The sequence below is a fragment of the Aquarana catesbeiana genome, linkage group LG02 (genome assembly GCF_042186555.1).
Source record: "Aquarana catesbeiana isolate 2022-GZ linkage group LG02, ASM4218655v1, whole genome shotgun sequence".
NCBI lineage: Eukaryota > Metazoa > Chordata > Amphibia > Anura > Ranidae > Aquarana > Aquarana catesbeiana.
The window spans coordinates 57,187,631-57,331,809 of NC_133325.1; the positions used below are offsets into that span (position 1 = coordinate 57,187,631).

The window sequence follows — 144,179 nt, forward strand, 5'->3', positions numbered from 1 at the left end:
GGGATTCAAACCAATGACGCCAGTGCTACCAGGCAGAGGTGCTAACCACTACACCACTATGTTCTATGTTGCCCATTGAATTAAGCATTTAGTAATGTGTGCTACATTTGTCTGCTTGATCTAGCCAAGGATGGGCAAATGCTGGCTGGTGCCCTCAGTGAAACATCTGCCTACTCATGGTTGGCCATAGACAGAGGGTGGTTGGACATGCCAGTATTCTGCCACTATTTGTTTTTAGGCTTAAGGAAGAAGATAGGGTTGTGCACTGTACCACACCATTAGAACCAGTTTATCAGAGATCAAACAATGCTGATAAGACATGTTTTTAACTTGTGCAACTAATATAAATCCTGAATGCGGGCCAGGAGACCTCCATATAAAGTCTATGGGTACCCTAACCAGTGTTCAGCCCAAATCAGCAAAGCTCAGACCCTTCCAAACAGCTCATGAGTTCGGGCATGTATCTAGATTTTGTAATAGTTAGTGGGATCAAACCAATATTCTTTTTCAACCTTAGTGATAAGAAAATTTGAAGGAGCAGACATTTTTTCTTCAACTAATGAGTTTCTAACTGTGAATGTGGTTTTCGTTTGGGAAAAATCAAACATATTGTACTGAAACCTGTTTAATACATCTGGGATTCCATTCAAATAGCAGGTCTGGATGAAATTTTAGGGGCCTTCAAATGAGGAGGAAAAAATAACAACCACTTCTAAGTGAGGCGGTTGGCAAGCGGTTAAACGGGTTTCATTATAATGTATACAATTTTTCCTGAACGAAAACTACATTCACAGCTAGAATTTGGTTTGAGGGGGGTCACAGTGGCAACTTTTGATGGGCACAGTGGCGGCATTTGATGGGCACATTGGCAGCATTTGAAGGGGCACAGTGGCAGCATTTGATGGGCACAGTGGCAGCATTTTATGGGCACAGTGGCTGCAATTGATGGCACAATAGTGGCATTTAATGGCACAGTGGCTGCATTTGATTGGCACAGTGGCAGGATTTGATGGGCACAGTGGCAGCATTTGATGGGCACATTGGTGGAATTTGATAGGCACAGTGACTGCATATGATGGGCACAGTGGCTGAAATTGATGGCACAGTGGCTGCATTTGATGGGCACAGTGGCTGCATTTGATGGGCACAGTTTCTGCAACTGATGGCGCTTTGTCTGCATTTGATGGGCACAGTGGCTGTTATTGATGGCACAGTGACTGTATTTGATGGGCACAGTGGCTGCAATTGATGGGCACAGTGGCTGCATTTGATGGGCACAGTGAGGCTGCAATTGATGGGGTTTTCTTCAGTATTTTTCAGAATGTTTCAGTTTGTTTGCGCCCCCCCCCCCCAAATATTTTAAGAACCAGCCTCCACTGACTAGAACCAAAAATGTATTGTTTGTTTGACCCCACCAATAATTAAAAAATCTAAATAACGTTCTGAAAACAAAAATGTTTGAACTAAATTTATGGTCAGCTTAAGGGACTGTATTGATGAGATCTCTCGGAGTTCCTACCTCTGCACACCTGCTGTGGCTATTATGAAAGGCTCTCAATCTCCATGTTGGAATGTTATTTTATATTATAAAAAATGTAACAAGAGCAGCTTGAATACACAAAGGTGAGTGGAAACACCAAAACCTCCCAGGTGGATAGGAACAGAGCTGGGAATTATGACCGAGAGAGATCACTGTTGGAGTATCCAAGATACATGAGAAGGCATGTGCTAACTCAACACCCCCAGGCATCAACCATAACCATAATATCACTGTTTGGCCCTTTCAACTTTATCAACCTTGCAAGAAGTTCTTTGTAAATCCATAAAACTACATTATCTTGTGTTGTCACTGACAGTAAAAGTTAACCGGTTACTTACAATGAAGATGTCATCATTGATTTACCTCTAGAGCCAAGCACCCGGCCAATGTTTTTCTTTCCAGACATAGACAAGAGAATTCATATTGCAAATTTACACAGTGCTGACAAGTTTTGCAGTGCAAGCTCTACAGAGTACAAAGATGATTCCCATCAGTTGCTTCCCACCTAACAAGCACACAGTGTAATCTTGGGGAAATTATAAACAATGCTAAAGAAGAGTCTTAGTAGGCAGTATGTAAAAGCAAGGGGTGTAGATGGTAAAACCATGGCAGTATGTGCATTAGAGAAGTGTAGGGGCCCTCTAAACTTCTCTAATGCACATACTGCCATTGTTTTACCATCTACACCCCTTGCCTTTACAACTGCCTACTAAGAGTCTTAGTATCCCTAGTAGGGGTTATGATGGAGAGCAATATGTGCAATGGAAGAATGTAGGGGGTATGATGGGGAGCCGTATGTACAATAGAGGAATGTAGGGGGTATAATGGGGAGCAGTATGTGCAATGGAGGAATGTGGGGGGTATAATGGGGAGCAGTATGTGCAATGGAGGAATGTAGGGGGCATGATGGGGAGCAGTATGTGCAATGGAGGAATGTAGGGGGTATGATGGGGAGCCGTATGTGCAGGAAGGAGGAAAACGTGTGAACATATCCTTAACCAATTGCTTACTGGGCACTTTTACCCCCTTCCTGTCCAGGCCAATTTTCAGCTTTCAGCACTGTCACACTTTGAATGACAATTGCATGGACATGCTACACTGTACCCATATGAAAGTTGTATAATTTTTTTTTCACACAAATAGAGCGTTATTTAGGTGGTATTTAATCACCACTGGGTTTTTCTATTTTTTGCTATGTAAATGAAAAAAGACCATAGTTTGTCATGAAATTTTGCAAACAGGTAATTTTTCTCCTTCACTGATGTGCCCTGATGAGGCTGCACTGATGGGCAGTAATAGGTTGCACTGATGGGCACTGATGAGGAAGCACTGAAGGGCACTGATAGGTGGCTCTGATGGGCTCTGACAGGCACTGATAGGCGGCACTGTTGGTCACTGGTAGGTGGAACTGATAGGCAGTACTGATAGGTGACACTTATGAGGAGGCACTGATGGGCACTGATTGGCAGCACTGATGGGCACTGATTGGAAGCATTGATTGGCAGCACTGGTGGGCACTGATTGGCAGCACTGGTGGCCACTGATAGACAGCACATGATCAGTGCCCTGGTTATCAGTGTAAATGTTCCTTTCACACAAGCCGGATACCGGCTCTCCTCTCCTCACACTGTCAGCATGAGGAAAGGAATGCCGATAACCAGCTTGTGTTTACATCGCGATTAGCTGTGATTGGAAACAGCTGATAATGTGGAAAAGGGCTGCTGTGATTGGCCCTTTACCCCGATCGGTGATCAGTGGTGTCCTAAGGACACAGCAATCACAGAGCGTGCCGCCCGCACGCCGCAGCACATGCGGAGGACATCACATGACACCCTCCAAAAACTGGCCAACTGCGCTGTAGCCAACATTAGGCTATAGCCCAGTCGGGAAGTGGTTAATTATGTTTTTTATTTTTTTTTTACAATTGTATGTATTTTTTTTACTTTTTTAACAGCCCTGTTGGGGGACAATGGTGAAATATCAGGGGTCTAAACATACCTCACTTTTTGAGAAAGAGAAAGGGACTGAGAACACAAATTGTTCAATCCTTTTCTATGCAGTGTCAGGTATGTTGCAGATGAATGAACAGGATGCGCTCTGTACAGAGGCTTCCTGTTGACTCATAAACTATGCTTCTGTTATGAATGAACACAGCAGCGATCAGTGCTGATCGCTCACTGTGTTGATTCAAGAAAGAAAGGGGCAGGTAAATATGACATATTTACTGTCTCCCTGCTCTCCATCCTGAAACTGATCCTCCTGTACCCTAGCATGGGGGTTATGAGAAGCCAGCAGAGCTGTTGGGTGGGAGTTGTATGGCACAAGGGGGTCAGAGCAGTGGGAAGAGGGGGCACAGATACTGGAACGGATCCCTCTGTAGCTTGCTCTCCAGCAGCTCAAATCTGGCAGGAGGGAGTGGAGGAGAAGCCTGCTGGGGGAGCCACAGGGGGATCATTTTCAGCAATGAGGCAGTGCAGCTGGCCCTCCTGCTGTTTTACCGCCAGCTCCCCACTGCACATGTGCTTCCAGACTGGTCTTGCAGTCTCCTGGGGCGTGTGACATGTTCTAGGAGGTTGTGGGAGGTTGTGCTCCCCCTACAGCAGCTGAAAGCTGGCAGGAGTTAGTGGAGGAGAAGCCTTTTGTGCTGCTGGGGGAGCCACATGGAGACTGGTGATAAGGCAGTACAGCTGGCCTTTCTATTTCCTGCTGTTTTGCCCCTGGATCACCACTACACATGTGCTTCAAGACTGGTCTCGTAGCCTCCTGGGTCGTGTGACACGTAACGGGAGGTTGCAGGAGGGTGTGCTCCCCCTGCAGCAGCTTAAAGCTGGCAGGAGGAAGAGGAGGAGAAGCCTGCTGTGCTCCTGGGGGAGCCACGTGGAGATTGGTTTCAGTGATGAGGCAGTACAGCTGGCCCTCCTACTTGCTGCTCTTTCACTGCTGACTCCCGACCATAGGCGTGCGCACAGGGTGTGCCAGGTGTGCCTGGGCACACCCTACTCGCCTTGTGTGGTGCATATTCCCCCCTGTTTAGACCTCTGATATTTCATCCACCAAAAAATTGTTACAAAATACAATAATTTATTTAAAAATAAAATAAAAATAATGACACTGTCCACTGCCCTACTGACACCATCAGTACATATACACATGCATATGTATTTGAGCTTTGGGGTGCACACCCTAATGCAAGAGGCTGCGCACACCTATGCTCCCGACTACACATATGCTTCCAGACTGGCAGACTGGGGTGTGGGACACATCACAGGAGGTTGTAGGAGTGCGAACGTATGCTATTTTTGCCTAGAAAAAAAAAACTTCCCAATGATGGCGAGGACAGGTGAAGGATTAATGGAACTGTGCATTTTAGGAGAAGTTCTGCTTTAAAACCCAGCTAGGTGAAGATGACATACCTGGACCCCGCGCAAGCACAGGAATTCCATAAGTTACTCCAGGATCCCTTGCAGTGCACACAGTCCCACAAGCTGCCTCCTGGGATTTATACATCACTCATCCCAGGGGGAAGCTTGTGGGATCTCGTGCATGTGAAGAAACAGGGTGGGGCCTCTACCCTTATCTGCACATACGGAGGGGGTCCAGCGCATGCACAGACATGCTGCGGGGATCTGAGAGGTCCTGGGAGCTTGATAGGGCTTTAAGTCAGTGAAGGTCTTTCTGATAAAAGTCATTAGGCAAGTCACTTTTAGAAGCTGTCAAAGTGGCCCCTCCCCTCACCAGCGGCACCCACAGTGGTTCAGAGGCTCTACTGTTCCACCTGGTAGCCTGGGACCATGGGATACAGCTTCCCATGAGTAAGCAGGAGGAACTCAGGGAACATCCGATCCTTCCTCTGACCAATGACCCTTCATTTCCGCTTTTTCACCTTCCTCTTTAACTTTTGGGCACTGTTCTTTTTTGTATGGGGTGGCAGGTACCTAATTGCTAGGTACCCACTCCCACTTCCTGGTTAGGTGATCCTAGAGGATGTTCTGCCCCTCCTTTTGGCCGCAGCCTTTTGGAGCACATCGCAGGTCTCAGAAGGCTGCGCAACTATTCACAAAGTGCAACATGACTCACGGATGTGCAGTGGGAAGCCGTCTGTAAAGCCACAGTGGCGGTGCGTCCATAAGGGCGCACGGGCGCTGCCCCCTCTCCCCAGCCACCCCCCCTATGACCAATGGATAGAATAATGCATAGCATGAATCTATCCATGGCCACCGCTGCCACCCCCTATTCAGGTGCCCGGCCCATTTACAGCGGCCGGGGGGGGGGTGTTTTTGAAGCACCTGTTTTAGAGCCATAGGCTCTAATAGACGTCAAAAAAGGTGACCTGCGAGCGCCATGCTTGGCGCTCGCAGTTCACCCAGGTGTGTTAGAACAGCTCGGGTCTGTTACCTGCCACCTGATTGGCTGAAAAGACAGGCGCTGTGATTGGACGCCTATCAGGCTTCCAATCGCCTATATGAGAGGACGGGAGGAGAGGACAGGAGAGGTCCTATGGAGGACACCGCTCGTTGCCGTCACCCGCTGCCCCACCGAGACAGGCGGCATTCGATGGGCACAGTGGCAGCATTTTATGGGCACAATGGGAGCATTCGATGGGCACAGTGGCAGCATTTGATGGGCACAGTGGGAGCATTCGATGGCACAGTGGCAGCGTTTGATGGACACAGTGGCTGCTTTTGATGGGCACAGTGGCCGCAATTGATGGGCACAGTGGCTGTGTTTGATGGGCACAGTGGCTGTGTTTGATGGGCATGGTGGCTGCATTTGATGGCACAGTGGCAGCGTTTGATGGGCACAGTGGCTGTGTTTGATGGGCACAGTGGCTGCAATTGATGGGCACAGTGGCTGCGTTTGATGGGCAAGGTGGCTGCATTTGATGGGCACAGTGGCTGCATTTGATGGGCACAGTGGTGGCAATTTTTTTTTTTTTTTTTTTTTTTAGCCTACGGCACCTGGTATTCCCAGGCGGTCTCCTATCCAGGTACTAACCAGGCCCGACCCTGCTTAGCCTCCGAGATCAGACGAGATCGGGCGCTTTCAGGGTGATGTGGCCGTAGGGCGGCATTTGATGGGCACAGTGGCGGCAATTGATGGGCACAGTGGCTGCAATTGATGGACACAGTGGCTGCAATTGATGGGCACAGTGGCTGCGTTTGATGGGCACAGTGAGGTTGCAATTGATGGTTTTTTTTCAGTTTGTTTGCAACCCCCCCCCCCCCCCCCCCCCAAAAAAAAATTTTTTTGAGCACCAGCCTCCACTGGAAGGCACATAGAGTCATATCTGGTTTCCCACACTAGACATGTTGGTACCTGAAGACTGATGAAAAACTGGCCCAGGTAAGTACAGCAGTGGATCCCTGGACAGGTAAGTGTGCCTTTATTAACCACTTCAGCCCCGGGAGATTTGGCTGCTCAATGACCAAGCCATTTTTTGCAATACGGCACTGCATCGATTTAACTGACAATTGCACGGTCGTGCGGCGCTGAACCCAAACAAAATTTACGTCCTTTTTTTCCCACAAATAGAGCTTTATTTTGGTGGTATTTGATCACCTCTGCGTTTTTTATTTTTTGCGCTATAAACAAACAAAGAGCGAAAAATTTGAAAAAAAAACCACAATATTTTGTACATTTTGCTATAATAAATATCCCCAATTTAAAAAAAAAATAAATAAATTTTTCCTTAGTTTAGGCCGATATATATTCTTCTACATATTTTGGGTAATAAAAATCACAATAAACGTATATTGATTGGTTTGCGCAAAAATTAAAAAAATCTACAAAATAGGGGAAAGATTTATGGCATTTTTATTATATTTTTATTTTCTTAGTAATGGAGGTGATCAGCGATTTTTATTGGGACTGCAATCTACACTCACCGGGCACTTTATTAGGTACACCCGTTCAATTGCTTGGTAATACAAATTGCTAATCAGCCAATCACATGGCAAAACCTAATGCATTTTGACATCTAGGCATGGTGAAGATGACTTGCTGAAGTTCAAACCGAGCAGCAGAATGAGGAAGAAAGGGGATTTAAGTGACTTTGAACGTGGCGTGGTTGTTGGTGCCAGACGGGCTGGTCTGAGTAATTCAAAAACTGCTGATCTAATGGGATTTTCACACACAATCATCTCTTGGGTTTACAGAGAATGGTCCGAAAAAGAGAAAATATCCAGTGAGCGGCAGTTGTGAGGACGAAAATGCCTTGTTGATGTCAGAGGTCAGAGGAGAATGGGCAGACTGGTTTGAGATGATAGAAAGAACAGAACAGAAACCCAAATAGCCACTTTTTACAACCAATATATGCAGAATACCATCAGTGAACGCACAACACAATGAACTTTGAAGCAGATGGGCTACAGCAGCAGAAGACCACACCGGGTGCCACTCCTGTCAGCTAAGAACAGGAAACAGAGGCTACAATTCACATAGGCTCACCAAAATTGGATAATAGAAGATTGGAAAAACGTTGCCTGGTCTGATGAGTCTTGATTTCAGCTGTGACATTCAGATGGTAGGGTTAGAATTTGGTGTAAACAATATGAAAGCATGGATCCATCCTGTCTTGTATCAATGGTTCAGGCTGGTAGTGTAATGGTTTGGGGAATATTTTCTTGGCACACTTTGGGCCCCTTAGTACCAACTGAGCATCGTTTAATCACCACGGCCTACCTGAGTATTGTTGCTGACCATGTCCATCCCTTTATGACTACAGTGTACCCATCTTCTGATGGCTCCTTCCAGCAGGATAATGCACCATGTCGCAAAGCTCAAATCATCTCACCACTGGTTTCCTGAAGATGACAATGAGGTCACTGGACTCCAATGGCCTCCACAGTCACCAGATCTCAATCCAATAGAGCAGCCTTTTTCAACCAGGGTGCCCAGGCCCCCAGGGGTGCCTTGAGGTTTCCTTAGGGGTGCCTTGGCAAAATGCCTAAAAATTGATCAAAACTTGTATACAAGTCAGCAGGTGAATCAAGCCTGCCTTTAAGTTACACAAAGTCACGTGTTTTCATTAGTGGCGGCTGGTGTTTTTTTTAGGGGGGGGGCGGCGGCAAACAACCAACCACCCCCCGAGCGACTGGCAGCCCCTTACCCCCCCCCCCGCTGCTTGCTGGTTGGTCCGGCACTTACCCCATCTAGGCGGGTAGCAGGTGGTGGGCAGGGTGCAGCGGCTCCATGTCCTCTCCTCCATCGGCGGCTTCCAGCGTGCAGCTCCTCCCCTCCTCCTAGGCATCCAGTAGGCTCACCTGTCCTTTCAGCCAATCAGGTGACGGGTGTCAAAACCCGTTTCCTGATTGGACGGGAAGAGGATCAGTGTTACAACAGTGAATATTCATTTGCTGTTGTAACCAGTTGTAACCACCCTTTAAGGGTGCCAGGGCACATAGATTCCAATGTGGGGGGTGGGCTGTTTTTTTGAAGCACCAATTAGTGCTAGAGACTCTAATAGGCTTCAATATAGGGTGGGCTCGGGTCGCAGAGAGTGAGCTCCGAGTCCACCCAGGTGTGTTACAACAGCAAATCAATATTCGCTGTTGTAACACTGATCCTCCTCCCGGCCAATCAGGAAGCGGGTGTTGACACCGGTCACTCGATTGGCTGAAAGGACAGGCTATCCTATTGGACGCCTAGGAAGAGGAGGGGAGGAGCTGGACAGACCGGAAAACAGCGCGATGGGGGTGGGTGTGGTTCGGGGGGGATGTTTGCCACCCCGCATTGGAATCCATGCATTCCACGCCCTGAAAGGGGCCGGACGTATGGATAGGGGGAGGTGGTGATGGATGGGGGGGCGGCGCCCGTGCGCCCTTAATAAATGTGCCGTCCCTGGTTTCCATTATGCAGCATTATGACTTTCTATACACTGGCATCCTAATAACCAGTGATCAGTTCATAAGGAGGGTGTCTGTTGCCTCGACGGCATCCTTGTTTGACCCTCCTGTGCCCCTCTCCCTCAGCACTGGGATGACATTAGCTGACTGATGGAGAGAAACTGAGGGAGAAGAGAAACATTGGAATACTAGTCAGTACCAATGTGCAAAAGTGTATTTGCTTTGGAAGAATAAATTACCTCTAACGTTTGGTGTCCTACGTGTGGTTATTGCTGCATTATGTAATGCCATTAGTATCATTTTTTACATTTTAGAATGGGGTGTCTCAAGACCGTCCATAATTTTAAAGGGTGCCTTGACTGAAAAAAGGTTGAGAAATACTGCAATCATAGGTGTGCACAGCGGGTGTGCCTAGTGTGCCTGGCCACACCCCCTGATCTCCCTGTGCGGCACAAATTCCCCCTATTGATATCTCACCAAAGCCCCCAACAGGGCTCCCAAAAAAAAAAAAACTGTAAAAAAATAATATAAAATACAATAGAAAAGTAAATAATGTATATAAATAATACATGTAAATAATAAATATACATAAATAATAATAATAATGATTAAAAGTAAAGTAGTGGCGCGCTAATATGTGAAGGTATTGATATATAAACTAATAGTGATATAAAATTGTTATTTAAGGTTTTGCTGCAGCTGTCACTATTGTGCTCCCACAAGTGACAATATAAAATGAAAAAAGTGTGACAGCACTGCAATGATACAGTATATAATATGCCCAAAAAAACTTTCTAATGGTATTGCAGTATACACAATAAAAATAAAACAATGCAGTAAAAATGAAAAAAGTCCAATAATCAATATATGGAGAATCCTTCACAGTGATATTTCTTCTAAAAAAACTAAAATAACAATAATAAATATTAAATAATAATAATAATACAATAGAAAAGTATAATACAAAAATAAAACAATAAAAATCTACTGGCACAGTATTACATACTATTACACATACATACATACACACACGTGAGCGTGTTTGAGCTTTGGGGTGCATACTCTAATGCAATAAGCTGCGCACACCTATGACTGCAATAGAGCACCTTTGGGATGTGGTGGAACGTGAGATTCTCGACAAATCTGCAGCAACTGCGTGATGCTGTCATGTCAATATGGAACAAAATCTCTGAGGAATGTTTCCAACACCTTCTTGAATCTGTGCCATGAGGAATGAAGGCAGCTCTGAAGGCAAAAGGGGGTCCAACCCCCTACTAGCAAGGTGTACCTAATAAAGTGGTCGGTGAGTGTATTTACTAGACACACCCCAATGTATTATATTTTACTAAAAAATGAGGTATAGACATTTCTCTTAAAAAAATAAAAATAAAAAAAAAAACAGAACTGGGGGACCAAAACCAGAAAATATGGCAAAAATGGGAGGAGTTTAGAACCTCAGCAAATGTATTACATTACATGTAGAATGATTTTGCGGGGCCCTTCTCCTTCTATTCTTTTTTTTTTTTTTTAGTGAGAATGTTGTATGTGGTTGAATGGCGTGTATATTATTTATGTGGTCCAGTAAAATAACTGATAGACGTTTTTGAGATATAATTGGATAAATGTATGAGTTGTATGTATGAATGTATATTTAACTATTACATTAAGTGTACTTGTGTAAAAATTGAAAAATGTACAAAATAAAGATTATATAAAAAAAAGTTAAAAAAAGGTATAATGTGTTTGTTTGCACTAAAATTATTCCCTCGGAAAATATATTTGTTTCATAAATAACTGCACAAATACATAAAAAGTTGTAACTGCTGGCATTCAATTCTCCAGGGCCTCTTCTTTCAGAAAATACACACTTTTTGAGGGGCTTTACAGTAACTTCTAACAAACCAAAAAAAATGTAGATTTTAACATGTGTAGAAAACAATGAAAATAATTGGCCTGACAAGTTTCCATACATTTTATTTCTACCCAATTACTAGAGTCTCCTGTGCCACTTGCAGGTGCTGCCATCACCCAGCCCCCCCTTCTCCTGGCACTCCCAGTCCATGGAGTATTCTGGGAGAGGCTCCCATAGACTTCCTATTGTAGTCCCAGCTGGGAAGCGGAGAGTCGGATCCCTGGCAGAGCAGAGGTGTCGGGACTCCCTCCGCTGTTCTGGGTGGGAGGGGTCACGTGGTTCTCTGCTGCCTTTTCTCCGCACAACTTTCCCTGGAGTTGTCAGATCTGCTCGGAGAGGGTCAGGGGGGACACCTGCACTGAGGACTGCTCTATGGGGACACCAACACTGTGATATCCCACCAGGGAGACATGATCCAGCCTGTCCTGCTGGGATCCAAGCTCTGAGCTCTGTCTGCACACATCTGGTAAGATCTCCACATCTCCTGATTCATGAGTTAGGGGCTCCTTACACACTTCTCTGATCCAAGATTCTGTGAATTAGAAAAAGAAAATGGCAGTTGCAGATCCTGTGCCATAGACAGCCTAAGCTGTTGTGCTGGGGAACTACAAGTCCCAGGATATCCTGAACAGCCAGCTGTATCTGATGTAAAGTTTTTTTTAATTGTTTAATCTTGCTGATCACTATTTATCCCTTCTGGATTGTAGAAGTTTTTTGAATGACATCCCATTGACTAATATATTAGGACAAAGTTCATTTAGAGGGACTGTTTTTCTTTTGGGACAAAATCCCATAATAATAATAATAATAATAATAATAAAATCCTATCTGTTCCTCACTTTTAATGTATATAGCGATCTATAAAAGTTTATTACAGACATTTTCTGCACCGAGGATTCAATAGATTCTAAAAAGTGAAGGTTACAGTTCTTGTTTTACTATAGGCAGCCTAGGCTGTTGAGGAACTACAAGTCCCAGGATATCCTGAACAACCAAGCTGTACCTGATGTGCTGTTTTTGTTATTCTTTAATCTTGATGATCACTTTCTGGATTATAGAAATTTTGGAATGACATCACGTTGACTAATATATTAGGACGAAGCTCATTTAGAGGGACTGTCCTTTTGGGGTCAAAATCCCATAATAATAACAATAATAATAAAATCCTATTTGTTCCTCACTTTTAATGTATATAGAGATCTATAAAAGTTTATTACAGACATCTTCTGCTCCCAGGATTCAATAAGTTATAAAAAGTGAAGGTTACAGTTCTTGTTTTACTATAGGCAGCCTAAACGGTTGAGGAACTACAAGTCCCAGGATACCCTGACAGCTTTTGTGATTATTATTTGTGAAGTTTTATTTGTTGTTTGTCCCTGGATTTAATTTTGGTGAGCCCTTTATAGCCCTTTAAAGTTCATCACAGACTTTTTCTGCTCCATTGAATGAATAAATAATGGCAAGGTTACAGCTCTTGTACTATAAGCAGCTTAAACTGTTGGGGGAACTACATGTCCCAGAATTTCCAGCTGTTCCTGATGTGAAGTTTTTTTTTAACGCTTACACCTGGATTTACTCTTGTTGGCATTTACTGGCATCCCATTGACTAATATATTGGGTAGTACAATATATTATACGTTTATTAAAGGCATTTTCTGCTCTGAGATTCCAATACATTAAAGGTTACAGCACTTGTTGTGCTATATAGGCAGCTTAAACTGTTGAGGAACTACAAGTCCCAGGATATCCTGACATCTCTTGCCTGCTGTACCTGGCGTGAAGTTTTTTCTATTGTTTGTCCCTCAATCCTGACGAGCCCTTTATAGCAGCTCCTGTGCTGCTGGGGAACTACAAGTCCCAGGATACCCTGACAGCTTTTGTAGTTATCAGTTGTAGTTGGTGTGAAGTTTTTCTTTTTATTGTTTCTCCCTGGTGAGCCCTTTATATCCCTTCTGGACTATAGACATTCTTGGCATCTCTTTGGCCTAATATAGTAATAAAGGAGGTACTGTCCCTATTTTGGGACCAAATCCTCTCTGCTCCTCAGTTCTGATGTATAGAGATCTCTGAATGACTAGTACAGACATTTTCTGCACAGAGCATACAATAAATTACAAAGAAAAAGTCAAGGTTACAGCTCTACTTGTGCTTTAGGCAGACTGAAGGGTTGAGGAACTACAAGTCCCAGGATACCCTTGCAGCATTTATAATTATCAGTTGTAGCTGGTGTGAATTTTATATTTTTATTGTTTGTCCCTGGTGAGCCCTTTATATCCCTTCTGGACTATAGACATTCTTAGCATCCCTTCGGCTTAATATATTAGGACAGAGTTTATTTAGAGGCACTGTCCCTATTTGGGACCAAATCCCCTCTGTCCCTCAGTTCTGATGTATAGACATCTGTAGAAGTTCATTACAGACTTTTTCTTGCTTTTTATTTTGTCCCTCAATCCTGATGAGCCCTTTATAGCAGCTCCTGTGCCTTAGACAACCTAGGCTGCTGGGGAACTACAAGTCCCAGGATACCCCGACAGCTTTGTAATTATCAGTTGGTGTGAAGTTTTTTTATTGTTTGTACCTGGATTTAATTTTGGTGAGTCCTTTATATCCCTTCTGGACTATAGAAATTCTTGGCATCTTGGCTTACTATATTAATAAAGGGCATAAAGGGCAGCGCTTATTTGGAGGGACTGGTCCTATTTTGGGACCAGGACCCCTCTGTCCCCTCAGTTCTGATGTATAGACAACTGTAGAAGATCATTACAGACTTTTTCTGCTCCAAGAATTCATTGAAATAAAAAGTAATAGTAAGGTTACAGCGCTTGTATTATCGGCAGCCTAAACTGTTGGTGGAACTACAAGTCCCAGGATATCCTGACACCTTTAGTTCTTGCCAACTGTACCTGGTGTGAAGTTTTCGTTTGTTGCTTGTCCCTGGATTCAGTCTTGATGAGCCCTTTATAGCAGCTCCTGTGCCTTAGACAGCCTAGGCTGCTGGGGAACTACAAGTCCCAGGATACCCTGACAGCTTTTGTAATTATTAGTTATAGCTGAGTTTTTTTTAAAGTTGTTTGTCCCTGACTCAGTGGATTTAATTTTGGTGAGCCCTTTATATCCCTTCTGAACTATACAAATAATTGGCATCGCTAACATATTAATAAAAGACAGAGCTTAATTGGAGGAACTGTCCCTATTTCGGGACCAAGTCCCCTCTGTCCCTCAGTCTTGATCTATAGACATCTGTAGAAGTTCATTAAAGACATTTTTTCAATAAATTAAAAAAGTAATGGCAAGGTTACAGCTCTTGTACTATAAGCAGGCTAAACTGTTGGGGGAACTACAAGTCCCAGGATGTCCTTACAGCTTTTGTTATTGCCAGCTGTTCCCGATGTGAAGTTTGCAATGTTTGCCCCTGGATTTAACTTTGATGATCCCTTAATATCCCTTCTGAATTATAGAAATTCTCGGCATCCCTTTGGTCTAATTTATTAGGAAGTGAGCTCATTTAGAGGAACTGTCCCTCTTTTAGGACATAATGGAGTCTATGCCGGAAGTGGGTGCAAATACCTGTCTTAGACAGGTATCTGCACCCCCCTCCCCCCTGAAAGGTGCCAAATGTGACACCGGAGGGGGGGAGGGTTCAGAAAAGCGGAAGTTCCATTTTTGTGTGGAACTCCGCTTTAATGACATCCGGTTGACTAACATATTAATAAAGGACGAAACTCATTTGTAGGGACTGTCCTTTCGGGACCAAATTCCCTCAGTTCTGATGTATAGCGATCCAGAAAAGTTCATCATGTGAACTTTATTAGTGATTGTCTCTAGCAAATGCATCCCTTTTGGAAGGTTCACATCTATGCGGTTGCGGTTGATGTGGTTTTCAGGCACGTTTTACGTTTTTAAACCCGTGTTTTTGATGCATTTTTTGCATGCGGTTTTCATGCATTCTGTGTTTTTTTTTTCTCTTTAAAGAACTGTGAATAGCTGGTTGTTGAGGAGCAGGCCACTGTGTTTTTTAAACGGAGCTCCACCTTAAAAAAAATGATTAAAAGCCAGCAGCTACAAATACTGCAGCTGCTGACTTTTAATAAATGGACACTTACCTGTCCCAGGGTCCAGCGATGTCGGCAGCCGAAGCCGATCGATCGCTCGTCTCTTGGCTGCCCCCGCCGCCATCCTCAGTCAGGGAATCAGGAAGTGAAGCGTTGCGGCATCGCTGCCCGGTTCCCTACTGCGCATGTACAAGTCGCGCTGCGCGCCTTCACTGGTCCCCATTGTGTTCTGGGAACTGTGTGTTTCCCAGAACACAACGGGGGGGGGGGGGATGGGGGGTTGGGCGGTTATCTGCGGCTATTCTGCGGCTGTCTGAGCCCGGAAGTGGGTGCAGATACCTGTACCCCACATGGCTTCTCGCAAACTGCAAACAGGACTTCTTATGACTTTCTTTCAGCAATGGCTTTCTTCTTGCTACTCTTCCATAAAGGCCAGATTTGTGGAGTGCACGACTAATGCCGCGTACACACGGTCGGACTTTTCGTCTACAAAAGTCCGACGGACACCGACGGACTAAAGCTGGCTGACAATCCGATCGTGTGTGGGCTTCCCCGGACTTTCAGCGGACTTTCAGTGGACTTTTCCAGCCGCAAATCTGACGGACTTTAGATTTGAAACATGCTTCAAATCTTTATGTCGTAACTACGCCGGACCCAGAAATCCGCTCGTCTGTGTGCTAGTCCGACGGGCAAAAACCGACGCTAGGGCAGCTATTGGCTACTGGCTATCAACTTCCTTATTTTAGTCCGGTGTACGTCATCACATACGAATCCGTCAGACTTTTCTGTGATCGTATGTAGGCAAGTCCGTTCATAAGAAAGACTGCCGCAAGTCCACCAAAAGTCCGACAAAAGTCCGTCGAAAGTCTGTCGGACAGGCTGTCGGACTTTTGTAGCCGAAAAGTCCGACTGTGTGTACGTGGCATAATAGTTGTCCTGTGGACAGATTCTCCCACCTGAGCTGTGGATCTCCTCCAGAGTTACCATGGGCCTCTTGGCTGCTTCTCTTAATAATACTCTCCTTGCCTGGCCTGTCAGTTTAGGTGGACGGCCACGTCTTGGTAGGTTTGCAGTTGTGCCATACTCTTTCCATTTTCAGATGATGGATTGAACAGTGCTCCGTGAGATGTTCAAAGCTTGGGATATTTGTTTATAACTTAACCCTGCTTTAAACTTCTCCACAACTTTATACCTGACCTGTCTGGTGTGTTCCTTGGCCTTCATGATTCTGTTTGTTCACTAAGGTTCTCTAACAAACCTCTGAGGGCTTCACAAAACAACTGTATTTATACTGAGATTAGATTACACACAGGTGGACTCTATTTACTAATTAGGTGACTTCTGCAGGCAATTGGTTCCACTAGATTTTAGTTGGGGGTATCAGAGTAAAGGGGGCTGAATAAAAATGCACGCCACACTTTTAAAATATTTATTTGTAAAAAAAAAAATTGAAAACCATTTATTATTTTCCTTCCACTTCACAATTATGTGCCACTTTGTGTTGGTCTACCACATAAAATCCCAAATAAAATACATTTATGTTTTTGGTTGTAAAATTACAAAGTGTAGAAAATGTCAAAGGGTATGAATACTTTTTCAAGGCACTGTAAATGCACATCAACTGCATGAAAACATGCATGGAAAAAATGCGCACAGTTTCTGGTGTGAATGGGGCCTTACACTCCTGATCCCTACTGCCCCCAGCAGACGACACTCTCCTATGCTTGGGCAGTGGACGACTGTTCCTCGGCATTTAGTGCAGGGCTAGGGGCTATCCATTAGACTTGGGAGAAGAGGCTGTGAAGAAGCAGCACAGAGGAGCCTGCAGGAGCAGAGGATCGAAAATGTAAAGTGCTTATTCCCTAAACCTAAATGAGCATTTAACCCTTGCGGTGGGGGGACATCACCTTTGAAAGGGAGCGCTTTTCATTTTCCCAGAGTTCAGCTCTAACTCAGCATTGTCTTAGGACCCTTTCACACCTAACACAGTGGGATGCATTTTAGACTGCACTCCAACTGCACAGATGGTCCGAAATCCAGACTATCCTTCATTGAGGGAAAAAAGTATTTGCTCCCCTGCTGATTTTGTACGTTTGCCCAGTGACAAAGAAATGATCAGTCTATCATTTTAATGGTCGGTTTATTTTACCAGTGAGAGATAGAATAACAACAAAAATATCCAGAAAAACGCATTTCGAAATAGTTATAAATTGATTTGCATTTTAATGATTGAAATAAGTATTTGACCCCTTCGCAAAACATGACTTAGTACTTGGTGGCAAAACCCTTGTTGGTAATCACAGAGGTCAGATGTTTCTTGTAGTTGGCCACCAGGTTTGCACACATCTCAGGAGGGATTTTGTCCCACTCCTCTTTGCAGATCCTCTCCAAGTCATTAAGGTTTCAAAGCTGATGTTTGGTAACTCGAACCTTCAACTCCCTCCACATATTTTCTATGGGATTAAGGTCTGGAAACTGGCTAGGCCACCCCAGGACCCTAATGTGCCTCTTCTTGAGCCACTCCTTTGTAGCCTTGGCCGTGTGTTTTGGGTCATTGTCATGCTGGAATACCCATCCAACGACCCATTTCCAATGCCCTGGCTGAGGGAAGGAGGTTCTCACCCAAGATTTGACGGTACATGACCCCGTCCATCATCCCTTTGATGCAGTGAAGGTGTCCTGTCCCCTTAGCAGAAAAACACCCCCTAAAGCATAATGTTTCCACCTCCATGTTTGATGGTAGGAACAGTGTTCTTGGGGTCATAGGTAGCATTCCTCCTCCTCCAAACATAGTGAGTTGAGTTGATGCCAAAGAGCTTGATTTTGGTCTCATCTGACCACAACACTTTCACCCAGTTCACCTCTGAATCATTCAGATGTTCATTAGCAAACTTCAGACGGGTCTGTACATGTGCTTTCTTGAGGAGGGGGACCTTGCGGGCTCTGCAGGATTTCAGTCCCTCACGGCGTAGTGCAGTGATGGCGAACCTTGGCACCCCAGATGTTTTGGAACTACATTTCCCGTGATGCTCAACTACACTGCAGAGTGCATGAGCATCATGGGAAATGTAGTTCCAAAACATCTGGGGTGCCAAGGTTTGCCATCACTGGCCTAGTGTGTTACCAATTGTTTTCTTGGTGACTATGGTCCCAGCTGGCTTGAGATCATTGACCAGATTCTCCCTTGTAGTTCTGGGCTGATTCCTCACCGTTCCCATGATCCTTGAAACTCCATCAACTCCTTCATTAAAATGCAAATCATTTTTTTTTAAATGCGTTTTTCTGGATATTTTTGTTATTCTGTTTCTCACTGGTAAAATAAATCTACCATTAAATTATAGACTGATCAAATGTACAAAATCAGCAGGGGATCAAATACTTTTTTTCCCCTCACTGTATGGACAGAATTCACACCACTGCAATGCAGAAAAGTACAGCCTGCTGCATTTTTCTGCCCCGCAAACATGCATAAAAGGCATGCAGATGCACCGCAACACATCACAGTGCACATAGATGCCCAAGAAGAGAAAGAAGAAGGAAGTGACCCCACAGGACAAATGCAGATAGAAAAACGCACATCAGCTGCATGCATGGGTACAAGGAAAAAACACGCAGTTACTTGCAGTTTCTGGAGTGAATGGGCCCTAAGGCTCAATTCACACCTATGCATGTTGCTTTTGAGCGTTTTTGGAGTTTTTTTTGTGATGCTTGCCACATTTTTTGAGCAGCGTTTTTGTAGCGTTTTTACAGCGTTTTTGCCGCGTTTTTGCCGCGTTTCGCGGTTTTTGTTTTTTTTTACAGTTTTTTTTAGACTGTATACAGTTTAAAAAAAAAATGAAATAAAAAAAACGCCAAAAACGCATCAAAAACGCTGTAAAAACGCTGTAAAAACTATGCACTTGCGTTTTTGATGCTGGTCCATTGAATTCTATTACATGCAAAACGCTGAATTTTGCATGAAAAAAAGTCCCTGACCCTTTCCAAAAATGCAGAGGCACAAAAAGGCATTGATGTGAACATGTTCCATAGGAACCCATGTTAAAAAAATTCCCATGCATTTCTGCAAAATGCAAAATGCATCAAAAAACACGCTAGTGTGAATGGAGCCTTAGGGGGGCAGTCCCTCTTGGAGTCAGGAAGAAAGTATGCATTACACCTTATCATTTCACCTTATATTTATGCCCTTGTGCATTTATGTGCAGTTTAGGTGCGGTGCGCCATCTTTAATGCGCTTTCATCAAAGCGCTCACTCTATAGAGTTCAATAGTAACACGCTTAAAGGGCCAGCTCACGCCACATGCAGTCCAGTGATTTTTTTTTTTTTCTGTATCAAAAACGCATGGAAAGTAGGTTACATGGTTTCCAATGGCATAGTTCACACCAGTGCAGCCAATTCCAGGGCGTTTCAGTTCCAGAAAAAAAAAGTGGAACATGCTGCATTTTTCCTGCCCTGGACTCTACTGGAACGCAGTACAATGCATCAAAAAAGCACCAGAATGCACTGGAACGCATCAAAAACACATAAAAAAAGCACTGGACCCCAGTACAGTGAAAAAAAAAACAGGAAATAATAAGAAAAAAAGCATCTGGAATGTATCCGGAAAAGCAATAAAAACGTACCGGAAGGTGCCAAAAACGCGTTAAAAACGCTCATGCAAAAAGGCATCGGGAACAGATCTGAAGTGCGTTTTTGTGGTGTGAACCAGCTCTAAGGACCAGTTCACAGCACATGCAGTCCAGTGTGGTTTTTTTCTGTATCAAAAACGCATGGAAAGTAGGTTACATGGTTTCCATGGCATAGTTCACACCAGTGTGGTCAGTTCTCGGGCGTTCCAGTTCCAGAAAAAAGTAGAACTTGCTGCATTTTTCCTGCACTGGACTGTACTGGAACGCGATAAAATACATAAAACAAATGGACCGTAATCCATTGGAACGCATCAAAAACACATCATAAACGCACCAGACCGCAGTACAGTGGAAAAAAAACAGGAAAAAAAAAAGAACCTGGAATGCATCCAGAAACTCATAAAAAACGCACAGAACATGTCAAAAACGCGTTAAAAACGTGCATGCAGAAACGTACCCGGAATGGATCTGTAATGAATTTTTGTGGTGTGAACCAGCCCTAAAATGCATCAAAAACGCACCAGAATACACTGGAACGCATCAAAAATGCACCAGAACCCAGTACAGTGGGGAAAAAACAGGAGAGAAGACTATGCCGGGAAAAACCTGAAGCTCCCTCCCTGGCCTACTGGAAGGGCATAGTGAATAAGGCATTGCCCTTCTATAAAGCCACGTACTTGAGTAGAGGTTGCCCCAAAAAGTTTGAGAAAGTATGGCAGTGCTGGATCTCATCAGATGACACTTTAGAATTGAAGGGTTAAATGATCCATAAACAGAATATACACTAGTTGGAGAGGCCTGGCAGGCTTAGCAGGGACCAGGTGATTGTGTTTACTACTCTATATCTCTTCTAGTCTATACTGTTTTAATTGATCTGAGGATGCTGGAAGGGTAATTCATACTGTTTAATTGCCTGTATTTCTTGGGACATTGCACAACAGGGAAGAGGGAGGGGGAGGGGGAATGGTTGTGGGGTTTGCACTCGTGTATTATTTATAAAAATGTGAATAAAAAGAATTTTCAAAAAAAAAAAATGCACTGGAATGCTTTAAAAACATGCATACAGAAACGCATCAGGAACGGATGTGGAGTGTGTTTTATGGTGTGAACCAGCCCTAAAATGCATAAAACATGCACCAGAATGCACTGGAACGCATCAAAAATGCACCAGAACACAGTACAGTGAAAAAAAAAAAAAAAAAACTGGAGAAAAGATGAAAAAAGCACTATGAATGTATCCAGAAACGCTTTGAAAATGCACTGGAACACCTTAAAAATGTGCATACAGAAACGCATCAGCAACGGATCTGGAGTGTGTTTTTGTGGTGTGAACCAGCCCTAAAATGCATCAAAACGCACCATAATGCACTAGAAACACATCAGAAATGCACCAGACCCCAGTACAGGGGGGGGGGGGAACAGGAGAAAAGAAGAACAAAAAACACCTGGAATGCTTCCGGAAACGCATCAAAAATGCACTGGAACGCGTTAAAAATGCGCATGCATAAACACACCTGGAACGGATTTGTAATGCGTTTTTGTGGTCTGAACCAGCCCTAAAATTAATATATTAATATATTAACGGTCCTAAACCCTTCCAGTGCAGGACAGGTAGATTTTGTCGCATTCCTGGACTTCAGTTTTAACCTTCTCTACTCTATCCAGCATTAAAAATAAGACTATCCATACATTTTATTTCTACCCAATTACTAGAGTCTGCTGTGCCACTTGCAGGTGCTGCCATCACCCAGCCCCCCCTTCTCCTGGCACTCCTAGTCCATGGAGTATTCTGGGAGAGGCTCCCATAGACTTCCTATTGTAGTCCCAGCTGGGAAGCGGAGAGTCGGATCCCAGGCAGAGCAGAGGTGTCGAGACTCCCTCCGCTGTTCTGGGTGGGAGGGGTCACGTGGTTCTCTGCTGCCTTGTCTTTCCCTGGAGTTGTCAGATCTGCTCGGAGAGGGTCAGGGGGGACACCTGCACTGAGGACTGCTCTATGGGGACACCAACACTGTGATATCCCACCAGGGAGACATGATCCAGCTTGTCCTGCTGCGATCCAAGCTCTGAGCTCTGTCTGCACACATCTGGTAAGATCTCCACATCTCCTGATTCATGAGTTAGGGGCTCCTTACACACTTCTCTGATCCAAGATTCTGTGGATTAGAAAAAAAAATGGCAGTTGCAGATCCTGTGCCATAGACAGTCTAAGCTGTTGTGCTGGGGAACTACAAGTCCCAGGATATCCTGAACAGCCAGCTGTATCTGATGTAAAGTTTTTTGTTTTTAATCTTGATGAACACTTTATATCCTTTCTGGAACTACAGAAGTTCTTGACATTTAATGACATCCCATTGACTAATTTATGGATGCATTCACACCCTGAGCGTAGCGATTTATTGGCGTTTTCCTATTGAGAGTTTTGGAGCGTTTTTAGACTATTACAAGCGTTTTATAAGTGTGTTACAAGCGTTTTACAGCTTCAGGCATTTTTGTTTCGCCAATAGAAAGCACTAGGGGGAGAAGAGGGAATGGAAATTAGGGCTGGAAAGCAGAAAACGCACAACAAAGCGCTTGTAAAACGCTTACATCAGGCGTTTCTATTGAGGTCTATGGGGCCGAAAATGCTTGTAATCTGCCAAAAAGAAGCTCATGTACTTTTTTGAGCGACAGGTGTTTTGCTTCAGGTGACAGAATGCTCAGATGTGAACAGAGGTCATGGAAATGAATAGGATTTGGCTTGTTGAGCGTTTTAGAACTGCAAGCTTCAAGCAGAACATCGCTCAGGTGTGAATGGACGCAGCTCATTTGGAGGGACTGCCCTTCTTTTGGTACCAAATCCCCTCTGTCCCTCAGTTCTGATGTATACATTTGTAAAAGTTCACGATATAATGTTTTTTAATGATTGTGCCTGGATTTAATCTTGATGAGAACTCAGTATCCCTTGTAGATTATGGAAGGTCTTGACATTTAATGACATCCCATTGACTAATATATTACTAAAGGACGCAACCCACTTGGAGGGGCTGCCCCTCTTTTGGGATCAAATTCCCTCTGTCCCTCAGTTCTATAGAGATCCAGAAAAGTTCATGATGTGACATTTTTAACCACTTGCCGACCGCCCCACATATACTGTACATATACTGCTCTCCTGCGCAAAATCACGTACAGGTTCGTGATTTTGCTCTTCGGGGTCTGCGGCACGCACGCGTGCCACCGGCGAATGGACACAGCAGGAGCCAATCAGTGGGTGTGGCGACCAGCTACTGCTGTGATTGGACACAGCAGGAGCCAATCAGTGGACCTGATGTCCGCCGGAACCCACCGATCATTCACAAGAGAGGCAGAATGGCTGTCCGCCTGTGTAAACAAAGCAGATCGCTGTATTGCTAGTAGGGAACACAGAGATCCTGTGTTTCTGCTAAGCAGGAACACGGATCTCTGTCTTCTCACAGCCAAAGCACCCCCCCCCCCACAGTTATAAAGCATTCCCTAGGAACACATTTAACCCTTTGATCGCCCCTGATGTTAACCCCTTCCCTGCCATTGTCATTAGTACAGTGACAGTGCATTTTTTATTAGCACAAATCACTGTATTGGTGTCACTGGTCCCCAAAAAGTGTCACCTAGTGTCCGATTCGTCCGCTTCAATCTCGCAGTCCTGCTAAAAATCACTGATCGCCGCCATTACTAGAAAAAATAAATTCCATAAATATATCCCATGGTTTGTAGACGCTATAACTTTTTCGTAAACCAATCAATATACGCTTATTGGGATTTTTTTTTTTTTTTTTCACCAAAAACATGTAGCAGAATACATATTGGCCTAAACTGATGAAGAATTTCGATTTTTTTCTTTTTTTTTTTTTACATTTTTTTTTTTATTGGATGTGTTTAATAGCAGAAAATATTTTTTTGGTTATAGCACAAAAAATAAAAACTGCAGAGGTGATTAAATACCACCAAAAGAAATTTATCTATTTGTGGGGGGAAAAAAAAGGACATCAATTTTATTTGGGTACAGCATCGCACGACCGCGCAATTGTCAGTTAAAGCAACGCAGTGTCCTTTCGCAAAAAAGGGCCTGGTGAGGAAGGGGGTAAACCTTTCTGGAGCTGAAATGGTTAATCTTGAGGACCACTAACTATCCCTTCTGGATTATAGAAATTCTTGGCATTTAATGACAATGACATATTAATAAAAAGGACGGCACTCATTTGGAGGGACTGTTCTTCTTTTGGGACCAAATCTCCTCTGTTCCTCAGTTCTGATAAAGAAAAGTTCATGATGTGAACTTTGTTAATAATTGTCCCTGGATTTAATCTTGATGAGTACTAAATATCCCTTTTGGATTATAGAAGATCTTGACATTTATGCCAATAACTAATATATTAATAAAGGAACTCATTTAGAAGGGCTTTCCTTCTTTTGGGACCAAATCCTCTCCGCTCCTCATTTCTCATGTGTAGACATCTACACAAATTAGCAATATTTACTTTCTAAAGTGTTACATTACACTAAACTTTTCATCCCGTCGCTACATTATTGCATTTGTTATTTTAAAAAACAAATATAAACAAAAGGTAATACCGGATGAAAGCATTTGAGGGTTTAATCCAGTGGTCTGAATTCTTCCAGGTCTGTATAACTAGGGGCATGGCTGTGGGTGTGTGCATCGTCTGTATACTTTGTGTTGAAAGGTGTCCCTCTTTACAATTTGAAAAAGTTGGAAGGCATGCAAGAAGAATTTCTATTTAGCATTTTACATTTGCTTTAATTAAAGTGTATGTATAGCCAAAACTTTTCTTTTATGTCATTTTGGATAGAGGAAAAAGGGGTTCAATTCAGGTTATTGTTTGTTGTGTCCTGCCGGGGGGGGATTTCCTAATACTTTCTGTCTTGGAGATGCAGTGAGAGGCAATCTCCCCAAAGTGAGGGGAATTCCCATCTTTAGGCTCTATTCACACTTGTGAGAATTGTCATGCAACTTTGAACATCAAAGTTGCATGGCAAGTCGTCCTCCGTGTTTTCCAATGATACCAATGATGCGTGACTTAAAATTGCAGCAACTTCAAAGTAGTTCATGCACTACTTTGGTCCGACCTTCATGCAACTTGAGGGCCATAGACTTCAACAGAAAGAAAGAGAAGGGCAAGCGGGACTTTTCAGGTACCAAGGATTGAGTTGAACAATCAATTAAAAAAAATATACATTTTATTTAAACAATTCTTAAAAATCACAATAAACATTTACAGGGATCTCCTAATGATTCTTAGGACATATACAACCACTTCATACTCAACATGTTTCGCTCAGATGAGCTTCCTCAGGAGTTTTTTGGAAGTGTCGCATGAAGTAAAAATATACTTTAAGAGAAGCAACAATTGTAAATGATTTATGCTTTGAAATTGCCAAAAATAAAATTGCAAAGCATGTTAATAAAGGCATGCTTGTAAACATTGTTATATTATAATAACTAAACATTATACAAAGTTACATTTTTCCAAGAATGATAAACTGAGAATGGGTGCCTACCAGATGCTTGTATTCATAAATTATTGATTGTAATTCACACTAACAGGCCAGGATTTATAAACCCCTTCCTAAGATTTTACCCCCTTCCTGACCAGAGCACTTTTTGCGATTCGGCACTGCGTCGCTTTAACTGACAATTGCACGGTCATGTGACGTTGTACCCAAACAAAATTGACGCCCTTTTTTTCACACAAAAAGAGCTTTCTTTTGGTGGTATTTGATCGCCTCTGCGTTTTTTATTTTTTGCGCTATAAACAAACAAAGAGCGATAATTTTGAAAAAAAAAGCAATATTTTTTACTTTTTGCTATAATAAATATCCCCCAAAAATATAGAAAAAAAAAAAATTTTTTCCTCAGTTTAGGCCGATATGTATTCTTCTACATATTTTTGGTTAAAAGAAATCGCAATAAGCGTATATTGATTGGTTTGCGCAAAAGTTATAGCATCTACAAAAGAGGGGATAGTTTTATGGCATTTTTATTATAAATTTTTTTTTATTAATAATGGCGGCAATCTGCGTTTTTTTTTATCGTGACTGAGACATTATGGCGGACACAACGGACACTTTTGACACTATTTTGGAACCATTGTCATTTGTACAGCGACCAGTGCTTTAAAAATGCACTGATTACTATGTAAATGACACTGGCAGGGAAGGGGTTAACCACTAGGGGCCGATGAAGGGGTTAAGTGTGTCCTAGGGAGTGATTCTAACTGTGGGGGGGGGCTACCTAGGACATGACAGCGATCACTGATGACAGGGAGCAGTGGATCTCTGTCATAACACAAGGCAGAACGGGGAAATGCCTTGTTTACATAGGCACTTCCTAGTTCTACCTCTCCACACCGCAATCACGGGCCGCCGGAGAACATCGAGTTCCCGGGACCGGCACGCGTGCCCAAAAGGAGGCAGATTTAAAGGGACGTAACTGTACGCCCATTTGCCAGCCTGTGCCATTGTGCCAACGTACATCTGTGTGCAGCGGTTAGCAAGCGGTTAAACGAAACTGCTCAAAAAAATTGAAGGAACACTTTTTAATCAGAGTATAGCATCAAGTCAATTGGGATATTGATCTGGTCAGTTAGGTAGCAGAGGGGGTTGTTAATCAGTTTCAGCTGCTTTGGTGTTCATGAAATTAACAACAGGTGCACTAGATGGGCAACAATGAGACGACCTCCAAAACAGGAATGGTTTTACAGGTGGAGTCCACTGACATTTTTCTTTTCCCTACTCATTTTTTCTGACTGTTTTTCACTAGTTTTGCATTTGGCTAGGGTCAGTGTCACTACTGGTAGCATGAGACGATACCTGGACCCTGTAGAGGTTGCACAGGCAGTCCAACTCTTCCAGGATGGCACATCAATACGTGCCATTGCCAGAAGGTTTGCTGTGTCTCAAGAGCATGGTGGAGATTCCAGGAGAGAGGCAGTCTCTAGGAGAGCTGGACAGGGCAGTGGAAGGTCCTTAAACCATCAGCAGGGCCAGTATCTTCTCCTTTGTGCAAGAAGAAACAGGATGAGCACTGTAAGAGCCCTACAAAATGACCTCCAGCAGGCCACTAGTGTGAATGTCTCTGACTAAACAATCAGGAACCGACTTCATGAGGGTGGCCTGAGGGCCCGACGTCCTCTAGTGGGCCCCGTGCTCACTGCTCGGCCCCGTGGAACTTAATTGGCATTTGCCAATGAACACCAGAATTGGCAGGTCTGCCATTGGCACCCTGTACTTTTCACAGATGAGAGCAGGTTCACCCTGAGCACATGTGACAGACGTAAAAGGGTCTGGAGAAGCCGTGGAGAACGTTATGCTTCCTGTAACATCGTTCAGCATGACCGGTTTGGTGGTGGGTCAGTGATGGTCTGGGGAGGCATATCCATGGAAGGTATCGGGATGAAATCCTTGGACCCATTATCAGACCCTACGCTGGTCCAGTAGGTCCTGGGTTCCTCCTGGTGCACGACAATGCCCGGTCTCATGTGGCGAGAGTATGCACCCAGTTCCTGGAGGATGAAGGAATTGATACCTATGAATGATCCCCGCGTTCGCCTGACCTAAATCCAAAAGAACACCTCTGGGACATTATGCTTCAGTCCATCCATTACAGCCAGGTTGCACCTCAGTTTTTTCAGGAGCTCAATGATGCCCTGGTCCAGTTCTGGGAGGAAATACCCCAGGACACCATCTGTGGTCTCATTAGGTGCTTGCCCCGACGTCGTCAGGCATGCATACAAGCACGTGGGGGACAAACAAACTACTGAGTACCATTTGGAGTTGCTGCAATGAAATTTCAGCAAAATGGACTAGCCTGCTGCATCATATTTTCACTTTGGTTTTCAGGGTGTCTTTGAATTCAGCCCCCTGTAGGTTGATAAACATTTCCATTAAACAATGTGGCATCCTCTCGTTCCTAACACATTACCCAGTCCATTGCATTATAAAGATCCAGCACGATATTTTTACCTATTGAGATCTGATGTGTTTTCAAAGTGTTCCTTTCATTTTTTTGAGCAGTGTATTTTACTGATCATTACGTGGGAACTTTTCTTCTAGAAAGCACATTTGTAATAACATCAGTAAAATTTGCTTCTGGTTAAAATCTTCAGTTCATTGCCTCCTTCGGAGACTCTGGATACTTCTTACGGTGCTGTATGAGTTAACAGCCACCGTTGCCAGTCTATAAAAGTTATGCCTCTCACCTGCCCCTTTTCTTTCCACGCTTCACAGAGCTTCTATTACTATTATCACACAATGCATTGTATTCTGTGAATGGAAGAGAAGTGGATGAATGACAGGATCTCCACTGCCCATTCACATAACACTATGCATTGCCCATTACATGCTAAACTTCGGTTTTAAGGGTTAGGTTCAGGTTAAGCAATTGTTTGAAGGATTAGGGGCCAAGTTGGATTGAGCCAGAGAGCTAGGTGTTAGTGATAGAGGTTATGTTGACTTTTGGGGTTAGGCATTAGAGTTAAGGCAAATCGCTTGTCTGCAAGTGATTTACCTTAACGCCTAACCCGAAATGTCAACAGAACCACTAACCTTAAAGCTGAATAGCAGTGTACAGTGGAACCTTGGTTAACGAGTAACGCGGTTAACTAGCGTTTTGAAAGACGAGCAACTTTTCTTTAATTCTGACTTGCAAGTGTTGTCTCGCAAAACGAGCAGAATTCAAGCTAATGGGGTGTGCAGTACCGCATTTGGCCAGAGGTGCGGGGGGCACCGGTGACACTCGGAATGGTTCGGAGCCGTTGGGAAATACTCTGAATCACTCGGAAATACTCCGTCATTGGGTGTTTCCGAACCTTTTCGAGGCTTTCCGAGTTCAGCCGAGCTGTCCCCGAGTATTTCCGAGGCTCTCCGGTGCCCCCCCACCTCTGGCCTCATGCGGTATTGCATGCAATAGAAGTCAATGCGGAACGAATTATCTTTGTTTCCATTGACTTCTATAGGGAAACTCGCTTTGATATGCAAGTGCTTTGGATTACAAGCATTCTCCTGGAACGGATTATGCTCGTAATCCAAGGTTCCACTGTACACCTATAGAACTGTCTTTTGTCCCCCCCCCCCCCAACCAATCAGTAATAAAGTAACATTTTTCATTTTGTCTCATTTGAGATTCAGTGATGTCATCACTAGGTCCAGGGTCTGTCTGGTGTTCTATAGTGGGAGGGGCTGGCAGACTCCAGTAAACTTCTCAGCACTTATATAAAAAGCATTATATGGAAGAACACATTCCTGACATCCCTTTAGATGTTCATGCTTCTCTTTGCTGGCCACTGGGTGTTGCAGACTTTAGTAATGCAATCTGCTAATGATCTAACGGTCTCAAACTGGCAGCCCTCCAGCTGTTGTGAAACTACAAGTCCCATCATCCTTCTGCCTGTGGGAGTCATGCTTGTAACTGTCAGCCTTGCAATGCCTCATGGGACTTGTAGTTTAGCAACAGCTGGAGGGCCGCCAGTTAGAGACCCCTGTATAATCAGTAACTAATCAGTTACTGTTTGAACATGCATGGCTAAAGGGATGCTGGGTATGTGTTCTGTTATAAAACACTTGAACAAAATGAATGATGGCAGAGAAAGCTAATAGCTGTGAGAGGGCACCAGCGACAATATTAATCAGGAAAAGAGGTAATTGAATGATGGAAATCGTTCAGACAGAAAATATAGGCGGGCTCAAAGTATCTGCAGATTCCCATGGCTTATGTTGCGGAGATGCACAAAAGCAGCGAATTGAGAGAAATAAGTTTCAACACAGGAGCAGACTTGCTATAAGTTTGGGGGAAAAAAAGGTAAAGCTGGAGTTCAGCTTCACAGCTTAACTTCACGCAGATATAAAATATGCACATTAAGGCAGCTTTTATTCATTATTATATTCTTAAACACATTTTTAATGCAAGCAGTGTAGGTACTTGACTTTGACTTGTTATTGGCCTCTTGCGTTCCTTGTACAGCAGGGCTCAGACTAATAGAGAGAGAAGCAACACAAGGAGCCAGTGTGATGTGCTGCAGTGCTCATGTGCTAATAAAAAAGGATGCTGATAGGAGGAGAGAGCAGACCTGTGAAATTTAGACTCCTGTGCTGCCAGACAAGGCCGTGCTGTGTGCTTGGGGCTGGATGGACAGTAATACAAATGCTTCAGCAGGTAAAGCAGCTCCCTTATATGTCATTTATCAGTTTGTTGTTTATTATTTGTTAGGAACTCAGCTTCTCACATACGTATCAGCAATGGAAAATTACTCATGAACAATATTGTGGTGCTAGGATTTTATAGACTGAAAATGTTTTACACTAATGAACTACTGAGGCTTTATTATACCTGCTCTATACATAGTAAAGTATACAAAAATGTAATAATGGTACACAGTGCAAACATTTTAAGTCTATAAAATTCTAGCACCACAAAAAAAAAAAAGCGTCAGAATGGGGAAGAAAGGAGATTTAGGGGACTTTGAACATGTCATGGTTGTTGGTGCCAGACTGGCTGGTCTGAATATTTCAAAAACTGCTGATCTACTGGGATTTTCACACACAACCAACTCTAGAGTTTACAGAGAATGGTCCGAAAAAAAGAGAAAATATCCAGTGAGTGGCAGTTGTGTGGAGGAAAATAAAAGCAGAAAAAAAAGGCGCCTCTAAGTGCAGAAGATTAAAATATTTAATATCCCCAGCGGGATTAAAAACACTTACAAGATCAGAAAGTGAAATAAGCATAACATCGTTGATGGTAAGAGCGATCCAGCATCAGGAGGGTGCGCAGCTTGTTGTAAGACTCCCAGGACTGTGGGTAAGTAGCGGCAGGGACTCCAATGAAGTTGCCAGCAGATGTTGGAAGATCCTGGAGATGCCGGTGGAGGTCACACGATCCGAGTCTAGGGAAAACGAAGATCCCGGAGGTGACGTCGGCGGTGTGGGACAGCAACCAGCGTGGAACGGATGTAGTCATCAAAAAGGGACGCGTTTCGGAACTGCTATTGGTTCCTTTTTCAACCTATGGTTACAGGTATACCCATGCATAATTTATACTCTCTGGGCCAGCTGTGGGCGGGGGCAAGGACAAGAAACTATTTATTTATTTATTTATTATTTCTTACAATATTTCCTCTCGAGCACGCGTATCACCTGTGTTTATTTGTTCATTTTTTTATTCCTTTTTTTTTTTTTTTCTTTTTAGTTTATCTATTAGTTGACTGATCGCTGCTGGTTAATTAACATCTACATTTGTGAGGATATATACATAGTATTCCAGTGTTTCTTACAATATATTTCTATACTATTTTTATATATATATTTTTATATATATTTTTTAATTATTTATTTATACATATTTTCTTATATTTCTTCTTCCACTTGTTTACTTACCCTTTTATCAATATTGTTTTCACCAATAGTGTATTTAGCATTATTCTGATGATTCATGTCCTTGTGAGAATGCCATACACCATTTCCTACTTCCTCCCGCCCTTGTCCCCGCCCACAGCTGGCCCAGAGAGTATAAATTATGCATGGGTATACCTGTAACCATAGGTTGAAAAAGGAACCAATAGCAGTTCCGAAACACGTCCCTTTTTGATGACTACATCCGTTCCACGCTGGTTGCTGTCCCTCACCGCCGGGATCTTCGTTTTCCCTAGACTCGGATCGTGTGACCTCCACTGGCATCTCCAGGATCTTCCAACATCTGCTGGCAACTTCATTGGAGTCCCTGCCGCTACTTACCCACAGTCCTGGGAGTCTTACAACAAGCTGCGCACCCTCCTGATGCTGGATCGCTCTTACCATCAACGATGTTAAGCTTATTTCACTTTCTGATCTTGTAAGTGTTTTTAATCCCGCTGGGGATATTAAATATTTGAATCTTCTGCACTTAGAGGCGCCTTTTTTTCTGTATGTGTTTTTTAGAGTTTGCTTCCACTTTCAAAGCTGCTGCCCTTAGTGTTGAAGAATCACCATTACCACCACCGGACCCCTGGTCTTATATAAACATTGCCTGCTTAGTCCTGTTGTCCAGAGCGCCCTCAATTTTACATTGTGTTGAGGAAAATGCCTTGTTGTTGTCAGAGGTCAGAGGAGAATGGGCAGAGATGATAGAAAGGCAACAGTAACTCAAAAAAACACTCGTTACAACCAAGGTATGCAGAATATCATCTCTGAACGCACAACACATCGAACCTTGAAGCAGATGGGCTACAACAGCAGAAGACCACACCAGGTGCCACTCCTGTCAGCTAAGAACAGGAAACTGAGGCTACAATTAGCACAGGCTCACCGAAATTGGACAATAGAAGATTGGAAAAACATTGCCTGGTCTGATGAGTCTTGATTTCAGCTGCGACATTCAGACGGTAGGGTCAGAATTTGGCATAAACAACATGAAAGCATGGATCCATCCTGCCTTGTATCAACGGTTCAGGCTGGTGGTGTAATGGTGTGGGGCAGTGCTGGGACAAGGTAATTTAGCGCCCAGGGCGAAGACACCAAACTGCTCCCCCCCTCCCCCCCTCCACACACACACACACACACACACAAGATGTATGAGCATCATGTGTTAGCAAATCCCCCCCCCCCCAAAAAAAAATAAAAAAATGAGCACTAATTGGCATACTAGCCCCAAACACAAATAATACCCTCTATCATCCTCACTAGCATAAATTCTCCCCACCAATCCCCATTTCTAACAGCCCCAATATTTTCTATCCCAGCACAAATCCCGCCCCCCATCACCTTTTCTAGCACAACCCCTCCCCCCCAAATCCCCCTCCTAGCACAAATCCCCCCCATCTCCATGGCACAAATCCTCTGTCCTGGCACAAATTCCCCCCCTCCCACAGAACAAATCCCCCCTCCTGGCAAAAGTCCTCATCCCCCCAGCACATATTCCCCCACCTAGCACAAATCCTCATCCTCCCAGCACAAATCTTACCCCTGTCACCCCCCAAAATCCCCCTCCTAGCACAAATCCTCCCCCCAAATTTCCCTTCTAGAACAAATAACCCCAATCATCCCTACTAGCATAAATCCCCCCCCCCATCCCCATTTCTAACAGCCCCAATATTTCCTTGCCTAGCACAAATCCCCCCCAAATACCCCTACTAGAAAAAAAATCTTATCCTGGCACCCCTCAAATTCCCCATCCCAGGAGAATCCCCCCCAGAATTCCCTTCCTAACACAACAGCACAAATACACTCCCCCCCCCCCATATCATTCCCACCTAGAAGTAATCATTTTCTCCCTACAAATACTCTCATTCCTCCCCTTGTGTCCTCAGTGCAGCTCCCCCTTCCCTCAGCTTGGCAGCAGCTTTCCTCACACACAGACCTCAGATACAGTGCAGCACAGCGCTCTGTGATGCCCTTCTTCCGACGTTCCTCCTCATGTTGTCCTGTCAGAGCTGAGGAGGAGCCGATTTCTAAACTTGCCTGTGCGGCAGCTAGCAAGAGGGATACCGCTGCTGAAGGGGACCGGGATCACGGCTCAGAGATGCCCGCCTCCCACCCACACCGCTTTCCACTTCCAGCTAGAGCCAGGCTCCTTGGCTCCTCTAGGTTGCAGCGCCGCCACAGCTCTCTGCGCTCCTCTGAGTCCTCCCACGCCGCTGGCTGGGACTACGAGGCTGCTCCATAGGGGGCGTGAACAGTGAAGCTGACAGGGAAGGGAGGTGAAGCCAGAGCTTGTTGTGACTCGCCACACCTATAGACAATGTTTCGGGTACAGCGGCACTGGCTAGTGTATATAACGACACAGGTGTGAAGCACATTGCTGGCACTTCACCTGCGCCCCCCCTCCTAAAGAAAATCGTACCACCCAGGGCATCCCCCCCTTCCGCCCCTGCCTTGTACCGGCCCTGGTGTGGGGGTTATTTTCTTGGCACACTTTGGGCCCCTTAGTACCAATTGAGCATCATTTAAACACCACGGCCTACCTGAGTATTGTTGCTGACCATGTCCATCCCTTTATGTCTACAGTGTACCCATCTTCTGATGGCTCCTTCCAGCAGGATAATGCTCCATGTCACAAAGCTAATATCATCTCACCACTGGTTTCTTGGAGATGACAATGAGGTCACTGTACTCCAATGGCCTCCACAGTCACCAGATCTCAATCCAATTTGGGATGTGGTGGAACAAGGTGTTGGAAACATTCCTCAGAGATTTTGGTCCATAGTGACACGATAGCATCACACAGTTGCTGCAGATTTGTCGGCTGCACATCCATGAATGTTCCACCACATCCCAAAGGTGCTCTATTGGATTGAGATCTGGTGATTGTGGAGGCCATTGGAGTTTGGTGACCTGTTCGATATTCCACAAAGAAATAAGGCAGTTCTGAAGGGAAAAGTAGGTCCAACCTGGTACTAGCAAGGTGTACCTAACGAAGTGGCTGGTGAGTATATATATGAATATATATATTATTTAAAAATACGAATTAGGAATGGTATTTATAGAGTCATTATAGTGGAATATTTCCAACTGGGCGATGACCTGCACAAAGGGACGTTTACAAAAGGATGTGGTAATACATAGGGGAGTATGTATATAACAGGTATAATAAAGCCTAGGTATTTATATGGTAGATTTTGAAGGCCTACACATGTACTTTATGGGATTTGTGATGCAAAAACCACTGATGCCTGGGGTCAACCTCTTCCATTGGCAGTTGACCTCATCCATTATATAATATGGTTTTCCTAATTTACCACTCAGTTATAAAGTTTCCCAGCAGTTGGTGAAGAGTGAGAATGGTAGAAATTATTGTTATTATTATTATTATACAGGATTTATATAGCGCCAACAGTTTACAATATAAAAAGGAGACAATACAGTAGTTATAATCCAATAAGATACAAGAGAATTAAGAAATTAGAAATGGAAATAAAGATTTTTCTATAGATTTTAATCTACAGTCCTTATGTGCAATGCTGCAAATGTGGGCTGCAGGAAGGGCACGGGACCAAGATTGGCACTTCCCTAGAAGGATTTGTGATAAATCATTGATAAAAATTGATTCATCAGCAAATGTTGACAATGGGTTGTCACAAGCAAAGCAAATGTTACCAGACATTGATTACCGTATTCCATTGAAGAATAGCAAAGCATTTATTGGTGATGAACTTGGCACTTTGGTGAAAGCCGGTGGGTCTTTAAATTTTACAACTTCCCCCTATGTTGAATTCACTGTATTTGCTTAATACATATTAGATAAAATTAAATCTATCCACTGAAAACTGAATATAAGCAGATACTGTGCAGAAAAGGATACGAGTGGATTTATACTGTGCAATAAAGCTTAAGAAACATTATTTGCAAAGTGCATCAACCCATAGCAACAAATCACATGCAATTTTTATTGGTGGATGCAGGTTTTTTTTTACTTTGCCTGATGAAAAATGGATATGTTGCCCTCAAGATAATACCTTAGCAGTATATAGAGCAGAGAGTTAGTACTAGACAATAGAACATTTGCAGTTCCTATACCATGTATGCTGACATGCGGGGGTGTTCATAGTATCTGTGATGGAATGGGTACTTGTTCTCTATGTGAAATTCTGGTCAGAGTTGAGGAATTTTATGAGCAGGATTCTGAATAGTCTGTATAATAGCTGAGCATTGTGACATTGTGAAAGAATGTTCTTGGCAATTCAATTCTTCAAGTGTTCTTTTCTGTTCATATAGTGAATGTCAGATGAGTGGCATTTTGTTCTGAGATGAGGCTGGGTGCTGTGTATAGGAAGAGATGAGGCTGGGTGCTGTGTATAGGAAGAGATGAGGCTGGGTGCTGTGTGTGGGCAGAGAGGAGGCTGGGTGCTGTGTTTGGGAAGAGGTGAGGCTGGGTGCTGTGTGTGGGTGAAGATGAATATGGGTGCTATGTGTGGGCAGAGGTAAGGCTGGGTGCTGTATTTAGGAAGGATGAGGCTGGGTGCTGTGTGAAGGCAAAGATGAAGCTGGGTGCTATGTGTGGGTGAAGATGAAGCTGGGTGCTATGTGTGGGCAGAGATGAAGTTGGGTGCTGTGTGTGTGGGCATAGATGAGGCTGGGTGCTATGTGTGGGTGAAGATGAAGCTGGATGCTATGTGTGAGCAGAGATGAAGTTGGGTGCTGTGTGTGGGCAGAGATGAATATGGGTGCTATGTGTGGGCAGAGGTAAAGCTGGGTGCTGTGTTTGGGAAGAGATGAGGCTGGGAGCTGTGTATGGGCAGAGATGAAGGTGGGTGCTGTGTTTGGTCAGAGATGAGGCTGTGTGCTGTGTTGGGCAGAGATGAGGCTGTGTTCTGTGTTTGGGAAGAGATGAGGCTGTATTCTGTGTTCGGGAAGAGATGAAGCTGGGTGCTGTGTGTGGGAAGAGATGAGGCTGTGTTCTGTGTCTGGGAAGAGATGAGTCTGTGTGCTGTGTTCGGGAAGAGATGAAGCTGGGTGCTGTGTTTGGGTAGAGATGAGGCTGTGTTCTGTGTCTGGGAAGAGATGAGTCTGTGTGCTGTGTTTGGGCAGAGATGAGTCTGTGTTTTGTGTTCGGGAAGAGATGAAGCTGGGTGCTGTGTTTGGGTAGAGATGAGGCTGTGTTCTGTGTCTGGGAAGAGATGAGTCTGTGTGCTGTGTTGGGCAGAGATGAGGCTGTGTTCTGTGTTTGGGAAGAGATGTGGCTGTGTTCTGTGTCTGGGAAGAGATGAGTCTGTGTGCTGTGTTTGGGCAGAGATGAGTCTGTGTTTTGTGTTCGGGAAGAGATGAAGCTGGGTGCTGTGTTTGGGTAGAGATGAGGCTGTGTTCTGTGTCTGGGAAGAGATGAGTCTGTGTGCTGTGTTTGGGCAGAGATGAGGCTGTGTTCTGTGATTGGGCAGAGATGAGGCTGGGTGCTGTGTTTGGGAAGAGATGAGGCTGTGTTCTGTGTTTGGGAAGAGATGAGGCTGTGTTCTGTGTTTGGGTGGAGATGAGGCTGTGTTCTGTGTTTGGGCAGAGATGAGGCTGTGTTCTGTGTTTGGGAAGAGATGAGGCTGTGTTCTGTGTCTGGGAAGAGATGAGGCTGTGTTCTGTGTTTGGGAAGAGATGAGGCGGTGTTCTGTGTTTGGGAAGAGATGAGGCTGTGTTCTGTGTCTGGGAAGAGATGAGTCTGTGTTCTGTATTTGGGAAGAGATGAGGCTGTGTTCTGTATTTGGGAAGAGATGAGGCGGTGTTCTGTGTTTGGGAACAGATGAGGCGGTGTTCTGTGTTTGAGTAGAGATGAGGCTGGGTGCTGTGTTCGGGTAGAGATGAGGCTGTGTTCTGTGTTTGGGAAGAGATGAGGCTGGGTGCAGTGTTTGGGAAGAGAAGAGTCTGTGTGCTGTGTTTGAGAAGAGATGAGGCTGGGTGCTGTGTTTGAGAAGAGATGAGGCTGTGCTCTGTGTTTGGGTAGAGATGAGTCTGGGTGCTGTGTTTGGGAAGAGATTAGGCTGTGTTCTACGTTTGGGAAGAGATGAGGCTGTGTTCTGTGTTTGGGAAGAGATGAGGCTGTGTTTGGGAAGAGATGAGGCTGTGTTCTGTGTTTGGGAAGAGATGAGGCTGTGTTCTGTGTTTGGGTGGAGATGAGGCGGTGTTCTGTGTTTGGGAAGAGATGAGGCTGTGTTCTGTGTTTGGGAAGAGATGAGGCGGTGTTCTGTGTTTGGGAAGAGATGAGGCGGTGTTCTGTGTTTGGGAAGAGATGAGGCTGTGTTCTGTGTTTGGGAAGAGATGAGGCTGTGTTCTGTGTTTGGGAAGAGATGAGGCGGTGTTCTGTGTTTGGGAAGAGATGAGGCTGTGTTCTGTGTTTGGGTGGAGATGAGGCTGTGTTCTGTGTTTGGGAAGAGATGAGGCGGTGTTCTGTGTTTGGGAAGAGATGAGGCTGTGTTCTGTGTTTGGGAAGAGATGAGGCGGTGTTCTGTGTTTGGGAAGAGATGAGGCTGTGTTCTGTGTTTGGGTGGAGATGAGGCTGTGTTCTGTGTTTGGGTAGAGATGAGGCTGGGTGCTACGTGTGGGTAGAGATGAGGCTGGGTGCTATGTGTGGGTAGAGATGAGGCTGTGTTCTGTGTTTGGGAAGAGATGAGGCTGTGTGCATAGGTAAGGGTGGGTCGTGGCTGTGGGTTGCATACAGTATGTGGCAATGAGCGGTATGTTGCATGTACAGATATGTTTTTGTTGATGAGGCTTGGATTGGTCTGTGTGCACAGAGACTGATCGTGGTTGAATGGCAGAGATGAGGCTGGGCACTGAGTATATGTGCATGAAGGAAAAGCTTGGCGATGAACATGTGTACATTAGGTTGAATCTGGGATTGAGCTGCATGCTACATGTGTGTGGGCCAGTGGTTGGGCTGGGTGTTGGCTTTGAGAAGGTATTAGAGGTCAAGGATCAGCATAGTAGCCAGACAATTAACATTTTCATACAAAAGGTGGCACCTCACCTACTTTACTGGTAACACAAGTTAATATTGTGTATATTTTGTCTTGACTTCCATCCTGGTTTGCCATCATCACATTGGCTGCTCGAAGTAAAACGAGACGTCTGCCTGCTCCGTAGTTGACAGTGTTTAATCTGCCCTCCAGGAAAACCTCTTTATGATGGCTGTTTGAAAACTTCTGACAACTATTATACTTCTTCCTGTAGTGTCATGGTGTCAGGTCGTCCTTCATGTACTGCAGGAAGAAGACATTAATGGCTTCATGGGCAATTAGAAGTGGCAGGTGCGCAAACCCTGACATGCTATCTTCCCAACAAAGGCAACTGAATTCAACGCCACAAGGCAGGGCGGCAGAAGACACAAACCACAGATTACTTTGCTCACATTTTTCGGAGATAATTAAAGGAAAATTACAGCGTTTGTATCAATCACTACTCATTTTGAAGAATGTTTTTTTTTTTTGGCCTGAGGCTTTTTTTTTGCTTTTGGTTTCACAGTGTTTCCCCAACCTAAAATATGCCTCTAACATGACCCCGTAATTCTTCACCTTGCAACTTTATAGTGTTTTTTTGTATATATTCTCTTCAATTGTTATAGTCAGGACTAAAAAAAAAATAATTGTATTTGGGTAAATACGAGAGCTGTACCAAATGTAATGCAAAAGTGGGCATAACTTAGCCGGGAATTGACAATTCAAATCTCGGCCAGTTCAGCAGGAACCGGCTAATAATCGGCCCGTGTATGGGCAGGCTGAATGTACCCAAGTTGATTGATTGATCAACTTGGGTACAACTAGCATGTCAGATTTTACATGCGATTATTGCTAGTGGCTGTTTTAGCTGCTAGCAGTAATCAATCCCTTCACCCATCTGTAACGGCTTCCCCTACTGGGAGAACACAATGGCTCCGCAGGAGGGATTCCCCCATCAACTCATGGTTGCAGGAAAATCGCCCCATCTATGGCAGGCAATGCATAGGTCGTTCAGATTTCATGTGTTGGTAGTGTAACTCTCCCTCTATAGCAGCCAAACCTTTAGAAGAGTGAGGGCCACTTCAGCAACTTGGTAACCATTAGCGGGCTACAGTGAGTGGAGGGGGAACGGATGACAATGACAGGTCCAAGTCCATGCCGCATGTGCAGAGCAGACACAGATACAGCCCACTCCCCTCCATGGGCCCTCCAATCCTATCCATCCCAGATGGAAGGGGAGAGATCCCCTTTTGGGTTTTTTTTCGGGTTGGGGGTAGGCGGGTGTAAACATACAAAAATCTGTTTACGTCTGCCGCTCCATAGAGGTGAATGAAGGGATAACTGCTGGGTACTGCTGGCTGCCCCCCCTGGGTGAGCGTGGCTGTTGGGTACTGCTGGCGTCTGCTGTCCCAGGTGGAGTGCATTTGGTATCACTCTGCTTGTGACAAGATAACAGGAGCCGGCGCTATACAGGAAGCATCGGCTCTGCTTCCTCTAGGGCAGGCTCCATTTTTCACATTGATGCTCGAGAGTGGCGCGTCGGGAATCTGCAATCTGAGCTTGCCGACCTGCCATCTCTGAGCAGGAGGTGGCTGGCCACATCAGAGGGGGTGCCGTGGGCCAGCAGTTGGACACCCCTGCTCTATAGGAATCCTTCCTCTTTTCCATTGCGGGTAAATAATGGATTTCCTCATTGAGCTCTTGACAAAGGAGGCGTGCAGGCTGTCCGACATCCACAGAAGGCTACTGAATGTTTACGATGATATACATCGCAAAGGAGGGAGCCTGACTCTAGCTGCAGGTCAGATGCAAAGCTGTAGCGGACTAGATCTTGTCATAAAAGAATATATATATACAGGGAGTGGCGCTGTGCATGAGGGGATAATTGCCGTATATAATTATCTAATGATAAATCATATTATGAGAACCAACACAAAGATGTGAAGAAGTAAACATAAATATCCCGCATAGGAATCGGTAGATGTTAAGAAGAGAGTATAGATGCAGATGGTTGTTCAATATAGCCTGGATCCCATAACCCAATGACCGCTAATTATCTCTAATGGTGCTATATAATGTGCAAATAAGTGCCAAAGTGTCAAGTGCAGTCCAATAAAACGTTCCAGCCCTTGCTGAAATAACCTACAAGTGATATGAAAAAGGGGGTATCCACAACCCTCTAAGGTGCAGTGCTAAAAAATTAAGTTGCAAACAATTTTGTAATGGGTAGATCTATATCTATAAGGGGTATCCACAACCCTCTAAAGTGCAGTGCTAAAAAATTAAATTAAATTAAATTACAAACAAATTTATAAACAATTTTTAGATCTATATATATATATATGTAGGAAGTGATATTAAAAATATATAGGATTAGTAGTGATTAACAAATAAATTGATAATAGCACAATTAAATAGCAGCATGAGATCACATGTGAAAATGCAGAAAAAGGTAAAAATCCAGCAAATCGTTAGAAAGTTCATGTAAAGTCTTCCACCCGACAACTTCCAGATTCTATAAAGATACAATCCCCCTGTTGTGATTCCACTCACCGGAACGCTATACCCCTGCAGGGGTATAAGCATAAGATGTTTCCACTCCAGCCGGTCAGATCCGGATGTCGATCGAATCTTTGTGGTCACTCGTCTCTGATTGCCTAGTCCAGATCAGCCTCTCCAACAGAGCAGGGGGACGGGGGGGATGGATAATCCCCTAATACGATCCTATCTCCAGCCGGACATCCGCTCCAATGGAATTATATGTAATAAAAAAGTTGTGTCCACATAGCGTAACTCTTTTTTTCAAAAAAAGTTTATTATGTAAAAAATACAATCCAATAAAGAGGAGTTACTCCAAGAAAAATAATAAGTTTAAAAAGGAAAAGGATGGAGGAGCCAGCGAGCTTGTATGCTCCTCCATCCTTTTCCTTTTTAAACTTAATAGGATCGTATTAGGGGATTATCCATCCCCCCCGTCCCCCTGCTCTGTTGGAGAGGCTGATCTGGACTAGGCAATCAGAGACGAGTGACCACAAAGATTCGATCGACATCCGGATCTGACCGGCTGGAGTGGAAACATCTTATGCTTATACCCCTGCAGGGGTATAGCGTTCCGGTGAGTGGAATCACAACAGGGGGATTGTATCTTTATAGAATCTGGAAGTTGTCGGGTGGAAGACTTTACATGAACTTTCTAACGATTTGCTGGATTTTTACTTTTTTCTGCATTTTCACATGTGATCTCATGCTGCTATTTAATTGTGCTATTATCAATTTATTTGTTAATCACTACTAATCCTATATATTTTTAATATCACTTCCTACATATATATATATATAGATCTAAAAATTGTTTATAAATTTGTTTGTAATTTAATTTAATTTAATTTTTTAGCACTGCACTTTAGAGGGTTGTGGATACCCCTTATAGATATAGATCTACCCATTACAAAATTGTTTGCAACTTAATTTTTTAGCACTGCACCTTAGAGGGTTGTGGATACCCCCTTTTTCATATCACTTGTAGGTTATTTCAGCAAGGGCTGGAACGTTTTATTGGACTGCACTTGACACTTTGGCACTTATTTGCACATTATATAGCACCATTAGAGATAATTAGCGGTCATTGGGTTATGGGATCCAGGCTATATTGAACAACCATCTGCATCTATACTCTCTTCTTAACATCTACCGATTCCTATGCGGGATATTTATGTTTACTTCTTCACATCTTTGTGTTGGTTCTCATAATATGATTTATCATTAGATAATTATATACGGCAATTATCCCCTCATGCACAGCGCCACTCCCTGTATATATATATTCTTTTAGACTTACTCTTTGAGGGTACACTTTGGTGCCCTCTACTTACATAGGGGGGCTGCAGTTGCAAATATAACCTGTAAGCGCGGATCTACTGTCTATAATAGATCTTGTCATAGTTTGGGGTCCCCTGCTCTAGAATGTAGGGAGTTCACGGGAAAAATATGACGCCATCATCTAACTTTGTAGAGGCTGCAAAAGTTGGGCTGTACCTGGAGTTTCAAAGAGTTATAAGAAGCCACCATGTGATTAACATTGCCAGCAACCATGTAAAAACAAGATATGAGCTTTGATGCAGTTGACTTTCAATTAAACTGATGACATCCTCATATAACTACAGATTTGCTTCGATAATGATCTCAGTCTTCCATTTGGTCTTTTGTTCCTTTAAAACCCTGGACATAATGAAGGGTGCAATATGCGTCACTTTTGTCCAGACAAAGTAAACCGATAAACCGCACCTCATGATTTCCATGGCGATGGGCTGTTATTTAACAAAAAAGCGAAATATTTTAGAAGACTTTGATAAGTGACCTCTTTGAAACATTTTTTTTTGAAACATAGGGCTTCTGATTCCCCTGTATGACACCTTCACAGTAGGATTTTGCTTTTTTTTGTTTCACGTTGAGAAATTTAATGATTCCAAGCATAGATCTGGTGTGATGGAAACTCATGTTTGTGCTTTGATTAAAAGTCCTGTGATGGTTTTCTTGGTAAAAATGAACACCGGCTGTACTGGTCAAAGCTGGGTGTGTGTGAACCCTAACAATGAACTTCTCCTGTTTGCTTCCTTTTGGTCTGTTAATATACATTTGAAATAGTTTTGTTATATCTGTTCAATAAGTGGAAAAAAAAACTTGTTGATCATGTCAGAAATTCAGAGCTTTCCTGTGCACACTTCTAGTGTTATCTCAAGAAGTCCAATTAGCCTGCCTAGGTCTCAGCCTGGAACTACAGATTAAAGAGGGTCTTTACTCTCGGGAGAGATTTCCCTCCTCTCCACTCCTCTCCACTACTTCTCCCCTCCTCTCCACTACTTCTCCCCTCCACTGCCAGAATAGGGCTCTCTATTTTTTGGTGGAGACTGCGAGCCAGGATTTCTCATCCAACATCAGTGCCGGACCTCACAAATGCGCTTCTGGAAGAATGGTCAAACATTCCCATAGACACACTCCTAAACCTTGTGGACAGCCTTCCCAGAAGAGTTGAAGCTGTTATAGCTGCAAAGGGTGGGCCAACTCAATATTGAACCCTACGGACGAAGACTGGGATACCATTAAAGTTCATGTGAGTGTAAAGGCATACGTCCCAATACTTTTGACAATATAGTGTATATCTGTACCGTAATTTAAAACAAGTTTAATTATATTAATTATTTTTTCTCTGCATTGCAAAGGCTGTTTTTTTTTTTTTTTGGTTTGTTTTTTTTAACATATGACCAGCAGCAGAGGATTAGAAGCTCTTCCAGCTTATGTTTGCTTGCAGACAGGCTGGGAAAGAACTGGGTCATGTGATAGCTGTATATCGACTAGGAAAAAGGTACTTTGATTTTTTTTTTAATGAAAATAATTACAGTGCCATCATCCAAATACAGAAAGGGACAATGTAAATGAAACAGTGTGTTTAGTATCATTTAACTATTAGCCACTGAGGCATTACCTGACAGTACATCAAAATGTAATACATTGCAGATTCCCAGTTCTTGATGTGGTGGCTGCATTACCTTTTTTTTTTATACTAAGTACATTTTCTTCAATTACAGAAAAAACATCTTGAGAGTGTAAGATGAAGAGCCAGCAATTGGACCTCCTGATAAAAGTACTTTATTGATAAAGGGTACAGTGTGCAAATTACAGCAGCTACGTGTTTCGGTAAGAAACCTTATCCATAGCCATGATGGCTATTATTATTATTATACAGGATTTATATAGCACCAACAGTTTGCGCAGTGCTTTACAACATGAGGGCAGACAGTACAGTTACAATACAATTCAATACAGGAGGAATCAGAGGGCCCTGCTTGTTAGAGCTTACAATCTAGGAGGAAGTGTCAAGTGATACAAAGGGTGATAACTGTGGGGAGCTGATGAAGAAAAGTACAGTTGTTAGATGGAGGCAGGATAGGCTTCTCAGAAGAGAAAAGTTTTCAGGGATCGCCTAAAAGTGGATAGAGTTGGAGATAATCTGACAGATTGGGGTAGGGACTTACAGAGAATAGGAGAGGCTCGGGAGAAGTCCTGGTGGCGAACATGGGAGGCAGTGATGAGGAAGTTAGGAGGAACAAAGAGGACGATTTGGTTGGTATTTTGAGACTAGGTTAGTGATGTAGCTGGGGGCAGAGTAGTAGATGGCTTTGTAAGTTATTGTTAGTATTTTTCATTTAATTCGTTGGGTGAGTGGCAGCCAATAGAGGGATTGGCAGAGAGGGGTAGCAGACACTGAGTGGTTTGTAAGGTGGATGAGTCTGGCAGCAGCATTCATGATGGACTGAAGGGTGGGGGATAGTCTATTTAAAGGTAAGCCAATGGAGGAGGGAGTTGCAGTATTCAAGGCGAGAGATGACCAGGGAGTGAATCAGGAGCTTTGTGGTTTCATTGGTTAGAAAGGGACGTAGTTTGGAGATGTTGCGGAGGTTGAGGTGTCAAGCTTTGGAAAGTGATTGGATGTGAGGCCGAAAGGAGAGTTCAGAGTCCAGGATAACACCTAGCACCCTGGCATGTGGGGAGGGCTGGATGGTTGTGCCGTTGCTCTTGACAGAGAAGTCAGGGGGAGAGGCACGTGGGAGAGGAAACATTTTGAGCTTAGTTTAGGACAAGTTGAGTTTGAGGAAGTGTTGTGACATCCAGACAGATATGCTATGACTAGGAATAAGGTATTTTTTACCGAAACACGTAAGCTGCTGTAACTTATACACTGTATCCTTTATCAATAAAGTACTTTTATCGGGAGGACAAGTTGCCAGCTTTTCATCTTACACTCTCATACTGTTTTAAGTACCAGGAAGGCACCGTAAACTTTTGAGCATTGTTGCTCTACCTCCATGGGGAATTAACCTAGGCGTATATCTTCATTTGTGGACAGAAAAACGTCTGTTGATCTCGGCTAATCTTTGGTGTGCTTGTAACTTGCACTGAACTCATATCTCAGACAGCTTTGAACAAAACTCTATTTTGCTCTATCTTACTGTTCACCAAACACTGATTCTTTTGAACAAACCGTTTATCTTACAAGTAACATCTCTATAACATTCATTCAAAGTGGTTTCCCTTCAAAAGCAGGGCTTTGTGTGACTTTCTTCTCTAATCCCGTGTAGAAAAAGGTGCTGTTTTCTCGAATCCTTCACCTAATCCCAGATCAAGGACTTTCCTTATAGGTGTGACCTTAGAGTTATCAGTTCCACCTTGTCAGAAAACAGAGCTTGGAGCTATGTGCCTCCCTCCTTTACAGACTGAAAGGGCGTCATGGCACTCGAAGTGCTTCATTATTCTGTTCCCTACAGCTGACTTTTCTATGTAGGAACTATTTAAAGGGAGCCTAATCCTCTCATTTACAGTATTTGCCTAGAACAAATATTGAAGGACCATTTTTACATTACTTAAAAAAAGTCAGTCAAAAAAGTCAGTCAAAACATTTTGTATTTTGTTGGGCTGGCTATCCCACTAGTTAAATTTCTAATCAATAATATGCTCACATTTTGATTGGATCTAAAAGTGCGCCCTGGTTTAACCCCTTAATGCCGACATAACCCAAATATGCGTTCTTCGGCTTCAAGGGGTTGTACCGGAGTGATGTCTGCAGCTGCACGCATCACCCTGGCACTGGTTTTTAGAGCAGACGTCGGCTTTCTTGCAATAATCGATGCGGCTAAACAGCCACTCGGCTGTTATTACAAGCAGCAGGAGGGAGCGTCCCCCTACTGCCGCCTTCCATGGCTCGCCACCCGGAGCGTCCAGCTGGCACGTCTGCCGGCTGGCCAGAGGCCCAAACAATGCTAGAATCGGCATTGGGGTAACTGTGTTTTTTCTTTTTAACCACTTCCGGACCTCCCACCGTCGTTATACGTCGGTACTTTGAAGGAGGATATCGTTGTTATGGCAGCAGCTTAGGCGTGAAGGGGTTAAAGTCCTCCCTTCCTCAACCCCCCTGCACTTTTGCTCACAGACATTGAGACATGGATGGCCAGACATGAGATGCAAAGCCTAGGCATTGATCTTGATCCAGACTGGGAAACAGACGGTCTTAATTCTTTGAGCAGAAATTCTTGGTTATGTGATTGGCTCCAGTGGGGTTCCGCAGCAAAATTTTCTCTACCCAAGAATTTCATGGTTCCTGCTACTGTTTATAGAAGTAAGGTGAGTGTGGAGGCAAGGAATCACCAGCAGTGTTCATTTTGACTTCAAACTTCGATTTCGTTTTAGTCATAGTCTTTTGACTAAAATGCCATTTTAGCTTTAGTTGTATTTTAGTCATCTGGACTGGTTTTGTTTTAGTTGGATTTTATTCGACTAAAATCTTGAGTACATTTTAGTGAACTAAAATCTCCAGTACATTTTAGTAGACTAAAATAATTTTAGTTGACTAAAATCTAATGGGTTTAAAGGAAACACATTTTCATCATCTAAATTAACACTGATCACCGGGACTGTAACATTTTGAATTCCCACCAGAACAGGAATAGAGAGGAAATATTTAAATGGGGAAACTTATTTGGGGGACAGCTGTCTGGGGGATTTCCCTTACTTTGAAGAGATTTCCTCTCATTCCCTGTTGTATCTGCAGGACAGGAAGCTATGACTATGTACTGCAGACTCATGGTGACCTCTATGCACTTGGGGGCTAAGAATATGCATGCATTATACATACTAGGGGGAGTACAACTGGGGGAATCCGTGGTGGAGAAGGATCTGGGGGTTTTGGTAGATCATAAGCTCAATAATAGCATGCAATGCCAAGCTGTGGTTTCCAAAGCGAGCAAAGACCTTTCTTGTATTAAGAGAGGTATGGACTCCAGAGAGAGAGATATCATTTTGCCCCTGTTCAAATTATTAGTTAGACCTCATCTGGAATATGCAGTTCAGTTTTGGGCACCAGTTCTCAAAAAGGATATCAGGGAACTGGAGAAAGTGCAGAGAAGGGCAACCAAACTGATAATGGAGGAGCTCAGCTATGAGGAAAGATTAGAGAAACTGAATTTATTCACTCTTGAGAAGAGGAGAATAAGGGGGGATATGATCAACATGTTCAAATATATAAGGGGTCCATATAGTGAACTTGGTGTTGCGTTATTCTCTTTACGGTCAACACTGAGGACAAGGGGGGACTCTTTACGTCTAGAGGAAAAGAGATTTCTTCACAGTAAGAGCTGTGAAAATGTGGAATAGACTCCCTCCAGAGGTGGTTCTGGCCAGCTCAGTAGATTGCTTTAAGAAAGGCCTGGATACTTTCCTAAATGTACATAATATAACTGGATGCTAACATTTATAGGTAAAGTTGATCCAGGGAAAATCCGATTGCCTCTCGGGGGATCAGGAAGGACTTTTTTCCCCTGCTGTAGCAAATTGGAGTATGCTTTGCTGGGGTTTTTTGCATTCCTCTGGATCTACTGAGGGTATAAAATTGGGTATTTTGGATTGTAGGATATTTTTTATTTTATTTATTTATTGTTTTTAAGGTTGAACTGGATGGACTTGTGTCTTTTTTTCACAGATCATGTCTCTTCTGTCATCTCCCCTAGACAGTCCCCTCCCCCTTTCAGTTAGAATACAGAGACGGAACACAGTTAACCCTTTGATCGCCCCCTAGTGTTAACCCCTTCCCTGCCAGTGACATTTTTACAGTAATCAGTGCATTTTTATAGCACTGATCGCTATATAAATGCCAATGGTCCCAAAAATGTGTCCGATGTGTCCGCCATAATGTCGCAGTCCCGATAAAAATCGCAGATTGCCGCTATTACTATTTAAAAAAATAATAATAATAAAAATGCTGTTTTCTATCCCTTATTTTGTAGACGCTATAACTTTTGCGCAAACCAATATACGCCTATTGCGATTTTTTTTTACCAAAAATATGTAGAAGAATACATATCGGCCTAAACTGAGAAAAAAAGTGCTTTTTAAAAAAAAAATGGGGATATTTATTATGTATTAATAATTAATATATGTATTATTGCTATATTTATTATATTATAGCAAAAAGTACAAAATATTGTGTTTTTTTAAAAATTGTCGCTCTTTTTTTGTTTATAGTGCAAAAAATAAAAATCACGGAGGTGATCAAATACCACCAAAAGAAAGCTCTATTTGTGGGAAAAAAAGTACGTCAATTTTGTTTGGGTGCAACATCGCACGACCGCGCAATTGTCAGTTAAATTGACGCAGTGCCGTATCGCCAAAAAATGACTGGGTCATTCAGCAGCCAAATCTTCCGGGGCTGAAGTGATTAAAAAAATAAAATATGTATGTTTAGCATGCCTTTACCATGCTCACCGAGATGTCCGACCCTCCCACCAGCTCACCTTTCAGCACCAGTAGTGGTGCCTACAAATACCTCCATCCAATGTGTGTGTTCAATGTCAGTCACAGACTAATGCACTGAAAGTTTATTTGGCCGGTGCTGGCAACTGGTGATTGTTTTGCCTATTGTGCATTCCATTCTGCTCCGCTCCAGCAGTCCTCATACCAAGAAAGGGAAAAGAAAGCTTTAGCTACTTACCCATTGTGTTTAAAGAACTCTTTTGTCCATTTGTCTAGTTTGTGCAGCGGGGCCGGCTGTCAGTCAATTTTCCCTCCACCCTTCTACTTCTCCTTTTGTCCATGTGTATATCATTATCACCTCTCTTTCGGCTACTGTTTAAAAATGTTAAAGGGAGCTTGACAAGAATATGTAGAAGAATAGCTTGAAAAAAAAAAAATGTGCATCTTTTTTTTTTTTTTTTCTCTTGAATTTCCTTTTGTAAGGGTCAATGTAAATGGCTCTCCGCCAAAAAAAAGTATTGTTTCTACTTTTTAAAGAGGGCTTCTAATGCAAACCATAAATAAATAAAATAATAAAGCAGCGCTGCAAGGTGAAACAAATCATGATACCATACAGTGAAAAAGTATAAATGCAATAGATGTGACATGAAAAACTGTTCCTATGCACACAATTAGCAAAACATAAAATACAACAGCAAATTCAGATGTGAATAACATGCTGTGATCAAAAAGCAAAAAACTGGCTAATAAATGTATAACATTCTATGAGTCAAAGTTAAAGTCCATTCAAAGTGGAAAAAAATGAAAAGTAAATAATGGATAATGAAGAAATAGTCCACCAAGAAGTTGAAATCCTTAACCGCTTCAGCCCCGGCAGATTTAGCTGCTGAATGACCAGGCCATTTTTTTCGATTCGGCACAGTGTCGTTTTTAACTGACAAGTGCGCAGTGCGGCGCTGCACCCAAACAAAATTGACATCCTTTTTTTCCCCCACAAATAGAGCTTTCTTTTGATGGCATTTGATCATCTCTGCGGTTTTTATTTTTTGCGCTATAAACAAAAAAAAGAGCGACAAATTTGAAAAAAAAAAAACACAATATTTTGTACTTTTTGCTATAATAAATATCCCCAATTTTTTTTTAAAAAAGCTAATTTTTTTCTCAGTTTAGGCCGATATGTATTCTTCTACATATTTTTGGTAATAAAAATCGTAATAAGCGTAAATTGATTGGTTTGCGCAAAAGTTATAGCGGCTACAAAATAGGGGATAGATTTATAGCATTTTTATTATTATTTTTTTTTACTAGTAATCGATCTGCGATTTTTATTGGGACTGCGACATTATGGCGGACACATCGGACACTTTTGACACATTTTTGGGACCATTGGCATTTATACAGCGATCAGTGCTATAAAAATGCACTGATTACTGTAAAAATGTCACCGGCAGTGAAGGGGTTAACACTAGGGGGCGATCAAGGGGTTAAATGTGTTCCCTCTCTGTGAAGGGGGGAGGGGACTGTCTAGGAGAGATGGAAGATCACTGTTCATACTTTGTATGAACAGACGATCAGTCTCTTCTCCCCTCAGAGAACCGGGATCTGTGTGTTTACACACACAGATCCCAGTTCTCGACGTGTCACGAGCAATCGCGGGAGCCTGGCGGTCGCGATGCTCCGGGGGCAAGCAGCGGGCGTAAGTGGCCACAGGACGAAGCGATGTAACATAACGTCGTTTCACCAAGCTGTGCCATTCTGCCACAGTAAAACTGCGGCGGCTGGTCGGCAAGTGGTTAAAGTGGTTGTAAACCCTAGGACAAAAAAAAACCTGCAAGGCAAAGGCATAATGAGCTAGTATGCATAGCATAGTGCAGCCATTGGTCCCCGCTGCTGTCAATCAAATACAATGATGTGGGCGCCGGGGGGCGGGGATGAGTCCTGCATTCTGTGTGGATGGCCATAGAAGCAGGACTCAGGAGTGCGCCCGCATGGGTGTCCACCAAGGAGAGCGCTTCTCTAACGTGGACACTCGATGCGGGGAGTAGCTACCAGCACCGCCGGGGGACCCCAGAAGAGGAGGACTACTCTGTGCAAAATGAACTGCACAGTGGAGGTAAGTATGACATGTTTATTATTTAAAGAAAAAAAAAAGAGGGTCTACAACCCCTTTAAATACTAAACACACACTATTGTTTCCCTTTATCTCAATAAAGTGGATAGGATGACTTTTTTTATCACAAACTCTTAACTGTTCTCTAGTACAGTGTTTCTCAACCTTTTTTCGGTGAAGGCACCCTTTAAAAACTATGGACAGTCTTGAGGCACCCCATTCTAAAATGTAAAAACTATTCTAATAGTGTTACATAATGCAGCAACATCCACACAAGTAGGACACCCAACGTTAGAGGTGAATTATTCTTCCAAAGCAAATACACTTTTGCACATTGGTACTGACTAGTATTCCAATATTTCTCTTCTTCCTCAGTTTTTCTCCATCACTCAGCTAATGTGACCCCAACGCTGATGGAGAGGGGCAGGGGAGGGTCAAACAAGGATGCTATGCAGGCGACTGACATCCTCCCTATCAGCTGATGATGCCATTGGTCATTAGGACACCGGCAGCTAGAAGACTGTAATGGTGCACAATGAAAACCTGTGACTTGTGCCGCGTACACACGACCGGTTTAGCCGTCGGAATAAACTCCGAAGGTTTCTCCCACGGAACTCCAACAGAATTCCATCCAAGCGGTCTTGCCTACACACGGTCAATCCAAAGTCCGACCATCCAGAACGTGGTGACGTACAACACGTACGACGGGACTAGAAACAGGACGTTCAATAGCCAGTAGCCAATAGCTTCCGTCTCGTACTTGCTTCAGAGCATGCGTCGTGTTTGGTCCGTTGGAACAGCATACAGACGAGCGGTTTTCCTGATAGGAATTGGTTTCGTTGGAAAAATTTAGAGCATGTTCTATTTCTAGGTCCGTATTTCTAGGTTCGAAAAAAAAATTTCTGATGAGGCCTACACACACGATCGGAATAGACGATGAAAAGCTTCCGTCTGACTTTTTCTGTCGAACATGCCGCTCGTGTGTACAGGGCATTAGTGTAACTAAAAGGCAACCTTCATCCACCTGCTGGCTTGTATACAATTTTCGGGCAATTTTTAGGCATTTTGCCAAGGCACCCCTGAAGAAACCTCAAGGCGCTCCGGCACATGCTGGTTCTCTATAGATAGCCATACACCACTTGAGTGTTGGCCAATTCCTGCTGAGTTTGCAAAGAATTTGAGTCATAGATGGCCCTGTCAGCACCACCCGGCTTGACTAACTTAAATTTAAAAATCTAAGATGCTGGGTAGAAATAGTAAGAAAAACATTGACTATCTAGTCAGATGCAGCGACTGTTGGGTATTCACTCTTATCAATATTCCTATCGCACACGTTCCTGGCAAACAAGGCTCATAAAATGGTGGGTGGAAGCTTCAAGCAAGTGTACATAATCGCCAGCACACCATGGATCAACAATCACCGTCCAAAAGGTTTCTTTATTGCAGAGAGATCGCACCACAGAGATAAGTGGAACATTTCGGAGCCGCGCAGGGCCCCTTCGTCAGGCATGTGATAAAGTGTAACAGTGTTAAAGCAGAATATAAATACATCAACCACCAGTCAGTACATGCAAAAACTGAAAAAAAATTGTACCAGAGGGTACTCAGAGGGTGGTGGTGGTACCATTTTTTTCAGTTTTTGCATGTTCTGATTGGTGGCTGATGTATTTATATTCTGTTTTAACACTGTAATGCCTCGTACACACGATCGGATTGTTGGCCAACAAAACCATGGAATTTTGTCCGAAGGGTGGTGGCTCAAACTTGTCTTGCATACACACGGCCACACAATTGTTGGCCAACAATTACGAACGTAGGAACGTACTAGACGTACTACGTGGTTTTTCAGCTCTTTAGCGCCACCCTTTGGGCTCCTTCTGTTAATTTCGTGTTAGTAGAAGTTTGGTGAGTGTTGATTCACGCTTTTCATTTTGCGCTTTTCATTTTGTTTTTTTAAGTTCGTTTCTGAGCGGCCGTTCGTCAACCAGACATGTTGCGGAATCGGAGGAGATAACGTGTTATTTATTATTGGCCTTGGAGTTATTGCTTTGACATTATTTTTTTGGTTGAATAATGATTTGATTTGGTATATTTTCTATATTTTTGGATGCATAGAATGCACTTTTTGGTTAAGTTCTATTGGCAGATAGCATGTCTAATTTTATTTGTTTTCTTTTTTTAATGCACAATAAAAAAAATTGTGTAGAATAATACTTGGCTATGTGTTTTACTTCAAATGACAGTTTGGGAGTTGGCAGTTACATTTAAAGAAATACAATGTATAATTAACACCAACATAGTTGCATCTTTGATCTTAAAAACTACGGGATAATGGTGTTGTGATAACTTGCACAAGTAAAAAAAAAAAAAACATAATAATATTATTCTTGCTATCACTAGAAAAAAAAAGCTTTTGAAAATCAGTTTGCAATAACTCCATCAGTATCACCAGCAAAGCAGCTTCATTATTATCCCATTAAAGAAGAAGAGAATTGTGCGCTGCATTTCGAGATTTCATAATTTGCCGCGTCAGGAATGTTAATTCTCCATTACGAACGCTAGCTTACAAGACCGATTGATTCCGGCTCATCCTTGCTTCCGAGCATGCGTGTTTGTACTTTGGACTTTTGTCCGACGGACTTGTGTACACACGCTCGGAAAATCCGACAACAGACATTTGTCTGCGGAAAATTTGAAAACCTGCGATCCAACATTTGTCCGTGGAAAATCCGACAACAATTGTCCGATGGAGCGTACACACGTTCGGATTTACTGCCAACAGTCTGTCATCACACATTTACTGATCGTGTGTACGCGGCTTTACACTTTATCACATGCCTGACGAAAGGGCCCTTCGCTACTCCGAAACGTTGCACTTATCTCTGTGATGTGCTCTCTCTGCAATAAAGAAATCTTTGGACAGTGATTGTTGATCCATGGTGTGCTGGTGAATATGTACACTTTTTTGGGTATTCAGATAGCCATGGGTACTGGCTAAATCTGAAAACAATAGCCAAAAGTGTAAATTCTTTCATACACACTGTTTAGTATGGGTGGAGCAATCTATTGGATTTTTCTGGTTCAACTTACAGGTTGAACCAAAGAAATCTACGCAAGTAGACTCTGAACTTCCAGCTAGCAAGGATTCCTGTTCATTAGGAAGTAAGAGAGAAGGTTGCTGCAAAACATGTCAATTTTTTAATGTTTTTTTTTGGTCTTTTAAAACTCTAATGCCGCATACACACGATCACACATTCCGAAAACAAAATCCATTGGATTTTTTTCGATGGATGTTGGCTCAAACTTGTCTTGCACACACACGGTCACACAAAGTTGGTCAGAAATTTCGAACGTCAAGAACGCGGTGATGTACAACACGCACGATGAGCCGAGAAAAATGAAGTTCTATAGCCAGTGCTGCTCTTCTGCTTGATTCTGAGCATGCGTGGCACTTTGTGCATCGGAATTGTCTACACACGATTGGAATTTACGAGAACGGATTTTGTTGTCGGAAAATTTTAGAGCCAGCTCTCAAACTTTGTGTGTCGGAAATTCCGATGGAAAATGTCCAATGGAGCCTACACACGGTCGGAATTTCCGACAACAAGCTCCGATCACACATTTTCCAGCGGAAAGTCCGGCCGTGTGTACAGGGCATAATGCCGCATACACACGGTCGGATTTTCCAATGGGAAATGTTAGATGGGAGCTTGTTGTCGGAAATTCCGACCGTGTGTAGGCTCCATCGGACATTTTCAGGCGGAATTTCCGGCAAACAAAATTTGAGATCTGGATCTCAAATTTTCCGACAACAAAATCCGTTGTCGGAAATTCCGATCGTGTGTACACAATTCCGACGCACAAAATTCCACGCATGCTCGGAATCAAGCAGAAGAGCCGCACTGGCTATTGAACTTCATTTTTCTTGTCTCGTCGTATGTGTTGTACGTCACTGCGTTCTTGACGTTCGGAATTTCCGACAAAATTTGTGTGACCGTGTGTATGCAAGACAAGTTTGAGCCAACATCCGTCAGAAAAAAAACATGGATTTTGTTGTCGGAATGTGCGATCGCGTGTACGTGGCATAATAGGAAGGAGAGATCAAAGAAGAGTAATGCCCTGTACACACGACTGGTTTTGCCGTCGGAATAAACTTAGAAGGTTTCTCCGTCGGAACTCCGACGGAATTCCATTCAAGCGGTCTTGCCTACACACGGTCAAACCAAAGTCTGACCGTCCAGAACGAGGTGACGTACAACACGTACGACAAGACTAGAAAAAGGAAGTTCAATAGCCAGTATCCAATAGCTTCCATCTCGTACTTGCGTTGTTTTTGGTCCGTCGGAACAGCATACAGACGAGCGGTTTTCCCGATAGGAATTGGTTCCATCGGAAATATTTAGAACATGTTCTATTTCTAGGTCCGTCAGAATTTTCTAAAAAAATTGTCCGATGAGGCGCACACACGATCTGAATATACGATGAAAAGCTTCCGTCTGACTTTTTCTGACATTCCGCTCGTGTGTACGCGGCATAGGAGTATTTTTCAATTTTTTTTATATATATATAACAGTGGAAGCAAAGAGTTCCTCTTTAAATGCACTGTTCTACTGCTGCGTTTGTTTATGTTCAAAGTGCAATAGAAAGGAATCACACCCTTGCACTCTCTGCATTCAGGTATTACACACATTTCCTGCAGGAAAGACGTATCTGTAACCTGTTCACACCCAGCGATACAATACAGTTCAGGGGGTCACATTAACACTTCTTTTGTTGGAAGAGATATGGTGATAGAAGCGGTGAAGAGTACACAGAGTAGCTATCCATTGGGGTTGATTTGCTCAAGGCAAATAGGCTGTGCAATTTGCAAGTGCAGTTGCACTCATTTTCTCCAAAGCTTAGTGAATGTCGTGAAGATCTGCTAACTTTTCCATCATCCAATCATGTGCAAGCAAAAATACATTTTTTTTTCTTTTCTCCCTTGCACCTGGATCTTCTTTCCAAAGTGAAGCTTCACTAAGATCTGGGGAAAAGTAGTGCAACTGTGCTTACAAAGCACACGGTATATTTGCCTTTAGTAAATCAACCCTGATGCATTTTATTTTATAGTTGTAAGGTTCAGACAAGCTAACAATTCATATCAGACTTCATCTCTCATTGAAATATACTCATGAAACATACTCATGGTGCTGTATGTGTGTGTCTTTGTTTAGGAAAGTGGATCTTTCCCCTCACTCCCTAATAGGTGCACACAGTTTTGCATGCTAAATCGTAAACTTGTTCTAGTCATATGATAAATAAACGCTGTGACGGAACCTTCCAGCACCCAGCATGGGTGCTTCCATCAAGATACAGCTTCCTCCGGTCTGGACCCAGGAACCAGGTAGTATAGCTGAGCACCCAAGAATCTAGCCGGCACTAGCTTAGGTGCATTGGAACTGGAATTCCGTTTATTGTAAAATCTCACAAAATATATAGCACACCAGATCAGGTGAGCCTAATCACATTATTGTATGCAAAGGAAACTGTATACAGGAACATAATTAACCACTTCAATACCAGGCACTTAGACACCAGGGCACATTGGGCACATGTGGATGGCCATGGGGTACATACCTGGCCATCCACATGTTGCCCCTTCTCTGGTGGTCCTAGTGGCGATCCCTGGTGGTCCAGTGTGGTGATCTGAGGGGGGGCTGCGCTGATAAACAATCAGCGCAGACCCCCCCCTGTCAGGAGAGCCGCCGATCGGCTCTCCTCTACTCACGTCTGTCAGACGCGAGTGAGGAAAAGCCGATCAACGGCTCTTTCTATTGACATCGTGATCAGCCATGATTGGACACGGCTGATCATGTGGTAAAGAGCCCCCGCCGGAGGCTCTTTACCAAGATCGATGTAGCAGTGTGTCAGGCTGACACACCGCTCCACCGATCGCCGCAATGCGCGCCCCCGTGGGGGCGCGGCGGCATGTTATCCTGCTGGACCTCATATGACGCCCAGTCAGGATAACGTAACCACTTCCCGGACGTCAATCCGCTATAGGCCGGGCGGGAAGTGGTTAAAATAGCTAAGGAACGACCAAAATAAAAAGTATGCTAATCCACCTCTAGCAACTAATAGCTGACAGTAATCTAATTAACAAATTAACAACTAGCCAACTTAACCAGCCTAGGTGACCAGACCGTCTGGCACCCAACCCACAACCCTGGATACAAAGTATATTACACCTTATTATAAGCATAAACACATAACATCCCACATTGGTTTCATAACAAGGTAAAGCGTTCACAATATTAATCTCATCTCCAAGAGATGATCAGACAGACAGACGGAAACAATAGGTCACACAATTAACAATGGGATTGCACACCTAGGCGGCACACAATGGGCCAAAGACACTTAACACATAACACCTTAAACAGATTATATCAAGAGACCCCCAGCATCAGATTGCTTTGAGCTTTGAGTATCAAAATCTAAAGCAGTCATTGCTGTTTATGGGCGTAGAGGCCCTAAATATGTATCTGGGTCCTCCAGTTCCCAGAGTCTATGTGTTTTGGGGAGACATGGACCTGAATCAGAAACAAAACCACTCCAAGGGTCCCCCAGGCACACACCTCCCAAAGAGTAGTCTTCCCTTAAAAGCCAGGGCCCAAAGTCAGTAGGCAAGAGACCACCCTGCAGTCCCCTCCAAAAGCCTCTGGCCTGGTTGGGTCTGTCACAAACACTTTACTATGCTTCCTGCTTTTGTAAGGCACAGGTGACATAGCCAGGGCCTTCCTGCCCCCTGGGAAGGCTACACCATCAGGAGCTCTTGTGATCACGCTGCAATATTTTTCCTATTGGTCCGGGTGAACCATTGTCTAAGATAGAGAATGTAATGTCAATTCCTAATTTTTGGAGTTGCCACAAGAACAGGAGGTGAGGGGAAATCTTCTGATGCGGAAACCTGTTCTGATGACAAATATCCTTAATTTATTTGAAACTATAAAAAAATGTAAAAAATGTTTTCGTTACATTTGTGGATCTTGCATTTAAAGTGAACTCCAGCTTTTTGACTGTGAGCCCAGCCTACCTGATGAAATGCCCCTAGGGAGGCATGTAAACAAATGACTGGGGTTGCAGGAAAGGGAAGAATGATGAAAGTTTTATTGAGGCTGAGAATCAATACTTCAATATAACAGAACAGAACACAGCTACTTATAATTATCCTCATAAACAACTTCTTTTATAGTGAAGTCCAGGGTAGCTCTGGTAACACAGGTGAACAGCTTGGGGGGGCATCCAAGGTGTAAAGACAAAGAACGACCCCAGTGGAATTGCACTCTGATAGCAATTGTTCTCCGCAGTAGCTGGGTCTTCAAGGGAATCTATGTGCTATTAGGCTCTCGACTGGCTGCTGGCATACTGGTTCTTACATTGGATAGTGTAGCACCTGGCTGAAGACCTATTACCCAGCTACCCCTGGCTCATTAGATTTGGCCTCTCTAAGCTGCTAATGGGAGAGGCAGAGAAACTTCTCTTTCCTGAGCGTGTTTAGAAATCCAGGGAGTTGTGAGAAAAACAATAGAGGGGCCTGCGCCTGTGTCTGAGGATGGTGAGTAAATAGGCACTCAGCCACAGAAACACCTTGGCGAAGGCCTTTTAAGGTCCAACATGACTATCCCTTTGTGTGCCAAATGTGCTCCAAGAGAATGGAGCCTTTGGGAAGGAGAGGGGCAATTCCTTATTATTTGAATAGGACAAATTCATAAATGTATTATGATCAGGTGTCTACAAATCTTTGGCCATAAGCGTATTGCCTTAAATGGAGTAGGGATTTTGGTCTATAACTAGAACAATTGTTGGGTCTTTAAGAGGTTTTGGTATAACAGTTTGACTATAAGTTTGGCCAGAGCTTCAGGTGTTAAATGGCTACATAGTTGATCAAGGAGTATGCGTTGTAGGCCGTTGTGAAATGGGGAGATAGTATTTGTTGAAAGATTTTGTAGTGCCAGGGTCTAAATCCATCAAGCCCATGGGCTTTATTTGCTTGAGCTCAGAACTCATCCTCTGATACTGGATCCTCCAACACTTCCAAGGCTTTTGATGATAGCTTGGGCATCCCTGATGATTGTAGATATTCCTGAAATTTAGAGATGTTAGATTGGGGTTGGGAAGTGAAATACAGTGGGGATATATTGTACAATTGTTCATAGTAGGATCTGAAACATTTTTTGTTTTAATGAGTATTCATTATATGTGCAATATAGTGGGATGAACGTTGCACCACGTGAGATCAGGCTACGAGATTACTGCATTCATTCCTAAATTTGTAGTATATCCTCCTGCACTTAGAAGTTGCATGCTTAATTTGTAGAGCAGTTAAGATTATAATTCCTCCCTTGTTGTGAATAAATTTTGTATTGCATTAGATTGAGACCTCTAGAGACAATCGTGACACAAGATTCTCACCTTGTCCAACACCTACCTTCTGGTACGTGTGTTGTGTGGTTTTAGCTCTAGTGTAGTGCCTTTCATGAACTTCAGTCCAGCCAGTGAAGTACGTTATAGGGCTTTTGTCTCGCTTGTATTTAAAAGTAAAGTTCAAAAACTTACATAAAAGGTTATCCTTGCAAGGGTTTTCACTGGTCACAATGACAAATGTAAATTTTTCAGCCCCCTGGCTATTTGGGCTGCGTAGTCGATTAGCCTGTCACCCCACAGATTCACCACATTCTCTCATACAACCTTGTGAGAAACAAACTGCCCAACCTGGGCTCCACAGTCTCCTGCCTAATTGCGTAGAGTTTCCCAATACCTCTCACTGGTAACGGCCTGGTCAGATTACCTCTCCTTGAGACCAGATCACTCACTCTCCTAGAGTCTGTTTACACACACTTCTCATGCAGCAGTGGGAAAGGATCTCTGAGCCATTGACAGCCTCGATCTTTAAAGGGATGTGCACACCTGCACAATCAGGATGCTGGTCTCCAGCAAAACATGGACCCTGCAGTCCCAATTCTCTACAAAGTCTCTGGGCTCCAGAACCCAAACCAGGATTTTCCAGTCCTGGAGAAAACTTCAAAACCAGTTTTCTCCACTCAGAATGGATTACCAAGAGCCTCTTAACCTTATAGGTGAATACCCTAGGTGACATCTAACCCTTCTGACACTGTGACAAGGTGCACTAGTACTGTCACATAGTCAATAGGTTGCCACTGCTCCACAGCCCCACCGTAACAGTGCCATCTGGAGAGCTTGAATGCAAGGCCACAAAAAACTAAGCTGTGTCTGTACCACTAGCATATAAATAAGTGGTTGATTACTTCATTTCTAAAAAGCTTTATTGAAAGCCACACATGATACAGAAAACAGGACAGTCACACCGAAGACCACCTACCTTCTGTGGCTATGGAAGATGGATTACAGGGCAGAGTTGTACAATTTATGAACAGTCTATGTTCTGCTGAAGAACATACTCCTCATGCTTTTGGGAATATGGTATGGGCACTGGGAACCATGCTGGAGATTTCTAGTTGTGGTTACACAGTTAATGATGTAGTTCTTGACATAACCTTTCAAGTACAGAAAAGCAGGGAAGGAATTTTTACAGCTATATATAGAGCGATATGTGATGGTAGCTATACAAAGAATTTCAGTGTTCTCTCAAGCATAATTAAAGTATATGTTCAATTTTTTTTTTTTTTTTTTGTCCTAGATAAAGTTGGAGAGAATTAGGACTTCAGTTGGGCTTTTACTGCTCTGGGGCCCTGTTATCAGGTTGACAACAGTTTCACCGGACAGGAAATAAGGATAAATCTACAACAGGGACACAGACAACCATAAAATTTGGGCAAGGGTTCTAACCTTCCACTCGACTAAACAAAAGCATTTTTATTTGACTGTCTCTGTTGGAGATTATTCTTCGTTCCTTGTCCAATGAAGTCATAGTCACCATGGCTGTAAAGCTAGTAGGATTTCATTGGAAAATTTTAGTGTTCATTTTGATTTTCTAACATTCGTGGAGTGAAATTGATTGATCATTTGTCAAGTTGGCATTAAGAAATGTACCAAAGAGATTTTTTTTTTCCTTCTAAAATCCACCAATGTATGTCCATTGGGCACTTTCACCCCCTTTCTTCCTAGGCCAGTTTTCAGCTTTCAGTGCTGTTGCACTTTGAATAACAGATGACAGTCACACTGTACCCATATGAAATTTATATATCTGGAGACAGATAGAGGTTTCTTTTGGTGGTATGTAATCATCGCTGTTTTTTTAAAAATGATATTTACCCTGATTGAGGATGCACTGTGTCCGAGGGACACGGCTCACCACTGTTTGGCACGCTGAGTGCACGAGCGGCGCGACCAGGAGGACGTCATATAACCCACCAGGAAGGAGCAAGGCCTGCCCTGCCATCAATCTGCTATAGGTCGGGCAGGAACTGGTTAAAGTGGTATTGAATTCGGATTCAGAAAAAACTCTGACAAGCAGGGTTTTTATAACAGAAAGACTACTGGTCTCTGCCATAAATGTCTCCCTTTGCTTGTCAGCGGTAATATGATCTAAGATCACATTAACGGCAGCTGCTAAGTGCCTTGGTGATGTGACTTCCATGCGCATGGGCGGGACCAACGTCATTGCTGCCCGACCATCCAAGTAGCTGAAGAGAAGGAACCTGGAAGGAAGACTGGGTGAAGATAAAAAAGGGCAAGGGACCAGGAGGAGTGGTTACAACACAGTGCTGGAGGGCTCTGTTTGACAGGTAAGTCTACCATAATGTGCTAGTATTTTGTGCATACTAGCACATTATGGTATAACACTGCAGGGAGCCCAAGTTTTTTTTTGGCGGAGTTTAATACCACTTTAAGAATAGATGAAACCTTTCCAAAGGAGCTCTGGGTAACAATAAAAAACAAGGGGTTCTAATCCTTTCCCACTCCATTAAAAACCTAAAGGAGTTGTAAAGTCAGAAGGTGTCTTATCTTAATGCATTCTATGCATTATTATTAAAAAACTTTCTGTATGCAGTAGCCTCCCTCCTAATACTTACCTGAGCCCCCCCCTCCTCTATCCAGCGATGTCCACAAGTGTCTCGGCCATCCGAGACTATCTCTCCTGATTGGCTGAGGCTCAATTGAAGGTCAGTCAGCCAATCAGGAGAGAGAGGGGGTGGGCTCAGGACGCAGCTCCGTGTATGAATGGACATAGGGAGCTGTGACTCGGCTCGGGTGCCCTCATAGTAACCTGCTTGCTGTGGGGGCACTCAACAGGAGGGAGGGGCCAGGAGCAGAGAAGAGGGACCTGAGAAGAGGAGGATCTGGGCTGCTCTATGCAAATCCAACTGCACAGAGCAGTTAAAGTGGTGTTCCGGCCGAAATTATACTTTTTAAATAAAAATACCCATATAATACACAAGCTTAATGTAAAGTTAGTCTGTAAACTAAGGTCTGTTTTGTTAGTTTATAGCAGTACTTTGTTATTTTATAAGCTTACAGCAGGCTGTGGCCATCTTAAGTGTGGGCATCTGAAGCCAGACTGTATTTCTTCCTGGATCTCATCCTTGCAGATCTCGCACATGCTTAGTGCAGCACAAGCAGTGTAATAGGTTTCAGGTCAAGTTTCCATAGCAACGGCAGTGTCAGAGGAAGTTGCTGCCCCTTCCCAGAAGGCATTGTAAACAGAAAAATGATGCGATGGGCCACGGCCAGGGAGGAGGAAGTGAAAAATGAATACAGCAGATGTACAGTAGGTGATGAGAAAAAAAAAAAATATATATATCCAATTCGTTTACAGTGCACAGTTTAGTGAGGGATGCTGAAGAGTTGTAAAAGTGGGTGGAACTCCACTTTAAGTATAACATGTTCGTTATTGTTATTGAAAAAAAAAAACAAGACTTTACAATCACTTTCATAAAACGGCAGACGTTCGTTGCTGTGCGACACCCTCTGTATACTTTCTGTATCTCGAAAAGTCTGTTAAAGTATAGCTAAAGAGATTAGAACACCTGTCCGTTTTTACTGCGTAAAGGAAAATCACACATTTTGGGTTGTCCCCAGGAAAGTAATAGAAGGGAAATCTTCCAATGGGGACACTAGTTCTAATGACCTGGGAGTCCCCAAGGAATTCCATCAATTTGCAGGGATTTCCTCTCACTTCCTGTTTGGCTATGGGACAGGAAGTAAAGGGAAATCTCTGCAATGGGACAGAGATGACAAAAAAAAAAATCTGACCAAGGTTATAACCCTCCCTTGCTCTATTCAAAATGAAAAAAATAAGTGTTGCCTGTAGTTCTACTTTAAGCCCTCCTAATTCTTACATTGGACTATAGAATGATAAATATTATTAATAAAAGAAAAAAGGCGCCTCTAAGTGCAGAATTAAAACTTTTAATATCCCCAAACAAGATTAAAAACACTTACAGAATCAAGGATAAGAAAAGGCATAACATGGATGTATGAAGCAGGTGATCCGGCATCAGGAGGTCCCAGTGTATCACAGCTTTCCAGGGATAACGATATGCAGCAGCAGAGGGTCCCAGGATAACCAACAGGTGAACACCCCAGGCTCTGGGAATACCGGTGAAGCAATTGCGTCGTCTCAGTCAGCGTGGAACATGAATCCCGGAATTGACGTCAGCGGGAGGAGACAACAACCAGCATGGACCGCAAATAGGAAATATGTCATCAAAATGGGCCGTGTTTCGGAACTACTGATTGTTTCCTTCTTCAAGCCAATGGCCAGTTTTAATTCTGCACCTAGAGGCGCCTTTTTTCTTTTATTTGTTTTTAGAGATTGCTTCCCTCTTTGAGTGCAGCTCTAAGTGTTTGAAGACCACTTCATCCATCCAATAAAGACGCTACCTGGTTCGCCATAGTGAACTTAGCTGGAAGCTCCTCCTTGCCCCGCCACTGAGCCATTCACAGCATGAGCAGTAGGGAACCGGCTGTGTAGCCACAAGTCTTCACTGGCGGTTTCCCTTAGCTGAGATAGTGGCAGCAGCACCCAAGAGCCGATTGAAAAATTGGCTCGGGTGAGGAAACCGCTGGATTCCAGGACAGGTAAGTGTCCTAATATTAAAAGTCAGCCGCTACATAATTTGTATCTGCTTATTTTTTTTTCTGAAGGAGACTGCAGCTCCGTTTTACCCGCTTCCGGACCGCCCACCGCATATATGCTGCAGCAGGGCGGCCCGGCCTCGCAGAATCACATACCTGTACGTGATTTTGTGCGCGTGGTGTAGGGGCGCGTGTGCACCCTCCGTCGGAATGCCGCTCCCGCTGTGATTGGACACAGCGGAAGCCAATCAGCCGGTCCGGCAGCCACGATGGTCGCTGCAACCCGACGATTGTTCAGAGGAGAGACGGAGCAGCGGTCTGCCTATGTAAACATGGCAGACCGTTGATCTGTCGGGGAGCAAAAGTGAGATCTTTTGTTTCAGCTAAGCTGAAACACGGACCTCTCTTATCCTCCAATGTATCTGTTTCCCCACACCACTAGTAAGCACCTCCCAGGGACACACTTAACCCTTTGATCGCCCCCTAGTGTTAACCCCTTCCCTGCCAGTGTCATTTATACAGTGTCAGTGCTTTTTTTGTAGCACTGATCACTGTATTGGTGTCACTGGTCCCCAAAAAGTGTCACTTAGTCCGCCGCAATGTCGCAGTCCCACTCAAAATCGCTGAGCGCCGACATTACTAGTAAAAAATAAATAAATAATGTTAAATGTAATGTGTTATGTAAACATGTAATGTTTATGGATGTATTTTTTATATGTTGAATCCTTTTGAATGTTATGTTTTTTTAAAAAAATTAAATAAAAAAGAGTTGGATAAAAATAAATAAATAAAAATGCCATAAATCTATCCCCTATTTTTGTAAATGCTATAACTTTTGCGCAAACCAATCAATACACGCTTATTGGGATTTTTTTACCAAAAATATTTGGCAGAATACATATTGGCCTAAACTGATGAAGAAATTAGATTTAAAAAAAAAAAAAATTTTATTGGGAATGTTTTATAGCAGAAAGTAAAAACTATTGTTTTTTATTCAAAATTGTCAATCTTTTTTTTGTTTATAGTGCAAAAAAATAAAAACCGCAGAGGTGATCAAATACCACCAAAAGAAAGCTCTATTTGTGGGGGAAAAAAGAACATTGATTTTATTTGGGTACAGCACTGCACGCCCGCGCAGTAGTCAGTTAAAGCAACGCAGTGCCGTATAGCAAAAAATGGCCTGGGCATTAAGGGGGTAAATCCTTCCAGAGCTGAAGTGGTTAAAGGGATAAAACCAGGGGAGAGGTGCATGTTTTTCATTTTACATAGTTTTGCTTTTGATGGTGCCCAGGGGTGACATAAATCTATACACTGCATTCCCCAGTGCTAGAGACATTATAGGTGAGTAAACCTGCCAAGTGTTAACGTACATTCCTCTGTCAGTTAATGATCAGAACAGAGTCAAAGTACATGACCACAGAAATCCGTCTAACCTTTAGATTGCAATAAACAATTTGACAAGGTTCTCTCCCTATGGCAAACTAAGCATGACTTTGAATTAGACCGCTATCCTAGCAAGTTACCATTCATTGACCAACGTTTAATGCCCTTTAAAAGCTTAATGGGCAACTGTTGTCTTTTAATCAAAGCCGCTGAGTGCAGTCCATCAAGTCCTTTGTTTTTGGATCCAATTATCTTTACTATATGGCCTCACCAGGCGCCTTGCAGCCTTGCTTCTGAAAACGCCTTGCCAGGTCTTCCTCATCCTGTGTATGTGTTTCACAGTCTCATTGAAGCCTATGGGGAGAGCTGCACTCTGCAGGACTGCCGGTGGCTGCCAAAAAGCTGCACTCTGGGCAGAAATTTTTTAAAATATGTTTAGCTATATTCCTATTTTTTTACACACAAATAGAGCTTTGTTTTGGTGGTATTTGATCGCCACTGGGTGTTTGGTTTTTTTGCAATAAAAACAAAAAAAGACGAAATTTAAAAAAAAAAAAAAAACTATCTTTTTACTTTCTGCTATAAAAACATATCCAATAAAAAAGGAAAAAAATTATTTCTTCATAAATTGGGGCCAAAATGTATTCTGCTACATGTCTTTGATAACAAAAAAATCCCAGTAAGTGTATATTAATCGGTTTGAAAGTTATAGTGCCTACAAACTATTGGATATATCCTGGCAGCGGCGGCCTGTCCGCGGTGAAATGTGGGCATGGCTTAAGATGCGCTACGTATTGGGTGTGGCTTAAAGGGCTTAAAAGTCAGAGATGACTTATATAGTGCAGAATGGCGGGCTGGAGGAAAACAGGGGGGGGGGGCGGAGGAAGAGGACAGTGGGCTGGAGGAGAACAGGGGGATGGGGGCATGGAGGAGGAGGACAGCGGGCTGGAGGAGAACAGAGGGGGGGTGGAGGAGGAGAACAGCGGGCTGGAGGAGAACAGAGGGATGGGGGCGGAGGAGGAGGACAGCAGGCTGGAGGAGAACAGGGGGGGGGGCGGCGGAGGAGAACAGCGGGCTGGAGGAGAACAGAGGGATGGGGGCGGAGGAGGAGGACAGCGGGCTGGAGGAGAACAGAGGGATGGGGGGGAGGAGGAGGAGGACAGCGGGCTGGAAGAGAACAGAGGGATGGGGGAGTGGAGGAGGAGGACAGCGGGCTGGAGGAGAACAGAGGGATGGGGGAGTGGAGGAGGAGGACAGCGGGCTGGAAGAGAACAGAAGGATGGGGGAGCGGAGGAGGAGGACAGCGGGCTGGAGGAGAACAGAGGGATGGGGGCGGAGGAGGAGGACAGCGGACTGGAGGAGAACAGAGGGATGGGGGAGTGGAGGAGGAGGACAGCGGGCTGGAAGAGAACAGAGGGATGGGGGAGTGGAGGAGGAGGACAGCGGGCTGGAGGAGAACAGAGGGGGGGTGGAGGAGGAGGACAGCAGGCTGGAGGAGAACAGAGGGATGGGGGGCAGAGGAGGAGGACAGAGGGCTGGAGGAGAACAGAGGGGGGGTGGAGGAGGAGGACAGCAGGCTGGAGGAGAACAGAGGGATGGGGGGGCAGAGGAGGAGGACAGCAGGCTGGAGGAGAACAGAGGGATGGGGGGGCAGAGGAGGAGGACAGCAGGCTGGAGGAGAACAGAGGGATGGGGGGGAGGAGGAGAACAGAGCGGGACACATAGAGGACACCGCTGCCTCCCAGGATTAGCTCTGCAGCCGGGAGATCGCAGGGCACTCGCGGATGTCCGGGAGCCCGCTATCAAATGCAGGAGACTCCGGCACCTCGCGGGAGACTTGGGATGTCTGTATGAATAGGCCCTTAAAGGGCAAGTTCAGTTTTAATTAAAAGCTTGTTAGTTTTCCCTCCCAAGCCCCCTAGCCTTTACCTTACCCAGAACCCCACCCAACTGCTTGGTTACCTCTCCGCGAAAGTTTCCTCTGGTGTTTACAACCTCTGGCCTGATCTCTTTATTGGTGTTGGCTGTACCTGCAAAGATTCACCATATGAACTTTTTCTCTGAGAGAAATTTTTCTTTGAAAGAACAAAGGTTATCTACATTTTTTCATTTTAACAGCTTAGAAACAAACAGAAAAAATAGAAATAAACAAAAATAAGGCCTCATTCACATGGGTGCTGAGGCCCTTGTAGACCTCGAATGGGTCATTTGTTAATGCAGCTTCAGCTGGCAGGTGCTGCTTGTAGGCAGCCTATGTAAGTGTGTGGGGGGCACAGGTGAATGGGCATGAACACACCCTGTCTGTATTCAGGGCCACTCACTTGCACCCACACATCTGTGCTGTAAGCTCCCCCAACTACTCCCGCTTAAGCTGCAAAGGCAGCAGATGTGGGTGAGCATATGGCACAGGCATGATTGCATTTATCCCCAGTGTCAACTGAATGGGCCATGCTGCAATCAAGAGCAATGCATGGCTATAGTTTTTTAGGGGTTAAAACAGGTAGTAATGAAGCAACATAATGCCTCTTCATTGCCTGTCAAACACCCTCTTAACCGCTTCGGGACCGCCCACTGTCCACTTTTCATTTCAGGGTCTCAGGAGCCAATCAACGCGTCTGGCGGCTGCGATGATCGTGGGACTTAGTGTCCAATTTGTCCGCCACAGTCCCGCTAAAAATCGCTGATTGCTGCCAATTCTAGTAAAAATAAAAATGCCTATACAGCTGGAGTCCATGAACTGAATCTATTCACCCTGATATGGTTTAGCCTAAGATATATACGGTTTTATTCCTTTGCAGTGACTTACGCTTCATTAGATCAGGTATAAATCCAACTATAAGTAAATGCTCTCCTGCTGTACCACTCTGTTGGTTGAGAGGAAGCAGGAATCTCCTTGTAATTCATTAATCCTTGAAATAAATTATTAGAACGGCCGAGCGCAGTGTATGGAATGTTTTGTTCTTTGTATTTGATAAGCTGTATTATGTAGCAGTTTGTGCTATCTGTATTTGTTAGCCGGGGAATGCCAAAAAGCTATGTTCTGTACTTATACAAATCATCTTCAATAAAAATACATTTCCAAAAAAAAAAAACCAAATGCCATAAATCTATCCCATAGTTTGTAGACGCGATAACTTTTGCGCAAACCAATCAATATACGCTTATTGGGATTTTTTTTTACCAAAAACATGTAGCTGAATACGTATTGGCCTAAATTGATGAATACATTTGATTTTTTACATTTTTTTGGGGGGTATGTTTTATAGCAAAAAGTAAAAAATATTGTTTTTTTTTTTCAAAATTGTCTTTTTTTGTTTATAGCACAAAAAAAAAAAACGCAGAAGTGATCAAATAGCACCAAAAGAAAGTTCTATTTGTAGGGAAAAAAAGGACATACATTTTGTTTGGGTACAATGTCGCATGAATGCGCAATTGTCAGTTAAAGAAACGGAGTGCCGTATTGCAAAAAATGGCCTTGTTATTAAGGGGGTAAAACCTTCCGGGGCTGAAGTCTCATTTTTTTTTATTATTTAAAAACAACACGTCATACTTACCTCCTTTGTGTAATGGTTTTGCACAGAGCAGCCCAGATCCTCCTCTTCTCGGGTCCCTGTTTCGGAGCTCCTGTTGAGCGCCCCCACAGCAGGCAGCTTGCTATGGAGGCTCCTGAGCCGAGCCGCAGCTCTGTGTGTCCATTCATACATGGAGCCACGGCTCGGCCCCACTCCCTCTCTCCTCATTGGCTCACTGAATTTGATTGACAGCAGCGGGCACCAGTCGTCGAACATCACTGGATTGTGATGGGGCTCAGGTAAGTATTAGGAGGGCTGCTGCACACAGAAGGTTTTTTATCTTAATGCATACTGTAGAATGCATTAAAGGGGTTGTAAAGGTTCATGTTTTTTCTCCTTAATGCATCCTGTGCATTAAGGTGAAAAAACACCTGTCAGTGACCGGCCCCCCAGCCTCCACCCCGTTTTACTCACCTGAACCCTCAAACGTGGCTTCTCTCTGCTAGGGGGTCCTTGGCTGTTGAATAGATAGATTGATAGCAGTGCAACCATTCGCTCCCGCTGCTGCCAATCAAATCCAATGACGCGCCCGAGGGGGGACGGGACCGAGTCCTGCAATCGTTGTCTATGGACGTTGAATGCTGGACTCGGGAGCGCGCCCTCAATGAAACCCCCTGGGAGAGCGCTTCTCCTAGGGGGTTATCTGATGCGGGGAGGAACCAAGAGAGCCGCCGAGGGACCCCAGAAGACCAGGTTCGGGGCCACTCTGTGCAAAACTAGCTGCACAGTGAAGGTAAGTATGATATGTTTGTTATTTAAAAAAAAAAAATTACCTTTAGTGTCACTTTAAGATAAAAAACCTTCTACTTTTAGAACCACTTTATGAGCGATCAATTGCGGATCTGTCTTCAGAAGGCTCTGCAAGTGAAAATGAGCCCCTACATGGACTGCCTGCCCACAGCACCTCAGCATTCATTTGAATGAGGCCTAAAGAATGCGGAAACGGGAAAACAGCAGGACATTTACAGTATGTCTATAGATTTAATCACAGTCTCTGAACTGGCAATAAAACATATTTCCGCTTAGCTCATACTCACCTCTGGAAAGCGGCCGACTCCACACGATATACACATGAATGCTAATGTTATTTCTTTTGATTGTGATCCATCATCTCCTGTCTTCCTAAAAGCAGCCTCTGAACTGTCATCTACACTTCTCTACTGAGGTCAGGAGGAATCTGCGGATCTGCCTTTGACATGTATTTCAAACACACGTCAAATGCAAGAAAACCCACGCAAGTGCCCGTCTGCATGAACCCAAGTTCAGTCAATATATGGAAGTTCTACTTCATTGGATATGTCATTGAAGTTTTATTTAGCTTTGTATTGTTTATAGTACATTTCTGTATATCCTCATATATATATATATATATATATATATATATATATATATATATATTTTTTTTTTTTTTTTTTTGCATTGTCTCCTTTTGGTTTTAAGATTGTCAGCTGGCCGCTTGCCAATGATTCACCGGGAGAGACAAGGAATGCATTACCTCAGAGCCTGTGTACTAAGCCACATACCTGCCCGGAGCATGTAATTCCACCTTCTAGTTAACAATTTAACCTGTCTTCCCAAGAACCTTTGTTACATATTAAAGCATTGTTCAGGTCTTTGGCTGCAAAAAAAAAACTTTCTGACTAGAATGCCAGCAAAATGTTATGTGCGTATTCTTGTGCAACTAAGCAAAAGGTTTTTGTAAGTTCAATGTATCTTAACATTGTTGTTTGCATAAGCTGTAATGTGCATTCATTTCCATTAACAGATTATAAAGAAATTAATTGCATTATGATCGTGTGCAATGTTCAGTCATATTGGAGGTGTAGTGTTCTATGTCTGTATAGAGTGTAATAGAATTGTGTGATGATAATATCCAGTGGTTGGTCATATTGGAGATGTAGTGTTCTGTGTATATAGTGTAATAGAATTGTATTATGATCATGTCCAGTGATCGATCAGGTTGGGGGTGTAGTGTTCTATGTATAGAGTGTGATAGAGATGTATTATGATCATGTCCAGTGATCAGTCAGGTTGGGGGTGTAGTGTTCTATGTATAGAGTATGATAGAATTGTATTATGATTATGTCCAGTGATCGGTCAGGTTGGAGGTGTAGTGTTCTATGTATAAAGTGTGATAGAATTGTATTATGATCATGTCCAGTGATCGGTCAGGTTTTGGGTGTAGTTTTCTATGTATAGAGTATAATAGAATTGTGTTATGATCATGTCCAGTGATCGGTCAGGTTGGGGGTGAAGTGTTCAATGTATAGAGTGTAATAGAATTGTATTATGATCATGTCCAGTGATCAGTCAGGTTGGGGGGTGTAGTGTTTTATACAAAGAACACTATACCTCCAACCTGACCGATCACTGGACATCCAGTGATCCAGTTTTTGGTCATGTTGGGGGGTGTAGTGTTCTATGTATAGAGCGTGATAGAATTGTATTATGATCATGTCCAGTAGTTGGTCATGTTGGGGGTGTAGTGTTCTATGTATAGAGTGTAATAGAATTCTATTATGATCATGTCCATGTTGGAGATGTAGCATACCTCCCAACTGTCCTTGATTCCGCAGGACCATTCCGAGATTTTAACTAAATGCTGGCAGCCTGCAAATTCAGGCTGGAGTTCTGAAGTCCAATGCCAAAACATGTTGGAGGTGTAGTGTTATATGCACTGTATAGAGTATAATAAAATTGCATTATGATCATGTCCAGTGGTTGGTCATGTTGGAGGTATAGAGCTCTGTGTATGCAATGTAATGTCCAGTGATCGATCAGGTTGGAGGTGTAGTTTTCAATGTATAGAGTGTAATAGAATTGTATTATGATCATGTCCAGTGATCGATCAGGTTGGGGGTGTAGTGTTTTATACAAAGAACACTATACCTCCAACCTGACCAATCACTGGACATCCAGTGATCCAGTTATTGGTCATGTTGGAGGTGTAGTGTTCTATGCATAGAGTGTGATAGAATTGTATTATGATCATGTCCAGTAGTTGGTCATGTTGGGGGTGTAGTATTCTATGTATAGAGTGTGATGGAATTCTTTTATGATCATGTCTATGTTGGAGATGTAGCATACCTCCCAACTGTCCTTTATTCCGCAGGACCATTCCGAGATTTTAACTAAATGCTGGCATCCTGCAAATTCAGGCTGGAGTTCTGAAGTCCAATGCCAAAACATGTTGGAGGTGTAGTGTTATATGCACTGTATAGAGTATAATAAAATTGCATTATGATCATGTCCAGTGGTTGGTCATGTTGGAGGTATAGAGCTCTGTGTATGCAATGTAATAGAATTGTATTACGATCGTGTCCAGTCGTCAGTCATGTTGGAGGTGTAGTGTTTGCTATGGAGTGTAAAAAAAATGAATTATAATCTTGTTGAGTGGTTATATTGGAAATGTAGTATTCTATGTGTGTTGCATTATATAATTTGATTATGGTCATGGCTAGTGGGCGACCATGTTGGGGGTGTAGCATTCTATGTCTGTATAGAGTGTAATGGAATTGCATTATTGTCACATCCAGCGATCAGTCATGTTGGAAGTGTAGTGTTCTATGTTTTTGGTATAAAGGAATTGTATTATTATCATGTCCAGTGGTTGGTCTTGCTGGAGGTGTACTGTTCTATGTATAGAATTTAATAGAATTGTATTACGATAATGTACAGTGGCCAGTCGTGTTGGAGGTATAGTGTTTGTTATCTGTATTGAGTGTTATGGGGCATACACACGGTCAGACTTTTCGTCTACAAAAGTCCAACGGACGCCGACGGACTAAAGCTGGCTGGTAATCCGATCGTGTGTGGGCTTCCCCGGACTTTCAGCTGACTTTTTCAGCCTCAAATCCGACGGACTTTAGATTTGAAACATGCTTCAAATCTTTACGTCGTAACTACGACGGACCCCGAAATCCGCTCGTCTGTGTGCTAGTCCGACGGACAAAAACCCACGCTAGGGCAGCTATTGGCTACTGGCTATGAACTTCCTTATTTTAGTCTGGTGTACGTCATCACGTAGGAATCCGTCGGACTTTTGTGTGGTCGTGTGTAGGCAAGTCCGTTCGTTAGAAAGTCTGCCACAAGTCCGCCGCAAGTCCGCCGAAAGTCCGCCGGAAGTCTGTCGGACAGGCTGTCGGACTTTTGTAGACGAAAAGTCCGACCGTGTGTATGCCCCATAATAGAATAGAAATATAATCATGTTGAATGGTTGGTTATATTGGGGATCTATGTTGATGGCATTATAGAATTGGATTATGGCCATGTTCGGTGGGTGATCATGCTGGAGGTGTAGTGTTCTATGTACATGGAGTATAAGAATTATATTATGATCATGTCCATGCTGGAGATGTTACATACCTCCCAACTATCATGAATTCCGCAGGACCATTCCAAGATTTTAACGAAATCCTGGCATCCTACGGATTCGGGCTGGAGTTCAGAAGTCCAATGGTAAAGCATGTTGGGGGTGTAGTTTTCTATGTACTGTATATAGTATATAAAAATTGTATTATGATCATGTCCAGTGGTTGGTTATATTGGAGGTGTAGAGCTCTGTGTATGCAATGTAATAGAATTTTATTACGATCATGTCCAGTGGCCAGTCATGTTGGAGGTGTAGTGTTTGCTCTCTGTATAGAGTGTAATACAATATAATTATAATCATGTTGAGTAGTCGGTTATATTGGAGATGTAGTATTCTATGTTTCATTTAATTGGATTATGGTCATGTTCAGTGGGTGACTATGTTGGGGGTGTAGCATTCTATGTCTGTATAGAGTGTAATAGAATTGTATCAAGGTCACATCCAGTGATCAGTCATGTTGGAAGTGTAATGTTCTATATATAGTGTATAACAGAATTGTATTATGGTCTATGTACAGAATGCAATATAATTTTATGATGATCATGTCCAGTGGCGGTTCATGTTGGAGGCAGCATTGTTTCTTGGCCTAGGCCGACAAGGCCTAGGGCGGCACTTTGCGGGGGGTGGCAAAAAAGCCGCCCCCCACACGAGAAAAAGCCCCCTACCTCCTCCCGAGTCGCAACGGCCGCACAAATACAGTCCCCCATAAAGCGGCATAAAGTGACTGGCAGGGGCGGTCTCTGCTCGACTGGGATTGGCTGTGCTTGAGCAGAGGGGCAGTCTCAGCTCGGCTCGGTTGTGCTCGGGCGGGGGGGGGTCACAACCGAGGGGGGGCAGTCTCCGCTCGGCTAGGCTCGAGCAAAGGGGCAGTCTCAGCTCACTTCAGCTTGGCTCTGCTGCTTGGGCGGGGGGTGGGCGGTCTTGACTCACCTCGGCTTGGCTGGGCTCGGTTGGAGGGGACGGTCCCAGTGATGTAAGTAATGATCACCGCCAAATGTATTAGAAGAAGAACGATGATCATGTTAGAGAGGATGATGATGCTGATCATGTTCCCAGGCTCTGACCATTTCCCCTGCCTCTGACCATGTCCGCAGCCTCTGATCTTGTCTGCAGCCTCTGATCATGTCCACAGCCTCTGACCATGTCCGCAGTCTCTGATCATGTCCACAGCCTCTGACCATTTCCGCAGCCTCTGATCATGTCCGCTGCCTCTGATCATGTCCCCTGCCTCTGATTATGTCTCCAGCCTCTGATCATGTCTGCAGAGTCTAACCATCTCCTGTATCATGTCTGCAGTCTCTGACCATCTCCTGTATCATGTCTGCAGTCTCTGACCATCTCTTGTATCATGTCCGCAGTCTCTAACCATCTCTTGTATCATATCCTCAGTCTCTAACCATCTCTTGTATTATGTTCGCAGTCTCTGACTAACTCCTGTCCGCAGTTTCTGATCATGTCTTCAGTCTCTGACCATCTCCTACATCATGTCCGCAGTCTCTGACCATCTCTTGTGTCATGTCTGCAGTCCCTGACCATTTCTTGTATCATGTTTGCAGTCTCTGACCAACTTCTGTATCATGTCTGCAGCCTCTAATCATGTCTGCAGTCTCTGACCAACTCCTGTATCATGTCCGCAGTCTCTCATCATGTCTGCAGTCTCTGACTGTCTCCTATATCATGTCCACAGTCTCTGACCATCTCTTGCATCATGTCTGCAGTCTCTGACCATCTCTTGTATCATATCCTCAGTCTCTAACCATCTCTTTTATCATGTTCGCAGTCTCTGAACAACTCCTGTATCATGTCCGCAGCCTCTGATCATGTCTGCAGTCTCTGACCAACTCCTGTATCATGTCTGCAGCCGCTGATCATGTCTGCAGTCTTTGACCATCTTCTGTATCATGTCCACAGTGTCTGACCAACTCCTGTAGTATGTCTTCAGTCTCTGACCAACTCCTGAGGTGGAGCTCTAGTAAGAGGTGGGGCCTAAAGAGGAAGGGGTGGCATTTACAGATGAAGAGGTAGATCTTAAACAGGAAGGGGTGTGGCAAATTCAGATGGGGGGGTGACCGATTTTGGTCTGGCCTAGGGACGCACAAAACCAAAATACACCACTGATTGGTGGTGTAGTGTTCTATGTATATAGCTCTATTTGTGTGAAAAAAAGGCCGTCAGTTTTGTTTGGGTACAGCGTTGCACGACCACGCAATTGTCAGTTAAAGCGAGGCAGTGCCGTATCGCAAAAAATTGCCTGGTCATTGAACAGCCAAATCTTCCGGGGCTGAAGTGGTTAATGATGAAGTCCAGGTATGTAAAGTTTTACATAATTACATTGATCCAGATTGGACCAAAGTACAGTATGTACAGTATCTCACAAAAGTGAGTATGCCCCTCAAATTTTTTAAAATATTTTATTCTATCTTTTCATGTGACAACATTGAAGAAATTACACTTTGCTACAATGTAAAATAGTGAGTGTACAGCTTGTATAACAGTGTAAATTTGCTGTCCCCTCAAAATAACTCATTAATGTCTAAACTGCTGGAAACAAAAGTGAGTACACCCCTAAGTGAAAATGTCCAAGTTGGGTCCAAATTGTCAATATTTTGTGTGGCCACCATTATTTTCTAGCACTGCCTTAACCCTCTTGGACATGGAGTTCACCAGAGCTTCACAGGTTGCCACTGGAGTCCTCTTCCACTCCTCCATGATGACATCACGGAGCTGGTGGATGTTAGAGACCTTGCGCTCCTCCACCTTCCATTTGAGGATGCCCCACAGATGCTCAATAGGGTTTAGGTCTGGAGACATGCTTAGCCAGTCCATCACCTTCACCCTCAGCTTCTTTAGCAAGGCAGTGGTCATCTTGGAGGTGTGTTTGGGGTCGTTAGCATGTTGGAAAACTGCCCCGTGACCCAGTCTCCAAAGGAAGGGGATCATGCTCTGCTTCAGAATGTCACAGTACATGTTGGCATTCATGGTTCCCTCAATGAACTGTAACTCCCCAGTTCCGGCAGCGCTCATGCAGCCCCAGACCATGACATTCCCACCAGCCTGCTTGACTGTAGGCAAGACACACTTGTCTTTGTACTCCTCACCTGGTTGACGCCACACACGCTTGATACCATCTGAACCAAATAAGTTTATCTTGGTCTCATCAGACCACAGGACATGGTTCCAGTAATCCATGTCCTTAGTCTGCTTGTCTTCAGCAAACTGTTTGCGGGCTTTCTTGTGCATCATCTTTATTATTAGTATTTTTATTATTATACAAGATTTATATAGCGCCAACAGTTTGCACAGCGCTTTACAACATGAGGGCAGACAGTACACTTACATTACAAATCCATACAGGAGGGATCAGAGATCTTTAGAAGAGGCTTCCTTCTGGGACGACAGCCATGCAGACCAATTTGATGCAGTGTGCGGCGTATGGTCTGAGCACTGACAGGCTGACTCCCCACCCCTTCAACCTCTGCAGCAATACTGGCAGCACTTACATGTCTATTTCACTATAGAAGACCTCAATGTTTTAGTTCTTAAAGGGAATTTCAGAACTATCCAGGAAAGGAAAACGTTTGAACTAAGAATGATACTTCTTTTTGACACGAAATATAATGGCCTGAATTTAGATATTGGTTTCCTTACACACTATGATAAAGTTTTAAGACCTCCTTGTGGCTAATTGGGCCTAATTTGGACATTTTCACTTAGCGGTGTACTCACTTTTGTTGCCAGCGGTTTAGACATTAATGGCTGTGTGTTGAGTTATTTTGAGGGGACAGCAAATTTACACTGTTATACAAGCTGTACACTCACTACTTTACATTGTAGCAAAGTGTCATTTCTTCAGTGTTGTCACATGAAAAGATATAATAAAATATTTACAAAAATGTGAGGCGTGTACTCACTTTTGTGAGATACTGTATGTGCCATACCCATGGAATCCCATGGAAGCTGGAAATCACTGTAGTAGGCACTGCTACTCTAGTGATATCCAGGAGCTTCAGGGTCATCCAGCTTCCAGGGGGATGCCAAGGTACGGGATATACATACTTACATTAATACAAGCTGGACCAATGTACCTGTGTAAAAATGTATTTACCTGGAATTCACCTTTGAGCCGCCCTCACTGTCTGATTGTACTTCATTATATAATGATGAATAGTTGCAGTGAGGTAACAGAGAGAAAAATCTGTGTAATCACTCCAGGTGGAAGGAGAAAAATACAAATCCAATCAAATTTTTCCAAGGTAATAAAATATTCTAATTTCCGTCAGTGCGTCTCATCGGCGCTCATAACAATGTGAATGCATTTCATTCTATGCTTGCAGCTGCTGATAACATACTCGATTATAGCAAATGACCTTGACACTCATATACTGTATATATTCATATTTTAACACAATAAAAAGCATAATCTTTTTCCTCACTGGCTAAGCAAATATATATTCAGGTAAAGGTGTAAACACATTTATACATTCTGCATCTATCAAAGGTCATTTTTTTCCAAGAGAAGAAAGTTTATAATCGGAATGTGTTTATTCAATTCCTGAATGAATCTTACTGTATAATAAAAACTCATTGTGTGCAGAATACAATGCAATACGAAGCTCTCTGGCATTGAGCCCACTCGCCAATACAGAGGACCTACAATAGCTATGAATTATTATCTGCAGTATACAGGTACAGAATGCCTTCTAGCTCTTGGTTATATTCAGATTTCTGCAAAAAAGCTGGATATCCAAGGTTATCTGTCTTTAAAAATTAAAAGTTATTTTGATTTTGACTCTAAAACCTAAAATTTGGCCACAGGGGAGTTCTGTACATTGGGTAAACAATGTCTCTTGTAGGTTTGCTTTCATGCCTGGAATGTGAATGGAGCTGTGTGGGAGCGAAATGAAGGCAATTATATGAGCCTGTGGAGATTCACATTAAAGTGATCCTGCATCTGTTCAATAAGTGCTATAGGGTAGGGCTTGTATGTAACCCCCTCAGTGGCTTGAACAGAAAAATTGTTGGTGGCCCCACACTACAGATGGACGTCAAAACTTTATTGTAGCATATCAAAAAATAAAACCATAACAGCATAATGAGCGAATGGAAGCGAACGTTAACGCGTTTCACACAAGTAACAGCGCTTACTCATAACACAAAGAAGAGTCCCCTCAGTGGTTTGTTGCAGTTCCATAGTTTAGAGCTGCCATGGTTTAGTGCTAGCCCTGCCATTGGAAGGGCGCCTTGGGAATGGGGTATATATAATGGGTATTTGGGTATATAAAAGAATCACATTTTGTTGTTTTGTAGCCTGAAATGAAGACATACGTGGTTTTTATTTTATCCAGCTGTATTTACTCAACTTATACCATCCATGGGAAAGATATAACCCCAACAAGTCAAAAAAAATCAAAACAATTAAAAAAAACAATCACTGAGTTGGAAAAAGGATCACCCCTCCTAAAAACGACTCAATCAGGTGTAGCTAATCACCTTCTCAATGGCACACAAAGCCATTTGACTTTCAACTGTGATCAGCTGTGGTCATTTTGATTAGATCAGCATGAAAAGAGCTTTCCTGGAGCACTTCAGTTCCTGTTAGTGCAACTGAAGCAAACAATCAACTATGGGTGCCAAGGCACTGTCAAAAGATCTCCAGGATAAAGTTGTGGACAGGCACAAGTCAGGAGATGGATACCAAAAACAAAAAATTCAAAAGGATTTATCAATGTCTAGAAGCACAGTGAAGTCTATTATTGAGAAGTGTACAGTATTTGGTACAACACAGACCCTCTCTGGATCAGGACGTCACTCCAAACTGGATGAAAGAGCCAGGAGGAAACTGGTCAGAGAGGCTACCAAGAGGTCTACAGCAAATCTGAAGCAGTTGCAGGAATTTATGGCAAAGAGTGGTCATTGTGTGCATGTGACAACAATATCACAAATTCTCCACAAATGTGGCTTGTATGGGAGGGGTGCAAGAAAAAAGACACTCCTCAAGAAAGACCACATGCCGTTACCACTGAGCTTTCCCAAAATGCACCTTGAAAACTCGGAGGCCGCATGGAAAAATGTGTTATGGTGAGATGAGACTAAAACAAATTATTTGGCCTCAAAACCAAACGATATGTCTGGCGGAAATCCATCCAAATAATACCATTCCTACAGTAAAGCATGGAGGGGGTAATATCCAGTTATAGGGTGTTTCTCTGCAGCAGGGACTGGAGCACTTGGATGGGGCAAAATAGCATCAAATTCTTGAGGAAAATCTGCTGCCCTCTGCCAGAAAGTTGTCAATGGGAGGAAGGTTTACTTTCCAACATGACAATGACCCAAAGTACACAGCAAAAATGACCACACAGTGGTTGAAGGAGAAAAAGGGGAATGTCCTTGCATGGCCTAGTCAGAGCCCAGACTTAAAGAAGAAGTAAACCCCGATGGCTTTTACTTCCTTTTTAGTTCCCTGCAAAGTAAAAGCATAATGGGCTAGTATGCATCGCATACTAGCCCATTATGTGGCGCTTACCTGCAAACAAAGCCCACGCTGTCCTCGCTGGTTGCCGCATCCATCTTCACCCCTCTTCCTTCTGGGGCCGCGGACTCTGGCTCTGTGACTGGCCGGAGCCACATGATGTTACTCGCATGCTCATGGGAGCCGTCGAACATGCTACTTGTGAGTGAAGAAACAGCACGAAGGTCCGTTTTTCACAGCGCATGCGCCAATGACATCACCTGCCCACTACAAGGTAAATATTTCCTAAACGACACACGTTTAGGAGATATTTCCACTACTTAAAAGTAAGCCTTATTCTAGGCTTACCTATAGGTAAAAGTGACAATCAGGGGTTTACAACCACGTTAAAGAGGAAGTAAACCCCAACGAGTTTTACTTCCTTTTTAGTTCCCTGCAAAGTAAAAGCATAATGTGCTAGTATGCATCACATACTAGCACATTATGTGCCACTTATCTGCAAATGAACCCGCAATGTCCCCGCTGGAGGCCGCATCCATGTTCGCCCCCTTCCTTTCGGGGCCACGGACTCTGGCTATGTGATTGACTGGAGCCGCGTGACGTCATGCGCAGGAGCCCCCAGTCACGGCACTTGCTATTGAAGAAACGACTCGGAGGGCCGTTCTTCACAGCGCATGCACTGATGATATCATCGGCGCACTACAAGGTAAATATCTCCTAAGCGGCGCACGTTTAGGAGATATTTACTGTACCTATAGGTAAGCCTTATTATAGGCTTACCTATAGGTACAACTTCCCCATGGAGGTTTACAACCTCTTTAAACCCCTTCAAAAATCTATGGAATGCCTTGAAGACTGCAGTCCACAAATGGTCACCATCAAATTTAACTGAACTTGAGCAGTTCTGCAAAGAGAAGCGAGCAAATATTGCAAAGTTTAGATGTGCAACGTTAGTAGAGACACATCCCAACAGACTAAAGGCTGTAATTAAAGCAAAATGTGGTTTAACAAAATACTGACACAAGGGGGGGGGGGTGAACCTTTTTCCAACTCAGTGATTCTGTTTTTACTTTTTTTTTTTTTTTACTTTTTTCTGACATGTTGGTGTTATATCCTTCACTTGAATGTTATAAGTTAAATACAGCTGGATAAAACAAACTGTTTGTATTTCAGGCTGCAAAGCAACAAAATGTGATTATTTTAAGGGGGGGGGGGGGGGTTCTTCTCTATACCCACTGTACAGAGGGTCAGACAGGAATGGGTGAAAGAGTGGATGTGCTCCCCTGTTACACAACAGTGTCAAGAAAATTGTGGATCCTGCTAGAAATCTTGAAATTTTATAGCTCTCTCTATGAATTATAGAGCACCCCCATGTTACATAGTGGCGGGGTATTCGGTAGTCCTGGGGTAACAGCGCTGCTCACCCATTGACGCAGTGCAGTGAGTAAAGTCACCATAGAACAAGACATGTGAAAGCAAAATGAATTCACCAGCTAAGCACCGATAAACTGCATTATATTTCAGTTTTGTTCTTGGCTTTAGAGATTCTGTAGAGCTGACTGTAGTATTGGTACAAACCTTCTGTTGAGTGGGTGACACATTGACAACTTGCTATAACATTGTACTCTTCTGGAAAAAACAAGGCAATCATGCATAGCAGAATGTGAAAAGGAATCGGAGAAAAGATTGGCCCTGGACACATTCTGCTGACATTCCTGCTAGGCGGCAGATTCCTGAAGGCAGGTTATTGGTTTCTTTCAAAAAACTCATTAAGCCACACTTAGTGCATTTAATAAGCGTGCACTTTTTATTTGTGAGCGTCCATAGCCGGGTCCACTATTTGGAATTTGTTAGGCAGCCAAACAATATAAAATGGTGCAGACTTTTAGGAGACCTGCTGATTGATATTGTTCAGACACAGAAAACCATGACTGCAGCTGATGATTAATATCAGGGGTCCTTTCCCCAGGGGCACATTTAAAGGCAAAGTTCACCAAAGGGTAAATTAGGTTTTAAGGAAAAAAAATGGTACCTGTGCTGCAAAATGACCTCGGCTCAGCTGTACTAATCTGAAAATCTGCTGCCTTCATGTGAACCCGTGTTGTCCTCATCAGGAAGCCGAGGACCTTTATCTTTTCATTTCCAAGAAATTCACAAAGGGGCTGGATAAATCTGCAGAAAATTAGCAGAAAAAAGCAGTATCTAAAGCCAAAAAGTTCCCCAGCAAAGGTTCTACTTCATGTGCTTGCAAATATATGTAAATCCGCACTGCTGCGTCAAGGCACATCTGCAAAGTGTGGTCACTTTTGTTGAATTTAAACACTAGTGCGGGGAATGGAAACTGGTTGATGTGATCTACCTGTCGATCGTGGCTATGTGACTTGTAGATCATGGCTCCAACGTGTTGCCAGCTCCAGATCCTGCTCACCACCTCTATGATCTTAGGTTAGAGTGGCAACGTGAACACAGCCATGGGAGGTCCTAGGCTCCATCTCAGCTCAGACATGTCACATGGGAGGACTTCCCCCACTCTGCTGGGCACCATTGCATCTGATGTCTGGTGAATTTTTGCAGAGGCGTGGGGAATTTGAGCTGTGATGTTAACCCTTGCACTCTGCATTATTTACTACTGACCCCTGCACCCTGTGTTACTTACTACTGACCTCTGAACTCTGTGTTACTCATAGTTAACATCTGACCTCTGCATTACTACTGACCCTTGCACTCTACATTACTTTTGACGGACCCCTGCATCCTATGTTACTTACTACCAACCTCTGAACTCTGTGTTACTTATAGTTAACATCTGACCTCTGCATTATCACTGACCCTTGCACTCTACCTTACTTACTACTGATCCTTGCACTCTCCATTACTTACTACTGACCCCTGCATCCTGTGTTATTTACTACTGACCTCTGAACTCTTGTGTTACTTATAGCTAACATCTGACCTCTGCGTTACTTCTCACCCTTGCACTCTACATTACTTACTACTGACCCCTGCACTCTGCATTGCCTATTACTGACCCCTGAACTCCGCATACGTTTCTATTTAGCCCTGCACACTGTGTATTTTCTACCGACTCCTGCATTCTGCATACTTACTACTGAACCCTGGACTCTGCATTAGTACTGACCCCTGCACTCTGTGGTAATTTCTACTGACCCCTATGCTCTACAATTCTTATTACTGACCCCTGGACCCTGCATTACTTTCTATTTACACCTGCACTCTGTGTACTTACTACCGACCCCGACACTCTGCATATTTACTACTGACCCCTGGACTCTGCATTAATACAGACCCCTGCACTCTGTGATAATTTCTACTGACCCCTGCACTCTGCTTTTCTTACTACTGACCTCTCTTTTCTGTGTTACTTACTACTGACCTCTGAACTCTGGGTTAGTGCTGACACCTGCACTCTGCATTATTTTCTACTGACTCCTGCACTCTGCGTTTCTTACTGCTGACGTCTGCACTCTGCATTATGTACCACTGACCTCTGAACATTGTGTTACTTATTTCTGACACCTGAACTCTTCAAACATTCCTTACTTTTTAATGAAGCCTTGTTAAGTTATTTACCTTAAAAAAAGCACGGTGCGCCCTGGTGATCTTTGATCTTTTCCATTTTGTTCAAATCTCCACTGTATTAGGGTTGCCCTCCATTGCACTAGAGTTCTTTGGTTACCACTGAACAGGTCTGGACTCCTTTAAGGAAGAATAGGTTACCTCCAAGGCATACCTGCTTCTAATTTATTCATTGCTATCAATGTCCCAAGTTGGGAGCTTTGTTAGACCAGAGTTAGGGACCAGACTTTGCACGAGGCAGTATGGATTCACAAATATTCGCAAGTGTATGCAGTAAATCACTAGTTCAGGTCAGGGGGCACATTTTGCTTCCATGGAGTATCTCTTTATGCTCTACATCAAGTCCTTTCCGTCATGCTTGCTCTAGGTCAGAGACCCATCCAAGTTGGACCAAGTATGGAAAAAAGATCATTCCTAGAATTCTGCTGTAAACTTTCATGAAATAAGCAGTTCTTTCCTCAACAATTATGACTTCCAACCAATAATTTCTAATGTCTGTTTTTTTGTAAAAACGCAATGTGGGAATTTCCATTCATTTCTCATGTGTGAGTCATACAGGAATGAAGGGAGTACAGGATAAGACTGTTCCAACTCTTTAGTTTTATGGTCAGGGAAACACATCCGTGAGAGACGGGATTGTCGTGTTTAATGTATTAGCAATCTTGGCAAAAGCACTCCTGCAAACTTGTGTTTGATTTTAATAGGTATAGTTGATATGTCCGGCAGATAATTGGTAGGTTAGGTTCTTGATGGATATTTTATCTCAAATAGTCTTTTTAGCTGGCCTCAGCTTTGAGATAAAGAACCGCAGGGGCTACTCAGCGCTGACCTTCTACAGGTCATAAATTAAGAAGGAGTTTCAAGCGACTAGAAAAATCAACCAGCGAACAGGTAATGCTATATATGACCTGTTAAAACTATGCCAAAGTCAAAAAGTCCATGGCATTAACTTGAACCTATTATTAAACTTCACATTAATTAGTAGGTCATATTTCAGTATTAGCAGATAGCATAGTTTTAGCAGTCTGTGCGGTAAAACTCATCGTTTATGGCTCCTGGTACTAAAGCTATTGAAGCAGACCAAGATATGGTGAATTTAAACAATGCATGCACCGATCTGGGCCTGCAATTATAGCATTTGGACTACAGGAAAACATTAGGTAGCAGTAAATCAGTATGGTTGCCTGCTGGTATATGTTAAAGAGCTAATATGGTCTGGTATGCTTTAATGCGTTAATACAGCCTCCCTCTTTTTACCCTAGAGCAGTAATGGCGAACCTTGGCACCCCAGATGTTTTGGAACTACATTTCCCATGATGCTCAAGAGTGCATGAGCAGAGTGCATGAGCATCATAGCAAAATGTAGTTCCAAAACATCTGGGGTGCCAAGGTTCGCCATCACTGCCCTAGAGGAACCCTTGAAATGATTTTCAGGTCTCAGGGAACCCCTGGTAAGATTAGTCAATCCGGATTCATTGGGAAAATGCCCCATACATTGGTGGTGGTAAGTGGAAAGAATGCCCCCCTTACTGGGGTGGCCAGAATGACACCCTTGTAATCGTGCTGCTGGCTCTACCAACTGGCACATGTCTAATGACACCCACTGCTCCCTAGAGGGGATTGGAGGGTCCAATCAGGTCCGCCTGAAAAACTTAAGGTGGGCCCTTATCAGTCCGCCTGTGTGAAAGGGTCTTAATGGAGGTGACGAGAGAAAGACACGTTTGAAGTCCAGCCTGGGTGACAATCTTTTCTCCTTATGTAATTACAGTGGAGGAGTAAGTATATCCACCCAGGGACAGGTAGTCTGTTTTTTTCAGGATAACCATGAAAAAATAAAGAGGAAAAAATAAAAATAATGCAGCCACTGCATCTAAGGTTGGTAGGCTGCAATATGTTCCAATTTCTGGGGGGGATTAGATCTACTATAACTCCAGTTTTAACCCACCGCTCCACCCAACAGTCCCATTAATGAACCCCCACACCTCCAGCAATTTTTTTTACATTTTCATTATAAAGTTTTCTTACTTGGATATTTGGACCAGTCACTGACATCATTGATCCTCTTCTGAATGCCACATTATGTGCTTCCACTCTCGGTTGCATTACTACCCTGTGATTCCAGGGTGGCAGACAATGTGCCCTCTAGAGGCATATACTTAAAGAGGAGCTCCAGGCTCCTGCAGAAAAAAATTTAATGTCAATAGCTGCAAATACTGTAGCTGTTGACTTTTAATATTAGGACACTTACCTGGCCAGGAATCCAGCAGTGTCTTCACCAGAGCCGATTTTCTGCCGCCGACATCTCAACTAAGATGAACTGACAGGGAAGCCTTGCGACTTCACAGCCAGTTCCCTACTGCGCAAGTGCAAAGCGCACTTCACTCTGTGAATGGGCCGTCTGTGGGGGAAGGAGGAGGGGGGGGCCGAACTTCTGGCTGGGGTGGGGTTCGCTGTGGTGAACTGAGCCGGAAGTGGGAGCGGGTACCTATCAAAACCAGGTACCCTGCCAAATGTGGCAGCAAAACCAGGTACCCGCCAAATGTGGCAGCAGAGGGGTTTAGGAGGCAGACAAGCGGAGCTTCCCCTTTTGGGTAGAGCTCTGCTTCAATTCCATGGGCTCACAGGAGGCTGTAAAAAAAAAAAAAAGGCTCAGGCTGCCTTACTCACTGCCTTCCCAGCTCCCTCCCCCACAGTAATTCTAGTCTACCACTGGGTGTACTCAGTCAAGAGACTAAAGACATACTGTGAGTGCAGGGCATTGCGGAACTGTGAGAGGTGGGGGGCTCAAGGGGGGGGGGGGGGCAATTCAGGGTAGGGGTCAGAGCAATAAGTGGGGCTTTAAAGTGGAATTCCACTCCTACACCTACCTAATCTTAATAATGCTCCCTACCCCCTCCTAACACCTATGCTGACTAACCTCTAACCCAGCCTTCACTTTAACATATTAAAGCCAGAGACAGCCAGGGAACTAGCATTTGAAGGTCAAGTATTTATTTCAGCGTGGAATGGTACGTTTTTAATATCTGTTTTGATAGACAGTTGTAGATGTAAGTATGAAAACAATGAACAGGCAAGGGACGGCCTTTGGCATAAAAATTGGTGCTAAAAAAGCATCCCTCTTCTTGGAGAGTTGAAAGGTGTACATTTATTGTATTTTTACAGATTGAAACAGCTTTCTTCGGACTCAGAGAACTCAAGGGATATATAGAATTTTCCATGACCACTTATAGAGCCAGGAATTCAAACAGACCAAGAAAAATAAAAAAAAGCAATCAAAGCAAAACTGTGATTGAGGTCTTACTAGTGTAATATGGTCAATATGAGGGACATAGAAGTAGAAGCGTTTGTATGATTTACACCATGAAATAAGGCCCTCTGCTGGCTGAATTCTGAATAACAGCGTTCTTATAACTAGTATAATCAATTGAAGTATTGCTTTCAAAATGTGAAAAGTACCTTTTACATAAAGTAAAATATTTTACATTTACGTAACTGTGGGGCTAACGGATAAAAAACGGTATTAGCCTACTTTTTATGGAATTACAAGACAGGATGTTCGCTGTGTTCTATGGCGTAGTCCGTATTTCTACCTGGGAACATGGCTGTACGGACTTATAGGAACCTGGCTTACATGCCAACTTTGTTTCGTTGTCAATGCTTCATATGCCAGTTCTCTATGGCTGAAGCTCAGCTTGATTACCGTATATTGAAACAGTTTGTCCCTTGCACACCATACAGGAGAACATATGAACAATTCATAAGGGGTCTTATAAATTCAAAAGGGTGCCATCCTCCCTTATGTTCATATCACAAAGCAAATGCAGTATATGACAATATAGCACTATATGTAAAAGCAATTCAACATATGTGGGGTTGATTTACTAAAATCGGAGAGTGCAAAATCCGGTGCAGCTCTGCATGGTAGCCAATCAGCTTCTAACTTCAGCTTGTTCAATTAAAGTGATTGTAAGGGTATTTTTTTTTTTAAATAACAAACATGTCATACTTGCCTCCACTGTGCAGCTCGTTTTGCACAGAGTTGCCCCAAACTTCGTCTTCTGGGGTCCCCCGGCGGCTCCTCCCCACATCAGATAACCCCCTAGGAGAAGCGTTCTCCCGGGGGATTACTTTGCAGGCACGCTCCCGAGTCCAGCATTCGGCGTCCATAGAGGCCGAATGCAGGACTCGGCCTTGCCCCGCCCCCCGGCACCCGTGTCATTGGATTTGATGGACAGCAGCGGGAACCAATGGCTGTGCTGTTATCAATCTATCCAATCAAGAGCCGGGAGCCCGTGGAGAGAGAGACAGCGCGTCCCCGCCAACTGAATGAAGGGGTTCAGATAAGTAAAATGGGGGGGGGGGGGCGGTGATTGCCAGGTGTTTTTTCACCTTAATGCATAGGAGGCATTAAAGTGAGAAAAACACGAACCTTTACAACCTCTTTAAGCTTTGACAAAAAACCTGGAAGCTGATTGGTTTCTATGCAGAGCTGCACCAGATTTTGCACTCTTTGATTTTGGCAAATCAACTCCATAGATATGCAAAAAAAGTTATAAAAAAGTACAGAAAACATTTTACCAATAGTGTATAAAAGGTGGGAAATGAGGTCCAGAGCCCAACATATTGGGGTGCTCAAACACACCTTTCTCAAGGAGGACCTTGATTATATCCACATCCTTTGAAAATACTGAGGCACATCACACTTTGGGTTCAAACAAGCTTCTCAAAATGTGATACTTCATGTAAAATAGTTATTGGATGGGCCAGTTTATATTCTGTGTCTGATATTTATTCTAGTATATCTTTCTGATATCAAATAATGTATGCAAACATGCATTGTATTTTCTGAATGGTATTAATTTTTTCATTTGCTTACAATATTTTTTAGAGCACTAACATATTCTAAAGTTCTTTATAGAGTACAGGAACTGTACACATCAGTTCTTCTAATGCCGTGTACACACGGTCGGACTTTTCAGCTACAAAAGTCCGACAGCCCGTCCTACAGACTTTCGACAGATTTTCGACGGACTTTCGACGGACTTTTGGCGGACTTTCAACGGACTTTCTAACGACCGGACTTGCCTACACACAATCACACCAAAGTCCGACAGATTCGTACGTGATGACGTACACCAGACTAAAATAAGGAAGTTGATAGCCAGTAGCCAATAGCTACCCTAGTGTCGGTTTTTGTCAGTCGGACTAGCATACAGACGAGCGGATTTCTGGGTCCAGCGGAGTTACGATGTAAAGATTTGAAGCAAGTTCCAAATCTAAAGTCCATCAGATTTGCGACTGGAAAAGTCAGCTGAAGGTCCGGTGAAGCCCACACACGATCGGATTGTTCGCCGGATTTGGTCCGTCGGCGTCTGTCAGACCAGTCCGGTCGAAAAGTCTGACCGTGTGTACGCTCCATCAGAAGCAGTTCATAGTCTAATGTAGCTGTTGACTTTTAATATTAGGACACTTACCTGGCCAGGAATCCAGCAGTGTCTTCTCGGTTGCAGCCACCGTCATCTCCACTAAGAAGAACCGACAGGGAAGCCTTGCGACTTCACAGCTCGTCCCTTACTGTGCACGTGCAAAGCATGCTTCACTCTGTGAATGGGCCTGTTGTGGGCGAAGGGGGACGAACTTCGGGCTAGGTTCGCTACGGTGAACTCAGCCAGAAGTGGGAGCTGGTACCTAACAAAATCAGGTACCCGCTCCCCCAAAAAGGTGCAAAATGTGGCAGCAGGGGGGGAGGAGGCAGACAAGCGGAGCTTCTCCTTTTGGGTGGGGCCCCGCTTTATTGCCATGGGCTCACAGGAAGCTGACTAAGTGACACTGGATTCTGTATCAGTAAGGAGGACACGTTGCTTGGGCTACTTTTCTTAAGCTACCCCGCGGTGGACTCAGCTGGAAGTGGGAAAAAGGTGCCAAATGTGGCAGCAGAGGGAGAGAGAAGGCAGACAAATGGAGCTTCCCCTTTTACTAAATTTACTAATGTTCAAGCCACACTTATCCACACATTGTAGGGTCTGTTAGGGAGGAAGCCAATCACCTCCCAGTTTTTTTTATATTTAGGGTGGAAACTGGAGCACACAAAAACAACACAAAAGTTGGTGAGGGCAATTCAATGCAAATAGTCTCGCTGGTGGATTTGAAACCAAATACTGTTCTGAAGGCAAGAGTGCTAACCGCTTAGCTGCAATTATAGTTTTTTTTTTTTTTTTTTATGTTTGTTATGTTTGCATAATTTGTAAAGCACCACAGGAGCTCTACGGCTCAGTAACTAAAGGGATTGGCTCCACTCCCCCTCAACTTTTCACTTAATATGATCGACAGCCTCACCGACCCATAATGAGGTATACGGGGGGGGGGGGGGGGGGGGGGGCTAGAGATAAGGAACAACTTTAGTTTTCAGAGTTGCTTTAATGCATTTAAGGGCATCCAAGGGTTATGTCTTCATTAAAGTGGAACTTTAGGAAAAACTTTTTTCTTCATTCTGGATAGAGAAAGGGAGGGTTATAACTAGGGATGAGCCTGATGTTCGAGTCAAACGTAAGTTCCACTCGAACATCAGGTGTTCGCCCATTCACCAAATTCAGAACATTATGGGGCCTTCGCGGAAAATTCAAGCACCCGCAGAACGCCCCATAATGAACGACAAGACCGTCAGAGCACTGACGGCTGCTGATTGGCCAAAGCATGCACCTGACCTGCATGCTTTGGCCAATCACAGCGTGCTCTGCTGTGAGAGCCATGATAGACCAAAAGGTGGGGTGCTTCTGACCAATCATGGCTCAGGGGGCACACCCCACACTATGTTAGGCTGCTTACATAGCGGGTGTACATCGTTTTATGAATGAGAGCAGCAAAATGACATTTGTAAAGGAAAAAATGTCATTTAAAACTGCTCACGGCTGTAATGTATTGCTGGATCCCGGCAATATAGGAAAAAATCATTGAAAAAAATGGCATTGGTCCCCCCCCCAAGTCCATTACCAGTCCCTTTGGGTTTGGTATGGATATTAAGGGGAACCCTGCGGCAAAATTAAAAAAAACCCTGGTGGTTGTGGTGGTCTGCGGGCGAGGGGGCTTATCAGAATCTGGAAGCCCCCTTTAACAAGGGAACCCCCAGATCCCGACCCCCCTTTGTGAATGGGTATCAGGTATATTGTACCCCTATACATTCACCCAAAAAAGTGTCAGAAAAGTAAAAATGACAGGAGACAGTTTGGGACAATTCCTTTTTTTTGTCCCGCGATGTCCATCCATCTTCGATCACAGCGCAGATGGACCGTGAAAAAAAACCCAACCCCCCCCCTGAAAACTCCGCCTCCATGGGAGGCGTCCCGCGACGGCAGGCTTTTTGCTTTGACAGCTGTTATATAGCCGAGGACGGGGCCACCGCAGGTAAACGGGTGACCCCGCCCCCCTCTGACGTAATGTGACATTACATGATGTCAGAAGGGGGTGGGGTCACCCGCTTACGTATAGCTTATATAACAGCTGTCAGTGCAAAAGATGGCAGTTGCGAGACGCCTCCCATCGAGGCAGAGTTTTTTTTATTTCTCGGGTCATCATCGCTGTGATCGAAGATGGATTTACATTTACATTGCAGGACTTTTTTTTTTTTTAATAAAAGGAATTGTCCAAAACTGTCTTCTGTCATTTTTACTTTTTTTGACACTTTTTTTGGTAAATGGTTAGGGGTACAATGTACCCGATACCCATTTACATATGGGGAGCAGAATCTGGGGGTCCCCTTGTTAAAGGGGGCTTCCAGATTCCAATAAGTCCCCCACCCGCAGACCCCCACAACCACCAGGCAAGGGTTTGGGGAAGAGGCCCTTGTCCCCATCAACATGGGGACAAGGTGTTTTGGGGTGACCCCAAAACACCCTCCCCATGTTGAGGGCATGTGGCCTGGTATGGTTCAGGAGGGGGGGCACTCTCTCGTCCCCACCTCCTTTTCCTGCGGCCTGCCAGGTTGCGTGCTCAGATAAGGGTCTGGTATGGATTTTGGGGGGACCCCATGGTATTTATTTTTAATTTTGGTGCGGAGTTCCCCTTAAAACCCATGCCAAACCTGAAGGGCCTGGTATTGATCTTAAGGGAACCCCCACGCAATTTTTTTTTGAAAAATTTGGTGCGGGGTTCCCCTTAATATTCATACCAGACCCAAAGGGCCTGTTAATGGACTGGGGGGGGGGGGGGGAACCCATGCCGTTTTTATCAATGATTTTTTATGTATATTGCCAGGATCCGGCAATACATTACAGCCATGAGCAGTTTTAAATTACATTTTTTCCTTTAGAAATGTCATTTTGCTATTGTATTGTTATAAACACAGGAAAGATGCACTGCTTTACAGGCATACTATAGACACCCCACAGGCACGATATTTAAAAGAATATTTCATTTTTATTGTTTCACTTTAAGCATTATTAAAATCACTGATCCTGAAAAAACGTCAGTTTTTAAAACTTTTTTTTGCATTGATACATGTCCCCCATACACTTTTTATGGCAATAACATGTATATAAGCCTTTAAAATGAGCACTTTTGTTTATTCATGTTCGTGTTCCATAGGCTTTAACGGTGTTCGCACAACTTTTTTGCCTGTTCGCAAGTTCTGGTGCGAACCAAACGGGAGGTGTTCGGCTCATCCCTAGTTATAACCCCTGTTGGTTTATTTTTTGCATTTGTGCCCCATCGCCTTTTCCATAGCCAAAACAGGAAGTGAGAGGAAAATCATTCCAAATTAAAGGAATCCTTTGGGGTCCCCCAGGCCTCCTGAACTAGTGTCCCAATTGGAAGATTACCTTCTGTTACTTTTCTAGGGACAACCTGAAATTTGGGATTTTCTTTTACTTTTCATGGTAAATGGGTCAATTGTAATGCTAATGGTAAACAGGATAAATATAGAGAGTGAATCTCCCTAATGGGGGCACAGACAGCAATAAAAATTGACAGGGGTTTTAATCCCTCTCCACTCTATCCAAAACTAAAGAAAATGTTTTGCTTTAGTTATACTTTATGTGCCCTACAAGCTGTGGTAACATACAGCGTTTTGAAAAAGTATTCACACCCCTTAAAATGTTCCACATTTTGTTATGTTACGACCAAAAACGTAAATGTATTTTATTGGGATTTTATGTGATAGGCCAACACAAAGGGGCACATAATTGTGAAGTGGAAGGAAAATGATGAATGGTTTTCAAATTGTTTTACAAATATATCTGAAAAGTGTGGCGTGCATTTGTATTCAGCCCCGTTTACTCTGATACCCCTAACTAAAATTTAGTGGAACCAATTGCCTTCAGAGGTCACCTAAGTAGTAAATAGAGTCAATATGTGTGTAATTTAATCTCAGTATAGATACAGCTGTTCTGTGAAGCCCTCAGAGGTTTGTTAGAGAACCTTAGTGAACAAACAGCATCATGAAGGCCAAGGAACACACCAGACAGGTCAGGGAAAACATTGTAGAGAAGTTTAAAGCAGGGTTAGGTTATAAAAAAAATATCCCAAGCTTTGAACATCTCACGGAGCACTGTTCAATCCATCATCCAAAAATAGAAAGATATGGCACAACTGCAAACCTACCAAGACATGGCCGTCCACCTAAACTGACAGGCAAGGAGAGCATTCTTTAGAGAAGCAGCTAAGAGGTTCATGGTAACTCTGGAGGAGCTGCAGAGATTCACAGCTCAGGTGGGAGAATCTGTCCACAGGACAACTATCATGCCGCGTACACACGATCGGACTTCTCGTTGGAAAAAGATATGCCGGCTTTTCCGACGGGATTCCGCTCAAGTTTGCCTTGCATAAACACGGTCACGCAAAAGTTCGCTGAACTTACGACCGTCAAGAACGCGGTGACATACAACACTACGACGAACTTAAAAATTAAGTTCAATGCTTCTGAGCATGGGTCGTTTCTGAGCATGCGCAGGAAATTTGCGCGTCGGAATTGCCACAACGCATTTTCGGATAGGAACTTTTTTCGACCGAAAAATTGAGAACATGCTCTCAACCTTTTGCTGGCTGGAATTCGGCCAGCAAAATTCCGATGGAGCACTAATTTTCCGACGAGAAACTCTCATCGGTCTTTTGCGGGCCGAAATTCCGATCGTGTGTACGCGGCATTAGTCGTGCACTCCACAAATCTGGCCTTTATGGAATAGTGGCAAGAAGAAAGCCATTGTTGAAAGAAAGCCATAAGAAGTCCCATTTTCAGTTTGCGAGAAGCCATGTGGGGGACACAGCAAACATGTGGAAGAAGGTGCTCTGGTCAGATGACACCAAAATGGAACTTTTTGGCCTAAAAGCAAAACACTATGTGTGGCGGAAATCTAACACTGCACATCCCCACCCTGAAACATTGTGGTGGCAGCATCATGTTGTGGGGATGATTTTCTTTAGCAGGGACAGGGAAGTTGGTCAGAATTAATGGGAAGATAGATGGAGTCAAATACAGGGCAATCTTAGAAGAAAACCTGTTAAAGTCTGCCAAAGACTTGAGACTGGGGTGGAGGTTCACCTTCCAGTAGGACAACGACCCTAAACATACAGCCAGAGCTACAATGGGATGGTTTAAATCAAAGCATATTCATGTGTTAGAATGGCCCAGTCACAGTCCAGACCTAAATCCAATTGCGAATCTGTGGCAAGACTTGAAAATTGCTGTTCACAGACGCTCTCCATCTAATCTGACAGAGCTTGAGCTACCTTGCAAAGAAGAATGGGCAAAAATTTCACTCGCTAGATGTGCAAAGCTGGTAGAGACATCCCCAAAAAGACTTGCAGCTGTAAATGCAGGGAAAGGTGGTTCTACAAGGTATTGACTCAGGTGGGCTGAATACAAATGCACCTCACACTTTCCAGATATCTATTTGTAAAAAATGTTGAAAATCATTCATCATTTTCTTTTCACTTCACAATTATGTGCCACTTTGTGTTGGTCTATCACATAAAATCCCAATAAAATACATCTAGGTTTTTGGCTGTAACATGACAAATAGTGGAAAATTTCAAGGGTTGTGAATACTTTTTCAAGGCACTGTACATGCGTGCTTTTTCACTGGCTTGCTTTCCATCTCTACCAGCATTTTTGTAATGTTCAGTTATAGGTAAAGCATAATGATAAAGTTATTTTATTTGCTCTCTTTAAGTCTGCTAAATATATAATTGATAGCATTTTGATGTATCTGTTTGATAAATGCAAAAAAAAATAAAAAAAAAAAACCCTTTGATCCTGCAAAAAAACCAGTGAGCTCATAACTTCCTATTGTGAGCTAAAACAAGAGTGCGTGTTGTCACCCTAGGACAGGTAGTAGTCTCTGCAAAATCACTAATTGAAAAAAGTGGAATAAAAAAGAAAACAATTGAAGCCATACATTTTAACATTTTTCCTCTTTGTTTTTCTCTCTTGCAGATTGAAAGAAATAAAGATGGCAAGTAAAGTGTCCACGGTTTGGGTCCTCCTGTTGTTAGTGCCATGTGTGCAACTTCAAGGTACTAATACGAAACCGACTTGGCCAACCTATAAAGTCCCCGTCATTGTTCCTGAGTCTACAACTGGCTTGGAGGAGCCTCACTTTGATGCGGCACCAAGGCTAGATGTGCCATGTTCCTGCGGTCCTGATTGCCACAAACATTTCCCAACACCAACGGTTGAGGACCTGAAAGAGAACATGGCATATGAAACCCTCTATGCCAATGGGAGCCGCACGCTGACTGAAGTAGGCATCTTCGTTCTTGGCACCAAAGCCGGGACTAGAAACGGAGCAGGCAAATCCCGTCAGAAGAGGCAGATCTATGGTCATGACACTAGATTTAGCATATATGGAAAGAACTTCTTACTTAATTATCCTTTCTCAACATCAGTAAAGTTATCCACAGGCTGTACAGGTACTTTGGTGGCTGAAAAACACGTCCTTACAGCAGCCCATTGTATCCATGATGGTAAAAGCTACGTTAAAGGAGCACAGAAGCTCAGAGTGGGCTTCTTAAAGCCAAGAGTAAAAGATGGACGCAAAGGTTTCAACCACACATATTCGGGAACAGGTGATAAAATGAAGTTCCAGTGGATTCGGGTGAAAAAGACACATGTCCCAAAAGGTTGGATTAAAGGTAATGCTAATGATATTGGCATGGATTATGACTATGCTTTGTTAGAGCTCAAAAAGCAACATAAAAGACAGTTCATGATGATCGGAGTAAGTCCTACAGGTCGCCAATTGCCTAGTCACCGAATCCACTTCTCTGGCTTTGACAATGACAGACCAGGAGACCTCGTGTACAGGTTCTGCGAAGTTAAGGACGAAACGTATGACCTTCTATACCAACAATGCGATGCCCAACCTGGTGCCAGCGGATCTGGAGTCTATGTCAGAATGTGGCGGAGAGATAAGCAAAAGTGGGAGCGAAAAATTATTGGAATATTCTCCGGGCACCAGTGGGTTGACAAAAATGGTGACAAACAGGATTTTAATGTCGCTGTGCGCATCACACCCCTTAAGTATGCCCAGATATGTTTCTGGATAAAGGGAAACTATATAGATTGTCAGGATGGCTGATTCCCAGTCCAAATACTTTGGAGTGACTGTCTTATAATTTCAAGAAAGGCCAAATATGAACAAAAAGAGACATTGCTAAAGCAATCCACCAAACGGTTAAATGAATCCATTGTTTGAGGTGTTGTCAAGGAAGACTGGAGTGAAACACTGAGGCACAATGCACACATAGATCTTTATACTTCACAGATACTAATAAGCTCAACGGTTGCACAAGACAGCTGTTGATAAGAGATGTTAATATATTTTACAGAATGATGGATTTTTGCTTTTGCCTCTTAAGTTTGTTTTTGTTTCTTACTGGGCATTGGCATAATTAACCAGCATTGTTACGCCAACCTGCAATATTGATTGGTGGACTTCTTCTTTTAGAATATAAGACATTGAAGATACAGAAAGTCATTTGATGGTGACAGCTTGCCGCACAATACATAAACTGCACTTTCCAACTCTAAAATAGAATTGAAAATACTCGTCTCTTTTAAATTACTATTTCCGTACTGAGGTTTGATTACTGCTGTGGATGAGCAACTGTATTTTTTTCCCCTAAAGTAGCTTTTAATCTCAGGATGTACAAAATATGCAGATGGAAACTAAAATGTATTATTAAGATGTCAAACAAGAAAGTTTTTTAGTAGAACTCATTTAGAGAGCAACATTTTTAATGTACAGGATGATAAAAGGGATAAAGTTGGCACTGCGTATCTTGTAGAAATGGCTGTGTAAATAAGATATTACAAAGTTGTCGCAAGTATTTCCTCTCAGCTACAGATTGTCTACTTTAAGCGAAGTTGTCTCTTGAGACAGTTCCAAACTGTCCTATCGCAACCAGAGAAGCACTCCACTGCTGTTTTTTTCAGTTGTCTAAACTGAGACAGCTAGTATAAATTGAAGACAATAGCTTAAATTAATTTATCTTGGAAATGGTTGTCAAGGGCAGTTATCCTTCAAGCTGTGCAGGGCTAAACAACAGGACCACTTTAATGTAGGCCTCTTCAGCAGCACATACCCACCTTTTGCTTCCCCGCTACCTGTTCAGGAAAGGAAAGTCCTGTGCAAGCTACAAAAGTTATAGCTTATGTAGGGCTATGAACTCCCCGTGTGACAGCTTGGAGATTGGTCCAGCACTGCCACATGGAGTAAGTCACATGCTCCATCATACCCAGAAGTACCAAGTATTTCCTTTGGTGTGAAGGGGCAGGGGAGTAAAAGAAAGGTTACTACGTGCTGGTGGAGAGAGGAGAATATAGCCCTAAATGTGCAATGTAATGTTTTTCTTTAGGGTTAGCCTAAAATAATATATTATGGCTAGTTGGGCTAAAAACTTCAAACTTCACCTATGTTTTGGGGACTCCGGTTGCAAGATCCCTCCATCCTATATTCACAACTGATATCTGCAGCCATTGTAGTGAGGTCTCCAACTTGCCAATAGAGCTTTTCGAATCTCATATTATACCAAGTAGTAATTGAAACTCGCTTTCTGTGTGCTACTGGGTATATTAGCCAAGGCATCTGGCAAGGATATAAGGTCGTGCTCCTTGAGTCTCCAAAATAAGTTGCCAGTGGGTGATTCAAACCCAAACCACTCAAAAAAAAAAAAATATTGGTGGACAACCAGCCTTACTTTTGGTTTCAGTTGGCCAACATAGGTGTGGTCAAATCTAACTTATCTGGTTAAATGTCTCATGTAGGGGAAAACAAAAGGGATCATGTGGAGGCACAGATGTGGTAATCATCAGCTGCATCAGCCATCCTAACTGTTGAATATAGACGTGTCTTCTCACAAGATATGGGATCCTTAGGTTTCCCAGAATTCCAAGAGAAGGCCCAGTAATGTTGCAACAGGAAGGCGAGTATTCCTTTTTGTTTTACAAATATTTTATTTCTTCATAGCTTTCACACATATTTATGCATGGGGTAGACTGCTGCAACATAAACAGATGGCTACTGATGTAATAGGTTGTACAGTCCTCTATGTAAAATACTAGAAAATATGTTGACCCTAAATAATTCTGCATTTAGTTAATATGACATAACAATTCTTATCTAAATAATTAACAAAGTGAACTTCTTTTGGTGAGAACCATACTGCACATGCAACTTTAATAGATGATATAAGGCCCATGATATTAACCACTCACAAAATGTAAAGTTGCCTGCAGACTTTAAAGAATGTTCCCCTCCAATCAGCCATTTTCCCAGAAGATCACTATCAGCTCTGATTTGCAAGGTCTCTCAATTACCTTTAACAAGCTGAAAGGTAATCAGGCAGAGTCTTAAATTGAATATATTCCAATTGTTGATGAACTCGTTCTTTAAAGTGGAACTTCACCTAAAATGTGAAGTACTGTTCATTCTATCCCTCATCCCAGGACCTCTAACTGAGTTGCAGCTTTTTTGGGGGCGGTAAATACCCTTTTTTGTCAGTACCCACTTCTACTTCCTCAGTTTAGGCAAGGATCACTTTTCCCCACAGTAGTGTGGCTGTGAGACATCAGGTAGTCACAGCTGGCCTCAAATTCCATGGATGGAGGCATTGTGCCATACTTTGCTGATATGCACAGCATGCTAGCACATTATGGCAGACTTACCTAGCAAGTGATCACCTCCAGCACTGCTGTGTCAGTGCTCCCATCTGACACGGATGCTTCCATCTTCTCCAGGTCTTCCTTCCGGGTTTGGACTGTTTGCTTGCTTGCTTGGCTGGGTCATGATGAAGTCACTCTCACACATGTGCACGGGAGTCACATTGTCACGGGCCAGAGCCATGCCGTAAATGTATGATTGTTTAGGTTTAATTCCACTTTAAGTGTACAACATGTTCTCTAGTCTTTTGTAGCAATTTTTCATCCCTTTGGGATTATGGTGCTTTTTTATTAGCTTCCAGTAGTTTACACCATTGTCGGTGTGATTTATTTACTTTAGTTCTGTCCTACATAATAGCAAGCTAATGTTGAATTTCAGTCTACTGTTCCCCCATATATTCCTTATTGTCTAGGACAGTGGCCTCCAAACTGAGGCCCTTTGGTTGCTTCTGTTCAGCCCTTGGGCCACTGATCTTCCCACTGACACCAATAGTGGGGCATAGTTTCTTCCAGCAATATAAACAATGGAACACTATTCCTTCTACTGACACCAACAATGGGGTATAATTCTTCTCAATGACACAGATGGTGCGTCACAGTTCCTCCTCCTACTGACCACGGGTGCTATGTAATTTGTTTACCCCACTGACCATCAAGCCTGAGACATTACTTACTCCCACTGAAGCTGGGTAAATTTTTACTGCCACTGGCCACAGTCTGGCCCCTCTAAAGTCTGAAGAACAGTAAACTGGCAATTTATTTAGAAATTTTGGAGACCTCTGGTCTAGAACAATGGTGCTGAACCTTCTAAGAAATTTGGACCCCAAGTTCTGTGTAGATTCAGTAGAGAATCATGCCAATTTGGCAGCGATGGGCTATGAAAATCTTATTTTAGATACAGGCAGTCCGCTAGATACAAACATCCGACTTACAAACGACTCCTACTTACAGAGGGAGACAACGGGAAGTGGGAGGAAATCTACCCCTAGGAAGGGAAATTCACTCCTGTAATCGTTATAATGGGAAAAGGTGTTTCCACTGATGCTTTATCACCAATCCTTGTTTCCAATGTTTTCCAAATCCAATTGTCATTAGGACAGAAAGTGAGGTGAAATCTTCTGAACAGGGGCACAGACAGCAAAACAAACATTACAGGGGCGTTAAACCTTTCCTATGCTATTCAAAAAGCCTAAAATAGTTTTTTTGGCTGGATTTACACTTAAAAAATGTACCTGTTCCGACTTACAAACAGATTCAACTTAAGAACGAACGTACAGACCCTACCTTGTTTGTAACCAGGGGACCGCCTGTATTAGGTTGAAATCACAATTCACAAGTTGGGCTCCTTTTCTTTTGGCTGGTGAATATGTTGGCAACACTTTAGGTGCTAATGGGTGTCTCTGGATTTGGGCACAGCCATCATTCGTTTTAAAACACTATAGAATAGGTAAATAAGTGAATTGCAAAATGTATTTATATTTAATTTCATTTTAAGTAGTTCTTAAGGAGAAATGAGATACTGCTTGGGCGGAGAAGTGGTAGGCCCCAAAAGCTTGTGTTCAAAATGTAACTGTTACTGCAAATAATAAAAAATATAATGGACAGTACTCATTTGTGTTGCCTAAAAGGAAGTCCACAATATTTAAAGTGATGGAAAAAAGTATTTGATCCCCTGCTGATTTTGTACGTTTGCCCACTGACAAAGAAATGATCAGTCTAGAATTTTAATGGTAGGTTTATTGTAACAGTGAGAGACAGAATAACAACAAAAATATCAAGAAAAACGCATTTTAAAAAAGTTATAAATTGATTTGCATTTTAATGATTGAAATAAGTATTTTTTCCCCTATCAATCAGCAAGATTTCTGGCTCTCAGGTGTCTTCTATACAGGTAAGGAGCTGAGATTAGAAACACTCTCTTAAAAGGAGTGCTCCTAATCTCAGCTTGTTACCTGTATAAAAGACACCTGTCCACCGAGGCAATCAGTCAGATTCCAATCTCTCCACCATGGCCAAGACCAAAGAGCTGTCCAAGGATGTCAGGGACAAGATTGTTGACCTACACAAGACTGGAATGGGCTACAAGACCATCGCCAAGCAGTTTGGTAAGAGGGTGACAACAGTTGGTGCGAATATTCACAAATGGAAGAAACACAAAATAACTGTCAATCTCCCTCGGTCTGGGCCTCCATGCAAGATCTCAACTTGTGGAGTCTCAATGATCGTGAGAACGGTGAGGAATCAGTCCAGAACTACATGGGAGAATCTTGTCAATGATCTTAAGGTAGCTGGAACCATAGTCACCAAGAAACAATTGGTAACACACTATGCCGTGAAGGACTGAAATACTTCAGCGCCCGCTATGTCCCCCTGCTCAAGAAAGCACATGTACAGGCCTGTCTGAAGTTTGCTAATGAACATCTGAATGCTTCAGAGGAGAACTGGGTGAACGTGTTGTGGTCAAATTAGACCTAAATCTAGCTCTTTGGCATCAACTAAATTCACTGTGTTTGGAGGAGGACGAATGCTGCCTATGACCCTAAGAACACCATCCCCACCATCAAACATGGAGGTGGAAACATTATGCTTTGGGGGTGTTTTTCTGCTAAGGGGACAGGACACCTTCACTGCATCAAAGAGATGGTGGACAGGGCCATGTACTGTCAAATCTTGGGTTAGAACCTCCTTCCTCCAGCCAGGGCATTGAAAATGGGTCTTGGATGGGTATTCCAGCATGACAATGACCCAAAACACAAGGCCAATGCAACAAAAGAGTGTCTCAAGAAGAAGCACATTAGGGTCCTGGAGTGGCCTAACCAGTCTCCAGACCTTAATCCCATAGAAAATATGTGGAGGGAGTTGAAGGTTCGAGTTACCAAATGTCAGCTTCAAAACCTTAATGACTTGGAGAGGAGTGGGACAAAATCCCTCCTGAGATGTGTGCAAACCTGGTGGCCAACTACAAGAAACATCTGACCTCTGTGATTGCCAACAAGGCTTTTGCCACCAAGTACTAAGTCATGTTTTGTGAAGGGGTCAAATTTCACTCATTAACCATGTGCCGACCAGCCGCCGCAGTTTTACTGAGGCAGAATGGCACGGCTGGGCAAAACGACATTATGTAATGTCGCTTCACCCTGTGGCCACTAGGCCACCCCCTAGGCACCCCCAGAGCTGATGCGAGTGCGGGCCTCCGCGATTGCTCGTGACACACAGAGAAACGGGATCTGTGTGTGTAAACACACAGTTTTAGGTTCTCTGAGGGGAGATGAGACTGATTGTCTGTTCATACAAAGTATGAACAGCGATCTGTCATCTCCCCTAGACAGTCCCCTCCCCCCTTCAGTTAGAACACAGAGAGGGAACACAGTTAACCCCTTGATCGCCCACTAGTGTTTAACCCCTTCCTTGTCAGTGACATTTTTACAATAATCAGTGCATTTTTATAGCACTGATCGCTGTATAAATGCCAGTAGTCCCAAAAATGTGTCAAAAGCATCCGATGTGTCCGCCATAGTGTCGCAGTCCCAATAAAAATCACAGATCACCGCCATTACTAGTAAAAAAAAAAAATAATAATAAAAATGATATAGATCTATCCCCTATTTTGTAGACGCTATAACTTTTGCGCAAACCAATCAATATATGCTTATTGCAAGTTTTATTACCAAAAATATGTAGAAGAATACATACCGGCCTAAACTGAGAAAAAATTAGCTTTTTTTAAAAAAAAAATGGGGATATTTATTATAGCAAAAAGTACAAAATATTATGTTTTTTTCAAAGTTGTCAGTCTTTTTTTGTTTACAGCGCAAAAGATAAAAACCGCAGAGATGATCAAATACCACCAAAAGAAAGCTCTATTTGTGGGGAAAAAAGGACATCAACTTTGGGTGCAACGCCGCATGACTGCGCACTTGTCAGATAAACCGATGCAGTGCCGAATCGCAAAAAATGTCCTGGTCATTCAGCAGCCAAATCTTCCGGGGCTGAAGTGGTTAAAATGCAAATTAATTTATAACTTTTTTGAAATGTGTTTTTCTGGATATTTTTGTTTTTATTCCGTCCCTCGCTGTTAAAATAAACCTACCATTAAAATTATAGACTGATCATTTTGTTGTCAGTGGGCAAACGTACAAAATCAGCGGGGGATCAAATACTTTTTTCCTTCACTGTATCTGAGATGTTTTTAACAATTGTGCAAGAAGAAATTGAAGACCAGGAGGCCAATATTACGGGGCTTCACAGGTTGTTGAGCTATGGCAATAATATTTCTTTTCTGCTTTTCTTATTCATGATGTAAAAGGTGACTTCAACTCTTCTGAATGTACATCACTGGAAAAAAAAAAATGAACTGAGACTAAACAAGTGTGTCATCTGTTGTCCGATCATTTTAGTTTATTTCTTTTTTACAGATTTTATCAATTTTCCACACTTATGCAGCGTACAAACGATCAGAATTTCCAACAACAAATGTTCGATGGGAGCTTGTTGTCGGAAATTCTGACCGTGTGTAGGCTCCATCGGACATTTTTTGTCGGAATTTCCGACAACAAAAATTTGAGAGCTGGTTCTCAAATTTTCCGACAACAAAATCCGTTGTCGGAAATTCCGTGTACACAATTCCGAAGCACATAGAAAACGCATATTTTACGCGCATAGAAAAGCAGAGGGACTGGCAGGAACACCAGGGATTCCACACAAAGGAAGCAATACAAATAGAACAGGATACTTTCTCATACAAGTACATGGTACCACAGGCACATATCAGGAATATGAAATGCTAGGTTTACATAGTATTTAACATAACATAATAAAAAGTATTAAAAAATTGCTGCTTACCTGTTTACATACTTAAAGCGGAGGTCCACCCAAAAAAAAAAGAAAAAAATTAAAAGCCAGCAGCTACACATTCTGCAGCTGCTGGCTTTTAATAGGACACTTACCTGTCTTGGAGTCCAGCGATGCCGGCACTGCTGCTGATGTTTCCATCAGCTGTCGGGTGCTGCCACCGCCATTGCGGGTAAGGGGATCCGGCAGTGTAGCCTTATGGCTTCATGCCGGGAACCCTACTGCACATGTGCGAGGCCCCGCTCCTCTCTCCTACTGGTCCGGTGACAGGGGGAGGAGGAGGGAGCCCCGCGGTGACGTCATGGGCCGCGGCATGGACTCCCAGAAGTGGGAACAGGATAGCTGTCAAAGACAGGCATCCTGTCCCCCCTCCTCCCCAAAAGGTGCCAATTGTGGCATCGGAGGGGGAGAGGAGACAAATGAGCAGAAGTTCCACTTTTGGGTGGAACTCCGCTTTAAAAGTCCTACCTAGCTTTCCTCTTCTACAGAATGTTAGGCTGGCCATGCATGGAGCCAGTGGACTGATCAAAAAATAATGAACGAGTTTCCCCATTCACACAAGCTAGGTGGATGGATTGTATTCTGACAGCGGGACTCCTCCACTGTCAGAAAACACTAATCAGTGTTAAAGCTGATTAGCTGCGGCACTGATTGAATAAAAGTGTTCCAATAGTCCAGTTCCAGAGAAGTTAAGAGTTAGATCACTTCTGTCGAGCGGGAAAAGCCATAGATGAATCATAATTGTTTAACCGGCCAAATTTCAATCCATCTATAGCCAGCTATAGGCGACAGGGAGTAATGTTTACCATAATTAACCCTATCTAGAGTGGCGGTTGGTGCTCAAAATTTTTTGGGGGGGCGCAAACAAACTGAAAAATTCTGAAAAAAAAACATCAAATGCAGCCACTGTGCCCATCAATAGCAGCCACTGTGCCCATCAATAGCAGCCACTGTGCCCATCAAATGCAGCCACTGTGCCCATCAAATGTAGCTACTGTGCCATCAAACGCCACCACTGTGCCCATCAAATGCAGCTCCTTCAAGAAAAGTCAATTACACAAAGACTTTTGTAGAATGAAGTGATGCTGGCAGGGCAAAACCCTGCTCGAGTTTCAGCCAAGCCAGCAGGAATGGGTCAAAATTCGAGCAATGTGCAACTAGCTTAACTCCAGGGCAAATGGTCTCAGACACAGGCTTGCATGATTGTCAGATATGTAAACCCTTTTCTAAATTTTTTGATTTCCAGAGAAGGATATTGTTAAAAGACAATTTCAGAAATTGTGCACTTTCAACCTTGTGGTAACAGTTTGGTGAAGGTCCTTTTTTTTGATTCAACACAATTGTCTCCCTTTCCAAAAAGCTAGCTCCATAAAGACATGGTTTGATGAGTTTAGTGTGGAGGAAGTCAAAAGTGGACAACAGAGCCCCGACCCCAGCCCTAGTGATTCATTGGCACTCCAGTTATGAGCCAAATCTTCTTGTCCTACATCAGTACCTTATCTCACAAAGGCTCAATTGACTGAATGGGAACAAATTTCCACAGACTCATTCCAAATTTTGAGGAAAGCTTTCCAAGAAGAGTTGAAGCTGTTATAGCCAGAAAAGGGGGGAGGAGGAGCAACTCCATATTAACGTGTAACTCAAGAATAAAAAATCTGAATTTAGCTCAACCACCTCCACACTAGACATGACAAAGAACTCCCACAGCCCCCCGTACATCTCAATAAGGCAAAAACTTTAACCACATGCCGACCAGCGCACGACGATGTACGTCGGCACAATGGCATGGCTGGGCAAATGGGCATACAGGTACGTCCCCTTTAAATCGTGGTATTGTTGGCACGTGCCCGCAGCGTACACTGTGACCATGCCCACAGGTCCCGCGGACTCGATGTCCGCCGGGGGCCCGCGATCGTGTCACGGAGCGGCAGAGCAGGGAAATGCCTATATAAACAAGGCATTTCCCTTTTTTGCTTAGTGACATAACAGGGATGTACTGCTCTCTGTCATCGGGAGCAGTGATCGCTGTCTTGTCAGTGGTAGCCCATCCCCCCACAGTTAGAATCACTCCCTAGGACACACTTAACCCCTTGATCGCCCCCTAGTGTTTAACCCCTTTCCTGCCAGTGTCATTTACACAGTAATCAGTGCATTTTTACTGGCAGCAAAAGTCCGATGGAGCATACACACGGTCGCATTTTCCACCCAAAAGTTCTCGTCGGACTTTTGCTGGCGGAATTTCCGATCGTGTGTACAGGGCATAACACAGTCAATATTCCTTTAGGATAAAATATGAACAGGTGCTTATCCGGTCCTTGGGTACGTCATCAAATTCAATGCTTAGTCATTACAGGTTATGCCATGCTTCAAATCCTCAGGGTGATACTGTTGTGATCACGAAAAATCTCCTGACCGGTTTCACCGGACTCTCCCGGCTGATTCTGAGGCAGAATCAAAAAGCTGTATGACTGTTTTTTGACTTATTTATTTTTTTATTTATTTTATTTATTTCAGGTACTTATATAGCGCCGTCAATTTACGCAGTGCTTTACATATACATTGTACATTCACATCAGTCCCTACCCTCATGGAGCTTACAATCTAAGGTAGATTTAGCCTCTGAAGCAGCTGGGAGAGTCCGGTGAAACCGGTCAGGCGATTTTTTGCTGCTGGCCACTGGATAGCCGCTGGCGCCTGCTGATGTAAACGTATGTCATATGACATACAGTATGACATATGTAAACAAGGCAGAGCTCTGTCCTGTCAGCAGGGATGTGAGGGATGCAAAGCAGGGAATAACATCCAGGACATCCCTTACTAAAAACACATCACTGTGTACACATAAATACTGGTTAAAGCAGAGTTCCGCTGAATTTTTTTTTTTGAAAAGTCATATGTAGTCAAATATGGACACTCACCTGTCCAGGGCGCCCGCGATGTTGCCACCCGAAGCCGATCTGTCCCTCGGCTCTCGAGTGGAGGCACCGCCATCTTCGGTAAGGGAATCAGGAAGTGAAGCCTTGCAGCTTCACTTCCTGGTTCCCTACTTTGCATGCGCGAGCCACGATATTCCCTCCTAGATTGTAAGCTCTAACGAGCAGGGCCCTCTGATTCCTCCTGTATTGAATTGTATTGTAACTGTACTGTCTGCCCTCATGTTGTAAAACGCTGCGTAAACTGTCGGTGCTATATAAATCCTGTATAATAATAATAATAATAATAATATCTCATCTACTATAGTCAGTCCCATCCCCTCACAGTTAGAACACACACATAGGGAACACAGTTAACCCCTTGATCGCCCCCTAGTGTTAACCCCTTCCCTGCCAGTGACATTTATACAGTAATCAGTGCATTTTTATAGCACTGATCGCTGTATAATTGTCAATCAACCCAAAAATGTGTCAAAAGTCTCCAATGTGTCCGCCATAATGTCGCAGTCACGATAAAAATCGCAGATCGCCGCCATTACTAGTAAAACAAATAAATAAATAAAAATGCCATAAATCTATCCCCTATTTTTAGACGCTATAACCTTTGCACAAACCAATCAATATACGCTTTTTGCGGATTTTTATTACCAAAAGATATGTAGAAGAATACATATTGGCCTAAACTGAGGAAAAAATGTGCTTTTTTTAAAAAAAAAATTGGGGCTATTTATTACAGCAAAAAGTACAAAATAATGTGTTTTTTTTCAAAATTGGCGTTCTTTTTTTTGTTTATAGCACAAAAAATAAAAACCGCAGCAATGATCAAATACCACCAAAAGAAATCTCTATTTGTGGGAAAAATAGAACGTCAAGTTTGGGTACAGCGTCGCACGACCGCACATTTGTCAGTTAAAGCGGCGCAGTGCCGAATCGCAAAAAATGGCCCGGTCATTGAGCAGCCAATTCTTCCGGGGCTGAAGTGGTTAAACAATTTAGATATAAATAGTGCTTTCTGGCTCTCCTCTTGGGAGTCCATGGATATAGCTTTAGTGTTATTTTAGGAGGTTTTTTTTTTATAGTAAATATAATGAAACTATACAGCACCAGCCACAAGTCAGAGTTTAGTATTCCTGGTATGTGCTAAAAATGCCGGAGTAATGAAATTGGCATTTCATGGAGAATGGCGTGGAGATTAGATCCTTTTGTCATCGCCCCATGAAGTGTGTTGCATGCCTGGGATTCCTGCCCTATTCTTCACCTAAGCGTTTCTTTCTTATGTCCCCGGACGGAATGCCGATCACATCTGCATGGAACCTTTGTCAGAGTGCGAGGTCCGGGGAGACGGAGCTCCAACAAGACGCTCATTACTAGGCCTGGCTGCTGCTATATTATTCTTGTAAAATGTAGCACATTGGCCCAAACAAATGATTTCAACTGACAGGGAACTTGGACTTCACCTTTAAATGTGCTGTAATCCTACAGATTCATGTCATACAGATCGTCCCCGGGGGCAATACTCTGCAAGACAAAAGCAAAAGTACACTTCCATTTCTCTAAACTTGACGTTCAAGTGACAGGGTGACAATAATGAGGCATAACTGGGAGAAAGGAACAGAGCGTTGTCACCCTTTACCCGGGCGTGCCTGAACAAGGACCTTCATGATCGGGTCATCAGAGATTATTTTAATAAAAGCTGCTGATTTAAAAAAAAAAAATTACTTTTGAAATGACCATAGAAGTTATTATTTTACCGAAAGAGTAGTTGATGCTTGAAGCAAACTTCCAGCAGTCAACAGTGAATTAACATGCTTGGGGTAAGCATGCATGTATAGCAGGGGATTACACATGTTTTAGTATGGGAGCCACATCCTATATTTTACAAATATTCACAGACTTATCAAAATCCTGTTTAGAGCCCTTTCACACTGCCAGCTCACGAAAAACCCTGGTAAAGCGCTGCTTAAACTAGTGGTGCTTTACCAGCGTTTTTCGAGCGCTAGCGGGGCGCTTTTAACCCCCCACTAGTGGCTGAATAAATTGTTAAAAGGGCCCACAAAGCTCCGCTGCTAAGGCGCTTTTCAGGCGCTTTGCAGGCGCTTCCCATTGATTTCAATGGGAAGTGGTGCTTTAGGAGCGGTGTATTCACCGCTCCTAAAGCGCTGCAAAGAAACTGCTTGTAGGACTTTTTTTGACGCCCTGCCAGCGCAGCACCCCAGTGTGAAAGCACTCGGGCTTTCACATTGGGATCGCAGATGAGGCTTCTTTCAGGCGCTTTACAGATGCTTTTTTTAACGCTAAAGTGCCTGAAAAACGGCCCAGTGCAAAAGGGGTCTTAGAGTCTCCCTTACATCAGGGTCCCCATTAGAATACCTGGTTACCTAGGGATTGAGTTAAAAAAAGCTGGCCAGAGGTATCAGAACCCCACTTACATTAGACCCCCCCCCCCCCATACATCAGGCCCTCCATTAGAGAACCCCTTACATCAAGAGCTCCATCAGAGTACACCTTATCTCAGAGTTCCCACTTACATTACAGGCCCCATCAGAGTGCACCTTACATAAGGATCCCCCTTACATCAGAGTCCCCTGTTATGTAGTGATTGGGTTGAAGCTGAAACCTTAGACATTAGAATCCCCTTACATTAAAGTCCCTATCAAAGTCCACCTAATATCAGAGTTTCCATCAGATACCCCCTACATAAGAATCCCCATCAGAGTCTCCCTTATAGCACAGTACCCCTTACATCAAAGTACCCATCAGAGTACCCCTTACATCAGAATCCCCCTTACATCAGAGTCCCCCATTACATAGGGATTAGGTTGAAGCAGAGACTATAGGCATCAGAATCCCCCAACATTAAAGTCCCCATCAGAGTCCCTCTTACATAAGAGTCCCCACCAGAGGCCTCCTTACATCAAAGTCCCCATCAGTGCCCCCCCCCCCTTACATTCGAGTTCCCATCACAGCCTCCCTTACATCAGGGTCCCAATTAGAGTCCCCCTTACATCAGAGTTCCCTGTTTCATAGGGATTGGCTTGAAGCAAAGACCATAGGCATCAATATCCCCCTTACCTCCAAGTCCCCATCAAAGCCCCCCTTACATCTGTGTCCCCGTCAGAGTTCCCCTTACATCAGAGTTCCCCTTACATCATAATCCCCCTTACATCAGATTCCCCATCACAGTTCCCATTACATCAGAATCTCCCTTACATCAGAGTACCCTTTTACTTATGGATTGGGTTGAAGCAGAGACCATAGGCATCAAAAACCCCCTTACATTGAAGTCCCCCATAAGAATCCTCACTTACATCAGAGTCTCCATCAAAGTCCCCCCCTTACATCAGAGCCCCCAAAAGAGCCCCCCTTACATCAGAGCCCCCAAAAGAGCCTCCCTTATATCAGGGTCACCATTAGAGTCCACCTTACATCAAAATCCCCATCAGAGTCCCCAGTTACATAGGGATTGGGTTGAAGTGGAGACCATAGGCAGCCTCTGCTGACCTTAATCCTCAATTTGGCACATTGAGGATACACCACTGACCCTGGCTAGGGGGCCCGATAAAATCTAGTAGCCCACGGGATGTGGCCTGCAATTCATAATTTGGAGATCCTCGATCAATATTCAGACCAAAAAAGTAAAATAAAAAGGGCAGATTTAATGGCCATCTGGTCTTTTTTTTTCTGCCGTCACTCTTCCATGTTTTAATATTAAAGTATATATGAAATTTTAGTGGTTAGATAGATAGATACAGTGCCTTGAAAAAGTATTAATACCCCTTGAAAATTTCCACATTTTGTCATGTTACAACCAAAACGTAAATGTATTATATTGTGATTTTATGTGATAAACCAACACAAAGTGGCACATAACAGTGAAGTGGAAGGAAAATGATAAATGGTTTTCAAATTTTTTACAAATAAATATGTGAAAAGTGTGAAGTGCATTTATATTCAGCAACTTTTACTCGGATACCCCTAACTAAAATGGAACCAATTGCCTTAAGAAAGTACCTAATTAGTAAATAGAGTCCTCCTGTGTGTAATTTAATCTCAGTATAAATGCAGCTGCTCTGTGAAGCCCTCTTAAGGTTTGTTAGAGAAGCTTAGTGAACAAACAGCATCATGAAGGCCAAGGAACACACCAGACAGGTCAGGGATATAGTTGTGGAGAAGTTTAAATCAGGGTTAGGTTATAAAAATATATCCCAAGCTTTGAACATCTCACGGAGCACTGTTCAATCCATCATCCGAAAATGAAAAGAGAATGGCACAACTGCAAACCTACCAAGACATGGCCGTCCACCTAAACTGACAGGCCGGACAAGGAGAACATTAATCAGAGAAGCAGCCAAGAGGCCCATGGTAACTCTGGAGGAGCTGCAGAGATCCACAGCTCAGGTGGGAGAATCTGTCTACAGGACAACTATTAGTGGTGCTTTCCACAAATCTGGCCTTTATGGAAGAGTGGCAAGAAGAAAGCCATATGAGATCCCGTTTGCAGTTTGCGAGAAGCCATGTGTGAGACACAGCAAACACGTGGAAGAAGGTGCTCTGGTCAGATGAGACCAAAATTTAACTTTTTGGTCTAAAAGCAAAACGCTATGTGTGGTGTAAAACTAACACTGCACATCACCCTGAACACACCATCCCCACCGTGAAACATGGTGGTGGAGCATCATGTTGTGGGGATGCTCTTCTTCAGCAGGAAAAGAGAAGCTGGTCAAAGTTGATGGGAAGATGGATGGAGCCAAATATGGGGCAATCTTAGAAGAAAACCCCTTAGAGTCTGCAAAAGACTTAAGACTGGGGTGGAGGTTCACCTTTTATTATTTTTAATCTACAGGATTTACATAGCCACCAACAGTTTACGCAGCGTTTTTCATTTTGAGGGTAGACAGTACAAATACAATACACTTTAATACAGTAGGAATCAGATGGCCTGCTCCTTAGAGCTCACAATCTAAGAGACCTTCCAGCAGGACAACGACCCTAAACATACAGCCAGAGCTACAATGGAATGATTTAGAACAAAGCATATTCATGTGTTAGAATGGCCTAGTCAAAGTCCAAACGTAAACCCAATGGAGAATCTGTGGCAAGACTTGAAAATTGCTGTTCACAGATGCTCTCCATCCAATCTGACAGAGCTTGAGGTATTTTGCAAAGAAGAATGGGCAGAAATGTCACTCTCTAGATGTACAAAGCTGGTAGAGACATCCCCAAAAAGACTTGCAGCTGTAATTGCAGTGAAAGGAGGTTCTACAAAGTATTGACTGGGGTGGGGGGGGGGGGGGCTGAATACAAATGCAAACCACACTTTTCACATATTTATTTGTAAAGAATTTTGAAAACCATTTATCATTTTCCTTCCACTTCACAATTATGTGCCACTTTGTGTTGGTCCATCACATAAAATCCCAATAAAATACATTGTCGTTTTTGATTGTAACATGACAAAATGTGAAAAATTTCAAAGGGTATGAATAATTTTTCAAGGCACGATAGATAGATAGATAGATAGATAGATAGATAGATAGATAGATAGATAGATAGATAGATAGATAGATAGATAGATAGATAGATAGATAATATTTACATATACTTTAAAAGCATAAAAAAGCATATTTTTGTTCTACTGGTGTGAGAATTGTAGGTAAGCTGTAATCAGGAACACAGTGTGCCTATTTTGGATAAATATCATGTTTGATGAAGTTTTTCTTGAATTTAGAGCAAATGCTGCATACAGGGAATTCTCTGACATGAGATAATCCTTTAAGTGTTTTCTAAGTGTGCGTTGCTGTGGAGGAAGCTGGGAACGCGGCCATATCTGCTGACCTCACGAAAATAACACAACATTCGGTTTTTGGGCCAGCGCACAAAAGTTCTCCTCAAGGCTGGATGGCGGTGGGAGGAAAATGTCACTATTAAGGAATAAAATATTGTCGCCTTACTAAATGCCAGAAGTCACATTAGCACATTTTGTCTTGAGGAGCTGCGCTGGGCTCAGAAGTGCCCATTGTTCCCGGTACACAAGGACAGGGGGAAGATTTTTCTAGGACCACAAAAATAAGAAAAGGGAAGGGCATAAAACAGGACTCCGCTAAGCGCTATTTGCATCCAAGCTGAAATAACCCTGAGGGGTTTCAGACAAACAACCACTTCTGGGAAAAACATTATTCTTATGGGTCCGCCAACAGTCATAGGCATGTAGAAGGGTTACAAAAGAAAAATCAGGACATATGTGCACTCATTTTCCTCTGTATATCATAACTGACCAGGGCTGAACAAAGAGTTCTTGGCCCAATAGGTTTGTCTTCTAATGTTCTGTCCCACTTACATGTTATTTTTTTTAATCCGTCTTATTGAACTGCATCAGCTTTTTTATCATTCAGAAGTATGCTGAAATCTATTGGCTGTTTTGGGCGACTACAACTTGTTTACTATGTAATTTGGATTCTCCCTTTGTCCTCCCCTCCTGCTTAGTGCTGGCTAGCTTAGTTCTAGCCAGGCCCTCCCTGTTTCTTCCATGTTCTCTCACTCAGTGCTACTTATTTGCAGAGACAGGGCTTAGGAAAGTGTTTGTCTTCTTATGCTTTAAACGGCTGGAAAACATTCTTGGTGTAGCGCCCTGGGTTTAGTCAGGGAGCTCCTCACAAATGCTCTTGCCAGGAAAAGTTACCCTGGTCAATTGCTAGAGATCTATTGATTTCTCCCTAAGTTTGCCCTTGTTGCACTTTTCTCTTGTACCGCTAGATGGCCGGGTACTTGGTGGTGCTAGATATGAGAAGGGCAACCCAAAGTCAGGTTATGGGTATATGGGATATCTCAGCCAATGGGCAGGGGTTTTCTCGAATCCCTTGGCCTGCTGGGAGAACCTATATATTCGGGTGAGGTCAGGTGATCTGTGTTCTGTGCCACCTGGACAGCTGTCTGGGTGGATTTGTGTCGTGTTGCCCCGGGCTGCTAGGCCGGAGATTGGGCCTATCCCGAGGGACATCTGGCTGCTAGGCTGTGTGAGGGCCTATCCATAAGTAAGAGAGCAGCCCAGGTTTGGGATAGCGGCTTGCAGTCCAATCATAAGTGACGGCCGAAGAACCTGTCAGTGGTCGGAGGTAGAAGGGAAGCTGTCGCCACATTTACCAGGGACCACAGCGAGTAACTGAAGCAAGTACTGGAGCAGCATTCTCACCGAAAGGGCACGGTGGAGAATCGGGAAACTTCAGGAGGTGATCAAGTCAGGGACCCAACCAGCGGAGGTGACGCTTGCAGAGCAGCCTTGTGTGTCAAGCCAGGGACCGAGCCAGTTAGCGGGGGTGAAGCTTGAGAAGTATCTGGAGTGCCAAGCTAGGGACCCAGCAGGGAAGCGTGGGTGACGCTTGAGAGAGATACTACTGCAAAGCTTTGAGGAGCTCCAGGGATTCAGAGTCAGTGAATCAGAGGGTCCAGTGAGAGACCGGGAGCTCAAGGGGCTGAAGAACTACAAGTAGAAGTTGTAGGGAAGTAAAGAGGACTGTAACGATTTGTGTTAGGAACTGTTGAAGACTGTTTCAATAGGAGACACCAATCCTGCACGTGCAGATGTGGTGCCTTGCTGGGGGCCTTTCTCTTTATGGCTGTCCTCCTATTGAAGTCTCGGAGACTGCCAATTGAAATTGCAACTGCTTAAGGGTGTCCTGGCCCTAACCCTCTTCCCCCTCAAAATATAAAAAGGACTATTAAGAGAAATAAAACTTCTTTTACATCCATGAAGTGTCTGGCGCCGAATAACTTTATCCATCTTGCAGCCGCTATACCTCACAACCCACCACATACAGGAGGGTGTCAGCTATCTTTGGCCCTAAAGGTCTTCATTAGACTGGAGGAGGCTAGAGACTTTGCTACAATACTATCACAATTAGTAATAAAATTGCACTGGATTCACCTTCTGTGTCCTTTGAAAAATAAGGCAGGCCATAGATGATGCGATTTTCTGCAACCACTGTTCTGCCAGTGGGCAGTCTTCCCTGCTGACAGAACAAGATTACTGTCAGCAGCCATAGCTGCCGGCAGTAATCGCATTCAAAAAATCTGATGGATCTGATGCAGTGGCGGCTGGTCATTTGCTTGCCCCCCCCCGCGATACCTCAACCTCCCCCCTCGCTGTCTGCCAGTCGGTCCACTGGCACTTACCCCATCTAGGTGGCGGGCATCGGTGGCGACCAGGCATCAGCGGGGGGGCCGAGGAGCAGCAGGAATTGGGGCACCAAGCAGCGGCAGGGATCAGGCATCAGCGGGCATCCAGGCTTCGGCCAGTGGCTCTTCTCCTCGCTTCTGCCATGCATCTCCTCCCCTCCTCCTAGGCATCCAATAGGATCACCTGTCCTTTCAGCCAATTGGGTGACGGGTACAAGACCAACTTCCCCATTGGCCGGGAGGAGGATCAGTGTTGCAACAGCAAATATTCATTCACTGTTGCAACACACCTGGGTGGGCTCCGGATGCAATGCTCTGCGCTCCAAGCCCACCCTATTTTGAAGCCTATTAAAGCCCCTGGCTCTAATCAGTGCTTCAAAAAACACACCCCCACCCATCCCTGCCATAGGAATGAATGCGCCCGGCGTCCTGAAAAGGGCCAGGTGCATGGATAGGGAGGGCGACGGGGCATGGATGGGGGCGCAGCGTCTGTGCACCCACAATTGACGATCCGCCCCTGATCCTATGGATACTTCATAGCTTCCAACTTTCCCTGATTTAGCAGGACTGTCCCTGATTTGGAGGGACGGTCCCTGATTTGGAACAATGTCCCTCTGTCCCTCATTCCTCCTCATTTGTCCCTCATTTTGGTCTGATCTATATAGTTGTATATAAAATGCACTATTTATCTTTCAAAAAGTGTTTGCCAGTGCTAAACCTTTCATCTGATTTCTAAATTGCTGCATTTTAAAACATTTTAAAAGCCAATATAAAGGAATAGTAGTGGTAAAGAAAGCCCTTGTGGATTTAACTAATCTTTTTTTTAGTTAATTCTCCTTTAAGAGGGTGTGGCAGGGGGCGTGTCCTATGCCTACATACTTTTGCTAGTAGGTGTCCCTCATTTCCATCTCAAAATATTTGGAGGTATGATACTTCAGTACAACCAGTTTGCCCATTGATGGATCGAATCTCAGCCATTCCCTGCTTAAAGTGGATATACCCAGTGAAGTGATGGGCCCCAGATGATATACAGGGATGAAACAAATCCTCCTACATAATTTGTACTTGTATATCTGCTGTCTTCAGCTTTATATACTTTAGAAAGTGCACATCGTGTTAGAATTTTCACTTCCTCATTCTGCACTGTAAGAGAAGTCTTATGCCGCATACACACGAGCGGATTCCTCGTCGGAAAAAGATATGACGGCTTTTCCGACAGGATTCGGCTCAAGTTTGCCTTGCATATTCACGGTCACGCAAAAGTTTGCTGAAATTACGACCGTCAAGAACGCGGTGACGTACAACACTACGACGATCCGAGAAAATGAAGTTCAATGCTTCCGAGCATGCGTCGAATTGTTTCCGAGCACGCGTAGGGATTTTGCGCGTCAAAATTGTCACAGACGTGCCACAGACGATCGCTTTTTCGGATAGGAACTTTTTCCGACCGAAAAATTAAGAACATGCTCTCAATTTTTTGCTGGCTGGAATTCGGCCAGCAAAAGTCCGATGGAGCATACACACGGTTGCATTTTCCGGCGAAAAAATCTCATCGGTCTTTTGCAGGCCGAAATTCCGATCGTGTGTACACGGCATTAGATTACACTGGGAGACAGCTGATTTGAGAAAAGGCACCCCCCCCCTCCAGATAGGCAGAGACTTTCAGAACTGTCCTGTGAGTAAAACAGCTTTTTGCCAATCTGTTTCTAGCACCCGCCCTGACACAAATTTCAGGCTGGTTTTATCACATGTGTCAGAGAACTTGTCAGAAAATATCAGGCTGATAACAGAAGAACGGAGCAGGAGAAAGCCACAGGACTTAGGGCTTTGAAGAGAGATAAGAAAACACTGCAGCTCAAATTTCATGAATTTGGTTTACTTTCACTTTAAAACAAAATTTACTGGCAGCCCTTCTGTTTTATGCAGCCATAACACACTCAGTAAGTATTTTTTTAACCACTTGCCGACCGCCTCACGCATATATACGTGAGCAGAGCGGCACGGGCAGGCAAAATCACGTACCTGGTACGTGATTGCCTTCCCGCGGGCGGGGGGTCCGATCGGACCCCCCCCCGGTGCCATCGGCGTTCGGCGTTTGGCTGGGAGAGTTGAGAGACGAGGGGGAGACCATCCGATCGTGGCCCCCCCTCGCGATCGCTCCCAGCCAATGAGAAACATCCCCTGCCTCTGTATAGTACACAGAGGCAGAGGATGTGATGTCATCTCTCCTCGGCTGGCCAGTTTCCGTTCCAGCACCGAGGAGAGAAGACATGTAAGTGCACCAACACACACACAACACAGTAGAACATGCCAGGCACACTAAACACCCCCGATCCCCCCCCGATCGCCCCCCGATCCCCCCCCAATCACCCCCCCCCCCGTCACAAACTGACAGCAAGCAGGTTTTTTTGTTTTGTTTTGTTTTTTTCCTGATTACTGCATGGTGTCAGTTTGTGACAGTTAGCAGTGTTAGGACAGTGAGTATTAGCCCCCTGTAGGTCTAGGGTACCCCCCTAACCCCCCCTAATAAAGTTTTAACCCCTTGATCACCCCCTGTCACCAGTGTCGCTAAGCGATCATTTTTCTGATCGCTGTATTAGTGTCGCTGGTGACGCTAGTTAGGAACGTAAATATTTAGGTTCGCTGTCAGCGTTTTATAGCGACAGGGACCCCCATATACTACCTAATAAATGTTTTAACCCCTTGATTGCCCCCTAGTTAACCCTTTCACCACTGATCACCGTATAACTGTTACGGGTGACGCTGGTTAGTTTGTTTATTTTTTTTAGTGTCAGGGCACCCGCCGTTTATTACTGAATAAAGGTTTAGCCCCCTGATCGCCCGGCGGTGATATGCGTCGCCCCAGGCAGCGTCAGATTAGCGCCAGTACCGCGAACACCTACGCACGCACCGTACACGCACCGTACACCTCCCTTAGTGGTATAGTATCTGAACACATCAATATCTGATCCGATCAGATCTATACTAGCGTCCCCAGCAGTTTAGGGTTCCCAAAAACGCAGTGTTAGCGGGATCAGCCCAGATACCTGCTAGCACCTGCGTTTTGCCCCTCCGCCCAGCCCACCCAAGTGCAGTATCGATCGATCACTGTCACTTACAAAACACTAAACGCATAACTGCAGCGTTCGCAGAGTCAGGCCTGATCCCTGCGATCGCTAACAGTTTTTTTGGTAGCATTTTGGTGAACTGGCAAGCACCAGCCCCAAGCAGCGTCAGATTAGCGCCAGTACCACTAACACCCACGCACACACCGTACACCTCCCTTAGTGGTATAGTATCTGATCGGATCAATATCTGATCCGATCAGATCTATACTAGCATCCCCAGCAGTTTAGGGTTCCCAAAAACGCAGTGTTAGTGGGATCAGCCCAGATACCTGCTAGCACCTGCGTTTTGCCCCTCCGCCCGGCCCAGCCCAGCCCACCCAAGTGCAGTATCGATCGATCACTGTCACTTTTTTTTGTAGCGTTTTGGTGAACTGGCAAGCGCCAGCGGCCTAGTACACCCCAGTCGTAGTCATACCAGCACTGCAGTAACACTTGGTGACGTGGCGAGTCCCATAAGTGCAGTTCAAGCTGGTGAGGTGGCAAGCACAAGTAGTGTCCCGCTGCCACCAAAAAGACAAACACAGGCCCGTCGTGCCCATAATGCCCTTCCTGCTGCATTCGCCAATCCTAATTGGGAACCCACCACTTCTGCAGCGCCCGTATTTCCCCCATTCACATCCCCAACCAAATGCAGTCGGCTGCATGAGAGGCATTTATATGTCCTCCCGAGTACCCCTACCCAATGAACCCCCCCAAAAAAGATGTGTCTGCAGCAAGCGCGTATATAGACGTGACACCCGCTATTATTGTCCCTCCTGTCCTGATAATCCTGGTCTTTGCATTGGTGAATGTTTTGAACGCTACCATTCACTAGTTGAGTATTAGCGTAGGGTACAGCATTGCACAGACTAGGACACACTTTCACAGGGTCTCCCAAGATGCCATCGCATTTTGAGAGACCCGAACCTGGAACCGGTTACAGTTATAAAAGTTACAGTTACAAAAAAAAAGTGTAAAAAAAAAAAAAAAAACACAAACAAAAATAAAAAAAAATAGTTGTCGTTTTATTGTTCTCTCTCTCTCTATTCTCTCTCTGGTGTTCTGCTCTTTTTTACTGTATTCTATTCTGCAATGTTTTATTGTTATTATGTTTTATCATGTTTGCTTTTCAGGTATGCAATTTTTTATACTTTACCATTTACTGTGCTTTATTGTTAACCATTTTTTTGTCTTCAGGTACGCCATTCACGACTTTGAGTGGTTATACCAGAATGATGCCTGCAGGTTTAGGTATCATCTTGGTATCATTCTTTTCAGCCAGCGGTCGGCTTTCATGTAAAAGCAATCCTCGTGGCTAATTAGCCTCTAGACTGCTTTTACAAGCAGTGGGAGGGAATGCCCCCCCCCCCACCGTCTTCCGTGTTTTTCTCTGGCTCTCCTGTCTCAACAGGGAACCTGAGAATGCAGCCGGTGATTCAGCCAGCTGACCATAGAGCTGATCAGAGACCAGAGTGGCTCCAAACATCTCTATGGCCTAAGAAACCGGAAGCTACGAGCATTTTAGGACTTAGATTTCGCCGGATGTAAACAGCGCCATTGGGAAATTGGGAAAGCATTTTATCACACCGATCTTGGTGTGGTCAGATGCTTTGAGGGCAGAGGAGAAATCTAGGGTCTAATAGACCCCAATTTTTTCAAAAAAGAGTACCTGTCACTACCTATTGCTATCATAGGGGATATTTACATTCCCTGAGATAACAATAAAAATGATTTAAAAAAAAATATGAAAGGAACAGTTTAAAAATAAGATAAAAAAGCAAAAAAATAATAAAGAAAAAAAAAAAAAAAAAAAAAAGCACCCCTGTCCCCCCTGCTCTCGCGCTAAGGCGAACGCAAGCGTCGGTCTGGCGTCAAATGTAAACAGCAATTGCACCATGCATGTGAGGTATCACCGCGAAGGTCAGATCGAGGGCAGTAATTTTAGCAGTAGACCTCCTCTGTAAATCTAAAGTGGTAACCTGTAAAGGCTTTTAAAGGCTTTTAAAAATGTATTAATTTTGTTGCCACTGCACGTTTGTGCGCAATTGTAAAGCATGTCATGTTTGGTATCCATGTACTCGGCCTAAGATCATCTTTTTTATTTCATCAAACATTTGGGCAATATAGTGTGTTTTAGTGCATTAAAATTTAAAAAAGTGTGTTTTTTCCACAAAAAATGCGTTTGAAAAATCGCTGCGCAATTACTGTGTGAAAAAAAAAAATGAAACACCCACCATTTTAATCTGTAGGGCATTTGCTTTAAAATAATATATAATGTTTGGGGGTTCAAAGTAATTTTCTTGCAAAAAAAAATAATTTTTTCATGTAATCAAAAAGTGTCAGAAAGGGCTTTGTCTTCAAGTGGTTAGAAGAGTGGGTGATGTGTGACATAAGCTTCTAAATGTTGTGCATAAAATGCCAGGACAGTTCAAACCCCCCCAAATGACCCCATTTTGGAAAGTAGACACCCCAAGCTATTTGCTGAGAGGCATGTCGAGTCCATGGAATATTTTATATTGTGACACAAGTTGCGGGAAAGAGACAAATTTTTTTTTTTTTTTTTTTTTTTTGCACAAAGTTGTCACTAAATGTTATATTGCTCAAACACGCCATGGGGATTTGTGAAATTACACCCCAAAATAAATTCTGTTGCTTCTCCTGAGTACGGGGATACCACATGTGTGAGACTTTTTGGGAGCCTAGCCGCGTACGGGACCCCGAAAACCAAGCACCGCCTTCAGGCTTTCTAAGGCCGTAAATTTTTGATTTCACTCTTCACTGCCTATCACAGTTTCGGAGGCCATGGAAAGCCCAGGTGGCACAAAACCCCCCCAAATGACCCCATTTTGGAAAGTAGACACCCCAAGCTATTTGCTGAGAGGTATAGTGAGTATTTTGCAGACCTCACTTTTTGTCACAAGGTTTTGAAAATTGAAAAAAGAAAAAAAAAAAAAATTTTTTCTGGTCTTTCTTCATTTTCAAAAACAAATGAGAGCTGCAAAATACTCACCATGCCTCTCAGCAAATAGCTTGGGGTGTCTACTTTCCAAAATGGGGTCATTTGGGGGGGGGTTGTGCCATCTTGGCATTTTATGGCCTTCAAAACTGTGATAGGTAGTGAGGAGTGAAATCAAAAATGTATGCCCTTAGAAATCCTGAAGGTGGTGCTGGGTTTTCGGGGCCCCGTACGCGGCTAGGCTCCCAAAAAGTGCCACACATGTGGTATCCCCGTACTCAGGAGAAGCAGCTGAATGTATTTTGGGGTGCAATTCCACATATGCCCATGGCCTATGTGAGCAATATATCATTTAGTGACAACTTTTTGTAAATTTTTTTTTTTTTTTTTGTCATTATTCAATCACTTGGGACAAAAAAAATAAATATTCAATGGGTTCAACATGCCTCTCAGCAATTTCCTTGGGGTGTCTACTTTCCAAAATGGGGTCATTTGGGGGGGGGGTTGTACTGCCCTGCCATTTTAGCACCTCAAGAAATGACATAGGCAGTCATAAACTAAAAGCTGTGTAAATTCCAGAAAATGTACCCTAGTTTGTAGACGCTATAACTTTTGCGCAAACCAATAAATATACGCTTATTGACATTTTTTTTACCAAAGACATGTGGCCGAATACATTTTGGCCTAAATGTATGACTAAAATTTAGTTTATTGGATTTTTTTTATAACAAAAAGTAGAAAATATCATTTTTTTTCAAAATTTTCAGTCTTTTTCCGTTTATAGCGCAAAAAATAAAAACGGCAGAGGTGATCAAATACCATCAAAAGAAAGCTCTATTTGTGGGAAGAAAAGGACGCAAATTTCGTTTGGGTAGAGCATTGCATGACCGCGCAATTAGCAGTTAAAGCGACGCAGTGCCGAATTGTAAAAAGTGCTCTGGTCAGGAAGGGGGTAAATCCTTCCGGGGCTGAAGTGGTTAAACAATGCCTCTAAATACCTTTTTTCTCCTACTCCAATCCAGGGTTACAGTGGGAGGGGCCGAGACTCCCCCTGGCGTCATATAAAAAAAAAGGGAGAGGGGGTTTGGGACTTTATATGAGGCAATGAGTGGGTAGGTTCATCTGCCTCCATCCCTGTTATGTTAGAACAAAAAAAAGGTTTGTTGGGACTTTATATGGAACACAGCTAAAAGTATTGAATGAGCAATCACATGTTAATGGATTTGAAACAATTTATACATAAAATATTGAAATAACATGATAAGCAAGAATAATATTTTCACAATTTATTGTCCTTAATGACAACATAATTCACAGTATAACAATAGTAATTTCATAAAACTCCATTGTAATTCATCATCAACATAATTGAGTTAATGGTGACAATAAAATCCATAATTATCTTTCTCAGAATCATGTGATTGTGATGGTGTAGCATAAGGCTAGGGCTCTACGCGTTTCATGGAGATATCCACTCATCAGGAGCAGTAACAATATGTATCAATCTATATTGAAGAAAATCGCAGAGTGAACAGATGGTTGGCACAGAGGGGGAGTAAGGGGAGAGGCAGAGGAGGAAGTGGAAATATTTTCCAGACACTCTTACCTACAAAAAGTTGGATATGTAAAAAGGTGGTTTTGGATGGCTGGAGTACCCCGGATAGCAAACATCTCCAGGGAGCTGAGGCCGCAGATCCACGGCTGCACTGAGGCCAAGGAGTGCAAAAGACATTAGTAATAATGTGATCACCAATTAGAAGTTGCATTTGGTGCAGGTTGTATAATAGTGCCAATAGATTCCTGTGAATAGGAACATGGTAAAAGTAAATATGTGTAAATAGAGCTGCACAAGGCGCATTGAGGAATTCAAATCGAAAGGGGTAGGTGATGGTATCAGGAGCCGGGTGGGTAATGAAAACATTAGAAGATAGAGCCCACAACAAGTCAAAGAGCTGAGAATAGTATGTAGCCAATTAAACCAAATAGTGAACCTATGAATGACAAGTTATTACCTTGAACTGAGACAAGCGTGTGGACCACCCAGTGTGTCGGGGTATGAAGTGAAAATGGTATGTGCTCCGCCCATAATAATAGTAATTTCATAAAACGTCATTGTAATTCATCATCAACATAATTGAGTTAATGGTGACAATAAAATCCATAATTATCGATCTCAGAATCACGCGATTGCGATGGTGTAGCATAAGGCTTGGGCTCTACGCATTTCGTGGAGATATCCACTCATCAGGAGCAGCTGCAATATGTATTGATCTATATTGAAAACAATTGCAGCGTGAACAGATGGTTGGCACAGAGGGGGAGTGAGGGGGGAGGCAGAGGAGGAAGTGGAAATATTTTCCTGACACTCTTACCTACAAAAAGTTGGAAAATAAATTGTGAAGATATTATTCTTGCTTAACCTCCTTTTTTTGTTCTAGCATAACAGGGATGGAGGCAGATGAACCTACCCACTCATTGCCTCATATAAAGTCCCAAACCCCCTCTCCCCCCTTATTATATGATTCAGGGATGGAAACACATCAGCTAAGATAGCATATGGAATTCACCCTATGTTACTTATATATTGCACTGTGACCTTTGGCTGACACATGGGATGATTTATGTCATTATTTTACTATGTGGTTGGAGGGAGTCACCTCGGTTTTTACATGTCCGCAAGCTGCAACGTCCGCAGGGGCCTCCCCTCCCTCCTCTATCCCTTTGGATGTGGGCAGTGGGTGTTTGCCCAACGCACGTCGATGCCACGCCCCATGTGCCTGACGTGTGACGTCCATTGACACCGCATGCGGACGTGATGTAATCCATCTGCGATCCACATGAGAAGAGGGTTTGAGCGCCATTGCAGAGTGAAGTTTTGTGTCCAGGTGTTGACACCGCGCCTCCCTCTCTGATTGTGCAGCGTGACGTTGGCGGCACACCGCGCCACCTGTGGGTATATAGGTTTGCACCTGGGTGGAGCACATACCATTTTCACCTCATACCCCAACACACTGGGTGGTTCACACGCTTGTCTCAGTTTAAGGTAATAACTTATCGTTCATAGGTTCACTATTTCATTTAATTGGCTACACATTATTCTAAGCTCTTTGACTTGTTGTTGTGGGCTCTGTCTTCTAATGTTTTCACCCCCCACCTGGCTCCTGATACCATCACCTACCCCTTTTGATTTGAATTCCTCAATACGCCTTGTGCAGCTCTATTTACACATATTTACTTTTACCATGTTCCTATTCACTATTGGCACTATTATACAACTTGCACCAGATGCAACTTCTAATTGGGGATCACATTATTACTAATGTCTTTTGCACTCCTTTTGCCTCAGTGCGGCCGTGGATCTGCGGCCTCAGCTCCCTGGAGATGTTTGCTATCCAGGGTACCCCAGCCATCCAAACCCACCTTTTTACATATCCAACTTTTTGTAGGTAAGAGTGTCTGGAAAATATTTCCACTTCCTCCTCTGCCTCTCCCCTTACTCCCCCTCTGTGCCAACCATCTGGTCACTCTGCGATTTTTTTTCAATATAGATCGATACATATTGCTACTGCTCCTGATGAGTGGATATCTCCATGAAAGAGCCCCAGCCTTATGCTACACCATCACAATTACGTGATTCTGAGATCAATAATTATGGATTTTATTGTCACCATTAACTCAATTATGTTGATGATGAATCACAATGACGTTTTATGAAATTACTATTATTATACTGTGAACTATGTTGTCATTATGGACAATAAATTGTGAAGATATTATTCTTGCTTATGTTATTTCATTACTTTATGTATACTGTAAATTGTTTCAAATCCATTAACATGTGATTGTTTATTCAATACTTTTAGCTGTGCTTCATATAAAGTCCCAACAAACCTCCTTTTTTTGTCTCTTTGGCGTCAGTTGGGAGGTCACCTGACTGCTGTGCTGGTCGCTCAGCTCCTCCCGCTTTAGACCTGGAATGGAGCTGTAGAGAGGACAGGAGTCACATGACTAGTCTGAAGATCTCTGAAAAAAGGTATTCAGCAGCATCGTTTTAAAAACATACTTACACAGGGCATTATGGCTGCATAACATAGAAGTGACAAAGTAAAAATTTCTACTGATATCAGCAGGAGGGGGGGGGTCAGAGACACAGATACAGACTCTGAGCTGACGGACAGGGGGAGAGAACAGAGCTGTGGACGACGGAGGCATGTAATCTGACCACAGTGATCAGGGCTCAGCAGCCATGATTATCGTGGTCAGTACACAAAGGGGAACACAGGAAGTGTGCTGTTTAATCTGCTATAAGGGGACAGGATCTTTTTTTTTTTCTTTTTTTAGAGTTACGAACACCTTAAGCTGCCCGTGGATGGTGTCAAGTCAGCGGGTGACCATATTTTCTAGATAGACTGGTTCCTAAGCCTCATGCACACTGGATGTTATAAAAACACCAGTAGCATTAGCTGTAGAAAGCTGTAGTTGTAGAATTAGTTTTGCAGCATTTTGCAGTAGCAAATATTTTAGCGATTTTCAGCGGTTTTTTTTAGCGTTTTTTTAGTTGTAACTTTTTTTAGTTTTTTTTTAGCACAACTATACTCCCACAAAAGCTTATGGCTCAAAAACATTGATAAACGCCAAATAGCCACATTTTTCAGTTAGAGCGTTTTTACAGCTGAAAAACTCCTCTCAAAGCCCACTAGTTCTGGGGTTTTTTTCAGCCAGAAAATGCCCCTGCCAAAAAAAAAAAACGCTGCTAACATCCTATGTGTGCATGGACACATAGGATAACATGCTGGGGAGTTTACTGGCTCCAGAAAAAAAACGCTTGAAGCCAAAAACAGCAGCTGTAAAAACATCCAGTGTGCATGAGGCCTTAGGAATGCTAATGCATAAAGTGTTATTTAAAACAGAACGTTCACTGTTAAATAATTATTTTGAGAAAAATTTTTAATCCTGCTTCTTTGAATTTTCACTGTTGAAAATGAACGTTGATTTGACCACACTCACGATTAGAAATTTAAAATGAATAATCTTATAATGAAAAGTTTTAAACAAAATTCCACCATTGTATGCCAACTTTAGTGTAATAGAGCCATTAGATCGCAGTTGGGTCACCAAGGAGTGCCTACTGTGTTGCGGAGGATTTTTATTTGTATTACATTGCAAACCAAGGTGACAGGTTAACACCGAAGTAATTAATTTGCAGCTACAACACTTCTAGAAACTAATGCAATTAGGAATATTGCCAATTAGCAGCGTGCATTATCTGTAAAAGAAATGTGACAGTTATCACTTTGATATGTGGGTTTCCAAAGCAACACCAGCCAAATAACAAAGGAAAATAGGCGACAGAAACGGTAATGAAGCTGTAGGTGCGGCAGCCAAAGAAACGGCTAAAAGTTTTAATATGTGAATGGGAACGGTCTCAGAAATGGATAACAGCATATGCCAAACAGCTACAGGGAGTGTTTTAACAGAACAGAAAAAGTTTACCATTGTAAACACTCCAGGCTGTTTCTCTATTTTCCATGTATTATTATTTGGCTTGTGCTGTATTGAAAAAAAAACAAAACATTTCTAATAATCTAAATCAGTGGTCTCCAAACTGCAGCCCGGGGGCCGGATGTAGCCATTGGCTTACCTTTAGCTGGCCCTTGGGGCACTATTCCACGAACTGACACCATTGATGGGGCACTATTCCTCCCACTGACACCATCGACACCATTCTTCCCAATGATACCAACAATGGGGTAGTATTCCGCCAATTCAAACCAAATATGGGGCATTTTTTTATGCCTACTGATGCCAAGGTATTTTCTTCTTCCACTGGTCATAGTCCAGCCCCCCTAAAGTCCGAAGGACAGTAATCTGGCCCTTTGCTTAGTACATTTCAAGTCCTCTGATCTAAATCTAACAATCTAAATTATCGATCACTATGATCCCAGTTGAATCTAACTATAAAACTTTGCAGAGGTTGTACATAGTCCCTATTATGGTGGTTAACCATGTTCCCGCAAACATCATCTTGCTGTTTCCATGGTTGTGGCCAAGTAGGCACCATGTTTCATGTTTGGTGGCAGTCCTAAGGTAGTGTAACTACCCTGTGACGGAACCACTTGATTAGGTGTTTCTGTCAAACAGTGTCTCCTGCCATCCAAACCGTTCCAGCAGACCGAGAGCCAATACCAGCCCTGTTACCCCAAGCATCGTACACAGACAAGATGTTGAGGTAAACTCCAAAGGAATGACTGTTTATTGAACAGAGATACAGTAGGTCAGTCATCACATGAACAATAAAACCAAATATTTACCCAAAACATCACACAATGGTTTAGATAACGAGCTAAAGTTGACACACCTCCAAGAGTTAACCAAATTAGCCAACAGACAGAAACAATAGGTGACTCAGTTTACCTTAATTAACCATGGAAATGCACACCTAGGAGGCACACAATGGGACAAAGACACACATAACATAATCAGTGATCCCACCCCACCACAAACTGGCCAGCAACCATCTACAACAGTCTATGAGACCAACTCATACAATGTTTCAGCAGTCTGATACAGTGGAATGAATTTAGTCCAATCCAGTCTGCAGGAGGGCCACCATGTTTCCTCTGACCATTAACCTGTACAAGATTAATATTACCTCTTTCCATCCGCTTCAGAAGAGAAGCTTTATTGTCCTTATTCAGAGAATTAATCCAAGCCTCGCTTGGTCTTAATCCAAGACACATACCTCCATAGGAGCTGCTGGATAGGATGGGTCCTCTGAAGTGGACACTCCAGCCTCTGGTTAGCCAATGGGCTGCAGCTGCTGATCAGTGTATTCTGACAGTGGAGGAGCCCCGCTGTCAGAATACAATGTCTCAGTGGGGAAGATTCTTCTGTCCACCTCACTTGTGTGGCTAAAGGAATATGTTCGTTTTAAAAATAATAAATAAATAAAACAATCCATCTATGGCCAGCTTAAGTCACAAATAGCAGGAGGCTGCAGCAGGGGCTGAACTTTTCTGTCCAGAAACTGTTACATTGTTATTTCACAAGGAGAATTTATTTCTGATCCTAATATGGATCTGTGTGGTCACTGTGTTCTATGAGTCTATTCAATTTTTGTCCTGCGTTGAACCCTGATGCAGCTAGAGTGGTTTAGCCCCCAAAATGTGTTATTGTATGACTTATTTCACCAACAATTCAAATGATGGACTCTTTCACCTGCTTTTTTGGTCTGGTGCTCCTTTCTGAATTTTCATGGTTTAAACTACTGTTGACTATCAATTGACAGTGTGAGAGCCACACCACCAGAGATATTGAGCTTGTGTGGAGTTTTTCCTTCACTTGACTGCACATAGAAGTTTGAAAGTTTGCTTGTTTAAATATATTTTTCTGAAGAACTGCACAGGCACCAGGATTTACATCACAGTATCATCTCTGAACCAGCATCTCAGTCAAGGAAGTAGATGGTGACCCCAGATGATTCCTAAATAAAGATGGCTCAACACTTTTGTGGAGAAAAGCAGATGAAGGCATAGTCAGAGACAGTGATGGTGCGTCCATTAAGGGTGCATGGGTGCCACCCCCTCTCTCCTCTCCACCCCCTCTATGACTAATGGATAGATTCATGCATTTGATGGGCACGAGTGGATGCATTTGATGGGGCACGAGTAGCTGCATGTGATGTGAACAAGTGGCTGCATATGATGGGCACAAGTGGCTGCATATAATGGGCACAAGTGGCGGCATTTGATGGTCACAAGTGGCGGCATTTGATGGGCAAAAGTGGTGGCAATTGATGGGCAAAAGTGGCGGCATAACTGGCGGCATTTGATGGGGCACAAGTGGCTGCATATGATGGGTACAAGTGGCTGCATTTGATGTGCACAAGTGGCGGATTTGATGGGCACAAGTGGCTGCATATGATGCGCACAAGTGCGGCATTTGATGAGCACAAGTGGCTGCATTTGATGGGCACAAGTGGACTGCATTCGATGGGACAAAAGTTGCTGCATTTGACGGGCACAAGTGGCTGCATGTGATGGGGCACAAGTGGCTGCATATGACGGTCACAAGTGGCTGCATTTTATAGGCACAAGTGGCTGCATATGATGGGCAGAAGTGGCTGCATATGACAGGCACAAGTGGCTGCATATGACGGGCACAAGTGGCTGCATATGATGGGCACAAGTGGCTGCATATGATGGGCACAGTGGCTGCATAAGATGGGCACAGTGGCTGCATTTGATGGGCACAATGGCTGCATTTGATGGGCACAATGGCTGCATTTGACGGGCGCAATAGCTGCATTTGATGGGCACAATGGCTACATTTGATGGGCACTGTGAGGCTGCAATTGATGTTTTTTTTTCAGTATTTTTCAGTTTGTTTGCGCCCACTCCAAAATAAATTGTAAGCACCAGCCGCCACTGGTCAGAGATAGTACTGTCATCTCTGTGAAAGGCAATAAATACCTGGAAGTTTTATACCCTTAGGGGTTTATTTCCTCTTCCTCTCTCTGTTGGGGTACTCCACAGTTCCGTTCTTGGACCCCTTCTATCCTCTCTCTATACCTCTTCCCTGGGCCAGTTGATAACTTCCCATGGCTTCCAAAACCACTTCTATGCTGACGACTCCCAGATCTATCTTTCTACTCTTCAGTTCCCCCCCTCAATCTCCTCATGTATCACAAACTTACTGAGCGACAAATCAGAATGGATGTCACACCACTTTCTCAAACTCAATCTTTTTAAAACTGAGCTTGTAATTTGCCTCCTCCCCGATCCCCTGTCCATGACTTTATCATTGCGATCAACGGTACAACCATTGGTCCCTCCATACATGCCAGGGTGCTAGGTGTAATCTTAGACTCTAACCTCTCCTACAGCCCCAACATCCAATCACTTGCCACCTCTTGCCACCTTAACCTCCAATATATTTCCAGAATTTGTCCCTTCCTGACCAATGACACCACAAAACAACCTATTCACTCTTTGGTTATTTCCCGCTTGGCTACTGCAACTCCCTCGTCACTGGCCTACCTTTACACAGGATATCCCCTTTAGTCTATTATGACTGCTGCTGCCAGACTATTACACCTTACTAACCGATCTGTGACTGTTGCTCCTCTCTGCCAATCTCTTCACTGGCTTCCCCTACCCCACCGTATAAAATTCATAATACTAACCAAAACATAGAAGGCCATCCACAACATTGCCCCCAGCTACATAACCAACCTCATCTGCAGATATCGCACAAATCGTCCTCTCCACTCCTCCCAAGACCCCCTGCTCTCTAGCTCCCTTGTTACCTCCTCCCACCCTCGCCTCCAGGACTTCTCCAGAGCCTCTCTCATCCTCTGGAACTCCCTGCACCAATATGTCCAGTTAGCCCATACCCTGACCGCCTTTAGGTGATCCCTGAAAACTCCCTGAAAACTTATTCAGGGAAACCTACTCCACCTCCACTTAACTGTACTTCAGTCACCTCCAACAGATCATCCCCCTCAGCTATTACCTTTTGTACCACCCCCCCCTCCCCTTTAGATTGTTGTAAGCTCCATGAGCAGGGCCCTCCTATTCCTTCTGTATTAAACTGTAATGTAATTGTACTATTCCCCCCCTACGTTGTAAAGCGCTACGTAAATTGTTGACGCTATATAAATCCTGTATAATAATAATATTTAAAAAAAAAATCACTTAATAATTTGTCCAGTGAAAGTGCACGCACATTTGCTCTGTGCAAATAGAGTAAAAAAAACAAACAGACAATTTCCAGTCCTGGATGAATATTTTTAATTGACTTAAAACAGAACATACCACATTTGGCCATTAGATGGCATTGAATATAATTAGAAACTCCTCTGATACTAGGGGTTGATAGGGGGTTAATTTACTAAGGGCAAATAGAGTGTGCACTCTGCAAGTGCAATTACTCCGCAGCTTAGTAAATGAAGGAAGCTCTGCTGACGTCCGTCATCCAATCATTTTCCTTTCCTGATGCAAGCATGACAGCATATATGTATGGGTAGGCTCCGCCCCTGCCCTATCACAGGAATAAAGACACCAACCTTTGTATAGTGTTGGAAGAGACTAGAGCCATTTTGCCTGATCATTCCAGCAACAAGGTAGTTTATGGCTTGACACTTGGATGTCTGAGATCCCTCTAGACCTATTTGCCATACAGAATACTTATTCCTTGTTACTGGCCATGTTGAGAATGTCTTATCCTTCTGGATGGAGAGTGAGACTGTGTCTCACACTATTTGGAAGACCCCATGGGGGAAAGAATAATCTGCCCAGGTCTTTCAGAATTGGTTGCCAAGGTATGCAACCGTTACTGGATCCCAGAGAGTGAGGACACAACTGAGTTTCATGTATCCTTTGATGCCGTCTCAAGGCTTACTTGTATACAATTCAATCCTTACAGCAAGGAACAGAGAATTCCATCCTTTAAATTCTGTAGGTTTTTCTTGTATATAATGTACTTGAAGTCTGGGATAGGGGCTCTGACCTCCATAGGATTTCAAACACTAAAGGTGAGACCTCCACTTCTTGGTCTCCAGCATCTAGATAGAACTTGTATGGATTTGGAACATACCGTTGGCCAGGCTGTATGAAATGTTGGACCTCTGGAAGGAGAATAGGATGATATTGTACCCACGTATATCATGGCCTGCAAGCCACAGAGCCATTATTGTTATCACCACTGAACAGCAGCGAATCCGGATAAGGATCCTGGAGACTATTATGTTAGTTTAACACACGATATATATATATTGGCTAATCTGCAGACCCAGCTGGCTGTCATTAGTTTCTCTGCTTCCACCTCTGGGAAGCCATCCAGGTTACTGTCAGACCAATATCTTGATAGTCTTACTTGTTGCCAATCCCTTGATCGGCTTGTTGGTTTGGAGACTATCCCTTTGTCATCCAACGGCCTTTGTACCTTACGCCGTCTGGCAGTAAGTTCTAGAAACCCTACCTAACGGGCTGGTAGACCTGACTGGGACATACCTCTGACAGAGGTTGACTAGTTCTGCATTCACTCTTGACAGCAAAGATAGGCCTTCCCCATTTTGCTGAGTCTTTTCAGCATCGTTGAGGCTCTTTTGTTGCATTTTGGAAAAACTTCAATCTGTGACCACTGCAACTCTGACTTTTGGACACCTTGTCCTCCATCGGCATGAATATCCGACGAGTAACAACTTGTGATGATTGATATGCCTAATAGCTGATACGCTGAAAGATTAGTTAGCTTAGCTGCCTCCTCAAAAGGGGACTTGTCTCCTCTGTGGAGTCACTGTTCCTGGTGCAGGAAGTAAGTCTTTCCTTACTACAAAAACCAGTTAATACAGTTGTCAACCTTCCGTTGGGCCCTTCGGAACACATGGGTTACTACAGGTTACTTTATCCCTCTTGCACCGTGGGATGCAACCAATGGAAAAGAGCTATTTGTTCAAGTGTGATACTTATACTGTTGCTCTCTCTGAGGGTAACTTTATTGTATTTTTTCAGAGATTCAGAACTGCTTCCCGGTAGGTCATTGTTGTAATGAGACTAGTTAGTCTCTAGATGATGGCTCCTCCCGACTCGATCAGAGTCTGTACTAGGACACTTTTCCCAGAACCTGGAAGTCTTTGCACTGACTGCTGCTCAAATAAGGCTCACCAGAAGTCCTTGCTCCCGCAAGTCGGCCCCTACTGGACCCAATATCCTGGGAAATGCCCGGAGTTTGTAGAAAGGTCACAGTCTGCCCAATGAACTCATAGTGAACTCTAACGGCCAAGCCAAGGTACTTGCCGAAACATGGGCATCTCGAAGTGTGTATACACTATACACACGCACTCAAACACACACTTGGGAATGACCATAACATACAGGGTATACAAGGTAATAGCGACATATAATCACACACATAGGTTGGACTTGATCGACTTGTGTCTATCCTCAACCTCACCCACTATGCAACCATGTGATTATGCAACTTGCTAGGTCTAAAGACCATCTACAGTCTTAGCCTAGGTTTCCACTATTGCAACCTAAAATTCATGCGATTTTACTGCGGTATCTATGCGACTTGAATCAATGCCTGTGTATTCTTGATGTCCATGGCCCCAAGTACATCACAGTGGGATGAAAAGTAGTGTAGGGACTACTTTGAAGTCACTGCGACTTGGAGTCGCACCGCTATAAACCATACTCCTTGAAAATCATGGGGTATGATTTCTGGAGGCCAAGCCTTACTGACGGCTGGAGAGATTAATTGCAATGATGGCCTATGCAATTTTGGATCCTCATCCTTCTGCTTGTTATTCAAGTCTTACTTTTGACTAGCGACCATGTAGTCACAGCCCTTGTGCTCTAATGCGTCATGGAGGGGATGCAATGAATTGGCAGAGAGGAATGAAAATTCCATCGGTTTCCTTAATGCACAGGACCCACGGATCCTAAGCTCAAATTTATATATAACTGTAAGGTGACCCTACTGGGCGGCTTGGGTTTAGGCAAATAAAGACGATTATTGATTCTTTATTCTCTGCTATAGTTCTCCCAGGTTTAGCCTGTCATTCACTCTTCGTTACTTTGCCTTTTGGCTATCCTCTGGTCATTGGCAATTAACATAAGAGATTAATCCTCCTTCTAGATATCACCCGATCCGATTTAAACAGTCACCACTCTGACTTAAAGCGGCATGTGTTTACTTGTGGGATGAGCCATAAGGGTTCACTGACCACAATGATTACTGGAGAAACAGCATACAGTCTTGTATCCGCAGTGGCTGAACTGCATCATTGGCTACTTCATTTTCAATCTAGGATCCGCCATCATAGAGAGTTTATCACCGACCAGAGCTCTGCTTTCATCCTGTCTGGGGTCCTGACAGTCTGGCTACCGAAGTGAGCTCAGTCACAGGTCAAAAAGCATTACTTAACAGTAGTATGAACCTTCTTTATCTCTGGCTCTATTTTCTGTCCCAGGGTCTCTGCAAAGGATATTGTTTCTTCTGTTGGAAGAATGGCACCTTTGGTTAATCTGATGAAGCCTGTTTGGCCGGCCACTTTTGAGGCAGAGGTACCCTTTAGATGACTGTTTGAATAGCTTAGTACCTGAGCTCCACACAGTCAGTTTGGACTGGGTTAAAGTATCCACCTTTGCTTCTGATATGCCAACTTGCCATAGCAATTTCCCAGATGCAAGCTAAGGCTGACCCCTCTGGCCAGTCTGATAAAGACTCCCTGGTCAAATGCTTCTGAGGTAGAGGTTGCCTTTAAATAAACACAGTTGTTTGATTAGGCTTGGTATGGAACCATTAGTGACTGTAGGCTTTCTCAGTCTCTGCCCATTTGTCACTGCTTCTGGCCTGCAACTTTGTTTTGCATGTTGGCCGACACACCAGTTACCACCAGACCACTATGATTACTGTAGAGATCTCTTGATCTGCCTCTTCTGGCAGTGAACTACATAGTGGTTCCTTCAGGGCTGCAGAGGGCCTGTCCCTTGTTGCAGAAGCAGGTTGACTGGTGTTGGTGTTGAGGGCTGGAGAGATTATACTCATTATGCCCATAATGTGCACTCTTTTAGGATATAGCATATACCTACCTGCCCTCACCTTAGTTTAAAGTTGCTGGTCTCTAGGAAGGCCGATTGCTACTGGTTCACAGATGAGCTGAAAGCCTGGAGCCATGCCTGGGAGTATTTGTCATAAGTAGTAACCACAAAACCGCATATCTCTCTGTGGGGGTACCACAACTAACACAAGCAATTTACATATTGCTACAGGTAAGTACTACGGAAATGCGACTAAGCAGGTTATTTCAAGAGTTCCCCTGTGTTGAAAAGGTTGAGAAAGGCGGCCCTAGGTGGACAGAAGGTCAAGAAGACAATGGGCCACAAAAGGTCTCAAAGGGATCCACCCCTAACAGCCCCTGATCATCCAGAATGTACATCAGATAGTTGAGGCATGCCTACAATAACTGGTAAGTAACTGGTAAGTACCGTATTTGTAAGTTTATAAGACGATACTTTTGTCTAAAATTGTTAGACTACAAATTGAGGGTTGTCCTATACATGGAAGTAAGCCTAGAAGAGAACCGCGTGGTTGTTAAACTGCCCATACCTTGCCTCTGCAAACAGGCTTCCACCAATCATTAGCCTCCAATCATGAGGGAAACTGGCGATAGCTTGCCTCTGCAAACAGGCTTCCTCCAATCATGAGCCTTATGTAACTGATGTCAGCTGATGCTGAACAAACCAATTTGAACACATCCCGTTGGAGGTGGAGAGGCACCTGGCATTATTGTGCAAGTTCATGAGAAGGAATGTAGGAATGAAGACACTGTGGCCATTTGGTTTGCAAAGGTTTGGTCCAGAAGACCCGGAGGGCTCTTAAAGAAGCCGGCTATACTTGTCTTTGATCAGTTACGAACACATTTAGGAGAAAAGCCAAAAAGGATTGCATCAGATTTGCGAACACAGCTAGCAGTTATTCCTGGTTGACTTACAGGTCAGCCACTACATCCACTAGGTCAGTGATGGCGAACCTTGGCACCCCAGATATTTTGGAACTACATTTCCCATGATGCTCAACTACACTGCAGAGTGCATGAGCATCATGGGAAATGTAGTTCCAAAACATCTGGGGTGCCAAGGTTCACCATCACTGCACTAGGTGTTTCAATCAACAAGCCATCTAAAAGCCCTGATGAGAGAAGAATGGAGTAGATAGATGTAAAAAGCAGGTGGTAACTTGATTTCTTAATTTTGGGTTGGAAAAGTGGGGGTCGTCTTATACATGGGGGTGTCCTATACACGGAAAAACACAGTAACTTTAGCCGATCCTGGCGAAAATAATATCAGTTGGAGCAGGCCCCCAGCACAAAAAAAAAAAAAACAAAAAACAGCCAAGACACAAGATAGTAAATAGAAATTGTGAAACTAATAATGTTGGGCCCCGGCAGTGGTCTCTGTAGAGTCACCACATCAAGGAAAGGTGCCCAATGGCAAACACCGCAACCGTGTATAGCCAATTGTCAAAATGACAGAGAGTGACGTGCGCTCCACTGCCAGCCACTCTCATTTTTTTTCTTTTGCTATTGGTTAAGAGTTTTAGCGTTATTACTGAGTTGTTAGGTTCATTTTAAACCCCTCATCGTAGACTGGACAAGTTGCTCAAATTCTATCAACGGGTTTTGATCGTGCCGCTGCAAAAGAACTGTTTTTGAAAATTACACGTCCACCTCCGTGATTCAGGTATAATTTTGTTATAATGTTATATTAATTTTTTTTCTTTTGCTATTGGCTAAGGGTTTTAGAGTTATTACTGAGATGTTAGGTTCATTTTAAACCCCTCATCGTAGACTGGACAAGCTGCTCAAATTCTATCAACGGGTTTTGGTCGTGCAGCTGCAAAATAACTGTTTTTGAAAATTACACGTCCGCCTCCGTGATTCAGGTATAATTTTGTCTTGTTATATTAATTTATCTCAAATGAGGGTCTTTGATATTGCTCATTATAATCCCCATGTGGAGAGAGAGAACATTTCCATGATACTTATTTCTCTCGTATTTCAGAACAGCACACTCTCAGAAATGGAAATGAAACCATGCGGTGCATTTCTCTTAAGAAGTTGTCTCTAATTAAAACCGAGTTTTAGAACATAATTTGCTATGGTAATTTTGTGAGGCGTTCAGGCTCTATTTTGGTATTCCATGCTTGTTCCATTAGTGCAGTTTCATTGGCTGTTTTATAATGTGTGTCTACACAAAGCTCCGGAACATTACAGAACAAAACCACACGTTCCCACAGATGTGCTCCTGCTTGTCTGAACTCCATTACCTTTATATTCAGAATATGTTCCAGATTTTTCTCATATAGTTGACTAAATGTTTATAGCTATATAACCACTTGCTGACAAGGCCTTTTTTCTGACATTTATGTTCTACAAGTTTAATTATTTTTTGCTAGACAATTACTTAGAACCCCCAAAACATTATATATAGCAGAGACCCTAGAGAATAAAGTGGCAGTTGTTGAAATCCTTTATATCAGACGGTTTTTGCACAGCAGTTTTTCAAAAACAATTTTTTTGGGGAAAAAATACACTTTAATGAATAGAAAAACAAACAAACAAAAAAACATAATAAATACAACATTTTTGTTTGTATAATAGGAAAGATAATGTTACGCCGAGTAGATACCTAACATGACATGCTTTAACCACTTCAGCTCCGGAAGGTTTTACCCCCTTCCTGACCAGGCCATTTTTTTACGGCACTGCGTTACTTTAACTGACAATTGCGTAGTCGTGCAGCGCTGTACCTAAATAAAATTTATGTTATTTTTTTCCCACAAATAGAGCTTTCATTTGGTGGTATCTGTGGTTTTTATTTTTTGCGCTATAAACAAAAAAACACAGACAATTTTGAAAAAATACAATATTTTTTACTTCCTGCTATAAAATATATCCAATAAAAAAAAAATCAAATTTCTTCATAAATTTAGGCCTGTATGTATTCTGCTATATATTTTTGGTAAAAAATATTCCGATAAGCGTATATTGATTGGTTTGCGCAAAAGTTATAGCGACTACAACTATGTGATAGATTTAGGGACTTTTTTTTTTATTAGTAATGGCGGCAATCAGCGATTTTTAGCAGGACTGCGACATTGCGGCGGACAAATCTGACACTAAGTGACACTTTTTAGGAACCAATTACACCAATACAGTGATCAGTGCTAAAAAAATGCACTGTATAAATGACACTGGCAGGGAAGGGGTTAACATCAGGGGAAATCAGAGGGTTAAATGTGTTCCCTATGAGTGCTTTCTAGCTGTGGGGGATGTGCTTTGACTAAAGGAAAACAGAGATCTGTGTTTCTGCTTAGCAGAAACACAAGATCTCCATTTTCTCCTCTGGCAGAAAGGCGGCCTGCCTAGTTTACATAGGCAGACCATTGTTCTGCCTCTTCTGTGAACAATCGCGGCAGCCGGACCTGCTGATCGGTACCAGCTCCCCCCTCCCCGCTCCTCAAAAGTGGCAGTTCTTCAAGAGGACCGGGGGATGAGTCCTTGAAGCGGAACTTCCCCTTAGGTGGAGCTCCGCTTTAATAAATTAAAAACATAAAACAAAACAGTAAAGTTAGCCCAATTTTTTTGTATAATGTGAAAGATGATGTTATGCCGAGTAAATAGATACCTAAAATGTCACGCTTTAAAATTGCGCACACTCATGGAATGGCAACAAACTACAATACTTAAAAATCTCTATAGGTGACACTTTAAAAGAGAAGTATGTTTTTTTTTTATTTTTATATTCATACTTACCTAGGTAGATGCAGCATCAGACCGAAGCACCGAAGCAGAGAAGCACCTCTATTGCACAATAAAAATCAGTGATGCCCAGCAATGCCACCCATCAGTGTCCATCAGTGCCACCCATCAGTGCCCACCTATCAGTGCCCATCCGTGCCACCTATCAGTGCCACCCATAAGTACCCATCAGTGCCACCCATAAGTACTCATGAGTACGGCCTATGAGTGCCCATCAGTGCCGCCTATGAGTGCCCATCAGTGCCGCCTACGAGAGCCCATCAGTGCCGCATACCAGTGCTCATCAGTGCCACCTATCAGTGCCGCCTATCAGTGCCCATCATCAGTGCCCATCAGTGCCACCTCATTGGTGCCACCTCATCGGTGCCCATCAGTGCCGCCTTATCAGTGCCCGTCAGTGCAGCCATATCAGTGCCCATCATTAGTGCCCATCAGTGCCGCCTATCAGTGCCCATTATCAGTGCCCATCAGTGCCACCTCATTGGTGCCACCTCATCGGTGCCCATCAGTGCAGCCATATCAGTGCCTGTCATTGAAGAAGAAAACGTACTTATTTACAATCATTTTTAACAGAAACAAAGAAATACTTTTTTTTTTTTTCAAAATTTTCGGTCTTTTTTTATTTGTTGCGCAAAAAATAAAAATCACAGAGGTGATAAAATACAACCAAAATAAGCTCTATTTGTGGGAAAAAAAAGATAAAAAATTTGTTTGGGTACAGTGTTGTATGACCACGCAATTGTCAGTCAAATTCAAACAGTGCTGAAAGCTGAAAATTGGCCTGGGCAGGAAGGTGTATAAGTGCCTGGTATTGAAGTGGTTAATCAATAAAAATATTTTAGTATATTTTAATATTTTATTCTAACAGTTGATGCGGCAAGTGGCTAGAATTGTTACATTGTATCTTTTTGTACAATGATGAATTGCTCATTTATGTCTAGGGGAACAATAAGGCCCCTTTCACACTGGGGCGGGAGCGCCGTCAGCGGTAAAACTGCGCTATTTTTAGCGCCGCTTTACCGTCCTTATAGCAGCGCTAATCGGTCGGTAGCGGGGTGGCTTTAACCCCCACTAGCGGCCGAGAAAGGGTTAAAACCACCCGCAAAGCACTGCTGCAGCAGCGCTTTGCCGGCGGTATAGCCGCGCTGCCCCATTGATTTCAATGGGCAGGAGCGGTGAAGGAGTGGTGTATACACCGCTCCTTCACCGCTCTAAAGATGCTGCTAGCAGGACTTTTTTTTGGCATCCTGCCAGCGCACCGCTCCAGTGTAAAAGCCCTGGGGGCTTTCACACTGGAGAGACAGCAGCGGCTGTTTCAGGGCGCTTTGCAGGGGCTATTTTTAGCGATATAGCGCCTGCAAAGCGCCCCAGTGTGAAAGGGGTCTAAAAGTAGATTTACAAACCCTATCCTCCTTTCCTACCTGTAGCTAGACCGGTCCCCACCAGTGGCGGCTGGTGCTAAAAATTTTTGGGGAGGAGCAAACAAACTGAAAAATTCAGAAAATACTGAAAAAAAACCCCATCAATTGCAGCCTCACTGTGCCATCAATTGCAGCCACTGTGTCCATAAAATGCATTCACTGTGCCCCATAAAATGTAGCCACTGTTCCCATCATATGCAGCTACTGTGCCCATCAAATGCAGTTACTGTGCCCATCATATGCAGTCACTGTGCTCATAAAATGCAGCCACTGTGCCCATAAAATTCAACCACTGTGCCAATCATATGCAGCCACTGTGCCCATAAAATGCAGCCTCTGTGCCCATCATATGCAGCCTCCATGCCGATCACATGCAGCCTGTGCCCATCATATGCAGCCTCTGTGCCCATCATATGCAGCCATCATATGCAGCCTATGCCCATCATATGCAGCCTCTGTGCCCATCATATACAGCCGCTGTGCCCATCATATGCAGCCACTGTGGCCCCTCCTGCTCGCCCGCTCGCCGTCTGACCGGCACTTACCCCATCCTGGTGGCGGGTCAGGCAGTGGGTGACAGCGGCGAGCTGTGAGACATGCAGCAGATCAGGCAATGGCTCCTGCATCCTCCATGCTTCTCTGTCCCCCCGTTCGTCTCTTCTTCCCTTCCATTAGACGTTCAATCTGCGCGCCTGTGCCTTCAGCCAATCAGGTGATGGGTATTAGACCCACGTCTCCTGATTGGCTTAGAGGCAGTTCAGTGTTAGAAAAGCAAATATTCATTAGTTTTTCTAACCCACCTGGGTGGACTGCGAGCGCAATGCTTTGCGCTCCAAGTCCACCTTTTTTGAAGCCTATTAGAGCCTATGGCTCTAATCAGGTGCTTAAAAAACACCCCCACCACTGTAATTCAGGCGCGCGCCATCTGAAAAGGGGCCGGACGCCTGAATAGGTTGTGGCTACAGCGGCCATGGTTAGATTCATGCTATGTATGAATCTATCCATTTTACATAGACGGGGGTGGCGTGACAGAGGGGGGCGGCGCCCGTGCACCCTTAATGGACGCACCGCCACTGGTCCCCACAGCATCTGCACCCCCACCCTGTCCTGCAACTCCTCTGCCCAGCATTGCTATATTCTGCACAGTGGTGTAGGGCAGGAGAATTGACAACCAATATGAGTTAATCAGCACCAGTCAGCCATAGTGGCGGCTGGTGCTCAATATTTGGGGGAGGGGGCAAACTAACAAACCCCCCTCCCACGTGGGAGATGGACGGCAGCAAATTCCAAGCCCCACCCCACCCCATGGGAGACGGACGCGAATGTACCAATCCGACGCCTTACCTTAGGAGGCAAGCGAATGAAGAGGTGGGGCCGCTCTGACCACTTCTCCCAGCCGGACTTCATCGTCTGCAGCACACAGAGACATTCTTCTCCCGGCCGAACAGGATGTGTGCCCTGAGACATGATTGGCCACGCAGTCCCAAGACTACCTGGCCAATCGGGGCTTCCTGATTGGCCAGGGGGAGGATCAAGAAGACAATAGCGAATATAAAATTTGCTATTGTTACACCCTTTTTTTAAAGTCAATTAGAGCCTCAGGCTCTAATCATGTGCTTCAAAAAAGAAAAAAAACATTGGAATCCATGCGGACGGTGCCCCGCATCCAGATTAGGAGGCCGGACGCATGGATGGGTGCACCCTGCATTACGGGCCGCCATTGGTCAGCCATTTAGTGAGTGTATTCTGTCACTGTAACTAGTAACCATTTATTTTATTAGTTTTAATGGTAATTTTAATACCAATCAGTACTGAAAATGGGCGTTTATTAGAGTGCCTGTTTTCAGTACGGACTGGTGATAAAACTGAAATGAGATTTTAACAGTGACAGCATTGTAATGATTTTTATTGGCGCCTGTAAAGTCCCATACGTATCTGTCCTTTTCCTGAAGTCTTGGAGACACTAGCTGTTGCAGCAGGATCTTTACTGTTGCAGAACATCTCTATATAAAGAACACTTTTACGGAGCACCTCTTTATAGAGACTCATTATCAGTCATTATCAGCGCTCATTTTGCAAAGGAATGACTCAGACATTAGTTGCGGTGGCAGCAGGGATCTTTACCATTGCACAATGTCTGCTTAAAAAGAGTATTTATATAATAAACATCCACCCATAGAGAGTCATTAATACTCATTATCGGTGCTCAATTTGCAAAGAACTGGCTAACAGGTTGAAAAAAAGACCATCTAGTTCAGCCAATAGAATAGGTATTACCCAAATTTAATAGAAACTGGGAAATGTGTGATTGGATGCACTTTATTCAATGAAAAGTGGTGTTTGGTGCACTTTAAATTGACAGAAATGTAAATACTATAATTAGCGCTGGTAGATTTTATCTACCGCTGATAGGTAAATTTAGTGGGTCGCTTATTGTAGGAAGTTAGATTTGCCTCTGTTCCAGCTTGGCTGACGTTGCATGCAGTTCCACATTGTGCCGGTGGGTGTCGTTGTCACCATCAGCAGGTGTTGGAAAAGTAACGTGTTGAAGTGAATGAGTGCTCCTCTGTCCCGGAAATAACTCTTGTCCTCCGAGTTGCATTCTGGGAGAGGGTATTTATGGGACAGACGCCATGTTTTAGGGTTCGTTTTCAGCCACCTGCTGGCCCTCCTGGCCGACAGGTATGCACTAGGAATACCATTGCGTGGTCCTCCGTTCCGGAGGCCCGCGTTGCTGTGGCGTGTGGGTGGGCCCAGAATCCTGTCTGGGGCCTACCACAGCAGCAGAGGAATGGTCCTGAGCTGTCTATCCTGAGTGAAGAAGCTGGACAACTGAGGAGATCCCAGGGGAGGACCCGCCATGGAAGGATCATGCAGAGTGCTGGTCTGGAGAGGGGCCTGGTGACTCGGTTGGAGGACGCATTCCAAAGTAATCTTACTGCATAGTACTGCCGGGTTGGCTTAAAGGTTCAAGTACTGTATCTGACATTCATCACAAACCAATACATCCTGTGGCAGAGGATCGTACGGGTTTTATTCCAAATAAGTCTGTGGCAGAGACTTTTGTTTGTGCTGCGTACTGGCTGCTAGGCAAGTGAGAGAGGCCTATCCAGGCGGGCAAAGATTGAATCCTACGAAAAGGGGATTATTCAATTACAAGTGTTCAATTACAAAGAATGTTCTGAAGAAATACAACAGAAATGTATTTGAGCTTCCCTGCAGCTTTCTTACTACCTCTTTCCTGCTACTTCCCCTGTTCGTTTTATTAAAGCATTGGAAAACCTACTCAAGTGTTTGGTGCCTATATCGTCCAGAGGTAAACTCAACGGAACCCTAGACCCGGTGGCGGTGAAACAGACAGAAATGGGGAACATCAACATCGCAGTCAGAAAAAATGCGGCTTACAATTTAAAAAAAGGGGGCAGGGGACAAAACAACAAAAAAAAACAAAACATGCAGCAACCTAAAAAAAAAAAAAAAAAAAAAAAAAAAGAAGGGTATACAACACTAAATGGTATGTAATGTTGTGTTTAACACTACACTAACTCACTACACTTTACTCACACACTATACTAACACTAAACTAATACTCTACACTGAAAGTCAAATGTTATGAAAAGCTATGTTAAACACTGTACTACACTAACACACTACACTGACACACTATACTCACACACTATACTAACACTACACTGACACACTATACTAACACTCTACACCGACACACACTATACTAACATTACACTAACACACTACACTGACACACTATACTCACACACTATACTAAGACTACACTAACACTCTACACTGACACACTATATTCACACACTATACTAACACTACATTAACACACTACACTGACACACTATACTAACATTACACTAACACACTACACCAGGGATATGCAATTAGTGCACCTCCAGCTGTTACAAAATTACAAGTCCCATCATGCCTCTGCCTCTGGGTGTCTTGCTTATGGCTGTCAGAGTCTTGCAATGCCTCATGGGACTTGTAGTTTTTCAACAGCTGGAGGTCCACTTAGGCCCCATTCACACTAGCGCGTTTTTTGATGCATTTTGCATTTTGCAGAAATGCACGGGAATTTTTTAACATGGGTTCCTATGGAACATGTTCACATCAATGCTTTTTTGTATCTCTGCGTTTTTGGAAAGGGTCGGGGACTTTTTTTCATGCAAAAAGCAGCGTTTTGCATGTAATGGATTTCAATGGACAAGCATCAAAAACGCAAGTGCACCGTTTTTGCAGCGTTTTTGCAGCGTTTTTGGTGCGTTTTTGGTGCGTTTTTGCCGTTTTTTTTATTTTTTTTTTTTGTAATTTTTTTTTAAGACTGTAAAAAAAAAAGAAAAAAAAAAAAAAACGCAAAACGCAAATCGCGGCAAAAACGCGGCAAAAACGCCGCAAAAACGCTACAAAAACGCTGCTCAAAAACGTGGCAAGCATGAAAAAAAAACCTCCAAAAACGCTCAAAAGCAACATGCATAGGTGTGAATCGAGCCTAATTGCATATCCCTGCACTACACTGACACGCTATACCAGTGATGGCGAACCTTGGCACCCCAGATGTTTTGGAACTACATTTCCCATGATGCTCATGCACTCTGCTGTGTAGTTGAGCATCATGGGAAATGTAGTTCCAAAACATCTGGGGTGTCAAGGTTCGCCATCACTGCGCTATACTAACACTACACTAACACTCTACACTCAACAACTCACAATAAGTGAACACACTAACTTGCTAGTAGCAAACTGAGCCCTGCTCAATCTAACTCCACTCCAACAACACTACAAAATCTTTCTATGGGAAGTTACCTTTTATAGTGTGGGGGTGGGACTATTAGCACTGAGCCGTGATTGGAGAAAGTCATCATCACTTTCTTCAATCAGGGCTCTGACAGTGCTAATTGGCAAAGCCTTGCACCTGACCAGCAGCAAACATCCTGCCGAGCTACCTGCAGATTCGGGTGTTCACTGAATGGGGGAAAAGGCGATGTTTGGGCTGAACTTTTGC

General features: G+C 43.5%; 1 protein-coding gene and 1 non-coding gene across 3 annotated transcripts; one reads left to right on the forward strand and one right to left on the reverse strand.

Annotated features, from left to right (window-relative positions):
• Positions 1 to 6,486: 6,486 nt before the first annotated feature.
• LOC141130819 (5S ribosomal RNA) lies at positions 6,487 to 6,605 on the reverse strand. Its single transcript, XR_012242531.1, has one exon. It is a non-coding gene; the product is annotated as a 5S ribosomal RNA (ribosomal RNA).
• A 4,898-nt stretch (positions 6,606 to 11,503) lies between these two features.
• Positions 11,504 to 102,749, forward strand: PRSS23 (serine protease 23). 2 transcript variants are annotated; one of them, XM_073612951.1, is made up of 2 exons: positions 11,504 to 11,762; positions 94,656 to 102,749. In XM_073612951.1, exon 2 carries the CDS (start codon positions 94,672 to 94,674, stop codon positions 95,797 to 95,799), a length of 1,128 nt encoding a protein of 375 aa, XP_073469052.1. In that variant the 5' UTR covers positions 11,504 to 11,762; positions 94,656 to 94,671; the 3' UTR covers positions 95,800 to 102,749. The 2 variants fall into 2 exon arrangements, with proteins under 2 accessions (XP_073469052.1, XP_073469051.1); XM_073612950.1 differs by lacking the exon at positions 11,504 to 11,762 and adding an exon at positions 21,791 to 22,061.
• Positions 102,750 to 144,179: the final 41,430 nt, after the last annotated feature.

Bases quoted from the DNA above. Each gene is read 5' to 3' on its own strand.
- PRSS23 (XM_073612951.1), top strand. From the start codon at position 94,672: ATGGCAAGTAAAGTGTCCACGGTTTGGGTCCTCCTGTTGTTAGTGCCA.